We start from the raw sequence: 117,447 nt of genomic DNA, 5'->3' as shown, positions 1-117,447 counted from the left end.
AGCTATTTTGAAGTAGGCATCCGCTAAGAAAGGGTTTTTGAAAATTCAACCCCTAAGGGGGTGAAATAGGGGGTTGAAACTTGTGAAGTCCACGCGGACAAAGTCGCGAGCATAAGCTAGTTTTATCAAACGAAGTCTGTAATTCAACTACTGATTTCATTAGATTGCATAAAATAGATTATTTACCTTTATGTGTTTGATAATATCTCAACGCCTGAATTTTTATGCTATCATTTTCAGTATCTGAATTTTTACCTTTTAAAATTTTATTTACATTATTGCACCAGCTGTGAATAATCAATTTGATCACAAAATTTATTATATAATTTTTCAAATTGACTTTGTGTGTATCACATGTTAAAAAATCAAAACTTGTACTCTGATCAACTAATAATTTTATCATTTGACTTTTGCCACTTTTCCCAGGATCATTTTTAACATGCTTTTACTATTTTTATTATATTTCTCACACAATTTGAAAAGTTACGCGAGGGTCGGTAAAGAGATCTCCTTGTGATATCGATAGAATGTATGTATTCATCTGCTTGAGGTGGGGTGGTGTCACACAATTCATTATTGCATTTTATACAAGATTTACACACATTCCTTTTTAGCTTTTTTATGACAAACCCTGTCACATACTTTTTAGTTTCAGAGATTATTAATTTGTCTCCAATTTCTGAACTACTATCTGCCAAATTTTCTATACTTAGATCTGTATCCATTGGCTCATTGCTCATCGGGGGCTCTTTGATGTCATTTTCTATCAAAAGACAATCTAAATTTTGTAACATTTTGTTAGGATCTTCCTCACAGTTAGCCCCTAATGAGTGACTTGAATTTAAATTATTTACAAGTAATGTTTTGTAAATACTTTCAAACTGCTGGCAGGTAGGGTTTGTGTTTCTAGCCCCGTGGCTCCTCACAGAGGAGAAAAAGTTTTCCACAGGATCTTGGTTAAAACAGCGCGTTAACAAACTAGTTACATTATGTTTTTCATTTAGATATAGCCACAATTCTTTCATAACTTTAATATTGTGGATCCAATTTTTAATTGATGGAACCTGTTCATAACGAATACTTACTGTTCCATCTTTTTTTTTTGTTTCCATCTTAAATCGCATTGATTTTAATATTGGCACACTTTCATCCCATAATTTAAAATGGTCAGAGTTCATTTTCAAACAATTTTTATATATTTTATGGGTCTTTTTATAAGACCCTCCATTAAAGGAGTCAAAAAGACGATCAAATAATAGCAGCAAGTCGGCTGTGTCAGCACACTCTTGTGGTAGTAAATTATTTTCTGAAAAAGAAAAAAGATTAAAAATTAAATACTTAAATAAATACTTAAATATATTTTTTTATACATAAATGTCAGGCCACATTTACATGGATTTGTAGCTGATGCTCGCGACTTCACCCGCGTGGATTTAGGTTTCTTAAAATCTATGAACTCTATGATTTTCAGAGAAAAAAGTAGTGTCCTTCCCTAAGAAGTTATTTGTATACCAAACGTCAAAATTGGGTGGGCTGTGGGTCGATTTCATAAAACCGGCATCAATCATTATTACAATCTCAGTTGTTGTGATTGGCTGAATTTGTGCGATTCTTGTTGCAACAATGCATTGTAGCCAATAGTGAGCTGGCGTCAACCATTTATAATATTAGTATGGAGTTGTGGATGTTTTAAAGTTGCACTATCATCACATTACAGATGTAAAATAGCGCCATATATGTTGCTAATAAATAATTATTGAGAATAAGATTAGTCCTTGCTAGTCAAGTAGTACCAAAGTCTGATGAATTAATTCTAAAGTGAAGAAGGTCTTCAAATATCAGGTCTTTAAAAGTTTCAGAACATTAACAGTACTTACTTGCACAAAATCGTAGCGCTCCTGATACACGCTGACTAAAAACTTGTGCAGCATGTTTTACTTTCATCTTCGGAATTTTCTCTATGAGTACATGAGCTTCTGTTAACTTGTTGCACATTCGTAAGTCATCTTCTCCTGCATCAATATCTAACAGAAGCTTTAAATGTATCCATTTAGCAGTCTTTACTTCGTCCTCCTGTGTGAATCTTAATTCTTTTGTCAGTAAATTGTTTCGTATTCCTTTTAACAAATGTGGGGGATCAAATAAGGGGAATATATTATTATTTTCTACAGCAAAACTACTATCCCTAGGCTCGTTGCCTAATCTAAGACAATCTACTTTAGTCTCTTTTATCAGCTCATTTATAACTTTGTTGTTAATTGTAGATTGATCACAGACAGTTGAGACGACAGCCAATCCTGTTTGATTAATTTGTGTAATTATGTTTTTAATACACCTTTTTAATATTACTGCCTTTGTGGCACTTTTGCAAAACAAATAGCAAATTGGCTGTTTGAACTTAGCTTTTAGCCCCTTTATCATGAATACCAAAACATGGTCAGCAATATTCTCTGTAATTTCATTTCCCCCAAAATCTTCAAATCCGATTACTTGATCGAATGCTGTGTTGAAATGTAGGGATAGAGACAAAGACATTTCATCAAAGATTAATACACATAATCGTTGCTCCATCCCCAATTTTTCTGCCGCATTTTTCAAAAGTTTAATTATCGCAGGGTTTAAGCCTGGTTTAATTGTTATTTGTTTAAGGACATCCAGTAATGTTCGTTTTGATGGCAAAGTTAACATTTTTCTCAAAAAGTTATAGCCTTTTGGACTTTTCTTATATATCGAGAGTGACATTAATTTTTCTGCATGATTAAATCTTCTTCCACGGCTTTTTTTGTTATGCTGTGTTAATTGCATTTTTACAAGTGTTTGAGCAGGCATAGGTAAGTATTTTAGAACCTTGTTAAATAATTTTGTTTTTGACATTTTTTTTGCTATCTTTACTTGGTTTCTTTGTTCGAATAATTTATTTTTCAAATTAACTATTTTCCTTAACAATTTCTGAACTTTGAGATTCACATGTCTTTGACCAGCTTTTCCTGAAAAAAAAAAGGTGTTTTTATTAAGTATACATTAACTATTAGACAATTTTCAATACTCTATTCTTGTTAAAATCTTGTTAAACAGTAAAGATTTTTTATCTCTTATTTAATTAAATTAAATTAAATTTATTGGATATTATTACATATTAAATTACATATAAGGAACACAAAAAATACTTATAATACAGATAAAAACAAGTAATAACAATTAAGTAGACCTAGGTCTAGTGGGGTGCCAGCCAGGTAACCTCCCAGTGTGTATGTGTGTATGTGTATTATTTGTTGTTTATGGCCACAACTTACTAGTAATTATTTTTTTCTGAATCTGAGTTTGAGAATATCCTGCTTGGATGTTGTGAACCACAGATGGGGTACTTTGAGCGACCGATTGATTATGTGTAGAACTTTCTGGTTGATTTATTGTATTAGCATCTAGACTTGAATCAATGGCACCTGAAATATGCAAAATAGAGTTTTAGAAGAAGTGTTTATGTTATAATTATTAGTTATAGAGGAGGAGATGTCTCTCAACAAGTTCAAAGTTTTCATAAAACGTAAACTAATTGAAAAATCCTATTACAATGTAAAGGATTATTTAAATGATAAGCAAGCTTGGGAATGAGTTGCTTAACGACTTTGTGATAGTTCTAATAAGTTACAATAAATTTGTAAAGTGGTGATAATAAAAAGAATACCCGGCTGAGTTTGTTGTGGGCTCTTCTCAGACCTGGGCGCGTTTGGAACCCTCGTAGCTTTAGTTTTAAGTTTGCGTTATAATTATCACCACTATATTATCTTACAAATCTAACACTATACCAGACAATCAATAAGAGTAATTTATTACCTATTTTGAATAAATCATTTGACTTTGACTTTGACTTTGACTTTGACTTATACATAGTTAGTTTCTGTCTGCAACTTCATTAGGAGATTTCAGTTTTGAAGATTCCATAGAAACATTTGTACTTATTACATTTGATACCAAGTGGGGTATCCCGTAGCGCTGCCAAGTCGATTTTTTTGATATTAACAATAAACCTCTACAGTTTTGCGGCTTGTTAAGAAAAGTGATCTGTTTTACTCTTGTGTATTACAGAACCCTATGTGCTGTGTCCAACTCGCACTTGGCCAGTTATTTTCTACATAACAGTTCTTGATTTATCGTGCAAAACGTCGAAAAATACGACTGAAGTATGGGACCCTCTGTGCACAAGTCTGACCCACACTTGGCCAGTGTTTTCAAGCTTCTACAATCTGTGCTTTGACCTATTATTGACATGTCAATCAATGTAATTTCTCAAAATCCTCTCTACTGTAATAACTAATAAATAAAACTCACCAAGGTTAAGAGAAGGAAATGCTGTCTTTGCTAGTCTTTTACTGTGATGGTATAAAAAACGATCTTCAAAGTGGTGATTGCAAATTCGATAATTCGTATATATTTCATCATCAGTCTTGCTTTCTAAATCTTGTCCTACTATCTCTTTCCATTGTTGAAATCGTTTCAAAGAGGAGTGGCCAGGTTTTGGAAAGTGATGCAAAACATCTGAAAAAGTAGTAACATAAAATATGCAATATATTATTGTATTATCTATACTTATTGTACTTATTTACTTAATCTCTATAATATATATATAAAAATGAATCACTGAATGTGTTGCTAAGCGCAAATTTCGAGAACAGCTGAACCGATTTCGCTAATTCTTTTTTTATAATATTCCTTGAAGTACGAGGATGGTTTTTATGGAATTGCCCGAAATCGACTAGGCGGTAAGACGTTCGCTGGGGCAGCTAGTAAAATATAAAAAAACCATAGTCATTAAAGTTCAAAATAATATCTAATGTTGTACCTACGTACCTACACTTAATTACAAAACAAAAAATGTACAGAATTAGTAGTCAATAATCCTTACCAATATTATAAATGCAAAAGTATGTCAGGCTGTCTGTCTGCTAGCTTTTCACAGTCAATTTGTGTAACCGTTTATGATAAAAGTTAGAAGGTACAGAGAAGCTTGCATCCAGGTAAGGACATAGGCTACTTTTGCCTCGGAAAATCAAACAGTTCCCATGGGATTCTTTAAAACCCTAAACCAACGTAGACAAAGTGGCGGGCATCATCTATTTGGTGAAGAGATAGCTTGCATCGGAGACGGTTGTAGGCTACTTTTATCACGGAAAATTGGACTTCTCACGGGATTTCTAAAATGGTTTTTTGGATGATATCCACGTGGACGAAATCGCAGGAATTATTTAGTATCATGATAAAATACCTAATGTACTAATGGAGCATAGAGTTTGACTCGTTTAAGAGATTTGTGTTAGATTACAAGTGAGCTGATTTTAAACTTACCGAATTGCTCACATCCGAACACACATCGAGATCTCCGTGGCATTTTCCCTGCACAAATCTATCGACAGAAAATCTTTTCACAAAGCAAAAACAAGTCCGTAATCCGTAGCCGTGGTCAATCGTTCAGGCATGAATCGAGTCCGTAAATCAATCCTTAGGTAGTTATCGAGGTGGTTAAAGGAAACACAGAGTCCAGTAAACAAAGCAGGGTCAGATAAATTTATCAGAAATAGAAATATTTAGAACCGCACAAACAACAATACACGAAAACATGAAAAGTTTTGAACTTCAACGGTGACCAGGGTTGCCAGATATTTACCAATTGAATTCGCCCGTTTTTTTTTTTTTTTAATAGATATAGCGAGCAAGCGAGCAGGCGGGTCACCTGATGTTAAGTGATTACCGCCGCCCATGAACATTTGCAGCACCAGAGGAGCCGCCGATGCGTTGCCGGCCTTTAGGAATTTGTTTTAGGATTTTGCCTGCTGAGTAGCCTAAAATCGCCCGTTTCTATCTTCCAGGGGCCCTACCGCGGTTGTTTGACAGCTACAATGTTACGATCACAATCATCTCTGATTGGTTAATGCTCGCTCACTATTGGCTACAATGCATTGTTGCAACAAGGATTGCACAAATTCAGCCAATCAGAACAATTGAGATTGTAATAATGATTGATACCGGTTTTAGACAATCGCCCTACTGGTTGCCTAAATGGTTACTGGTAGCCAATCGGGATTTTTGGGCGCCGATTGGCCCCCCGAGGTAGCCTAAATGGCGGTAATTCGCCTTATCTGGCACCACTGACGGTGACTGTGGCTGTCCAAATGTTTGTAATTTAAAATTACAACAATGTGCCCGCCATCTATTTACGTCTTTTATTAACTGTTATCTATTTGTTTAGCCGTACTCGCGCTTAGATGGCACCACAAGCGAATTTCAATTTGCGATTTTTTAATGTTCTGGAGTTGCACCCCTATGATTCTAACCCTTTTGAGCCGGATTATTTTATTTTATTTATATTTTTGTTTTATATTTTTATTTATATTTTATTTATATTTATATTTTATTTTATTTTATTTATAATTTTATTGACTTTTGTAATAATATGGGTACATTTTGCCTGAAATAAAGAACATTATTATTATTATTATATATTATTTGCTCTCGCCCGTGTACAAAATAGATATATATAAAAGCCAAAAGAGTTATAATATACTCACATACATAAAAATAAATAAACCTACACCCCGGCAGGGGAGACCAAACGGCCGGGGGTCAGGGCGACAGGTGAAGAAATCGGCGGACTATCCTAGCCGAATCCAGCAAGACCGCTTTTTGCATCCTGGCTGCGAGCGAACTGCCACGGAACCCCAGTCGCCTCAGATGGTGAGCGAGGCTGACTGGGATCAACCCATTCGCAGATATGACGATTGGGATGATTTCAGTGGACTCCACATGCCACATGTCGGAAACCTCGTGAGCCAAATCGAGATACTTGCGCTTTCTCTCCGTCTCAGCTCTCACGAGGTTCTCGTCATACGGAATGGTGATGTCCACCAAAAACACCCGCGACTGTGCCCGGTCCACCACCACGATGTCAGGCTTATTCGCTAGAATAGTCCTGTCCGTGATGATGGACTGGTCCCAATAGAGCCGGACTCCGTCGCGCTCGAGTACCGGCACCGGTGTGTACGTGTAATACGGCAACCTCTCATCCAGGAGACCGTACTTCAGAGCAAGCTCTTGGTGAAGGATTTTGGCTGCTTGGTTGTGTCTGTGCAGATACTCAGTGTTGGCAAGCGCTGAGCATCCCGAAAGCACATGTCTGAGTGACTCGCCGGGATGGCGACAAGCTCTACAGATGTCGTGAGTGCCATCCTTCAGAATGTACTTTCGATAGTTCCGCGTCTTGACCACCTGATCTTGTATCGCACAGACAAAACCCTCGGTTTCCCCGAAGAGGTCACCAAAGCGCAGCCACTGCACGGACGCTTTTTTATCTACGTGTGGCTCATTAAGAGCTTTAAAAAAGCGTCCGTGCAGCTCCTTCTCCCTCCATACGGCCTCCCGGTCAGAGGTGCTAAGTACCACCGGTTTCTGCCACTCGATTTGGGCTAAGGATAGTGGGGTGAGTCCTTTATCACATTCTACCCCCCCTCATCGTCTCAAAGTAGGTTCTGAGGTTATTATTATTATTATTATTATTACTCTGTGGCACTCGGAGCTGGGTTGTGTCACAGACACCGACCAGAAAAAAAGTCACAGATTAGATACCTAGGTACTAAGTGCTTGAGCTTGCAGTTGTTACGGATAACTTTAGAAACGTGTGAAATAATTTCAATATAAAACAACGGCTCAAAATTTATGATAATAAAAATCAATCACCTGCAAAAACTAATTTCGAACTCAGTTTTTTAGTGTTTTTTGTTCTGCATTCCATAAAAGAAATATATAAAAACAAAATAGATAATGGTCGGCATGAGTCGGCTATATAACTTATTCTTTCTACCGTTAGTTATCCGTTAGTGGTAGGTAAGGTAGTTAGTTTATGATTCGCGTCAACAAACCCTTTTGCTTTTGGCAAAAAACTTGTAATCGGTGATCTGTCGGCGATTTGCTCTTCTACCAATATGATTCGCATAGAGAAAGTTTATAACATCATCCAAGGTGATTCGCGTTTGGAGCGTTCGACATCATCATTGGAGTGTAGAGTATGGAGATGTAAGGACATGGTATGGAGCTCGATCAGAGGTATTGGTATGAATGTAGCAGTTGTTAGCGGAGTGAAGTAATATGTCGAGTTAGAAAATTTTATATTTTTAGTGAGCAAGTAGTTAGTGACAGGTTCAGTATACCATACCAAGACCATACCTCAACCCAACATAAATTTTTGCCTCAACAATTTACGTAGTTTATTTCTCTATTTTAAATTTACCGGTCTTTTTAAATTTACCCTTCTTCTACTTAAGCGCAACCCTTATCCATACTAATATTATAAATGCGAAAGAGTGTCTGTCTGTCTGTCTGTCTGCTAGCTTTTCACGGCCCAACAGTACAGAGTTAAGAAGCTTACACCCTCTTTACCCTACTTACACTCCATCATAATCATTATGAATCGCTGTTGGCAAAATAATGTGTTACCGCGATTCTACAGCTAGTATTGTTAGTGGTAGACCTACGAGACCTAAAGGTTGCCAGAAGACTTGCTTCATAGACCCTTGATTCAGTTTCACCTCCTCGACCTTCGTTGCTATTGCTACCACCGTATCCTAAGAGGCCGGGCGAGATTCCATCGCTGTGTTATCGACATTTCATCAACACGCATGGAACAACGCTTTGCGTTACCAGTCCCCTCTCCGTACGCATAGCCAAGCCAATTCTTCCAAGATTTGTGTTTCCTATCTATTACAAATTACAATACGGATATCTATAAAACAAGAGTGAATAGGTAATATTATTAAAAAGCGCGCGCCCTTAGCGTGGTGACCGTTACAAGGTGAGATGTGGATTGTGGTTAATTCTGTTGGTATACAATCCCTAAACTTACACTAAAATGACAGGTATTGCTGTCCCTTTATAATACTTCCTGCAAAAGAGGAAAGCTCTAGATCAATAGAGATAGCTTAAGCCTTATATCATTACTGCATACCAACTAGATTTTTGCATTGGGAGGTAGGCACCTCCTACTTGTCTTATTACTTAATTCATTATTATTATTTTAATAATTAATATCTACGTTACTGTGAAATACTTCCTGTGATTATAATATTTTTAATTTTTTATTAAATTGTTACGTAAGTATCGGTTTTGAAATGGAAAATGAAAATTCTGAATTCAATAAATTAAATGTTGAAGACATCTCTGATACGGAAGAGAATAAATTCAATTATAATTTCATCAATACGCCATGGGACGATCGTTCAGATAGAAGTAAAATGGGCGTTATCGCATTGCTCGTGGCCATAATCGCTACGACAACTGCTTTAGTTATTAATAATGTAGTTATGCACTACAAAGGATTTCATTCCCAGTCGGTCTATAGTAACACTGAAATAGAGTGCAATGTGGTTAAATTAGACGATTATCGTTATGTAGCGCGAATACATTTGACATCATCCAATGAACTTGTTTGTGTGGGCGCTGTGCTATCTCGATATTCTATATTGGCAAATGAATTATGTTTAAAATCAGGTCCAATTCGACTACGTATAGGAAGTCCTACTGAGTGAGTAATCATCATTATCATCATCATCATCAAACCATCGCCGGCTCACTACTGAGCGCTCACACGAGCATGTCTCCTCTTAGAATGAGAAGAGTTTGGCCTGGATAGTCTACCCTACTCATCTAATGCAGATTGGCTGACTTCATACACATATGAGAACAATAGGGAGAACTGATAGGTATGCAGGTTTCCTCACGATATTTTCCTTCACCGATAAGCCAATTGATTCATTGCTTAGAATGCACTTAACTTCGAAAAGACCCCCGATCGGAAGGTTGACCACTCCCTATCACCGCGTTGGAGTAAGTATCATAAACAATTGTATCCAATATGCCTATTGCCTAGTAACAATTTCCAAGTGATATTATTACTTGTTAGGTATAGTCACATAAATAAATTATCAAACGACAATTACTTAATGTAAATTCTAATTCTTAAATGAAATTCATTGGTGGATAAATAACAACAATTTAGACTACTTACTTGGAATTTTTGAACTGATAAAATATTATATTATTCATGACTGTTTTTATTTTTTCAGTCCCCGATGTAAGAAAGGTTTTACGGTTGATCTTGCGGAAACTATACCTCATGATGGCGTCGTTACAAAGAATTTGGTCGTCTTGTCTGTTCTTGAAAACATGGGCGACTGCATGAGTACAGTCAAAATCGGTCTAAATTTGGATCCAAAAAAACAATTATACGTTATTGGCAGATCAATCCGTGGAGGACGAGTTTTATCGTTCCAACTGGCGAAATACTTGGTAGAGAACATTATATTTGTACATCTAATACGCAATTTGAATGAAAACGCTACAATCGCTGTGAAAACTTTTGGAAAATGTCCCGTACGTGCTGGAGACCTGCTGCTTCAAAGGGGTCGGCTGTTTGGCTTAGCGTCAACAAGTGTGCATAGGATCGGAAAAACTAAAACTGTCTATTTCGCAAACTTGACTGCTGTTCAGAAAGAATTAAAGGCATTAGTTATTGGAGTGGAGTTTAGTGTTTAGGTACGAGTTGTAACTAAGTAGGTAACCATTTTCGTCATCGTCGTCCCAATTGATCTTCTGAATACATACTGGACATAGGTCTTTTGTAGCCTGTAGGGACTTCCACACTATAAGACATGGACAAACCAAAGGGCTTCAAGACGTCAAGCACGTAATAGTTTTGTTCTGCATGATGAAGCTGCTTGAAGGTCGCATCAAGCAAACGGTACTTTTCTCATATTATGTCGAACCTATGTACTCTGCGATGTCGAACACTGTCCGAACGTCGCGTCAAGCAAAAATATAAAATCGCATCAATCACCGTCAACTACGTTGACGCATGATTAGCATCAAGCACACTTTGTAAACGGTCAAAATGCTTGGCTCAAGTAAAAATCTACGCTTGACCGTTTCGGAAGCCCATAAGATTAAGACTAGTTTTTTGCAGCTTGTGCACAATATATACTCCATACTCCAGCTTTCTGCGACTCGTCTGATGACATTGTCCGTCAGCCTCTTGTAGAATTCGTCTTTGATAATGACCATCTGGTGGGGATCTACCGAGGTGCGTGTCTCTCTAGTCTCTACACGGCTATCCAGCACCCACCATTTATCAATGTTTAAAAATCATGGAAACCGAGGGAAAGATATGCTAGTTTTAATTTTTTAATATTATATAATGTACCTTGGTCACGTTACTTATTTGACCTCTTGCTTGGGTTGTTTATCTTACCTTTTATATAACTTATCTCCGCGACTGCCTTGCCTATTTTTTCTTTTATTAGAGTGTAGAATCTGTGTTTGAACCTACCGGCCTAAATACTTAAAAGATAAAGTGGAAATAAAAACTTTATAATTAAAATTTCATGTATGTATTAGTTATTCCAGTTCAATGTAAAAAAGATGTATCTTTGTACAATGTATCTTCTTGATAATATTAGGTACAATAGGCATAATATAATGTAGTACCTATTTAACATTAAATGACTTTGAGTATACGTACGTCTTTTTTCCACCTTGCTCCATCTGGTCATGTGCGGTCAGGTTTGCGACGATACCGACCTCGACGGACAACTCTCACGGAACCAAGATCAACTTCCTCAGGATTAGTATAGCCTTTCCAGTCCAAGGTTAAAAAGTATAATCCAAGTACCACTACAAAAGTCAATAATGTGTAAGCGAGCAAGTTGTACTGATCAGCAGAGGATTTTCTCAAACTATGTGTGTCCAAAATAAATGTTTTGATGTTTCGCTTCGTACTTCGTTTCGTCGACATTCTGAAAAGTAAGATAGATGTTTAATTTAGGTTACTTAATTAATCTCTGGCATTTTATTCAAATTGTTGACTGCATCACTAGACCCATTTTATAGGCTCGTTAGTCGTTAGTGTCGAAATTATAATAACCTATTAAGCGCTTGTCACACGCGCGATTGGACGTCACAGTGCTGTCCTCAACTCCTCACTCCACGGTGATTTTCCAAGCCGAGTATATTATGTAGTCGTTAGTCGTCTGAAAGTGCTCAACCGATGTGGCATATACAATTAAAATGTTAATGCGCCGCGACCTCCTGTCATTGCATTTTTGCTGTCGCGTTTGATGGAGAGGATGGACAGGAATAATCGAACCTTACATACCCTACGCCAGTTACTATACGAAACTCTATTAAAACTGAAAAGTTCATCACAGTGACCGGCATTGTTTGGTGTTTAATTTTCAGTTATTTTTTATTCCATTTTTATTTAGTTAAAAAAATCTCAATATTGTCTGAATATTGTGTAGCCTTCCATCATCATCAACCCATCGCCGGCTCACTACTTAGCACGTGCCACAATCCACCACGCTGGGCAAGTGTGTCCGGGCCATTCGTCCGTCCGTCCTCGGTTAATCTCAGAGACTATTAGTGCTAGAAATTAATTATTTTGTCATCTATAGTTAATATGTAGGTTTAATTACAAGTTATCGATATAGGTCGAATAATAGGTCTGTACCACTTGCATAATTGTAATAATATATGCAAGTTGATATTATAATTATCATGGACACCATCGTCCGAGACCAATAAATAATTAATCTAAGTATGCTATCGTCATTAGAAAATACAGTATCGACAGTATCATTGTACTTGCATCATACATTATTTTTTATGCGCCCAATGCGCTGTTATTCCCAAGATAAGTAGGTATTTCTTTTAAATTGTCATGACATCTTTCTTTTAAATAATTTGATCATTATAGGTACTATTTAATGAATTTAAGCCCATAGTTTAAGCCGTAGAGCGGAGCGAGACCAATAATTAATCTATGTTTAAGCCATTATAAATTTGGCTTTCTTAGATGGTTTCTTCCTTCTTCTACTGTTGTGATTATGTTGTGACATTAAAATTGACAAATACGAATAAACCTTTATTTTAGTCAACAGATATATAAAAGTTTTTATAGGTACCTATCTTATATTAGGATCTTAGCGGGATTCCAAGGGGATTCCTGGGATTCCTCTTTACTTGCACAGATCGAAGAAAAGATTCCACGAAGTAAGTAAATGACGAGAATGATAGCAATAATTATTATGCCATAAAGTAAATAAATTCTACGAGTTTCATATTGATAGCCAAACGACTGTCCATAAAAATATTAATTACTGTTTTTCTTTCAATCGTAAACCGTAAAATTGATGTTTCTGTGTCTTTTTTCCTACAAGATTAAAATATTATTTCAGTGATTTTCATTAGGTATGTAAAGTAAGGAATATGCTACACTCTGAGGTACAGTCTTGGTAAAGTCTAATTAGATGTTGGTATATAATTATTGTAAGTTTCAATATCTATCGAATTCTCAATAAAGATTACGATGAATCTCATTTTAAGGGAGTATAAATATGTATTTCAAATTATTCATAATGTTTGTCCGGAAAATAATCATTCGGAGATCTTGAAACCATTTTTCATATCTTTATAGGGTAGATACGGTATAGATGATTGAACGTCTGATTAAGACGTTTAGGTATATTAAAAAAAAACCATTTCGCTTTAGGCCTTACAATAATTTATTGAACCAGTGAAAACTGAAATTAATGTTGCGAGTATGCAAATTAAAAAAATATTTAGCGCAAAGACCATACCTATTACAATTTTTTTACGATTTTGTTTAGGTTCCATACCAAAATCCAAAATCTTAAAAATGAATTGTTATGGTGCGACTAAGTTCGTCTGTCCATCCGTCACAGCTGCTTATTTCAATAACTACTTAATCAATACCATATTATGCGAAAGTTTGTTGATTTATTGGTTTTTCCTGCAATCACGTCGCAACGGAGCAACGGATCGACGTGATTTTTTGCATGGGTATAGTTAAAGACCTGGACAGTGACATAGACTACTTTTTATCCTACGGTACCTACGGGATTTTAAAAACATAGGTAAGTCCACGCGGACGAAGTCGTGGGCATGTAGGTACCTATTTAGATAGTTTTAAGGAAGACCACTTTTTTATTTATTCATGCAAAAGAGAGAGATTTTTTATCATTACAATACATTGTTCAACGTTCATTAGCTGGCACGATGCAAACATTCAAGACCTTGAAGGTTCAATGTCGATATCGGTAATCGATATTTTGACTACTTGTTAGTTTAAACTAAAAATAGATTAACGCAATCATTTGCGTACACGTAACGTACCTACACGTACGTTTAGGTTTACTCGCTTCAGCCACATGGAGCTATCAAAAACCACACTTTTCCTTAATACCAAACGTGAACGAAACGGTGGATTCCTAGATCCTTCCGCATACAACTAACTAAGAACTAAGAACGAGATTTCGATGAGAGAAATAAAGATAAATAAATGTAAATAAATTTTATTTCTATATAAATATCGAGAAAGCAGCTCAGCGTAGACGATAGGTACCGTTTTAAGTTTATAGGTTTATACCTACGTAAAGTAACAACAAACGCTATAAAGCTTAATTACTTAGTTAAATAAATCTCATGTCATTCGTGTTGTTTGTTAAGTTTATGAACATGTTCATCTCAGGTACGAGTCGTGTTTGAACTGACAGTAAAGTGTAAACACTTTATTGTTTTCGAGATGATTATAACGGTCTGATGGCTACGGGACATTCGCCATGGCGAATATTAACGCGGTGCGTAAGGCGAAGCGTCTAGCGACTAAACAAGTGTACATAAAGAAATGTACTGAACAGCAGTGAATGCGGCCCGGCGGGCGACTGAAATAAAGGCATGCCATGAATCAGTACGGTGCAAGCCATAGAGTAGGATGTATAAAGCCATGGAGTCGAGTGGCAGACGCGGCGAATAGGGTAGATACCCAACGAGTTTAGTTTTTTTAAAAAAGAATATTAGCCATGTTAAATAATTAATATTCCCCTTACCTTTCCAACTAAGCGTCAAGCTTGTGCTAAGAGTAGGTACGACAATAGTGCAACGGCCTATTGAGCCCGAGAGCTATTAAACTGAAAAAAAATTAACACTGAAACTTTTATTGCCAAAATAGGGTTGGTTAAATATAAGCAAGAATACTCGAAGTTTTCGACACTCATCCTGGTATACTCAACAAAAATTTCTGGATAAATTCTGCATTTCTCGTACTTCTAGTGGAATTGTCCATCTATACCCCGATTCCTATTCAAATCATGTACTCCACAATCTCATCCAAATATTATGTCTTTATTACTTACTAAGCAATATCGAGATAACTTTGATAAAGACATTTCGCTCTCGGCCTATCTGGTCGCGGCGGCCTTAACGTGACCCTCAAACATTGCCGCGCGGATTGTCGCCCCGCCCGCCGCTTCACTATTCGCGCCGCCGCGCGCCGCCGCGCCGTTCAATGTGGCCAGCTACAGCCACGGCTTCCACTCAACTCCCGCCAGCGCTCCCGCCACCACTCCCGACACCGCTTCCGCCACCACTCCCACTTCCGCTCCTGCCGCCGCTCTCGCCACCGCTCCAGCCACCTCTCTCGCTGCTGCTTCCGCTGATTGGTGCTCGATGATGAGAAAGACAGAAGATGCAAAACGCACGAGACAAGTATTGCGATAAGTATCGTATACTAAAGTAAGTTTTAAGTCTTTACTTTAAATAATATATTTATATTTCTACATATAAGTATTTAATATACATAAGAAAAATAATTAACTGAAGGCAAATTATCTTCGTTTTCAGTACATAATATCTGCCTAAACTGTCCATAAGGTTAATTACTGTATGTAGGTACCTATATGACCTAAACTGCACTTTTATTCTTCCCAGTTTTAAGTTTTACACTTATCACGATAACAGCGGATTCCGATGATCAAGTATGTAGATTCGTAGAAGCGTAGAGTTTAGCACATGCAAGTTCACGAAGAAGACATTTGTTTTATTAGATCGGATGATTAAACTTAGGTAAGTCCGTCGCTCGCTGAATTTTTAGCACTTCAACGGGCAATTTCGACACCTTCGTAGTTCGTACCTAGGTGTTTGTGCTTAGGTTCTTAAAAATACCAAAATTTGATAATACCTATAACAGTTGAAAAAAAAAATTATTGCAACGAACTATAACTGTACTCTTTATATAATACTAAAAAGTTACTTTAAAATAGGTAAATGAAAAATAAACAGAGAATATACCGACTATTACATAATTATATTTAACAAACAAACTAAAAGGTTGTTCAAATTAAAATTTGGTAGGTAGGTAGTATATCCTACCGACCATACTATAATATAAAAATGAATCACTAAATGTGTTGGTCATCGCAAATCTCGAGAACAGCTGAATCGATTTCGCTAATTCTTTTTTATAATATTCCTTGAAGTACGAGGATGTTTCTTACGGAGAGAAAAATTTAAAAAATTTAAATCGACTGCTAGGCGGAACGAAGTTCGCCAGGGCAGCTAGTACGAAATAAAACTTTGCTTCCAAATAACAATATAAATATTAAACATATAAAAAATATTAATCTTCCGATAAAAATGCAAGTCTGCACTGCTGTGGTCCAGGTTTCGACTCCTGGAAGGACCAATTTTTATTTTTTAAATTGACTTGTTTGGTCTGCTGGAAGACTTTAGGTTTAACCGCAAACAAGTACCAGCCTCTCCGCTTTAAAAAAGCGACATACCATCAGGTGATTGAGCATTCCGGTTGTTGGTACGTTAGCGCGTTTAGGTCCATCCATCCATCCACCCATCAGCCTGTTTGCATCCACTGCTGGACATAGGCCTTTGCAAGAGCGCGCCACCAAACACAGTCCTCAGCCTTCCTCATCCACCCGCTCCCCACTACCTTCTTTAGGTCATCGGTCCAGCGGGCTGGAGGTTGTCCCACACTGCGCTTACCGGTACGCGGTCTCCACTCCAGAACACGTCTGCCCCATCGGCCGTCGGTTCTGCGACAGACATGACCTGCCCATTGCCACTTCAGCTTGCTAATCCTTTGAACTATGTCGGTAACTTTTCTTCCTCGTTCCGGATTTTATCCCTGAGAGTGATACCCAACATAGCTCGCTCCATAGCGCGCTGAGCGACTTTTAGTTTGTGGACGAGGCCAACTGTCAGTGTCCACGTTTCCGTTCCATACGTCATCACAGGTAGGACACACCTTGGACACACTCATTGAAGGTACCAATATTAAATGATAGGGTGTAGGCACATGGGTTTTATAAACTGGCATACTTTTTCGGGTTAGCGCGCTTTTATCTTAGAATGCATCGTCACTCACAATCGGGTGAGTCTAGCTAACATGTAAAGAATAAAATATTTTCAGTGCGTTCATCTGCGTTCATTGTGCATTGCATAAGCTTTTTTATCTAAGACGAGTTTGTTTTTGACTGCAATGCTGCAATCATATAGAAAAGTGTTTAATGCAAAGCTAGAACTTGTTTACGCTTTGCTTTGTGGTGCTTTCGAATTTCCGGTCGAGTCGATAAAGCAAAAATATTTTCTGAATTGGTTTAGATCTGGTGATCTTTCACCATGGTTAGGTACGGTATAATTGTATACCTACGTCTTAATAACTCAAGAGCCCATAGGACATTTCGAAGAGTTGATAAATTAAGCAGAGGTGAGTCGCCTCACGAGTACTTCTATCGTCTATAGTCGCTACTTCTATCTGCTGCTATACCATTAAGTACATAGGCTTTTTATCCCAGAAAAAGGGGATAACTCAAATTCAACGCAAAGTCGCCATAGCTGACGGGATTGTATTTACAAAATTACGAGGCCCTACAAGTTTTAATGTAAATCTATCATTTACTTAGTATGGACCATGTATGGACGGGCGACGGACAAACGTCGTGTTTGACAAGGATGCCATCATCATCATCATCATCATCATCATCATCATCAACCGATAGACATCCACTGCTGGACATAGGACAAGGATGTATCTAAACGTAGCTTGGTTGTCACGTTTTTTTAACATGAAAACATGATGAAAACCTGCACTCAGGTTACTGAGCGGAGTGTATCTTTTCAAACTATCGTTAGCTGTACCCAAATTGTATGGACATGTCTAACTCGTCGTTTTCCCGTAAGTTTCCCATTACTAAGTAACATATTTAAAAACCTTAACTTAAGGTTTTTTTAATTTATGGACCAGCGCTTGCCGCTTGGCTGCAATCAGACTTGCTGGAAAGTGATGATGCAGCCTAAGTCCATCTTAGGCTGCAATTGCCTAGAAGATACCTATTCACTCTTGACTTGAAGGTACCCATATTAAAATTGGAAAGGAAACTGACACGGGAAGGGCGTTCCATATCCTAGCCACTAGGATATGGAACGCCGCTAGGCTTCGAACCGTTAGGACCTAGCAGTTCGAATTAGAAATGAGAAGGCAAATCGCTTCGTACGTATCTGTGGAATTCTGACTAAGAAAATTCTTGAAAAAATTTGAAATCGAGAGGAATTGAAGTTCTCTAGAAATTCTAATTGAACACCAAAATGACACGATGACGACTGATAGTGATGACAGTTGCGAAGGCGGTCATTGAGATGGTGTGATGAATGGTTGTCGCGCATGCGCCCGGATCCCGCCTCTGGCGATATAAGCACGCCGCCCGGCGCCATGCCTTCAGAACTTTGTCGCGCCCAAACGTTCTGCGAACTTGGGAAACGCTGGAAGTCGCGGTTACTTTCCAATTTTTAAAGTGTGTGACTAAGTTGCGTAGTGTTCAGACGAAACTTTCGTTTTGCGCTCTCGCTTCTACACTTCGGCTAGGGTGAGTTAAAAAGTTAATTTTAATTAAGACCGATTTTTCAAGTGGCAAATACTTTATTTAAAACGTCAATAGAAGACTAATTTCAATAAATTGGCTATAAAAAGTCGACTCTTTATCTATTAACAAGATCCTATTGCATTATAACTTTAAAGGTATCTATGAGAGAATATTTTAGTCATTACTAAAAGTAAGTATATTTATGAAGTAGGTAAGTAGGTATATGAAAAAAACGCAGAGATTACCTATTTTTAGCTAGGTAAGTACTTTTTAAAACCTCATAAATCGTATTGAATTATTTGGGACACAATTTGTATAATATTAAAAGTTAAAACACGCATTTATTATATATTATGACCATCTGACCATCATTTTTGTTTAGAGGTTGGATATAACTAAAGTTGATGGCCAGAATGATTTCAAAATAAGAAATTGTAAGTATTTTTTTTTTGATATCTTTTAAAATGAATGAGATAATGAAGATCCATCGATATAGAAAGTAATAATTCTTATTAAATCAATTAGCACTTAAAATTTCTTTGTGAAGATCAAAGAGCATTTTATTTTTCCGCTCGAAGATTTTGTCATAATCGAAATTAATGTGATCGTAACGTGACAATTAGACGTTAAAATTTAATAATAAATAGGTACGACGATACTCGGTCGGTGTATCGTCGTATTTATTATTAAATTTTTATAAGCCCCATAATTCACAAAAAAGCCGCTGTTAATATGTCACAGTTTTTTAATACATTAAACTGTACATTAAGTACGCGTAGGTACTTATTTAGATTATTGTGTACATATTGAAAAAAAAATTTAAATATTTTGAAGCTGAAAAAGTACCTATGTACATACTCCTTTGGGTAAAATGAGTCTACCTACAAAACATAAAAAAGCCATTACTTATTTAGGCAGTACGACAAAATTTAGAAATTTGATATGGGAGTTATTTGGCTTATAATTCATGACTCCGTCTAATCTGATTAATTATCTACTGTATTCCTAACAGAGTTACAGTTAAAACATGTTCTGTTTAAACGCGTTTTACGCAGTAAGACGTACCTAAGTAGTTCTAAGTAAAAGCCTTTGAAACAACTATTAGTTTTACTTTTAGCAACTAAAACCTCAACCTCGTAAGCTTGCTTCGACCTTCAGGACCTTCTTCATAAACTTCTGAATGCTGGCTTGGCGCTTTACAAAAACACTAGGGTATATTTATATAGGACAGACAAGAACGTGGAGTCGGGGTGATCAGATTTCTTCCTGGATTTGGTTTTTACCACTTAGGTACTAGTAATTGTTATAAAGGCTTTCTGTTAGTACTATTATATTTATTAGGTAAAACATGTTCAAACTACCAACGGGTTTTAACTATGACAGATAATTATGTACTTACCCAATTAATGCCTACAATAATATGCTACTTATCTTATTAAAGCGTAAAATTAATATCAATTAGAGTGTTAGTAATAATAATAATAATAATAAATACACTTTATTTGCACAACCACAAGAAGGATTACATTAAAGAATAAAAAACACAGACAGAAGGAAGATACAAAAGGCGGCCTTATCGCTAATTAGCGATCTCTACCAGGCAACCTTGAAGATTGGAAAGAATAAGGAAAATTAGATTGCAGGTGGTGTGTAATATACTAATAAACATACATTCAAATAACTGATACATACTAATACATAAACCACTAATACATGTATTAAATAATATGTATAATACCAATATACTAATAAAATAGACTAATATATACTCCATAATCGTACTTAAAGAGAAACAAATATGATTGTCGTCTTCAGTTTGTAAGATAATGATTCTTCACTGCAGTTTTAAAGGAGTCTAGTGACTTTGATTTCCGTATGGTCAATGGTAGTGCATTCCAAAGTTCAACAGCTCGCACAGTGAATGAGTTGCCATAGAATTTCGTTTTATGACTCGGCGTTTCTAACATTAAGGTTCGGCAGGATCTTATGTCGGTTTGCACTCCAAGAAAACTAAACTTCTCCTTGAGGTAAGGGGGAGTTTTTAAGTGATATAGCACACAGTACAGAAGAGAAAGTACATGCAAATCCCGGCGACGGCGAATAGGGAGCCATTTGAGCTTTTGACGAAATTCAGATATATGGTCATATTTGCGCAAACCAAATATGAACCGAATGGCAAGATTTTGGAGTCGCTCAAGCTTGTTAAGTTGGTCCTCAGTCAAGTTGAGATAGCTTGCGTCCGCATAATCGAGAATAGAGAGAAGGAGAGAATGTGCCAACATAACTTTGGTTGGAATTGGCAAGAGATAACGCAACCGTCGCAAAGAACTCGCTATTACTTGTGCATATAATTATTATTAATTTATATAGGGTACCTAACTAATTTTAAATAAGTTTAAATCAAACTTGTACCTTATCTTTATTTACCGTGGGCGTGATATTATGTAAAACTAATCCTGAAAGGTATGAGCGATACTGATTTAAACCTAAGACCATATACAGTTTAGATACTTATGTAAATAAAATCTTCTATCATCATGATCAACCCATCGCCGGCTCACTACAGAGCACGGGTCTCCTCTCAGAGTGAGAAGGGTTTTGGACATAGTCTACCACGCTGGCCAAGTGCGGATTTGGCAGAGTTCACACACCTTTGAGAACATTATGGAGAACTCTCAGGCATGCAGGTTTCCTCACGATGTTTTCCTTCACCGTTAAAACAAGTGATATTTTAATTACTTAAAAACCCACATAACTCCGAAAACTTAGATGTGCGTGCCTGGGATCGAACCCCCGACCTCCGATTGGAAGGCGGACGTCCTAACCACTAGACTACCACAGCTTCAAAATCTTCTATAGGTAAGTATAAATAAAAATGAATCTTCAAAATGTATGTACACGCATGGCGTCCGAACGACTGCACCAAATTAGATAATTCTTTTTTTTGTGTTAGTTATTCTCAGGACAAGGTTTGTGTGAAATATTTTTTTTGGAAATCCACGGGAATAGACAGTTCCTGAAGGCGGAAGTCGCGGGCAACAGCTAGTTTTAAAACTGTTTATTATAAACTTTTGAGATCTAAAAATAGCGATACTGCTGTACAATCTCTAATTCCGACATACGGCGTCCACGTGAGCAATCATAAAAGAGTTGAATTTTCCTTTGTAGCACCGTGAGCGGCGTGAGCACTAAGCACGGAACACTTAAAAGGTCATCGGTAGAGGGGTAGTGAGATCTTAAACAGCAAAACAGTTTCCTACCCGCCGTGGTAGCTTCAATTTTCCCAAGGATCTCTAATTACTAACTAGGCTTGGGACGACTATTCCATTAACTTTTCTCGTTACATTCGTTAAAGGATTTCACGGGAACACCGGATTTTAGAGTTATTCTTATAATTGCTGTATCGTTTTTTGTAAAAATATTTTGAAATAGGTACCTATTTAACTGGTGGGAGGCTTCGGCCGTGGCTAGTTACCACACCACCCTACCGGCAAAGCCGTGCCGCCACCGCGTTCGGAAAAAGATTAAAATAAGTACGTGAGACTTTAAAAATCTTTAAAAAACTTACAGCGTCAGGGCTGAGGAGTTGGGTCCCCTAGTTCAAAAAGTCTTTACTTTGTAGGTACCTCCAATATTAATTTATAACCGACAGTTTCTAAGTTCCATCATTTTTTGTGGTAAATTTTTTTTATGGGACAATGTCGCAAAGTTTCTCTATCAATTAAAAAAAATTACGCAAATTGGTTCAGAAATCTCGGAGATTTCGATATATATATGTAGTAAAACACTACTCCTTTTTTGAAAGTCGGTTAAAAAAGTAGCCAATGTTACTCATTGGCTAATCATCCTCTTGTCTATGAAAGTCCCGTCAAAATAGGTTCAGCAGTTCTGAATATTAGCCCGTTTAAACAGACAAACGGACAGACAAAAATTTAAAAACGTGTGATTCAGTTATGGAACAGTTTAAATAAATAATAATAACAGTTAAAAAATAGTATAGAGAGTGTAGACATATGTAGATGTATCTGCTGTAGATAGGTAGATTTAGAGTCTCTAACTACTAGACACCGATATAAAGTATACGATAGTAAATAAAATTTATTAATTACTAGATGATGTCCGCGACTTCGTCCGCGTGGATTTAGGTTTTTAAAAATCCCGTGGGAACTCTTTGATTTTTCGGGATAAAATGTAACCTATGTCCTTCCCCGGTATGCAAGCTATATCTGTACCCATCGGAGCGAGACCAATAATTAATCTATGTCTGTACCAAATTTCGTCAAAATCGGTTGAACGGAGTCGTGCTAGTAAGGCTAGCAGACAGACAGAAAGACAGACAGATAGACAGACAGACACACTTTCGCATTAATAATATTAGTATGGATTCGTACCGGACCTCAACTTGTGGTAGAGCCGAATAAACTGGGAGCAAGCTGATAGAGTCGCAACTGAAATCATTTAAATTCAACCTTCCAGGCTGGCATCAAACCTGTAACTAAGTAACCTGTATAATAGTAGGTACTATATAGTTTGATTCTTTCTCAGTCTTCAGCATTTATACGGGGTTCAGAAGACTTTAATTTAGAACATGTTATGAGTTTCCGAATTGCTTCTGAATTCGTTTATACTAATTTACAGTGAAATACTGTAAGACTGTAAGCATTTACGAAAAACGTATTATTGGTAATTTACAACTTTGCATAATTTTGTCAGCGTCGATTTTGTTATCCATTTTTCGCGAAAATAAAATCAAACCAGATTGTTGGTTCGTCGCACGCTGCAGTGTGACGTGCTTCATACAATTCCTTATATTCTAAATTGAACACAAGTACGCGCGCGGTCAGGCACCTCCTGCCGTGCATTTGTCGCAACTTCTTTCCACGTTTATGCGTTGCAAGGTCAGCCTATAAGTACCTACGCGACAGGTCGAGATGGCAATCAGGGCGGCAAAGCCCCGCACACCCGCATAACCATCTCGACCTGTCGCGTACTATCGGTAGTTCTATGGTTTTATGTATACAAATAGAGATTACATGCTAAAACAAACACATTTCAAAATTACTTATGAGTTAAAAAGTTTCTATCCTTTCCTTTAATAAATCAACCATCACAAGATAGGCGGTCTAACAATTGCTTCATTAAAACGAATTTCCTTTTCATGTCACATTTTTTTAAATTTACCCCACAGAAGAGAAAATATGAAAATTATATACCTACTCGTGATCTTTGTGATCAACGACATTTCAAGGAAATATTTATATGGATTACCTATGTCGTAAGCTTGACGTAATACATTTTGTTATTTGTTTCGTTTCTATAAAAACATCTTCCGATGTTGCATGACTCTATGTTAGGTAAGCGTCAAGTAGGCAAAACTTTAATCAAACAATTGTTGTGCTAGGACCTACTTACTTTACCTAAAACGTAGGTACTTACTTAGTTTTAGTTTTATCCTGGTGGTATCAATGGTCCTTCTCACTGCGTCAATTCCTTTGAACCTTTTTCTTAATAGGAGTTTAATGGGAAAATTATTTGAACTCCCAGATTGGAGTTGTATTCTTTTGGAAAACCAAATACCACGGTTCCATCGCACGATTGTGCGATAGGCATTTTCTAGGCCAATGTGCTGTTTAAATTAGGCATCACTTTCCATTGTGTTTCCTAATAATTGCCTAAAGTGAATCCATGTAAACTACGGTATTTTACACCAAGCAAGAAAAATCTAAAAATGTATAAACAAGATGAGTATTACCAATAAGTAATCGAAAAATGTTCATTTCGGTTCATAAAATTATATACTTAATTCATTTTGTAATTCAATTTAAAAATTTCATTTTTTAGGGTTCCGTACCTCAAAAGGAAAAACGGAACCCTTATAGGATCACTTTGTTGTCTGTCTGTCTGTCCGTCCGTCCGTCCGTCCGTCTGTCTGTCTGTCTGTCTGTCTGTCTATCTGTCTGTCTGTCTGTCTATCTGTCTGTCTGTCTGTCTGTCTGTCAAGAAACCTACAGGGTAGGTACTTCCCGTTGACCTAGAATCATGAAATTTAGCAGATAGGTAGATCTTATAGCTGATATTTGGGGAAAAATCTGAAAACCATGAATTTGTGGTTACATCACGCAAAAATGTAGTCATGAACTAATACTAAGTATTTTCAATTTGCTAAGTATGATAACTATATCAAGTGGGGTATCATATGAAAGATCTTCACCTGTGCATTCTAAAACAGATTTTTATTTATTTTTATGTATCAAAGTTTTTGAATTATCCTGCAAAATGTCGAAAAAATACAACTGTAGTACGGAACGCTCATTGCGCGAGCCTGACTCGTACTTGGCCGGTTTTTTATCTGTTCTACAAATATCCAAAACGCATTATACCGTAGTCGCCATGTTGATTCCGACTGTGACGTCACATGGATTGAAGTTGTACTTAATGTGACGCAGTACGCTCGACCGAACCTGTTTGCTTTTCACTTGACATTGTATGAGAAAGGTGAGAGGCACGATGATTTTCACTGAAATCAAGGGTTTAGGAAAAGTATTTTTGAGAAAAAACTACTGAGTTTATGTTTGCAAAGTATAATTATTTCAACTAATGAATAAATAAACTATGTCTTATGTTAAATTTCTTTAAAATTTTCATACCCCTAAACTTATTTATTTACATCCAAAGTTGTCATAAATTTAGTGTTAAAATAGGAATCTTTTGAGGCTCGTAACTTTAAAATCAATATTTTTTTCACTGTTTCATATATCAATAAACCTGGATAATGACGAGATTAATCGATATAATACTTAGTTTTGAGCGTGCAGTATTAAATAATGTAGTAATTACCCTACTACGTTTGTATGAAGAAAGCACCGTCCTGAGCCCTCTTAATGTATTTCACTAGAAAATGTCGTTGTTTGTCAACCCGTGTGACGTCATCACAGCTCATGAACCTATAAAGATGGCGGTTAGCGTTTTCGCGGTGAAATTTCAATGCATTTTATTGCACTCATCGATCGAATAAATTTTTTGTCAATTTTTTTGTAGTATTTAGTTACAAAGTAAATTTTTTTGTATCACTTTAGGATCACATTAAGACACTTTTCAAAAAAGGGTAAAATGCCCTATTAGGTATGCAGGAAACAATAAGAGTCGATCGTATAACATAAATGTTTAAGACAGCTTTACCTAACTTCAGACTATCCCAGGAGGCTGCATCCCGAACCTAAAGGGATCACTGTCGAAGAAGATAGATTCTGAATTACTTTATTAAATCATATCTAGGTACCTACCCTAGAATTTTATTGAAAATAAATTGAAAAAAAAAACATTTATTACTTCCCAGCGAGTACTTACTGCTTGGCTCAATAACGACAGCGGCGGGTGCGCTAAACAATTGAGTTTGTGAAACAAGTCAATAAGTTAGGGTCTAATTACTAAGCTCTTTGCTTCAGAAATCACGTCCCTAAAACCGATAGTTGGTGGCCATAGGTGATTTCTCTCTGTAAAAATTCTCTCTGTATGTTATTATTATAAATGGCTAATAGATAACATACAGAGATTACCTAGTTATTTCGAAATTGCAGACATACATTTAAATTGTATTTAGTTATTAGTATAGAATATTTTAAGTATAGGTAGGTTATCTTGTTTATTAATGGAGTTCAAATTATGTAATAGCTATAATTGCCAATTATTACTATCTATGCTTACCTTATTCATGTGTATGAATGAGGTGAATATGATTTAATACATAATATCTAGTACGGCACTATATACAAAATACATTATAGGTATGTAGGTAAATTTAATTAAATATAGGTACTAAATTCATTCTAAAATAACAGTTTCAATGGTTTTTTATTGTCAAAAATCTAAATTTATAAAAGTTCCCATAGTTGAAATACTCGTAAATCTAATCCAGCGTTTCAATCCAATTTTAAACCGTTAGAAAACCTAATTGCTGTGTAAAACCGAAAGCTTAGTTAACTGAGATAAAACCACCAAGTCAATAGGTTATGCAGTACCTACCCACCTACTAGATATAGGAAGTCTTTTCAAGCGTAGGTATTAAATATTTATTCCTATCTATGAAATCAAAACCTAAATTGTGGTTAGGCGATTAACTTAAAATGAGTGTTGCACTGCGAAAATGCAAGGTCAACGTTGCAATGAAAAAGAAGTTGAACGAAGTTTTAAGTATCTCGGAACGAGAAAATTACTTTAGTTTTTAATCGGTGTGCTTAGTCGCCTCCTAGTGTAATTAACTCTACTCCTACTCTACCTACAAATGTTACTAATAATTATCGTCGGCTAACTTTTCACGATGATTTGGTACTTGAATAGCATTCAGTTACCTAAATTCTTGATATTATTAACGATAAAAAAAACTAAGTAGGTAAGTATTAGAACACTTAGCGACTTTTTAAGCATTTTCTTTTGTGAATCAAATAAGTCTTGTCCTTATAGGTAGGTAGGTGTTTTTATTAAAAGTAAGCAAGAATAAATAAAATATGAACAAATTGCGATATTTGTAATTTTTAGGAAAATTTTCATTAAATGAATGAATTTTCTTTTTTACGAATACCGTGTAAACACAATAATACCTAGTCCGCAGAAGTAACTTCGTACCAACAACACTGGCGTCGTTGGTTCGTTATTGGTTTCGCCTAGTTTTCAGATGGTTATTAAAAATGAAAGTTTTATGTTTATGGTTTTGTATGTTGCAATCACAGACCAGCCAACTATTAACCTTACTTGAGATTAGTAATGTGAAAGTAGATCTGTCCGTCTGTCCATCTGTTAACTTTTAACGGCCCATCCGTTTAACTAATTTTGTTGATTTTTGGTACAGAGATAGTAGGTAGGTACCTATATATCCTGGAGACGGATATTTTTTTTTTGTTGAACCACCAACAGAATTTGCTACTTTTATCCCGGAAAATCAGTGATATTATTATACCACCGACATAAGTTCATATTACATCTACACTATATCTACACTAATATTATAAAGAGGAAAACTTTGTTTGTTTGTTTGTTTGTTTGTTTGTTTGTTTGTACTGAATAGGCTCAAAAACTACTGGACCGATTTTAAAAATTCTTTCACCATTCGAAAGCTACATTATCCACGAGTAACATAGGCTATATTTTATTTTGGAAAAAAATAGGGTTCCGTAAGATATTTGGGTTTTTCGGACACAAGGTGTAAAAAATCAACCAGAAAAGTTACTTATTTTGCGTACGCTGCCTAAACTATAAAAGATAGAACCATAAAATGTTCTAATTAATTGTAGATCTTATAAATATCTACAAAAAAGTCCGCGACACACTATACCCATCTATGTCGAGTGAGGCACAGCAACCATTTTTTTATTTAAAAATCTTGAATTTTTTTTGGACTACATTTAAACGCGTTTATTTTACTCATGCTATTAATCCTTATCAAAATAAATGATTTCATCACTAAGAACAGTTTATGGAGATAATATTTGGTCTTTGAATGATTAAAATTGGACGTTTGGTTTTGAAGTTATGGCGAAATTAAAATATTACGATTTCTGCTGCACGGCCCGTTATGTCGTTGTTTGTTTGTAGGGGGTAATCTTTAGAACTACTGAACCGATTTTAAAAATTCTTTCACCAGTAGAAAGCTACATTATTCCTGAGTGACATAGGCTATACGGGATCTTTAAAAACCTAAATCTACGCGGGCGAAGCCGCGGGGATCAGCTATGGCGTATAAATTCGTGCTTGTTGATGAGTTGACAGAAGATAATATACCTAACTAAACGCACGAGAGTCGAGAGTAGAAGAGGATATAGAACACTACAAATGTCGCCTAGTTTTATGTCTTTACTTTAGATACGTACCTACTACCTATAATACGTAATATATCTTATTTTTTAAATATGTAGTAATTAGATAAGGCTAGCCTTAAGTTTTATTGTATTAAAAAAAAAATAGTAAAAAAAAAAAAAAAAAAAAAAAAAAAAAAAAAAAAAAAAAAAAAAAAAAAAAAAAAAAAAAAAAAAAAAAAAAAAAAAAAAAAAAAAAATGTAGATTGTAGGTATATAATATCATTGCGCAAAATCAAAAAGTTCCCATGACTATTTTAAAAAGTGTAAATCTACGCGGATGAAGTCGCAGACTCAGAGATCAGCTGGTTATCCATAAATATGTTAAAACAATTAAGTGATTTTATATTAATAAAAAATAAATCATAGTAGCTATTATTATTTGAGATGGGTATATCTTACAAGCACCGAAAAGTATTGGGATCCTCTCTAGGGGTTTTAGCCTAAATCCAAATAAAGGAAAGGAGATTAGGGAGCGGTTCTGAATAATTAAACGATACTCAAGAATATTATTGGAGTAGTATCAAATATCAATTGGATGTAGGTAAGTATGACCCAAAATATACCCGTGATTTAACGGGATATGTAGTTGACAGGGTAAGATTTAGCTAGTAGGTGCCTGTTACCTTATTATTACACATGAAAAAGTTTTGTTTCGCGTGAAAGCAATTCCAAAAGAACACTAGATAAGATAGGTACCTAGTACTTATAGTTTCCGAAATAATTTAATGGTTAGGTACATTTTGTTTATGTGTTTTTGCCGTGTAGGTTGTACGGGAGCAGTGTGTGTTCTCGATCGTAACAATAAGAAGATCTTCCTTCCGAGCGGTGTTGTGCTTGACAAAGACACATAGACACGGACTTAAATCTTGTTTTACTACAGGACTCCAAAAAATTGACCATTTAGCGGTCAGGAACAGGAGGATCCTAAAGAAAACTGCAATATTGAAATATGATACCTAGGTGCTTTTAATCAATTTAGAGCTTCTAGCTAATTTAGAGACCTTCGCTCGGTGCTTTTGGATTTGATTGTTGTTACTCCTGAATTCCCGCAGGAGGTGACTTAGGGATGCTGCCACTTATCTAGATGAATTTAGGGAAATACAAAATAATCCCATTTACATTTACAATTACCTGCACTAAATACAAAATTTCATTCAAATTTTTAAAGCCATTTCCGGGAATCCTGAATGCCCGCAGGAACTCAAGCGTGAGTCTGTATTTAGATAAACGTGGAAAGTAAAACATTATCTAAATACAAAATTTCATCCAAATTGTTAAAGCCATTTCCGGAAAACCATTCAGGTTATTCGGCTCGCGGGAACTCAAGAGTGAGTCTATAGTCTATGTACATAGATAAACGTGGAAAGTACACCATTATCTAAATACCTACGAAATTTCACCCAAATCGTTAGTGCGCTTTCCGAGAAACCTGAAAGAATTTATCTCTTAAAGTATATGATACAGTGGATGGACCTTTGCCTCGTTATCGTTATGGATCGTTTCTGGAGACATAATGATATCTTCTGTCTTGTAATAGGTTTGTATTGTTTTTTTATTACGAGCAGATGTATTTTATCTACCAAACTCCGGGAAAAACCAGTAAGTAATATAATATTAGGGATATTATACCTATTACTGATTTTTTCAGCAGTTTGGTTATTATGGAAAACATAATCAGATGAACTAGGATCTCACGATGTGCGAGGTAGGCTAAATTCAAGGAATAAGTTTATTTTGCAGTTGAATTTGTGGCTTCAATATACTTAGAGGAGTTAATATTTTTCACGAATCGGATCAGTTCATTCGGATCAGTTCAGATTCAGTTGTCGAATTCTATCTACCAATCTGCGCATAATCAGGCTCTGCCGCAAAAGCAACGGCACCAAAAGAAGAATCCATACCTACTACTTTTTAATTTCATAAATTCGAAAGTGTGTATCTTTATCTACTTTCATAGCCCATCAATTTGACCGATTTTGATATGGTAAGTAGAGAGATAGCTTGCATCCCAGGTATGAATAATGCTACCCCCCTGAATTTTTGGTCCGAGTCCCCACGGGATTCAAAAAATCTAAATCCACGCAGACGAAGTTGCGGGCGTCATCTAGTAGGTTTGTTCTATAAATTAATGATAAAAGTATGTATAACGCGTAAAATTTAACTCCTCACGCGCCATTTTAACTTCTTCCGTCTATTTTTAACTCTCTAGTGAAGCGATTTCCCATTTAATTTAAAATAACTAAATTGATAATTTAGTAATTGCGCAGCATTTAAGTGAAACAGAATGAAGATAATCTACGGGACAGCTTTGTAATTAAGGTAAGTCCCCAAACGTAAACCTCGTGTCAAAAACATGTTTTGAGACTATTATCTAGTGAATTGGACCGCTTTGATAAGTAGGTATTTTGATAACAAATAAATAATTATTGTACTTAGAAAGAGTTTATCTTTTGACCAGCAACTTTTGAAGAGCAACTATTTCATGAGTGACCTCGAAATATATTTTTGAAAAGAATGATATATACTTACTTAATCAATTAGGTAGAAGCAATTTCGACGAGGAAGTCAACAAAAGAATTTAGCTAGGTTGGGCAGCTTTCGTAAATTCCTCAGTGCCTGAAGACGAAAGTCTTTAACCAGTTTGTACTTCCCGTCCTCACCTATGGTGCTGAAACGTGGACACTGACAAACGGCCTTGTTTACAAATTCAAGTTCGCTCAGCGAGCTACTGAGAGGGCTATGTGAGGAGTTTCGTCGAGGGATGAGATCCGAAATGAGGAGATCCGCAGGAGAACCAAGGTCACTGACATAGCCCAAACTATTAGCAAGCTGAAGTGGCAGTGGGCAGGTCATGCCTGTCGTAAAGGAGATGGCCGTTGGAGCTGGAAAGTCCTTGAGTGGAGACCGCAAGCGTAGTATAGAACGCCCTCCAGCAAGATGGACCGACGATATAAAGAGGCTGGCGGGAAGTGGCTGGATGAGGAAGGCCGAGGACCGGGTGTGGTGGCGCTCTTTAGGGGACGTCCACAAGCTGATGATGAACTCATGAACAATATTGCAATATATTTAAATCGAATAGAACTTATGTTCATGTGACCTCTGCGTTGCCTTTTAGCATTAACATAGCTCTGAACAGATGGTGATCATCCGATTTAGTATAGTAACCATGGTATAATACAAAACGTGGTGAACAATAAAATATTTACTTACTCAAACGATTCTTTAAACAACGGCCAGGTATTGACCGGTCATTACTTAAACATCAGTTAACATGTTGAACTTCAACCTAAGTCGAATAGAATATGGCCTACACCCTTCTCATTCTGAGAGGAGACATGTCCTCAATAGTGGGCCGGTGATGGGTTGATCATGATGATGATGATGACATACTTATGTTTTGTACTACCTACTCTTTATCGCGTTTAATTTAGAATGAAATTAATTTGAAAATGCTTTTACCTTGTTAGATAAGCTTTTACGTCTTTTCAATGTTTTCAGTGAATTTCTGATGGTATAATTAACTTTACATTGTCGTATTCGCAAGCATGATTTTACTCGCATTTAATACTTACGTACTTAGTACTTACCTACTTTATTGTAAATGTAGTCCAAATAAGAAATAAACCGGCAAGTGTGAAGTAGACGCACGCACTCAGGGATACGTAGGTATTCGTATAATAATTTATTTGGTTAAATTATTATTTGACTTTGCTTGTTCTAGGGTAACAACGTAGCCTACACCAAATTGGTAATAATTTACTAAAATGAACGTTCAAAGTTTGCGTGCTTAACGATACATTTTTTTAAAAAGAATATTAGCCATATTAAATGACTAATATTGCCCTTTCCTCTCCAACTAAGCGTCAGACTTGTGCTAGGAGTAGGTACGACAATAGTGCAACGGGCAGGGTTTGAACCGTCGACCTTTCGGTTTTCAGTCCACTCCTTTACCGGTTGAGCTATTGAGGATACATGATCGGGATCAGCGAAAAAAATCAGGCTGTGAGTGTGGGCTCACCCTAGGATTTTTCAGTTCAATTGTTCCGTGAGGAAATCGCTCATAAAATTCACGATGCAAAACGCAGCTGCCGCTAGTCGATACCGACGCGTAAATCTGTCATCACAACTTATTAAGTACCTATAGCGTTCGGGCATGGATGGGCTTTATTTAAAACCATAATATTATTATTATTATTTTACTGCTTCTTGAGTTTTACAGTTCAGGTTTTGCAAACTTCGGCGCTCGGCGGCGCAAGTCGGGTATCGAATGGTGACTAAATGGGCTAGCTTAGATATGGGTGGGATCTGGGTTCCAATTAAGATAAACTCTGAGACAATTTAGAAATTATAAATTCCATGACCCAGATATGACCCAGTAATCTAATGCAGAGCCATCCTCTAAGGCAATAGGACACTCCACTGCATCAAAGAGGTGATTAAAACGTTCCTGCCTTTTTCACTCGTTTTATCTATGACAGAACCGCCCAAAGTATGACAGCACTTAAAATGCTCGATCAGGGTCGAGATTAAAAACGATTTACCTTTCATTTTGGTAAGTTTTGGCTGAAACGAACGCTAAAAACAAAGCATTTATATATTCTGATCATTATTATGGTAATATTTCGCTTGTAGATATCTACCATAATCAATGATGGAATGCAATTTCTATCTCTTGAACTAAGTTTTAGGCAGAAGATTATAAAATCCTATTTTTTACTATTCATTGCGTTAGTAAAAAGTTAACGAATACTTACCTACTTAAGTATATTTTATTTGGATAGAAGCAGTCGTTCCTTTGCGAAAGTCCATGATATGCAAGGAACCACAAACTTAATCCGCTATAATCTGCCTACACAACAGATCTACATAAAAATATAATATATTGTGGTACAAGGTGCAGAATGCGAAATGCACCGCCCACCCTTTCACTACTAAAGAAGCAGGAAAATTAAGCAATATACCTACTCCGTCAAATACCAACACACAACACCATCAAATCTTCTAAAGCACCCAAGTGTGTTTTCAATTTGTTTTCCTTGAATACTTATTTTACTTTTTTAATCAGTTTTGTATGCCTAAAATAGGCAACTCTGTTTTTGTTCCGTGGGTTTTATTGAGCTTTTATTTAAAACGAATAACAAAATGTTTATCGAAGTATGTAGATGGCAACATGTTACAAATTGTAATGTAAACCTACCTTTAGGCAATAAGAAGGGTCGAAATTAATCGCTGCCATTCATCTCTGTTTTTCATTGTTATTTTCTGAAATTTAGACCACGTATGAAAGCAAGAACATAATATTTTTATTTTTTATCCTCTTGGAATTCTGTAGCTAATACGCGCCTTACGTCATAGCTTGCTTAAGTTTATGTACTTATACTTACACTAGCTAATGCTCGCGACTTCGTCCGCGTGGACTACAAAATTTCAAAACCCTTTTTCACCCCCTTAGGAGTTGAATTTTCTTAATCCTTTCTTAGCGGATGCCTACGTCATAATAGCTATCTGCATGCCAAATTTCAGCCCGATCCGTCCAGTAGTTTGAGCTGTGCGTTGATAGATCAGTCAGTCAGTCAGTCATTCAGTCAGTCAGTCAGTCAGTCAGTCAGTCACCTTTTCCTTTTATATATTTAGATAACTGTAAGGTCTTCGATTAATAAAATGTAAGGTAAGTCGATTTAAATAAGCCTCAATAGCTCAATGGTCAAGGAGCGGACTGAAATCGAAAGGTTGACGATTTAAACCTTACCCGTTGTACTTTTCTTGTACCTATTCCGCCAACAATTTAACTAAAGTTTGTGCTCATAAACTTTAAGCTTAGTTTAATCAAATAAAAATTATACCACGTAAAATAAAATAAAATGATTTCATAATTTAGGAGATGGGCCAGGTGGGGTTTTAGCGGTGAATTCAACTTACAAGCGCTGTGTTCTTTAGTCTACCAAGGTCGTGATAAATTAACACAAGAGTTTATACCAAAATTACTGATTTAATTCTTTTGATTTTAAGTTACAAATACAAGTAAGACAAAGTTCAAACCATAAGACACGTCTATATTTTGGACGAATACGACTGCGAGATCTGCAAGAGCCGCATTTTTTTCAAGACACATTTTTAGTGGGTTCTGAAAATGTGAGTAATATTACTTCGCAGGTGCACCGTAAAATAGAGTGAATTAGCTATGATAATAATATGTTAGCAAAGGTCACAACAGCGAGCAAACTTCTAATGATCACAAACGAACAACTTCTAGTCATCATACTTCTTCGATATGCCTAATGCAACTAACTATTGCTGATAATGTTACACATGACTCCTACTCGATTTTGATGACTAATAATTATTATATTATTATACCAGTTTTTAACCAGTGGACTTGCGTACCGTGCGTTCTAGAGTGGTTCTGAAGAAATATTGTGTCGACTCTTAGATAAGTTGTAGTTTACTTGTGTTGTGTGCAATAAAGTATAAATAAAAATAGTACTAGGTAATAACAAACAAATGAAATAATATTAAAAACTTTTTATACGTAATTAGTGAATTATTGACGTAGATTGCAAGTTTATTTGCAATATCATAAGCTAGTGCAGGGCTACGCTGCCACGCCCGAGTTTGATTTATAGCTGTTTGCCTGGCCTTAATAAATCAGTGTTATTGACTGAATCTATCTCTTGTTCGAGTTTTCCAGAAACCTTTTAGTGTACGAGTAGCTTTAAACTAAGTATACATATTTACACTGTCGCTTAGCGAGGCTTACGGCGTAAAGGCATATTTCGAATATTTAACTAGAGTTACGAAACTATAGGCGAATATTAACATAATATATTCGAATTAAACGAAGTTGAGGAAAATTCTACGTTAAACTAAAATCATTTTGCATTTTCATTTTAAATAAAATACCTAACTACGATGTATTATAGTCACAATTTGGAGCTCATGTAGATTTAAAACCAATGTTTTCTAATGCGCGGTAATGTTTTAAAACTTTAAACAATCTGATCTTGGAAACTGAGGTGATTTATTAAAATACAATATCAAGTTTAATTAACTAACTATTTCTAGATTTTATTGAGTAATGTGCTTTGATGTACCTACCTACCTTATTTGGTCTGGAAATCTGCATTGAATTCATTAACTTCATTTCTTGACTTACAATGAAACTATCTAACTAAGGCCCCTATCCCACTGGCGTTATGCGAGCGTTGGCGTTTGTCCAACGTCTGCGCAGCGTTGCGAACGGCTGCCAGTTGCCATTAGAGATTCTCAACGTTGACGGCGCGTTAACGCGACGTTGTCGCTGCGCAGACATTGAAGAAACGCTAACGCTTGCATAACGCCAGTGGGATAGGGGCCTTAGTACATCTTATTTTAATATTATGACAGAGTTTATTTGCCTGACTTTATTACTACTCCACAGCCTGCTTAAAAAATATAAGAGGATTGAAAAGAATAAACAATACCTACTTGTATAACTAATTTCATTTGTATGTAGTAGGTAAGTACTTAGGTTGGTTAGTGTTTAGGTAGTAGGTAATTCGTTGGCGTTGCAGACTTCCGTCCTATTTATCTCCTAAGATCTTTGCCAAACCTTTAGTCCTTTGCCTACCAGAAATACCAGCTAAGTACAATTCAGTCTGGTCCAGCGAGAGTTCCGTAGTTTGGCAAGAAACACACAAATAGTTCGGTGTTTGGTGTTATCATCTCAAAAAACAAATCCCTTTTATTTGATGTTTGTAAAAGTTTATTGCTGAATTCTAAAAAAAAAAAAATAGCGCCCATTTAGTGACTTTGTTTTATATTTCCTGTAAAGTTAATATACTTAAAACTCTATCATCAATACTTATAATACCTCTAATAATTTCAGATTTTTCTTTTTGTAGACTTCGGAGATAACGAGAAAAGCCAAGGGAGTGGGCAACGGCAGCGGTTTAGGAAATATTATTTCAAGGAGTTATCTACCAATAAATAATACTTAACTATGTATAAATAGGTAATTAAACATTCTAATAATGGAAAAGCTGTTGACTTAATTTATTTACCCTTTGTATATACCAGATGAGTAAATATTTATTTGCCGAACAAAGCCGAGATGGAATTTCTAAACTAATCCGAAAGTTTGATTTGGAATGCGTGATTTGTATTGCGTCCGTGACACAGAATTGTCGAATTCCCAAATTATATGCTTTTGATTCGCGCCCACAAGTTAGGTTTATGTTTATGTCTATCTGGTATTAATATAATGAAAGTTTTGACTGTATCCAGTTAATTACCTTTGAAGTTTTTTAATAAATCTTCTCTAAAATTATATGCAAAAAATGTACGAGCACGAGCCTTTCTCTTTTTCATATTGGCTTAAATACAGGATGGCCGGAGATGTGACTTCTAAAAGAAAAAAATTGAATACCTTATATTAAGGAATATCCAAATCACCCCCATGTATGTTCAGCGATTTTCAATAGTTTAGGAGATATGAATTTTTTAATGATTTTTTCATAATTTTCATCCGTCAGTGGTTTTTCTTTTTTTTCTTTTTCTGTAGGACGTTTTTGGACATTTTTTTCGTGGTAATTAGTAACCATAAGTTCAACTATTGCCTAAAAATAACGGTTTACCTAGGCATTAGGGAACATGACTAAAATTTTATCGAAAGTTTAAAATTATTGTTCGAGCGCAGTAGTAATAAAACTTCAAGACTTGAAAAAAAAATTTAAAAATGGCGCCTATGGCATCTACGTATTTCTAAAAACTTTTATGGACTTACCACTTCAGAAATATTTAAAAAAAACCTAACCTCAATAGGGGTTTATTTGCTGTATATTAGTTAATATTTATTGAGGCTTCATTTTTGTGCCTTTTGGGGTGAAGACCCCGGATCAGTGTGACCCGGATGCTCAAACGCCTTTTGAAGACCTCTCAAAAAGTATTAACAAGTCCAAGATCTGGCAGCTACTAGTATTTTGAACTTAGAATTTTAGTTTGGCACAGTTGCCTTTCTAGGGTTGGTAGCATTTATAAGGTTATAGATTTAATTTACTTTATTTAATTATATTTATAGATGTGTAAGCTAATTGTTTACTCAATTTTATATTTTATCATCATTAATTCGTTTTCGTAGTACAATACCTGTGTACTATGGAGCTACGAAATGAATCAATATGGTGCATTACGTATCCATCATTAACGACACTTACATTTATTAATACTTATATCATTGTAAATGTCTTATCAGTAACCGCCCATGTCAATATTAAACCTTGTAAACTGAAATTAATGAAAGTCTTTTTTAAATTACAGGTCTAATTACACTGTTGCGCTTTGACTTGCGTAGAAACTTGCATAGAGGTAGGTGTCCTGTATGATGCCGAAGCATGCAGAGTAGCTTAGGCGTCTACGGTCTACGCGTATTTAACGCGTGTTGCGTATGCGCCACTGACGAGGATGAGGATGCAAGAGATTGCCTCCGTTATACTGCGTATCACAGGGTTTGATGCATGGGCTATTGCCAGCGAACATGAGGCAGCGCGTAGGCATACGTCTGGGAAGTTAACGCATTCATGTAACGCAAGATGAAAGCGCATGTGTAGTTAGACCAAATGATAAACAGGGAGGATTGAAAGTCTCTTCTTCAGGGAGGATTCTTACCGAACTAAGCTCTCCATTTAATTAATTCTTAGTCGTGACTTAGCCAATCCTTGCTTAAATAAAATGGACTAAATAATTTTAAATACATATCAAAAATTGCGTAACCAGCAGGAATCGAACCTGCATCTTCTGGGTTCGCGCCCGATGCCTTGACCATCTCGGCCACGGTTCACAAATTTCGTCATTGGCGGTAAGCGAAACCGTGGCCGAGTTGGTCAAGGCATCGGGCGCGAACCCAGAAGATGCAGGTTCGATTCCTGCCGGATACGCAATTTTTGATATGTATTTAAATTATTTAGTAATTTCCTTGAAGTGTAGGTAAAACACTAAAAAATTATAAAAAATATAAATAAAATGGATCCTGTGTATAGGAAGTAGGTACCTACTACCTAGATATTATTATGTATGAGTAGGTTTATCCAAAATTTGCAACGATTTAACACAGATTGAGTCCACCCAAACAATAACTGCGTTATAAAACATTTCAGGGGTATTCAACTGAGGCAGAAAAAACTGTTTCCTGCAGACCACCCACCTCCCTGACAGCTGTGGGCTCGTTATTGTTACAGGGAGGGAAATGCTCCGAGATATCTTTTTAAAGAATGTTTTATCGAGTTTTTAATTTAAATCTTGAATATTCGTGTCGTGGCATGTAATATCTGTGGATAAGTTACCTGTTAATGCAAGATACTGAATATACTGAACCAAGGCAATCAAAAGAAGATAAAATAGTCCGTAAATTTTATTATTGGAACTAGCTTATGCTCGCTATTTCACCCACACGGACTACACAAAATTCAAACCCCTATTTTACACCATTAGGGGTTGAATTATCAAAAATCCTATCTTAGTGGATAGCTACGTCATAATAGCTAATTGCATGCCTCAGCCCGATCCGTCCAGTAGTTTGAGCTGTACATATTATATATTAAGATAATATGTAGGTATGGGGTTTGTTGATACTGCTAAAATTGATAAGCTGATAATAAACTGTATTTTCTTCATAATTCATAATTTTTTATTGCAAAAAATTCATATGATATGATATGATAGGAAGTGTAGTTCGCGCCGCGGCTCGTGGTGCACTGCCTTAATTAACTGCGAAAAGTGCTAACGCCGCACAGGTGAGTGTTCGGTACACTTGTGTCCCGAACAATGACTATGATTATGAGTAGGATACCTTACCTATCAGCGGCGAAGAGTCAATATAACACGATTCCTATCGGCTTCCCTTTAAGAATTGGCATAATATAGCGTAAGTAGGTACTATTCACATAAATTCCGTAATACATTCGTAAATACAAAGGTTCGATCGTCACAAATGCTATTTTTTTTTTGTTGTTATAAAGTACTAATTTAAGTTAAAAACATAACAGCTAATGTAAGTAACATACACCTACAGCCTACACCATACAAGCCGTAAAATATCGGATTCCCTAGTTAGATTTTTGCTTAGTATTTATCTCTTTCATTTCCCTAGCGAAAGCGAAAGGAACGAACTAGGTCTGTCTCGCTCTACGGTCGACTAATAAAGAGCACACCAATTTAGTCTGGCCCAGTAGCGAATACGAATTTGGAACTCTGACAGGTCAGACAAATTTGACGTAAATAACTCGGTTGGATCCGAGTTACCCTATAATACCTCCAAATTAAAAATTATATTAATACTATTGTTTTAACAGGTACATGCTACTATTTTGAGTATTTTGTATTTTAAAGGGTGATTTGATATTGATACATTTGTTTTTGTGAAGCGGCCATGCTTGTTTGTTTAAGTTGTTAGTGGTGTTTTATTTTGATATAATAAATTGGGGATGTGATTAATAACTTATAAGTGGTAAGTTCACGGTAATTTTGATTCAGTTTGGTAAGCCAAAATCAGAAATGGCCTTAATTCACATAGATTGTTGTTTAACAGATTTCTTGTTACGTAACGATAGTAATTTTTCTAAATTAAGTTTTGAAAACAAAAATCGAACAGCTGATATTCTTTTAGGTAAGTACGTTTCCGGCTTCCCTTTATCAGATTTTCACCCTTCGCCACTGTTACCTATAACTAAATATGTTATATTTGGGGCTGGGGCTAACACTCTATAGTATCCCTGTTTTGTATGTAAATATAATTTATCATATTTTTAGTACAAATATAATCAATTTTTAGACATTTCGTGGATTTAGATGAAATCTCCATCACAAAGTTTTTGGTGAGGTATCATTCTGTTTGTAAAGATAAAATTTTTAAACAAAATGATAAGACAAACAATTATTTTTTTTCAATTTATTAGGTACCTACCTAGTAATGTTTTAAAACTAGAACTACAAAATAACATTCATAATTTCGGTCAGAAGATTACTTAAATGTCAAATCCATATTTCAGAGTTTTACTGGAGTTTTATAACCTCTGTGTGGGTGTAGTCGAATTCAAAACCACTGTTATTTTATTTGGCTCACCCTTATCTCTTGGATCGTTTGCCATCCTTATGTAACTTGGCGACCAACACAGTACTGTATCAATTCATCCCCTTATTTGTTTGTCATTTTAGACTCTGACAAAAAGAAACTTTATTAATTCAATAAAACATGAGGTCAGAAGTAAGAGTTCGCTACTTGTTATGTTGTTCTTACTTTTGAGGGAGCTTCAAACTTTTGTATTTGCTGATGAATTTGTCAAATATATATCTACACAAATGAGAGCCAAGAGACTGCTTGTTTCTAGATATTTAATTTTGAGTAATAACCGGTGACTGAGCGACTGACTGACTGACTGATTTATTAACGCACATCTCAAACTACTGGACGGATCGGGCTGAAATTTTGCATGCAGATACCTATTATGACGTAAACATCCGCTAAGAAAGGGATTTTGAAAATTCAATCCGTAAGAGGGTAAAAAAGGAGTTTGAAATTTGTATAGTCCACGCGGAAGAAATTGCAGTAATAAGCTACAAAAGTAAAACATAACCTGGTAAAACTAAAAGAAAAAATATTAAAATCCCCATTATGATAAACCCATCGCCGGCTTGCTACAGAGCAAGGGTCTCCTCTCAGAGTGAGATGGGTTTTTGGCCATAGTCTACCACGCTGGCCAAGTGCGGATTCGTAAACTTCACACACCTTTGAGAACATTATAAAGAACTCTCAGTCATGCAAGTTTCTTCACGATGTTTTCCTTCACCGTTAAAGCAAGTGATATTTAATTACTTGAACCGCACATAACTCCGAAAAGTTAGTGGCGCATGCCCGGGATCGAACCCCCGACCTCCGATTAGGAGGCGGACGTCCTAACCACTAGGCTATCACGGCAAAAAGCTGTAAAAATCCACGATGTTTATATGTACTTATTTATAGGTATCCAGTTACGGATAATGTGGATAAATTGCAAAATTTAATTAAGAAACCCCTATTCTTTAGATCCATTTAAAAAACCTAATTTAAACGACTGAGATTTTTCAATTTTTACCTAAAAATCATCTGGTAGAAACCTTCTCTTATATTCAGACAATGGATATATTTAGTCCTGGCTTCGCTCGGGTAGAATTTAACTGAAAATCCCTGCATAACATCTGCATGCAATATCGCAAGTTTTTACAACCAGCGCGTGGTTTGAGCTGTACGTTGGTATTGTAATAGCTTAAATATCTCTGTATATACTTTTAAATATTAATAATAATTATGTATAGAAAATTGGATTAGAAATATTAAAATATCGGTGCTAGAAATCTTGTAAGCAGCATAAAATGCAACTGCAACGCTATCTCAATAATAAATAGATAATTAATATAGGCTCCTACTTATCTACCAAGCTATATTTATGTAACTGTGATCGTGAATTGATTGCGATTTCACCTGTAGTAAGTGGTGAACTGATGATGCAGTCTAAGATGGAAGCGAGCTAATTTGGAAAGACTATGGCAATAGCCCATATTGGTTTCTACATGGTATTTTACTGGAACGCCAAAGGGCTTGGTGGCGCTGCATTACCAACTGCTAGAGTATTAAACCCACGGCCGAATCCTTCCACCAGACCAGCGAGGTGATTCGTTAACTCAGTTTCTAACACTGAATGATAGCCACCGAGCTCATTTTTTTAATCCATTGAAGGTTTTCTACGAAAAAACGTTTTATATCACCCAGTGAAGCAGCAATGTAGAACCAACCAACCTCGGTGGCTATCATTTAGTGTTAGACACCAGATGAGAGAAAATTTAGAAATTATAAATTCCGAAATAGTTAGGAACAGGTTAAAAGAATTGAGGCGGGAGTGTCTATCACTATTCAGTTTATAAATGCGAGTGTGTTTGTTGGTTGGTTTACTGGTTTTTCTTCAATTACGCTGCTACGGGGCAATAGATTGGCGTGATTTTCAATTTTCATTTTTGGAGAGTGACATAAGCTACTTTTTATCCTGGAAAATCAGAGTTGCCTGCACTCGTGATTTTAAAAACCTAAATCCACGCGGATAGACATCGCGGGCATCAGCTAGTTGAGGAATGAACTGAGTTGTCGGAAAACTAATTTTTCAAATATTTTTGATAGGAATGGTAAAATTATGTTTGAGTTTGTTTTTGCCTCACACTTTTTTAAAATAAGATTGTTAGGCAGATTAGATTGTTCCATTCGTTAAATCGTAAGCGGAGTTTTTTGAGCCTCTTCATTTTATTATCGTATTTACAGTAGTCTTATTTCTTTCAAAGTAAATTCGTCTCAAAGAAAAACAGATTAAACAGTCCTTTGTCATATTTCTCAGTTTTCCAGATGTTGAAGCGCCTACAACATCTTTGCAGCAAATGCGTACCAACTCATCGACTCATAATTTTATCGTTCATTTAATTATCTAATTGTTTCTTTATAGTATTTTGTTATTGTATATATATATAAATTAGTCACTTTTATAACTCATGTTTAATATTTTGGAATCAAACATTAATAATCTAAAATCACACATTTATTATCTTTTCCAAATGTCAGTTCATGCAACATAATATTTTTATAACCACCCGCAATTTTCTATATATTTTTTGTATCAATTGACGTTTTCATAAATTCCTTTGTTCTCTTCTTGTTAAAAACTAACCAACGGTCTGCGCTCAATAAATCATTTTACAACTGCAAGAAAAATCTTTAAATTGTCATCCACGCATCTACAAGTTTTGGCGACCGTGACAGGACCGTGGCGTGGCGCCAAGTTTTGGCGACCGTTTTTTATCAACACGAACCTGTAAACAAAAGGATTCGACGAACAACAACGAAGAAATTACGCAATTACAACTTGGCGGCTACTCGACGATCCAGCTACTTATTGCAACATCATCTGGTCAGAGCAGCTCAAGCCGGGAAGGTGATCGTATTTCTGGAATTGGAGGACACCAGCGCTGAAGTCAGCACCGATCAGCATTCGCATCTGTGCCGGCCTATTCAGATAAGTGCCTTACTTTCCTACACATAACCCTTTTGTTCCATCAATATCCCATACCTAAATACACATTCCTATAAAATCTCATTTAAATCCTTTCTTGCATAAGGGCTACTATTAAAATACAGTGCAATAATAGTGAAATAATACATTTATTAGTGAAATAAAACAGTTATAAATCAGATTACGTCATTATCATAACGATTGCATCATACTTTATTTTGTTATTTTTTTTCGCGCCGGAGGCTTTTTCGTGTTCTAAACAACTAGATATTGTAAAATTAAACTCGATATACCTATTTATCGCTGCCTAACGAGTGAAAGTATAAAACTATTTGTTAGTTTTGTTGTTTTATCTTGTTAGTTTTATCATTGTAGTTTTAGTATATCTAACGCAACTAGCCAATTATTATTAATATAATATAGTTAACTCTTTTGCTATTGTACTGAAATACGTACTTAAGGTCAGTGTGCCGACTATTTCAGCTTGGCTGGTATACCTACTCACGACGCGACGTGGCGTGGCGGGCGCGGGCTACACAGCGCGTTCGACAGAGCCGAGCTGCGCTTGCCGGGTCACAGGTGACACCAAAGACACTATACGAGGAGCGTGAGAATTTTTTATTATTCTATTTATTAGTATTTATTAGTTTTGCTTTATTTAAATAATTCGAGTAACAAATATACAAAATGTCTAACGACAAAGGCGATTTAAAGAGCCTACTCACAAAAAGAACGTCCATTAAGGGTCGTATCACAAAGTTTAAAAACTATATAGATAATTTTTCAAAAAAAGAAGTTTTAACGGCAATTCAAATATCTGAATTAACAATTAAATTAGAGAAATTTCGGTTACTTTCGGTTCAATACGAGCAGTTGCAAGATTCAATTGATGTTTTAAATTCAGAAAACATAGCTTTTGAGATTAATGAACGAGATGCCATTGAGCAGGACTGTGCGACATGTATTGCTATTGCTCAAACAATTATCAACGACTCAAATAGTCCTAAAGACAGTCACGATCGTAGTCACTCGTCCTTGTCTCAGTGCCATCACGAACACTATGAAGCTGAGTTTAAGTTACCGCAATTGCAAATTAATAAATTCGATGGTGCCTATTTTCGGTGGCTTGAATTCCGCGACACATTTTTATCGCTTATACACAACAACGAGCGCATCAAGCCTATTCATAAATTTCATTATTTGGTATCGTACTTAGAAGGTGACGCCGCTCGTGTTATCGCGAATCTTGAGGTTTCTGCCTCTAACTATAATGACGCGTGGCGCTTATTGTGCGATAGGTACGACAACAAGCGACAACTTATTAATCATCATTTAAATGCTCTTTTCAAAATCGAAACTATGACACGTGAGACTGATCGTTCATTGCGCTTTGTGGTGGACACAGTTACTAAGAATTTACGTGCATTGTCCAGTTTGGGTCAAGCTACTGAACATTGGGACTTAATAATAATTCATATGATTTGCTCAAAATTAGACCCACGTACATTAAGTAAATGGGAAGAGATGCGTAATTCTTTGGATGACATACCCACACTTAATCAATTTAACAAATTTTTAACAGATCGCGCAGACATTTTAGAAACACTAAATCGCAATAGGTTGGAGAGATCTAAGACGTCACACACCCCTTCACGTCCTGCTACAGGTCAGCATACTAGCACTAGCATTCAAACAAAATCTTTTAGCTCATTAACTCCAAATAACAATACTAAACGTTGTGTCATATGCAATGGTGAGCATAGAATATATGACTGCGCTAATTTCAAGGCCAAGTGTATAGAGGAAAGAAAAGCTGACGTACAGCGGCTGAAGCTATGCGCGAATTGCCTCAGGTTAGGCCACAATCAACGCAACTGCAGGCTTGGTCCTTGTCGCAAGTGCAAGAAATTTCACAATAGTTTTTTGTGTGAACAAACAGCGCATTCTAACTCCAACAACAACGATTCTACAAACACTACCGAAACAATAGTCAATTTTTCTAGACAACCAGCGAATCAAGTCATATTATCTACAGCCATAGTCGAAGTTAGCAATCCTAAAATAAACAAATCATTAAAGGTCCGAGCTTTACTGGATTGCGGAAGTCAATCATCTTTTCTAACCAATCGTTTGAAAGACATTCTAGGTCTCGAGTCACAGCCTATTAATAAAATTAACGTTATCGGTATCGGCAACAACTCTTCAAATTTCATCACTGAGAGTTGCATTGCACACATCAGTTCAATACACAAAGAATATAACGTTGCTTTGACTTGCTATATACTCAAAGAGTTGACAGGTTCGATTCCTGCTGCTCCTATAAATTTACAAGGTTTTAATATACCAAATAATTTGAAACTTGCAGATCCTAATTCCGACATTCCTTCGTCCATCGATGTCCTCATTGGTGCAGACCTCTTCTGGGATGTTCTAGGCAATGATACACTCACATTAGGTCCAAGTTTTCCAAAATTACGAAACACAAAGTTTGGCTGGATAATTGCCGGTCCTATTTATACAAATGTCAATATATCTAATGAGATTCAATGTAATAAGTCAATACTTAAACAAAATGAAGAAACTGAAAGCATACATGACTTATTACCAAAATTCTGGAACATCGAAGAGATTCCAAACAAAACATGCCTTACTAAAACAGAAAAGGCGTGTGAACAACATTTTGTATCCAATACCACTCGATTGTCTAGTGGAAGGTTTTGTGTTCAACTTCCACTCATTGACACACCAGATTGTTTAGGTGATTCCTATACGATGGCTAAGCAGCGATTTTTAAATTTGGAAAAGCGTTTTAGGAGAAATCCGCAGATTAAAGAACAATACGTCGAATTTATACGCGAATATGCTGAACTTGGTCACTTAGAAGTTCTTCCTATAACTAAACCACCTGAACTATCCTATTTTTTGTGTCATCATGCTGTATTCAAAGAGACAAGCGAGTCTACGAAAATTAGGGTCGTCTATGACGGATCTGCCCCCACCCCTTCAGGCTACGCGCTCAATGATATCCTAATGGTGGGGCCAAATATCCAGGATTCACTCTTTGCAATTCTAATTCGAGCCAGACAATATAAATTTTTACTAACAGCTGACATCGAAAAAATGTATCGGCAAATTGCGTTACATGATGACAATCAAAATCTCCAGTTGATTTTATGGCGAGAGCAAGAATCCGAACCAATTAAAATACTGCGTCTAAAAACCGTGACGTACGGTCTAGCAAGTTCAAGCTTCTTAAGTACACGTTGTCTTTGGCAATTAGGGCACGAGTGTACAGACAAATCAATCGAAACAATAATTAAAAATGATTTCTATGTCGATGATCTTATTACCGGAGCTAACACCGAAGACGAACTAATACATATTCAAAATTCGGTATCCAATACTCTTAAATCTGGATGCTTCAACCTTCGGAAATATCGATCCAATTCGAAATCAATTTTGAATGCCATAAATCCAGAAGAAAAATTAAGTATTAGTTCTTCCACTTCCACTTTAGGACTTGGGTGGACTCCGGGGAATGACAAACTCCAGATATCATTTCAGATCCCTGACAAATCATCAAAGGTGACCAAACGTTTAATCTTGTCATTCACATTCAAAATTTTTGATCCATTGGGTCTGATAAGTCCATGTGTCATTTTACCTAAAATGCTATTGCAGTCTCTGTGGCTACAAAAAATTGATTGGGATGATCCCGTTCCCAGAGACATACAAAACACTTGGGATGAATTTTCTAACACATTACCAAGTCTTGCAAATTTTGAAGTTCCTCGAAACGTACTTTGTGACAATCCTACAATAATAGAGCTTCATTCATTTAGCGATGCTTCACAAGGTGCGTACGGAGCTTGCATCTATATACGATCCATCAACGATGAAGGTATCAGCGTAAAATTATTATGTTCTAAATCTAAAGTGTCTCCAATGAAACCTACGACTATACCTCGTTTGGAACTCAGTGGAGCTCTCCTGGCGGCTAAATTATCCAAGACCGTCGTCAAATCTCTTAGATGTTCGGTTTCGCGTCAGGTGCATTGGTGTGACTCCACAGTTGTTCTTGGATGGCTTCATACAAACTGTCGAAAATTAAAAACCTTTGTAGCGAATAGGGTCGTGGAGATATCCGAAACAACAGATATATCTTCATGGCGCTACGTGCCCTCTGCACTTAATCCTGCAGACTATATTTCTAGGGGCGTTACTCCTAAAGATATAGTATCTAAGCAGATGTGGTGGCATGGTCCCGAGTTCTTACAAAAACCGGAATCAGAATGGCCTATTCTTTCATCACACCGCGTTGAAGAAAACCTACCAGAAACTAAAGGCCTTTCAGCTGCGGTAGTAGACATTCTTGATTCTGTTATAGAATTTGAACGCTACTCTAAACTATCAAAATTACAAAGAACTTTTGCATATATAAAACGATTTATTCATAATCTACGACACAAAACAAATAAACTTACAGGCAGTTTATCTTTAGAGGAATTAAACGACGCATTTTCAAATCTTTGTGCTATTTCTCAAAGGCAATCCTTTCCAAAGGAATTTAAACTATTAGAAAGTGGAAAGCCAATTAGCAATAAATCTCACATCATATCATTAACTCCTTTCTTTGATAGTGATGCTAAATTAATACGAGTTGGTGGCAGAATTGACAATTCTAATTACGATTTCGACAAAAAACATCCGATTTTGCTACACTCAAGTCATCATTTCACTAAATTAATTTTTGAACAATATCACCTTCGTCATATGCATGCTGGACCACAGCTACTGCTCGCGTCAATCCGCGAATCATTATGGCCAATTAATGGTAGACGCCTTGCTAGGAATACATTTCACAATTGCGTAACATGCAAGCGCCATCAAGGGAAGGCAATCTATCCCATAATGGGTAACTTACCCATCCAAAGAATTACACCAGATTTTCCATTTAAGACTGTGGGAATAGACTTTGCTGGACCATTCTATATCTCTAATAAGAAGGGTCGTGGGTCCAGAGTCATTAAAGCATATTTGTGTTTATTTGTATGTCTAAGATTCAAATGTTTACATTTAGAAGCTGTCAGTGACCTAACCAAAGAAGGGTTTTTACAAGCGCTACGCAGATTTACGTCAAGACGCGGAAAACCTGCGGAAATCTTTTGCGACAACGGGAAAAACTTTGTCTCGGCAGCCAAGGAAATAGGCATCTTTTTAAAGGCTAATGAACAAACTATCATTGACTCTGCAACTGGCGAAAACATTAAATTCATATTCTCACCCACGTATAGTCCTCACTTTGGTGGCATTTTTGAGGCTGGTGTCAAATCCGCTAAATACCACATCCGTCGCGTCATGGGTAATACCCATCTAAATTTTGAGGAATTAGGAACATTATTCACTCAAGTTGAAGCTATTTTGAATAGTCGACCTTTATGTCCCCTGACATCCAATCCTACCGACTATCGCTCCCTAACTCCGGGGCACTTTTTGATAGGACGGCCACTTACTTCGGTACCGTCACCTCCGCTACAACATTACAATCCAAATCGCCTTCGACGTTATGAAAGACTCGAACAAATTCGCCAGCACTTTTGGCAGCGATGGCAAAAGGAATACATCGCAGAACTTCAGCAGCGATCTAAATGGCAAACGAATTCAGCAAAATTAAAAGAAGGAGATCTAGTACTTCTAATAGAGGACAACTTACCACCACTATGCTGGAAGCTTGGAAGAGTTTCACGATTATTTCCTGGCTCCGATGGAGTATCACGCGTCGCTGAAGTAACTACATCCAAGGGCACCTTCAGAAGACCATTTGTAAAACTTTGTCCACTACTTACCTGGGATGATCCAGAAAGTTGAAAGCTGCGCTTTCCACGGAGGGGAGGATGTTGAAGCGCCTACAACATCTTTGCAGCAAATGCGTACCAACTCATCGACTCATAATTTTATCGTTCATTTAATTATCTAATTGTTTCTTTATAGTATTTTGTTATTGTATATATATATAAATTAGTCACTTTTATAACTCATGTTTAATATTTTGGAATCAAACATTAATAATCTAAAATCACACATTTATTATCTTTTCCAAATGTCAGTTCATGCAACATAATATTTTTATAACCACCCGCAATTTTCTATATATTTTTTGTATCAATTGACGTTTTCATAAATTCCTTTGTTCTCTTCTTGTTAAAAACTAACCAACGGTCTGCGCTCAATAAATCATTTTACAACTGCAAGAAAAATCTTTAAATTGTCATCCACGCATCTACACCAGTTAATCGGCTAGTTATATTAAACGCGATGAAATTTCGTACTATTATTGTAAGTGGGACCTACTTCTAAGTATTAGAATGGCCAATGTTTTGTGGGATACAGATATAAAGCTCCAGATGGGCAAAGCTCATACATTCGTATTAAAAAAAACCGGTCAAGTGAGTCGAACTCGTACACGAAGGGTTCCGTGCCATAGTACAATTACACTGGTCGCGATTGATTTACTGTTATCTTTTGAGGAGTTCCGTCCTCTATCTCCGAAATTATTTATCAAATCTTCACCAAACTTAGAAACGTGATAGTATAAACGAAAAAATAATAACTGTGCAAATCGGTTCAAATTTTATGGAGTGATATAGATAAAAATTTGATTTCGGTGTCCCGAAGCAACTCTAATGTTTTTCGGGATAAAAGTATCCTCCCGCTTATTTTAATTAACGTAAAGATCATCATACAATTGACTCTCAACTTTTACTCTGATTGAAGCAACTTTTACTTTCGCAATTCGATAGCGATAGGTATTAATAAAGGTTGCAGTGAGCGGAACTCTAAAGCCCGGATGCACAGTTTCTCAACTTAAGAGATTTCTGAACTGTAACTTAGCAAACAGTTTGTGACTTGTTTGATTTTTGACTCTATACCAGTGATGTGGTTATCTCTATAAAAAGTAGCCTAGTGGTTAAGACGGAAATAATTGCCAAAAAGAAGTATTATTACTTATAAGTTTACATAAATACTTAATAGTTTTCTCCCTAGCGTTAAGGTTGTCTGAAAGAGATCGCTATTAAGCGATAAGACCGCCTTTTTGTACCTAATTTTTAAGATTTCTTTTTTGTAACCTGTCATTTGTGTTTCGTCGTGCAATAAAGAATATACATTCATACATAAATAACAGCTTAGACATATAAAATAATAGAAACAGAAACATTTTTACAGAAACTGTGATAATGAAATAGAAAAATGTTTTTTAATCGTCAAATAACCAGCCAAAAAACGACGGGTGTACTTAAAAAAAAAATTAACAGTAACTTTATCATTATTAAAAATCTGAGTTAAATTAATATGAACATAAAATAGGATAAATAGGTAGGTACCCCTGTTTAGGATTCTTCAATCGGTAAATGTTTCGACGTCAGCATAGGGACTCGCTTCAGACACAGGGCAGAGTGTAGGTACCTACAGGATCTTGCTATTGACGTAATGATGTCGATTAAAGAAGATGACCTTTGTTTAATAATAAACATTTTTTTATATCAAAATAACCATAAAATAGGATTGTGTTTTCGGTTTTCGGATAGACGCTTCCGGGAATTATGATGCCTTTTCCACAAGATCTCTACGTTTTTGGATTAGATCCATCCATGTGTAAGCAAATAATATAGGAAGACCTTGTCTTGTATTATATTTTCCATTGTTTCGCAGAACTCTAGAAGAACATGGTACATTAAAAATATTATAGTAGCCGGCAGAAAATATTGTACATCGACCTCGAAAGAGACAGCGGTTTCGTAGAGTGTTGTCTCTGTCTTTGAAACCGACAAAACGTCATATAGGTATGGTATGAGTGACAAAGACAATGCTCTATGGAGCCTAAACCTCTTTCTAATAGTCGATGTACAATATTTCCTGCTGGTTACTTACTGTATTTAGAATTTTGTGGTCATTTTTGTACAGACAGATACTAAGGCCCGCTTGCACAGGGACAGTTAAACCGATTTATTTCAATGATAATGCACCTGCCAAAAAGTGACAGCATTACAAAATTTAGTTCTAGTTGCAAGTTGGCTTAATCCGCAAAATACTTATAAAATAATATGACACTATGTTTGAATTATCCCTCTGTCCAGACATTCGTAAACGCGGTTATTGGATTAAAGCAAAGCCACATTGGTGTAATGGCTCGTAATAATTACTTATATCGAACACGTTAAACATGTTACATGCGACCGAAGTAGCACTGCTAAGCGAAAATTGACTACGAGACCCCAATTTCAGGAACAGCGGGAAAACTTTCGGTCCTTCCAGTGTATGAAAAGAAAGCTTGTCTTGCAATATATGTTTTTGGATTGGACTTCCCTTTGCATATTTTATGGAATTATCTGTTAATCTAACCATTTCGATCCCAGTTGGTACAATAAAAAGAATTTTTATACAATCATATTTTCTACTTCGTGATTGTACATATAAACAATAGAATAAGAATACCTTTTATATTATATTCCTTTAATATATACCTACAGTTTAGTTAACTCAGTAACGACTGAATTAATTAATTCGATTTTCTTTCTTCTTAAATAAATTTAATTTAGATCTAATTCAAATAATAAAAATCTTGTTATAAAGTACGGATAAAAACTCACAAAAAAAGAGTAATAAAAATTTAAAATCGCTTTGAACGTATTCTTTGTACAAGACTTGAAAGATGAACAACTTTGGATTGTTTAGCAAATATTTTTATGCGGAACTGAGAGAACTTAAATTAGAGGAACTGAGAAGTTACTTTTTATCCATCTAGGACGTAGCCAGAATTTTATATCTATTTAATGGTGACCTATATTAAATTTTCTCTTTTCTGAGAAGATAACCATCCCTTAGATATCTATAAGTATTAACTCCACTCAGAACTATGTAAAAAGCTGCTAAGTAAATCTAAATTATTTAAATAAATTAATATCATAGTAAATACTTAAAGTAGATATATTAATATGTACTTATATGTAAGTACATATATAATTTATGTATTTATAACTTTAATTTAATTCCACATCCCTTCCATACTAACTCGACCTTTCTGAATTATTGTTTTTATAACTCTGTTTTCTGTAAATAAAATCTGGAAACACTAATACGTTTAATATAAATGCATATGGAGTACCCAAAACAAGTTATTCGCGTATTAGTTTCCGCACGATGATTATGATAACGAGCCTGTTTGATCTTTACAAATTGAAAAATTATACAAATGAATTGGGTTACGGTGTTATAACACATATTGTTAGAGTGTTTGCGTCCTTAGTGCCGATAATTTGAACTTATGCCCTCTTTTCATAGAAATCACAATAAAATTATCATACGAACGATGTTGGTCATGACAAAAGGTTCCGGCGTTATTACAATAGGCACATGTTATTATTGATACGTTTATAGAAGTGAAAATGTAGTGAGCGTAGGTAATAAATAAATTGGGTATTTGACTACATCAAAAATAAATTATTTCTCAGTGATTATTAAATAGAGGTCTTCCAAAATATGTAAAATCCAAGTCCTTTGTTGGTTTTAAGTGTAATAACCATTTTAAATTATCGATTAAACTAAAAAAAGCACGTCAAATGATTGTGACGTCACACACCGGTATTTCATAGAATCTCGCATATTAAGCGCGCGTTTTGACGTTTGATAAAAAGTTACTGATTTGACTAGTTGTCAAATACCGTATTGTTTTAATTTTATTTCTAGTATCATAAGGGATCTGCTAGTCGGTCTTGTTCTTCTTCATTCATAGAACGCATAGAACGTGAAAAAATTCTGCTCTATTATGGGATTTAGGTACTCGCAGACTCGTAGTAATCATACCTCTTGGTTTTACCGTTTAGTTTACCTATCCTTTGTTGCGTAAAACGAAAAACTAATTACACAATACCTCATTTGTGCTTATCCTTGCGTAGAATAGGTAGTTGAGTTGTAGTTTTACTATTTAGGGGTATTCACATGAGAATGCGGCACTTGCTCAGGTAGCAAAATAAATGGCAAAAGACAAAATGTCAGCAGCTATAGGTTTAAAACCAATTTCGTAGACATTTTGTACTAGGAGATATATTTATTGTTATTGTGCTTCTCTTTTCGTCTGATTAATTCTTTTCTTTACCTCACCTCTTTAAGGGTAGATATACCTATTTCTTATGTATCTAAGTACCTACCAAATTATTTACTGTATGTATAAATTGGTGACACACAAATTTAAAGTAACTAAGCAAATAAAAACATAGGTACCTAAACTTGAAACGTTATTAAAATTTAAAATTTTTTTGTGAATATATCGTCTCCTTTTCCCTTTAACTCAGCGTATAGCTTTCCGGGAGTTAGACGTTAAGTAGTCCATTTGTAATCTATAACCTTTCAAATTTTAGTTTACCTATCCACTGAACCAATTAGCTAGATATAACTGAGGTTTGTGAAACCGATAAAATCATATAAAAGAAGTTAAGTACTATACAAAATCAATGAGGAGAGAAATGTAAGTAAGTGAGTATACTAAACTATGAACATCGACATCAATCTCTAGGGCATGCAGAGTCATTTCTTTTCGATCAATCCCAGTCGGCTGCTGATTTATTGCAATGAGCCGAATAGTACTTACTTAAACAACGAATATTTAGGTAGGCCTCTGCTTAAAGTCTGATGAACAGCACTGCTTAATAGTTGGTTAGGAGACGTTTAAAGTAACAACGTAGTTTATAGCTTCCATTTGGAATTTAAATATAGTAAGTACTACGTAGATACCTATTATTATTATTATTATTATTATTATTACTATTATTATTATTATTATTATATATTATTTGCTCTCACGCCCGTGTACAAAATAGATACATATAAAAGCCAAACGAGTTATAATATACTTACATACATAAAAATAAATAAACCTACATAAACATTACATACATACATATTTGTACCGGGCGGAGGATTACACCCCGGCAGGGGAGACCAAACGGCCGGGGGGTCAGGGCGACAGGTGAAGAAATCGGCGGACTATCCTAGCCGAGTCCAGCAAGACCGCTTTTTGCATCCTGGCTGCGAGCGAACTGCCACGGAACCCCAGTCGCCTCAGATGGTGAGCGAGGCTGACTGGGATCAACCCATTCGCAGATATGACGATTGGGATGATTTCAGTGGATTCCACATGCCACATGTCGGAAACCTCGTGAGCCAGATCGAGATACTTGCGCTTTTTCTCCGTCTCAGCTCTCACGAGGTTCTCGTCATACGGAATGGTGATGTCCACCAAAAACACAGCTTCACGTCGCAACCGTTCGAGCTCGGTAGTGTTAAAGATGTTAGAACGCTGAATATACCGAGCCCGGTCTGCCAGGTTTTGTTCCGTGACAGTTAAATTCGGCTCGAGCAGCAGGAACTCGCGGTACATTGCCGCTCGGTAGCCAGTCCGTCCGGTTTCCCCCCCTGTCGCCCTGTAGTACGCACGCATGACATTCTCGTTCATGAGAGACGTCCATCTCATGCGTCGCACTCCACCAGCGGCGGGCGCCGAAGATTGGGCCCTGGTGGACCCTGTCGGAGCCAAGCCATCTGGTGGGGTTATTATTATTATTATTATAGACTTCCTTTTGAAAGTTTAGACATCAACGCAAAGTTTTCCGTCTATCTGTATTTTACAGGATATATTATTTTGGAGAGTGTGCCCAAACGTTTTTATCTGGTTCCTCGTTCACCTTTCTACTATCGTACCGCAAGGCGACGACCTCCCTGGCGCAGTGGTGAGCGCTGTGGTCTTATTAGTGGGAGGTCCCGGGTTCGATTCCTGGCAGGGGTTTGGAATTTTATAATTTCTAAATTTCTGGTCTGGTCTGGTGGGAGGCTTCAGCCGTGGCTAGTTACCACCCTACCGGCAAAGCCGCGCCGCCAAGCGATTTAGCGTTCCGGTACGATGCCGTCTAGAAACCAAAGGGGAATGGGTTTAATAAAAACTGCCATACCTCTTCCAGGTTAGCCCGTTATCATCTTAGACTGCATGATCACTTACCATCAGGTGAGATTGCAGTCAAGGGCTAACTTGTATCTGAATAAAAAAAAAAAACAAAAAAAGGCACCGTCAATGGCTGCACCTGTACGTATACCTAGTCGAAATTTCACGGACATGTACGAAGCGATTCGTCTCCTCGTCCATACTAATATTATAAATGCTAAAGTGTGTCTGTCTGTCTGTCTGTCTGTCTGTCCGTCGGTCTGTCTGTCTATCTGCTAGCTTTTCCGCTAGCTAGTTTAACCAATTTTGACGAAATTTGGTACAGAGATAGCTTGCATCCCGGGGAAGGACATAGGCTAATTTTTATCCCGGAAAATCAAAGAGTTCCCACGGGAATTTGAAAAATGGAAACTCACGCGGACGAAGTCGTGGGCTTCACCTAGTTTCTAATAATTCAAACCATTAGGATAATATGAAACGCTCTTCCAGCATCAGTTCTCCCCTCCACTTTTAACATAGTTTAGTAATATATAATACTTTCAAGTCAGGAGTGAATAGGCATCTTCTAGGCAAGAGTGCTCCCTCGTAGGCTGCTTTCTATAAATTAAACGAAAATCTGTTAAGAAAATTTATAGAAACAGTTTCACTATTATCTACCTACACGTCGAAATTCTGATAGTCAAAAGCGAAGTAATCTAAAACCTTTCTCGTAGCTAAAATAAGGCTTCCTTAGTATAATGATTATAAGTTAAATTATTTTTTAAAGTATAATTTAGGTAAAAAGAAAAGTCCTTTGAAAAACATAAATATTTAAACATCTACATAAATATTTAAATATCTACGGTAGGTATGTAAAACCTTATATAGGTAGGTATAGTTTTTAGCATTGAACGATAAATCATAGAAATATCCAGTAGGCTCCATTGTAAGGTTCGTATAAATCACATCATCTATTATAACTTAAATAATGTTACTTAGATATTATTTTAACCTAAGAGTTATTTTAAAGCAAATTCAAAGTGTCGGTTGAACATAACTCGTTAGGAGTTATGGAATAAATTAAAACGGAGTGATTAATTGAGTATTAATTACTTGATCGTTTAGCACCTGCGTATTATTCATTAAACCCAAATTAAATAGGTAAAGGTACCTAAATTATTGAATTGTCCATTAAATAATATTTTACATGGAATTTAGGGTTTGTAAAATGTTATAAAAATCCCATTTAAGAAAATATAGCCGATCATGTATTATAATTTATAAATAATGAATAATGTAATATTATTTATATAAAATAACTAGTAGTTGCCCGCGACTTCGTCCGCGTTAAATTTCTGGTTACTCTTGAGATCAGAAGTTTTCCCGCTGCAAAAGGCCTCGCACTTACCTACTCAATCAGTCTTACTTTTTTTATTTTATAATCCTTTTTTACTTACGCTCCGAATTTCAAGTTAAAATAACAATAATTAAAACTTTCCTTTACAAACTTTTCCCCCCCTATTTTACCGCGCGCACCACGGTTTTCCGTACGTTTTTTCCCCCGCAAAATCTGTGAACTATACATAGAAGCGCCCGCACTGTGGAATTAATTCCGCAACGGATTTTCATACATTGAGTTGTGTTTTTACTCGAACTAAAGCTTTTTCTAGATTAAGTAAAATGGAGCAGTTTTTACACGACTGCCAGAAAAAAGGACTATAATGTTTTCAAGGTTCATGTTTGTGAGTTTCTCCATTCCACCATAACTTCATGCTTGAACAGCTTTGGATGTTTGAGGTGTCGTTAGAATCCTTATTATCATACCATGTGACACTGGTTATAACTTTTTGTCAAAAATTCAATATGGCAGCTCCGTTATCAAAATAATGTGAATTTTTAAGTTTGTTGTTTGGAAGGGCTGTCGTGTTTTCCTGTGTTTTTCTCAATGGTTTTTCTCGTAAGTACTTTTGCTTTTGAAGTGCACGTGTTCGAAATCAAGATATGGGTACCTCTCTTTTACCGATCTCGGCGACGACGACCGTTAGTGAAATTAAGATTATTTTCCAATAAACGCGCGTCGATTACCAAAAAGAAAATTATGATAATTTGACTTAATTTACATCCAAATTACATGTTTTACAGAAATTTACATTAACATGGCCTCTGAATATATAACTAGCTTGTTTTTTGGATAGAATTACTATTCTAGAGAGCTATAATAGATTCAAAACTACAGGGTTCAACATCAATGTTAAAATAAAATCAATAACATAATAAAAAGGCCCTGCCCTGGTACGTACTACTTTTGTACCTAGTACCAATAAGTAGGTACCTTCTTGTGAAGGTACTTTGGTACTAGGTACAAAAGTAGTAACGTATTTTTGTAACGGTCAAAATTAGTAAAAAAAACGGCCAGTCAGACTTACTACAGTCGTATTTTTTCGACATTTTTCACGATAAATCAAAAAATATTATGCATAAAAATAAATAAAATCTGTTTTAGAATGTGCAAGTAAAACCTTTTACTACGATACCACTCCTGGTATATTAATCTTACTTTGAAAGTTGAAAATACTAATTATTTTTTCATGAACACATTTTAATTTTATTTGACAGACAGACAGAAAGACAACGTAGTGATTCTATAAGGGTTCCTTTTTTCCTTTTGAGGTACGGAACTCTAAAAAAGCAAATAAACAAAAATAAGCAATAACGTGAAATATACGCAGCAATTTATCATTTAAAAGCTTTGTGGGTAAACAATTGGGTAAACGTGAAATAAGAAATATTTTGCTCGGATTAAAGTGTGGTTCATAAAAAGAATAACTAGCCAAAGTGCTTGTTGAAACTGGCTTAATAGGGTTCCGTAGTCATGCTAGTTGCTAATGCCATTCTGATTGGCGATATAAGTACCTACTGATGATAATGTCATTAATTCGTAACCAGCAGTTTAAAAAAACTGTTTAAAAATGGTATATAATATAATAATATTAAAAAATACGACTCGAGGAGGTAAACCTAAAAAATTTTTTCGGCTCTCGCTTTTCATATTCATGGTGTATTCAGGACACTGGACACAATCTGATTCTATTTTTCAAAATTTTAATATACCTCTGTGTACCTAACTACCTATCCAATAAGTTTCTATAGGTAACTGTATTAAATTTCAACTTTACAGTTTTTATAGATCATTTTTAAAATGGTTGGGACATACATACAGACATACAGATGGACAGTCGGTCTGGACGAGACTGTACCTAAGGGTTCCTTGTTTTATAGGGAATCCTAAAAAGGCTTGTTTCTGACGTAATTCCCAGGGCCACTAAACTGTCGTATTCAACAGGCAAATAGAACGCCGTCGTTCTGCAAAAACAAGACAATTGTGCCACTACATAAAAGAACAATCCAATGAAAACTCTTTTTTTTGTCTCTGACTCTAGTCTCTGATAAGGTTATTTAATTACGGGTTTACATCTTAAGTACATGCTGAAAAGTGAAAAAAGAGACCTTTGATGAACAATAATTTTGGAAAACTTTTTAAAGTCTCTTACATGAACTAAACGAGAGAGTTTCCAATTAAATAAAAATGACAATAAACTTTTTAGAGTAAGTTGTAATATTTAGAATGTACTTAATTACTTAAGAAGTCTTTGAACGTATGGTTATTAATAATGTTGTTGGTGCTTATTTACCTACCTATGAATGGATAAAAACCCGCTTGACTTCACACACATTCAAAGCACCCGTGTAGAGGCTAACTATAGTTGCATCATCTCTGTTTATCCGTCGTCTTTTAGGTTAATTTTTGTACTTAGCTCTATTTTTTTAAATCAACATTTTTATTGTGTTGTTCCGTTGTATCTACGTTAAAATACATTTCATTTTATTTACTTTAGTGAAATGATTATAAAGTATTTACTACGAGTAGGTAGGTATGTCTTTGTAAACTATACACTTAACACACATCTTCAGGTTACGTTGCTCTTGATAAACTTTGCTCTTGGTGCAGAATCTTATGCAAATTTTGTTTGTATTTACTTATATCTTGTAAGAGTGGTCATTGTCATCCCTTGTGTTTACGTGTTGCTAATTAGCACATAGTGTACATTACGCAAATTTGTACTGCCAATTTATGTTAACACAGCTTAGCACATAATATATATCGAATTATGTGTATCTACTGAACATTAGTTATACTTATGCGATGAAATATGAATATATTTTTTTATACGAGCAGTAAAGTATAGCAATAAATCAATTTGATGTACCTATGTAGCTTTCAGGTTTTACTAAAGTAAATAGTAGGTAAGTCTAGAGGTTTCAATACCTATAAAATCAAATGTTGCTTATTCCAACTCGGTAAGGTGGCAACTGACATAAGAAGGTTGAAAACACGTTAAGCCCTGGGATTAGCCGACAAACAGTAGGTACTAACACGTAGACACATTGCTGGTATTTTCTTTTTAAAGCTTCTATAAAGTATTGCTTTTGAATTTAACTCTTACAGGTTAACTCGCTCCAGTTTCTAGTCTTTTTAATGAAAGAAAAGAAGACTAACTCTTATCAATTAAGTAACACCTGCTTTAACAGTGAAAGACAACATCGTGAGGAAACCTGCATGCCTGTGAGTTCTCCATAATGATCTCAAAAGTGTGTGAAGTCTGCTAATCCGCACTTGACCAGCGTGGTGGACTATGAAAGGCTATCCCTATGAAAGGAGATCCCCCCTGTAGGAATTGAATTTTTAAAAATCCTTTCTTAGCGGATGTCTACGTCGTAATAGGTCATAATGCATGCCAAATTTCTGCCCGATTCATCCATTCGTTTGAGCTGTGCGTTGATAGATCAGTCAGTCAGTCAGCTTTTCCTTTTAGATATTATAAAGATTACTATTTATTTACTATATGATGCCCGCAACTTCGTCCGCATGGATTTAGATTTATTAAATCCTGTGAAAACTATTCTATTTTCCGGGATAAAAAGTAGCTTACGTTTGTCTCCGGGATGAGATCTATTTTCATACCAAATTTATTCAAAATTGAGTCAACGGATGGGCCCTAAAAGCTAGCAGACAGACAGACATACAGGCACACTCGTAGGTAATTTACACACTGGGTAATTTTCATTCAGTCTTGAGGTATGCGACCGCGAGTCGCGACCCATGACATACAACACCGAGACACTTGCATACTGCATTAATCAATCAAATCAAATCAAATGGTTTATTTAAAATAGGTACACTTAAAATTACACATTTCGAAAGTCAGTGGTTGCATTTGTAAAATGATATAGTGGTGATAATTTTTACGCGAACTTAAAAACTAAAGCTACGAGGGTTCCAAACGCACCCAGGTCTGAAAAGAGCCCACAACAAGCCAAAACTCAGCCGGGTAATATTTTTACTATCACCACTTTACAAGATCACTTAAACTTATTAGAGCTATCACAAAGCCGTTAATCAACTCATTCGCCAAGCTTTCTTATCATTTAAATAATCCTTTACATTGTAATAGGATTTTTCAATAAGTTTACGTTTTATGAAAACTTTGAACTTGTTGAGAGACATCTCCATTGTATATAGAGCATAGTATAGAGAGTATTATTCTTTTATGAAGATCTTTAATAGAAGCACATACGTTGTTCAGTACCTAATAATTATAATGTGCCATGTCATAATACCATTACTCCATAGATAATGTAATATTACCCACAGTGTGCGAACAATCGCTTACAAATCGTGTATTGATAGGGTGATTGCGTGATAAGAAAGTTTGATAGGCATCCTGAAGCAATAGGTAGTACCCGATATCACGAAAACATTGTTGCTATTGTATCAACTATCAGTTCTATAGATAATAATAATTTATGTGCTTAGTCTCTTACTCTACTACTCATGGTATCCGTTTTTAGGCTCAGAGAAAGGGCATATTATGATCCTTTCTCCGTATTGTCAAAGATAATATATACAAGTAAGATCGCTAACGTCATACATTCATTTAAAGCTTGCGTAAAACTCCTTTAAGTCGCCGGTACCTTGTAGGTCAACTCCTTATAGTGTGATGGCATTATTGTGCAAGCTAAAATGTGAGTTATCGAATTTATTTAGTGCCATCTATCGAACAGCTGATGAAACTCAATTTTATTTAGAGCCAACTCAAATTTTACTCAAATAATAAACAAAATCCAAAATCACAGGCAATCATCAAAGGGTCCGCTATCAAGCGTAGGTCAGCAGTTTGGCATCATCAAAAATCCAGGAGCAAGCACAAGTAATCGGGTTAGCAGAATCTCGGAGTCCATATAGCAGAAACAATTCACAAAAGAAATAGGGAAAAGAAATAAAAGCACTCAGAAAATTGTAACACACCGTCAAATTCAACCGTCACCAATCCAAAGGCAAAATAATAATTTTATTTTCAAGTAACAAGTCATTTTGTTACGCCATCTACTGGAATTTTGTAATACTACTTCAGCTATCCAAAGCAAAATGCTATAGATATCGTAAAGTTCAATGAGTCAATAATTAAAATTAAGAATTAACTTTTTCCGATGGTGATGTTGTGAAAATTTTGTATTTTGTTACTAAATATAAATAAATTTGATGAACCAGACAAGTAAAATATGATATTTCGTCAAATCCATAAAAAATATATTTCATATGAACCAAGTGACGCCATCTAGTAATAGTCTTGAACTAGTTACAATTTTAAATAGAGAGTTAGCGATCTGTACTTGTTTAATATATTATCTTTGGTATTGTTAACGCGTTACTAACAGTGATACCATGGATACCATAATACATATTTAGGCTATAAGCTTTACATTACGAAGTTGAATTGGATGTAAATTGTTTATCTTATCGGCTCTGTAATGGATAAAACTTGCTTGTACACACTAAATTGCGTGGGTGCCGGGCGGGTACCAAAACCCAAGTCTGGGTGGTCTGATAGGTATAGGGCCTTCATAGTGTCTGTATGTATGCATGTATGAACGCGTAGATCTTTTAAACTACGCAACGGATTTTAATGCGGTTTTCACCAATAGATAGAGTGATTCAAGAGGAAGGTTTATAGGTATAGTTTAATTCTCAAAAAATTAGAGATCCCTAGAGAAATTGAAATAATGTGAATTAGGTCGGAAAAAAAACCTCTCATTTGAGAGTTTCCGAGGCAATGACACCTCAATGAAACCATATTAGTATCTACATTGCACCCATGCGAAGCTGGAGCGGGTCCACGGAACAGAAGTGAGCGGGTCGCTAGTAGATTATATTATAATATGTATAATACGCGACAGGTCGAGATGGCTATCGTGGTATGTATGAGGCGGGGGGAGGCGCCCCGCAAACCCACACAGCACCCGTTAGCGCGGGGGATGTACGGGTGTGCGTTCCCGCCCCGATGGACATCTCTACCTGTATTATTTAGGTAATAGTTATAAGCAAAGTTTGAAAGAAAAATAATCCTGAAACAAGTTCGCGACAGGTCAAGATGGCAATCGGGGTATGAGGCGGGGGGATGCCCCGCATACCCGCACGTCACCCGCGCTATCCCGCACCGGGTTAGCGCGGGTGCTATGCGGGTGGGTCCACACCCCGATTGCCATCTCGACCTGTCGCGTACTAACCTATTTCATACTTTATTTCGCGGTTATATCGGTAAAATTTGGGAACAATTGTGTGGAAAGTTCACCTATCATAATCAAACTTTCCTTAATAAGTATTAAGTAATAACTCTTTAATCTTAGTGCTTGAATTATTGCGTTACTTTGCCTTAAATGTGTTTCAATAATTTGATTTAGATAACTCTTAGTGAGGGACTACCTCTTTGTAAAGCCTTCATTTTGTTTGTAAATAATTATATTATGATTTTATTTATATTTTACAATCCAATGGACAATTTTAATGGTACGGTCTCTGTCTTATTTAAGATAGCCAGAAAATCGACGACCAAAATAATAAAAGGACAAAGAAAACTACCCACGGCCCACTAGGTCAGGCACAGAGGTCTCCTCTCAGAATGGGAAGGATTTAGGCCATAGTCCACCAAGTGTTGATTGGCAGACTTCAACACCTTTAGGAAAACTCTTAGGCGTGCAGGCTTTGTTCTCACGATGTTTTCCTTAACCGTTAAACAAGTTCAACTTAATTGCTTCAAACGCACATAACTCCAAAAAGTTAGAGGTGCATGCCGAGATTGAACCCCCAAACCTCCCACTAGAAGAAGGCCGACGTCTACCATTAGGTAATCGCCACTTTCTTGATCCTTACATTATAAAATATGTTGTTATAGATTAATGTTGGTGATTAAATTGTAAAATTAAATATATAATTTACTAGCTTACGCTCGCGACTTCGTCCGCGTGGACTACACAAACTTCTAACCCCTATTTCACCCCCTTAGGGGTTGAATTTTCAAAAAAAAATCTTAGCGGATGCCTACGTCATAATAGCTATCTGTATGCCAAATTTCAGCCCGATCCGTCCAGTAGTTTGAGCTGTGCGTTGATAGATCAGTCAGTCAGTCACTTTTTCCTTTTATATATTTAGACAAGTAAAGTAAGGAATAATTATGCCATGCTTCAGCGATCTAGGTCCTAAAAGCCTGAATTGGGTCATGCCTAACATTTCCCTTTGATCGGGAGATTGGTACCTCTTTGAAATTGCGTTAATTATGCGACTGATGCATTATTAATCAAGCATCATTATACTGTGAATATTCCTATGTATATAATATAGTTTTGATTTATATATTTAAATAAAATAATGGCACATTAAAAACCTACTAACACCTTGTGTTCCGAGAGTGTCGTTATGTCGAGGAGGAGTTTGATAAAATCTGAAAGTTGGGATTCTGGTTATGATTGCATTGCCTGATTATGGCATACTACAGTCTACACATATAGACCTGCCAGTTGATCTGCGTTGAATTCACATTTTGTCAAATTTTAATTTATCGCATTATTATCGTAGTATTATTTAATTTGTCGTATTCTTACACCCATATTCTAAGTCGTAAAGTCGCCATTGAATCAAAACTCCTGTGAAGTTTTTTTATAAATAAAATAAGATTTTTAGTTTAGTAAGTAATTTTAGTTTTTGATTACTGAACATAGATAAATAGTAATAGCTAGATAAATAATAATATAATACTCATAGAAATTAAATAGTATATAATCTCAACATTTGCATGCAGAATATAACAAAACGCGACGTTTCGCCGACGCGACGTGAACACTGAATACAAAGTGATTTATGAGAAAAAATAACTCGTTGGATGCAACTTGACAAAAGCTTCGTATAAAATTTACAAGTGTACATCGTTTGTATAAAACTGTGTGGGTGGTAAGGAAAGATATGTATAAAATATTTAGTAAAATATCCGTTTTATTGTGGAACGCATCCTCATCATACCTCGATAGTACATTACAGGTGTCTTTACCAAAGAATTGTGAATTGGAATCACTAAGTTGTAGGTAAGCATAATATGCTACAACGTTATTGTAATACTAATATTTTGTCAATTATAATTAATATTTGTTTTTATTATATGAGTCAACATACGACATAGCTCAACGGCTTGCGAAGCTGAAGTGGCAATGGGCAGGGCACATAGTTCGTACAACCGATAGACGTTGGGGTCCCAAGGTGCTGGAATGGCGACCTCGCACCGGAAGACGCAGCGTTGGAAGAACCTACACTAGGTGGACGGACGATATCAGACGAGTCGCAGGGAGCCGAGCTGGATCCAGGCGGCGCAAGACCGTGGCGTGTGGAAGTCCCTACAAGAGACCTATGTCCAGCAGTGGACGTCTATTGGTTGATGATGATGATTATGATGATGATGATGATGATGATGATGATGATTATATGAGTCACGCAATAAGTACCTACCTACTAGCCCGATCATAGAGTCAAATGTTAGACACTGCTCTAATTTTGATCAAAATATAATATACAATAAGAATGTTAAGTATGCATGTGGAAGGAAAAAAGAGGAGAGGACGACCAAAGAAAATGTGGATGGATTGCGTGAAAGAGGATATGCGTGAAAAAGAGGTGGATAATACGTTGACGAATGACAGGAATGAGTGGAAGAAGAAGACATGTTGTGCCGACCCCACGTAGCGTGGGATAAGGTTAGGAACAAGAAGAAGAAGTCTAATCAGAAGCTGACTATCTCGATAAAACTTGACCCAAGTATCACGATAGCAAAAAAAGGTAAATATAACTACGGTTTGGGTATTCTTGAATCTTGTGGGAGATTTATAATGATATTTATGTTAATTTAGACTCGTTTGGATCATCAAAATCGGGCACACATACTTTGGATTTCTAACAAATATTTTGTTACCACGTTGAAACGTTAAATATTGCCAAAACGCGATGCAGTGAAAAAATCGCTAAAACAAGCGCCGATAGTAAATGTATCTTATGTGTTTTGGCCCATGACAGATATTAGTTATGCCACTATTCCTGACACGTACCTACGGCATTCAGTTGCTGTAATATTGTTAACCATCCCAGGAAACCATTATTCTCATAGATAATCATGTTTCACCTATAATAACCTGCAAACAATCGCCTACAATAACATGTAGTTGACCATGTACCATGGACAATGTTGCGTGGTTAGAAAATTAATTAGTGGAAGCCTAAAGGTAAGCCCGCACTGAAAATATTCACACCGCGGATTTTTCTCGCAGAATTCTGTGAAAAAAATCGCGCGGTGAAATTTTGCAATGCAGTAAATTTAATATAATTAACCTAGGTCCTGATTTACATTATGCTTTGGAGATAAGATATTTGTATTAAATATTATACAAATTTCTTATCCTTACAACACAATACCTGTGTATGCTTAGTACCATGTAGGTCATGTCAAAACCTATTTGACCGTTTTAATGCAGGGGTTTTTACAGTACCTATCACTTTTAGCAGGATTTTAGATATAAATGGATTATTGGTATGTAAATCCCTACCTCCATTCATCCATACCTACTAATAATATTAGTGCTTTCACTTTTATAATCCATCCATACTAATACTTGTTATAAATGTGAAAGTGTGTCAGTCTGTCTGTTGATGTAGGGTCTGTCTGCTAGCTTTTCACGGCCCAACAGTTAAACTGATTTTGATGAAATTTGGTACAGAGTTAGCTTATATCCCGGAGAATGTCATTCTCCAGGATATAAGCTAACTGTGTTGGTAAGGCTAATTTTGATACCGGAAAATCAAAGAGTTTCCACGAGATTTTTAAAAAATCTAAATCCACGCGGACGAAGTCGCGGGCATAAAAGCGAAAGCAGTGATACGACTATGTGCGAAATGTGTCTGTCTGTCTGGGTGGTTTAATCGATACTGATGGGCACAAGGTACGCGTAGCTTACATCCCGGGGATGGCTTATTCGTAATTTTTACACAAATAACTTTCAAGAACTTCAATATTAAGTTCAATAACAAATCAATTTCATACCCTAACTTTGTCTAAAGTAAGCAAGCAGTGAGCAAGTTTGATCCGCTTCATAACCTTTAAAAAATCCAATTTACATACAATAAAACTTTGTAAACGTTTTGGAAACGAGGTGACTCATATATTATGCTCGTAACAGCATTAGTGTGATAGTGTGAACAACAGTGCAAAGAGCCCGCGGGAAATTGCTAGGAGGTTTGATAAAAGCTAGAAACATAGGTTGACATAGGTCTCTTGTAGGGACTTCTGCACGCCACGGTCTTGCGCCGCCTGAATCCAGCGGTTCCATGCGATTTGTCTGATGTCATCCGTCTATCTAATTGGGGGTCTTTCAACGTTGCGCTTTCCGATGAGAGGTCGCAATTCCAGCACCCTGGGACCCCTTTACATTTACTAAGATGTAAATTAAATAAATAGAAATTTCAGCTAAATTATTATCATTTAAAGTACCTACCTAGTAAATCTACATGTATAAAAGGAAATACTGACTGACTGGCTGATCTATCAACGCACACTGCACAGCTTAAACTAATGGACGGATCGGGCTGAAATTTGGCATGCAGATAGCTATTAATACGTAGACATCTGCTAAGAAAGGATTTTTGAAAATTCAAACCATAATGAGATAAAATAGAGGTTTGAAATTTGTGTCGTCCATGCGTACAAAGTCGCGGGAATAAGCTAGTATTACATAAGTTGAAATTTTAAAAAAGATAACTTGTAATCTACTGTAGCCATATACAAGCGAAGACTTTTATCAAGCACTTCTTCGCCTACAGACCCTCACGATTCAGACCGATATAGTTACCGAAAAGTTATTTAGCCGCGGAAAAGTTCAATTTAGTTGCTAAAGTAACTTGACTGAATAAAGAGGCGAGATGGCAGTGGCAGCTGATTCGATTCAATTACCTGCAAAGTCTACTACTACTACTACTACTACTACTACTACTACTACTACTACTACTACTACTACTACTACTACTATATTCGGCCAAATTGAACTGTAATCATGAACGAGAATGCATCCCGTTTGATTGAATTCACTGCTAACTACCTACTTGATTGTTAAGCACTTGCATCCAAATTTAGAAAGGTGCTTATAGTCAATCAACATGATTGTTTAATTAATAGTTTTGTAAATATGATCTTGTCTCTTTAGCTCTACCCTACAAACTTTTTATAGAGCCAATTAAAAACACTTCTTTTTTTATTTTATTAGATTGATATGCCTTTACAAATGTTATTATTATTCTTGCTTCTGTCTAGCCTCTACAATTACATGTATTGGTATCGAGTGAACTGTAATATAGTGGCATATAAATAATGCTAAGAAGGAAGTATAAATTTACAGGTCAATACAACAAAAAAAAAACTATACATAGTATATACATACAGAAAAACTTATCACTAAAAAAATTATATTTACAAAAAATATACGCCGTCCAAATGAAGAAGAATGTTCCGTCAGAAGGAAGTTACAAATGTACGAGTTATTTAGATGAAATACTTATTAAATCTACCTATACTTAGTGTGTATAGGTAGATTTATAGGTAGGTAGATAGGTAGATGATAGGTTCATTTATTGTCAGCGTAAGCAATTATTTTGGAATAAAATTTAATTGTTCAACTTAAAACAATAAGGAAAATCGCGGATGAAACGTGACATTCATTAAAAATTTAAATCATTTATTTTGTGCTCACACAATCTAAATATATAAAAGGAAAAGGTGACTGACTGACTGACTGACTGACTGATCTATCGACGTACTGCTCAAACTACTGGACGGATCGGGCTGAAATTTGGCATTCAGATAGCTAATATGACGCAGGCATCCTAAGAAAGGATTTTCGAAAATTCAACCCCTAAGGGGGTGAAATAGGGGTTTTAAATTTGTGTAGTCCACGCGGACGAAGTCGCGAGCATAAGCTAGTCTGTATATAAGTATGTAAAATTCAAAGTCCTGACTGACTGACTGACTTAGTATAAATCTACGCACAGCTTTAACCTTAGGACCTAGAGACATGACATTTGAAGGGTGTGTTCTTTGAAAAGAGTAAATATCCACTAAGAAATTCCACCCCTGTGACACAACGACCAAATTAACCTTGCGGAGAATTGAAACGGGTCAATTTAAACCACGGCAGCACTCACCACTTCTCCTGGGAGGACATCTAAAAGCTTAGATTTGTAATAACTGAAAACAGCATAAACAGAAAAAATTATTCAGGCCAAAAAAGGAAAATGAAAAAATATTGTACCTACAGAACGTATTCGGTGTTCTAGTATTCCAGATACCGAAATTAGGTCATCTATCACTTCCTTTAAATTCTGTACTGCATAGTTGACAACAAACAAGAGCTGTATAAAAGTGACAGTCAAACTGAACTGATATGATATACAGTTATACACCCTAGCACAGGTATAAGTCCCACAAATTGCTATAGCGCCGGAACCATGTCTCATTGACATCGAAATGACGTCATTTTGACGCCATTTGACGTATATTTAAGTAAAAATCGATGGTAAAGATATACCATCAGCTCGAAACTTCTGTCTAGTGGCGCCAACGCGCATTAGCAATTTGCGGGACTTATAGAACGAGGTTTATTTATAGACTACTGATTTCAAAAACTACGCTAGCCATTATAGCAGCTAGGTAGGTATGAATGTAATACAAACAAAACATCTAATAAACTTTTTGTATTGTTTCAGAACCATTTCGTTGCAACTCAAGTTGTTGTTTTGATATTATTTAAAATGGTAAGTAAACTATTATATTAAGTATAACTAGATATGTGCGACGTGCACGACGTTTTTATGAAATTATATACTTACGAGTACTTACTAATAGTATAGTAAAACAAAATATGTACTAACGAAATTGTCATGTCTACCTAAATTCTGATTTTTTAACTCTATAGGTACATTTCTAGTTTGACCCCCAGCTATCTAATTTCCAATGCGACAAAGTTGCGAAAGCCAGCATACGTGTAATGACTTTGTTTCTGATACTATTTTGTTAAAATTATTTATTAAAATCCTATACTTTAATTAATTATTCATTAAAGTAGATTACAAGATTACAAGAATTACTCTACCTAATTCTTGTACCTATATAAAATAGTAAATCTCATGACGCAAAACGTATGAAATTTTGGCGAATGTGTATCTGTATCTCGGTTTGTCTATCCATTAAGTATATTTGCACGGGTCAACCAAGAATCAATCTAACCAAAAGGCACAGATGTAGCTTGAAAGCTGGAGATGCAGATAGGATACCTTTATCCCGGGAAAACAAAGAATTTCCCCAATTTAGCGTTTAAACTACCGTGAGTGATTTCCACACTCACAGCCGCGGCGCGTGCGCGAACTGACTCCCTTGAAAAAGGACCCCGGATGGGTTCGAAACTAGTCGGGCTAACGTCGACTAGACACGTGAGTACAGCCGGGATAGATATTATTTATAATTTCCCCAATCTTCGGGTTAAAAAAAAATCTAAATTCATGCGGACCTTCATTCGCCCGCACGTTTTAAGCTCAGAGTTTCAGACGGATGTTTTTTTTTTTAGTATGGGACTAGTTTTTGGGTGAATGTGCTGCTTTAAAAGCCATAATAAATTGAACGTAGGTACTTAATATAGAATGTTTCACAGACTGAAGATTTTACACGCAGATTAATTCTCTGATAAGTTAAGAATGAACAAGACTACTATAATATCAGGTTCGAGGAGTGTACTACTATTCGAAAGGTTGAACTTAATAGGTTATTATTATTAGACAGGAATAAGAAATAAGGCATCTAGCCTGGATTGGAAAAGACTAGATTATAATTCTAGCCAAAATAATAGGCATAGGTACCTATAGGTATTATCCCATCAATAATTTGACTTCGGATATAATATAATAAGGTATGATTATGACTAGCGCCGCGCTTATGGAAATCTGCAGCATGCCTACACACTAAATGGCACATAACTAAAGTTTAAAACTGAGTATTTTTCCTTTGTCCGCTTGGATATGGGTTTTTTTAGTTATGCGGGAACAGTGGCTTTTTCGGGATCAAAATTTTCCAGGATGCAAGCTATCTCTGTACCAGATAGATGATATGCACGACTGCATCCTCGTGCATTTAGGTTTTTTTAAAAATCCCATGGGATCTCTTTGATTTTCCGGGACAAAAAGTAGCCTATCTGTTACACCGATGTGGCGTGATAACGTAGCAGACAGAGAGTTAGAGACACTCTATGACATTAATATTAGTCAATTAAGGAAAATCTGGGAAGTAAGGTGGTAACTGTCGCCCTGTATAACGATAAAAAGCGACCTATACAGTGAGGGGACATCATATTTATCTATTATCATCCATCATAGAAATTTACGACTCTAGAAGACTCATTTAATGCAATTTTGTAAAAAATCTCTAAAACATATTAAATCCATCCTAATATTATAAATGCGAAAGTGTGCGTCTGTCTATCTGCTAGCTTTTCAGGGCCCATCCGTTCAACCGATTTTAACGAAATTTTGTACAAAGATACCATACATCGTAGGAACGGACATAGGTCACTTTGAGTCTCGGAAATTAAAGAATTCCCAGCCTCGGGCATCATCTAGTACTCTATATTTAAAATGGCCATTTTAAATACCGAATATATTATACTAGCTGATGCCCGCGACTTCGTACGCGTGGATTTAGGTTTTTAAAAATCCTGTGGGAACTCTTCAATTTTCCGGGATAAAAAGTACTCTTTGTCCTTCCCCGGGATGCAAGCTATCTCTGTTCCAAATTTCGCCAAAATCGGTTTAACGGCTGAGCCGTGAAAAGCTAGCAGACAGACAGACACACTTTCACATTTATAATATTAGTATCGATTTTAAACGGCGGTCACTGTTGACTGTATGTAACCAATAGGCACTTATCTAATCTATCAAACCAAGTAATAGGAAATTATAATTCCATAATAATAAATCTTCAAGGATTCATCTCATCAATTTTCATGGTTGTTCGTTTCGATGCCTCAACTGACCCGAGGAGGCAAACTTTATTCGCTTTAGCAGGCTTATCTAGTACAATTTATTGCAGCTATTTAACCTGCGAACTGGCGGACCCAAGAGCTACTCGTAGGGTAACTTAGGTATAGATTTATTGCAAAAGTTTTAGATAAATTCTGCTAAGTGTTCTTTTTATTGTAAAATAGTGATACACATGTGATCTAATTTAATCATCCAGTTGAACTAAATCCAAAAATACAAAATTCAGCATCAGGTATAGGTATTCACGAGACGAACTGGTAACCTTAAATTTCAAATCCTATCCTTGCTCTATTTTCACTCCTACTGTTAGGAGTCCTGTAGTTAAAAGCGCAAGCAAGAGAAATATTAGTCAGGATAAGGGATGATTTATATCAACACGTGGCGGACGTGGATTGTGCCGCGCAGGAGGCGCGGACGAGGCACAGATTCAAAACATCACGAACATTTTATATGAAGTAGTCATGCTTTGTGACGTCCGTGCACGGACACGGCACGGTGCCGGTGAAGCATAAAATGCTTCATATAAAATGTTCGTGATGTTTTTAATCCATGCCTCGTACGTGGCACGGCTTGTGCCCGCCACGTGTTGGCATAAATCATTCCTTAGATGACTATAATTTTAAAAGTATGTATATTATATATATTATATACCTACTCAAATATTTCATATTTTCGTTTTTCACCGACAACATGCTCCAAAAATACTATGCTAAGGACTCTTAAATAAAGAGGCAGCTTTGCAATGAATAGGTTTGTACCTTTAATTGTATAAAATAGAAACTTCTAAACAATAAACCATCATTAATCAATGAAAAAAAGAGTAGTTAGGAATAAGTAAAGATTAAAAGTATTCATAACACATAAAAGAATGATCGATATGAACCTTCTGTATAATTTTGAAAGGAACACAAGACTGGTCAACAAAGGTTTGAGGAACGGATTCTTATTAACGTCCACACAATAAAAAATGTTGTAAGTAGGTGGGTACGGTACAATAAATAATGTGCTTAGGAAAACATTTATTATATTCGGATAAAACCGCACATTCTCACTCTTATCGGATAATTAATAATATGTAAGGGTATAATTCAGATAGACTTCGATTTTTTGTACATTTGTACCTACCTATATATTTTATCTGTAGTTTCAAAACCAAAAAATAACTAGGAAAATTACCAAATACCAATAATTTCAAATGCAATTGAAATTTAATATTAGGTATTGTCGGTTCATTTTAATTTGGGCTTCATTTAGTGATAATTTATACATTACCAAAATATAATATAACAAAATATGTAATGACTTCTTTATCTAATATTTGAAATCCCCCAAAAATTTTGAAGCTGTGATAGCTTAGTGGTCATGACTTCAGATATCTATTTCGGGGTCCGGGGTTTGATCCAAGGTACATTACTCCGAAAAATCATAGATGCGTGATCTATGATTTTTCGGAGTAATGTACCGTTTTAGGCAGTTAAATATCACTTGCTTTAACGGTGAAGGAAAACATCACGAGGAAACCTGCATGCCTGAGAGTTCTCCATAATTTTTTCAGTGGTGTGTGAAGTAGGTATGTTAATCTACACTTAGTTAGTGTGATGGACTATGGCCTAAGCCTTTCTCATACTGATAGAAGATCCGTAGGTACTCAGTAGGTATTGAGCCGCCCTCGGCGATGGATGAGAGTGATGATTATGACGATGAAATTTTTTTTGGGTGAATGAGCCAGCCTTTCCAAAAGAGACATTACAATCATCATATTTCATCTTAACATAATAAATTATCGACACCAAATAATATCGATAAAGCCAAATCATATCTCCCGACTCGATCCACCAAAGAGCTCGGTTTTTATACAGTAGACTGAGTTCGTTAGACGTCCGAAATGACGTAAGATTTCTCATCGTTCTCACAAATTATCCCGCGCTTACGCTAAGCCGTTTGCCCTCAAACGATCTCATTTAGGAAAAACGACGTTTTTTTGAAAAGAACGTTCCCTGAATTCAGTATGCTTCAATGAGATAAAATCTTGTGTCTTTTTTCTCCCACGCATATTCAGTACTTACATATATTATTTGCTTTGTGATTGCAAATTACAGCAGCTTATTTTACAAGGTAATTTTACATAGGTTACCTCCAAATTTTCTTTGATATGAGGTAGTTAAATAAATGCCACGGCATCTTAATGTAACAAGTCATTTTACTTGGAAGAATCTACTTAAAATGGAAATAATTTCATATTATGCAGATGAAATTTAATATTATTGTCTGTTCATTTTTATTTGGGCTTCATTCAGTGATGCCGCCTCCCCTAGCCTCCTCCGACGCGACGGTATTAGGTAGTCCGCCGCTGCATTAGTAATAGAACAAATAATGGCGTGGTTAAAATAATAAAAATCACACCTAAAACAACGGATGCTAAATAAGTAAGTTAACAAAAATCAACAAAAAGAAACAACTTCTTTAAGCTTTACGTTGCGTACCTGCACAGACAAACAATTAAATCAAAAAGCCACATGTCTTATTCTCACGACTCTCCCATTAGGGCCAAGTGTGAAAGCAGCTGTACTTCACTCTGTTGTTCTACCATCCTATTTACTCCAAACACTCAACACAGTAGAGATGGACTTTTTCACAGATAGCATGTAAAAATCACGCGAAAAGCTTTTTCACATATTGTAACACTTGCTACCTAACTTACGCAAAATCTCACAAAGTATGAAATCACATTTAAACTGCTTATTTTACGCGTGCGCGTTTATCGACCTGAGCTAAAGAGCGTGAGAGCGAAAACACTCGTCGCTTCGTTGCTTGTTAGAAAGAGGAAAACACCTAGATCAATTAATGTAGCAAACAATTATTTGCTACGTTTCATGAAAAGTAAATTTTTGCACTTACAATTAATCAACTAGAAAATTCTCTTTGTATCAAACCAACTTGCAAAATAAAAGTGACAATAATTGATCTTGATCTAATTTTCTAGTTAATTTAATGTGGCAAACGCGGAGGTAAGTGCGGAAATTGAAAAATCTTTTACCATGACAAATCGCATGTGAAATCACTTTAAAGAAAAATATTTTCACCTAATGAAAATGGTTTAAAATTAGCAACTATGCCCATCACTATAACACAGTTCCACAGTTTATGAGCAGCTTCATTGTCCTTATGTTAATACTCGTATAAAGATTTAAACATAAATTAACTAAGCGGAAGGTTCTTACCTTTATAACCCGTAAGCTTTTATTCGGGCTATAATTTTTCATTAAAATCTGAATGACAACGAAAATTTGCCGGTTTACTCTGAAATAACAATAATAACAACAAAGAATAAGTAATTAATTCATGTTAGTGCATGTCCACATCCAAACCACGTTTAATCGGCCGATCAACTCCCAGGAAGGTCTGTACCGACCGTACATTTTCAGGTTGAATCGCAAATCGCAGATCACGATAACCTAGACCCTTCCGAATAGGAGGCCAACATCTTGACATCTTTTATATAATGAGTTGTAACATATTGTAACATTTTGCGTTTTGAAATGAGTTTCCGAACTAGTATTTGAGCCTTGACGTATGTCCGCGAGAGTTCGAGTTGCCCCACACCCCTACACGTCACCGGCGCTCACCCGCACCGGGTTAGCGCGTGGGCTGTGCGCGTGTGCAGGGCGTTCCCTCCTCGATTGCCATCTCGACCTGTCGCTCGATATAGCATAGGCGCCACAGGTTGGCCTAAGTATAATATATTTTAATAAGAGTTTTGAGGATATTTGAATTTGTCGCAGATGTGGTGGGCGATATGGTGTGCAGCGGTGGTAGCGGGCAGCGCGTGCGCCGAGGCCGCGCCGTCTTCCAACGCGCTAGCGTCAGCCATCGACTGGGAGCAACTCGACTCCTCTTCACCCGACGATGTAAGATTAATAAATAACCCATACTGATACTAAGGTACCTGGTTCGAATATGACCAGGCGATAAATATGGCCACATACTATTATTTCTAAAACGCAACATTTTTTAAAACTAAACGTGGCCTTACATGGTTGAGATTCGCGACTTGATCCGAACACCGCACCCGCCACCCCTCCCGTACAGACACCAGCTCCTCAGGAGTCGTCCAAGTAGGAAACCATGTCACTGTTATTAAGATCTCACGTTAGTTTTGTCCTACATTTTAGGTTAGTTTTCGATTTCATTAGTTTCTATTTGTTTTCATGCTGTTTGGCAATTGTATTTTGTAATTTCTGTGTGTATTTCTCAAAATACTTTTGTGTTTATGATTCGTTTGAATAAAATGAAAAAAGGCGTGACTGAAAATATGGCCATTGGCTATTGGCCATATTTACCGTATAAAATTATGGACACCTGAACTTTTTACTTTTTATTTTAGGTCATGCCACAATACTGGCCCTGTAATAAGACATATACTATCGAAACTGATATCTTCTTTTATTTCTGCAGTTACTTCATAAACAGTAATTATTCATACAATAAATATGGCCATATCTATGGGCATATTAACCTACGTCATCGGAAATACGGCCATTTTCCCATTTTTTACAAAAAAAAAGAAAATCTGTAACTATTAAATGTTTTTCATACTTTTTAGTATTAATATAGTTTAATAGGTACTTTTTGAGATAAATACTCTGACATGCCCTCTAGTCTTCAAAAACATGAAAAAAATAGACACAAAACCTTAAGGTGACCATATTCGACCCAGGTACCTTATTCTAATCTTTATGTTTCTACCTTTATCCGTTATAGACTTTAAAGCCATCCAACCGATGAGTCCCAAGCCGGTTTCATTAGAAAGGCAATCATGCGAAGATTATTTAGGAGTTTTTTTGTTATTGTAGCGTAGTAGCACATGCCGGGTATCCGGTAGTCCTAGTAAATAAAATGAAAAGCTGACTGACTGACCAACTGACTGATCTATCAACGTACAGCTCAAACTACTGGACGGATCAGGCTGAAATTTGGTACGCAAAAAGCTATTAATATGACGTAGACATCCGCTAAGAAGGGATTTTTGAAAATACATAGTGGGTAAAATAGGGATTTTGAAATCTGTGTAGTTACACACGAAGTCGCGGGAACAAGCTAGTATATTATAATTAGGAAAGTCTGTTTGTCTATTTGTCTGTTTGTCTGCATGCTTTTCATTGCTCATCTACTAAACCGATTTTGACGGCTTCCTACTCTTATAGCTTGCATCCTGGGGAAGGACTTTTGTTTTGGAAAATCGAAGAGTTCTCACGAGATTCTAAACTCTAAATCCACGCGGGCAATGTTGAGGGCATCAACTAGTACATACATACAATGTTCTATGATATTATTATGTTAATGATATTTCGCGAGTGCGTCCGCCACCGCGCCCTCTATTTGCCGTGAACATGTTCTAATGGCTACGCTACGGTGGCTACGTGCCTTATAGACCACCAGCGTAGCACTACAATGTGCTACGCTGGTGGTCTATCGAGTTACATATTACATAATATGATTAATTATTATTTTTACCCACAATTGATCGAAAACGGTAAATGATTATGCTTAGCCTAAGGTTGTATGTGAGTCTACCATCTAGTTACTAACGAAAGTTTTCCTCGAAAACTTCTGGATCGATTTTGATGCGATTTTTTGCATTACACAAATATTTAATCAGAGCTGATGTTACGACATTTATAATGTCTATAGGCAATCACAGGCGCTATAGTTGTGTTTTTTTAAATTTTGAACTTTTTAATAGTGACTTCTAACTTCCGAGTCACGAATAGCCAGACATCCGAATGTTGACTTGTTTTATTTTTGCACCATGCATAAGCTAGTCGAATGAAATACTTTATTGCTACGACAAACTTATTTATAGGAATATCTTAATAAACCATTATATTATTTGCACCATTATATTGTGTTATCAATATCTACTAATATTATAAATGTGAAAGTTTGTCTTTCTGTCTGTCTGCTAGCTTATTCGCAGCTATCCGTTTAACTGATTTTGACGATATTTGGTAGAGAGATATCCTGCGTCCTACGGTAAGTTATCTTTGTCTCGAAAAATCAGAGTTCTCACAGTATTTTTAACGCCCATCCGTTTAACCGACTTTCAACGTTTGGTACAGAGATAACCTTGTATCCCAGACAGTCAAATACTTTGCACGGGATTTCAAAAAACGTAGTGAACCTACATGCTGATGAAGTCGCAGGCATCATATTATAGTAGGTAGGTATGTATATAAAATTCGGACGAAAAAAAAAGGTTTTGAGTAAAAAACTTAACCTTAATTAAATTCGCCCAAACGGGAATAAGTGGTGAATTAAGTATAGTATGTCTTTTTAAATTCTGTAGCATAAAACTCAAAGGAACTTAGCATAGAAATCGTTTTAAGAATCGAGAGCCTAATTTGTGAGGTCACGTGCCATGATTATCGCTGCCACTTTCCAACTCGGATTTCTTTGCGGACTAAGGTGAAATTGCCACTTTAAGACACAAATAGGTACACAAGATGTTTTTCTAATCTTTATTGTTAATGAAACTAAGGCAAACAGCAATTTTAAAACGAAATATTTGCACAGTTTAATTAGTTTAATCTATAAACTACATTTAAAGTTTAAGTGTTTTGCCAACCCTTCTTATTCTGAAAGAAGACCGGTAGTGACCGGTAGATTCGGTAGTGGCAATGCAAAGGGTTGAAAAATGGTGATGATGTCTTATGATGATGAATAATGATGAAAAAATTTAAACGTAAACTTGATTTCAGGCTTATTTCGTGGTTTACCGACATATAATGTAACTTTTGACGTAGACCTAAAACATCTTAACTACATTTATCATCATACTTACATTGCATGTGCTAAACGTCTGTTTACCTGTTTAACCGGGCCTAAAAATTTATAGTAAGACGGTTTGTTATACTTGGAAATGATACATACTAAATAGGTACCTAGGCGTTCTAATCCAACCAATATTTTAGATTAGGAATATTTCAAAACCAGTAAAAATTCAAAATCCTTATTCAATATCCAATATTGTATTATAATATTGTTAAATCGTAGCCAGGTTGCTCGATGAAATGATAGACATACATAGCCCGTTTAGTAAAACTTTTATTTCTCTCGAGCACTATTAGTTATTTACCGTGACTTTATTTCGTTTACTTGTTTAGCAATTATTGATTATTCACTTTTTATTAGGTAATTCGTAAATTTACGGTCGTGGACCGATATTAAAAATGCGTCAATACTGACAGCGCAAGACTGGGCGTTAATCCCGCCAAAAGATCTTATTTATAGACGTTATGATTTTAGTATCATGACTTGTAAAAATGTTTATACTGAATTTATTCAAATCAAGACTTATATATTTTTTTATATTTAAATTTAAGTCAAATGAAGACTTTGTATTTTCTTTATTTTAGTCAAATAGCCTCAAATATTAATTTATGAAATAAAAGGCTAACAGATCGGCCTTCCTGTTTACACGAGTCCACGCGTGAAACTACCACCGGTTCGGAACCTACATTCTACAGAGAAGAACCGGCAAGAAACTCTGCATATGAAAAAAAAATCACTTATTGTTTTTATTGTATTTTTTTTATGCGAGATTCGTTTCGGCCATCTGAATATATTAATTGGTCCTCCAATTGCTAATTTAAAATTTAAGTTTGGTTAGAGTCTGTTTTAATTAAGATTTTAATTTATTTTATAAGTTTAGTTTAGTTTGTTGTTTTTAAAAAATTTAAAAGTGATAAGTATTTAATTTTGAGGTGATTTTAAGTTACGACGTTGTAATTTTTTTTCAACAAATATTATAATTATTTAGTTGATTTTCTGTGACTAAATTTTCAATAACTAACTGGTCATATTTTAAAGTCATAATTCATAAATTTAAAATAAACTTAAAATAATTCAGAGGTTACAATAAATATCTATTACAATTTTCATGTTTGTAGCCTAACTCCTTCTAAATTATTTTAAACTCACAATCAATAAATTAAATTGTATCTACATCTAGTATATAAACCAGAAGTCAATTTACATTTTAACAAATTATATTACAGCTGCACTATCAATGCAATCACATTAAAACATTGACATTTATATTTTCACAAACATAATATGAGTAAGAAAAATTAATGTGTTCGTTTATTGTTCATTTTCTTTGATTTTTAGTCTTAGACCTTATTTCACAAATATCATATACATAATATCTCGATTTTTGTTTGTAAGCAAAAGATTACAAAACTTAAAACTCTTAAGATCAGTTGTTCAATATTAAATTTTAGCACCATATCGCCTTTTTAGGTGAGCAAAATACAACAAAACTTAAACTAATAATTACTACTAAGATCAGTTATTCAATTTTGGCACAATATCGCCTTGTTCGGTGAGCAAAAGACCACAAAACTTACTCCTAAGATCGGATGTTCAATTTCGCACAATATCGCCTTTTGGCGTGAGCAAAGGACCACAAAACTTACTCCTAAGATCAGATGTTCAATTTGGCACAATATCGCCTTTTGGCGTGAGCAAAGGACCACAAAACTTAAAACTAATCTTACTCCTAAGATCAGTTGTTCTAGGCACAATATCGCCGTTTTCGGAGAGCAAGAAGACCACAAAACTTAAAACTAATCTTACTCCTAAGATCAAAAGACCACAAAACTTAAAACTAATCATTACGCCTAAGATCAGGTTGCTCAATCCTCAATTGGCATAATATGGCCTGTTCAATGAACAAAAGACCACAAAACTTAAAACTAATAATTACTCCTAAGATCAGTTGCTCAACACTCAATCAGCATTGATATGGCCTGAACAAAAGACCACAAAACTTAAATCTAATCTTACTCCTAAGATCAGTTGCTCAACACTCAATCAGCATTGATATGGCCTGAACAAAAGACCACAAAACTTAAATCTAATCTTACTCCTAAGATCAGTTGCTCAACACTCGATCGGCATTATATGGCCTGAATAAAAGACCACAAAACTTTAAGGTCATTACTCCTAAGATCAATCGCTCAAGACTCAATTAGCATGATATAGCCTTCTTAAATGAACAACAGATCACAAAACTTAAAACTAGGATTTTATTTTTTTATTTAGCGTAATTCCTTGCAAACCCCTGGTCATAAAAATTGTCATAAATCTTTATTTCCAATTCATAATAACTAATCTCTTTTTTTTAACATTATTTTCCTTTGTTAAATAACCGAAAAAATATTTTGTTTGTCTTTTAAAGCAGTGGCAAAGTGAAACATAACCATTGCCAATGCTACAGTATAGGGAAAAAAAAGAACCATAAAAAGACGAAGACAGCTTATTACCCATGAGAAACGAAATATATAACCTTTCACAGATTTAGGTTGGTACCTACTCAAAAATGAGAAAATTTACCATTAATTTCCACCCATAGAGCAATTTTAACACCTGAATAATTATCATTTTGTCTCTAATTAGGATATGTTTTCAAATCAATACATTTATTTTGTTGATGTTAATTAAACTACTTAACAATATATTGCAACACATAGAGTCCAATTCAGAAAGGTTTTATCTCACATACCCTGTGAAAAACAAGAAAATATTGTCGGCATAGAAAACCTAAGCTATGTACTGTGTATGTACTTGTATAAGTTAAAGCCAACCCCAGGCATTTTAATTTTTTTTTTTAAACAAAAATTTAAATGAACTGCTGTTCGTTGGCAAGTGGTTTTTTTTAAGACCAACTAGACCTAGTTTTAAAATGTTCATTATAGATCGAATTTTGAAATTATTTCATAAGTTATTGACCTTGAAAAGTTTGTATTTTTAGGGCAAATTTTGAGGTGACTTCGTACGTAAAAAAATTATTTAAAAAAACAAAAAAAATGTAAAATTACTAACTTCATGTCTCATTTTACTTTATAATCATTTCAAATGTTCTTAGTTTGTGAAAAAAAAGTGTTTTCTATTGCTAAAAATAGGCATAATTTCAAACGTCGATTTGCAATTCTCACGTTCCGTTTTAGGCTTTAAAAAAAATTCTTATTTGGGAAAACCTGAATGTTAGTAAAATTTGTATGAACTCAAGACTATAAGCTCACGACTCAAGCGATGGATATGTATAGTACCCCTTCTATGTCCATAGGCAAAGTTATCAGAACAGTTGAGAGAATAAGAAATATTACAAAAATAAATTCTAAAAAGCGTACTCTAAATAAGTACAAGATGACGAAGTTGATCATTCGAGGCATCATTTCGATGCTATTCCGCGGTGTACTATCAATATATTTAATTCATCTTGCACGTCTTGTTCTTCTGAATGGACCAACTCCTTCCTCTTTAAGGCCAACATTAACTATTGGTTTTCTTTTCATTTTTCTCAGAAACGAATTATGTAGTTTATTTCAACCATATTTCTGAAGCTGACCGAATATACAATTTAAGATCTCTCAAATCTTGTTTGCAAGGACAAAAATTAAGCTTTATTATCTTATTGTACTGAACTAAAAAGCATGAGTTTGAAGTATTTTGCTCTTATGATACATAGAATGAATACATGCATAGAATCAGGAAACCGGTCCTATCGTTTTTTTTTTGAACAGATTATGTCCAAAATCTTGCCTAAAATTAAATTAATCAAATTGTTTACCTATGAAAATAGAAGTATAAATATAATACCTATAATATTAACTCATATTATCATTACTTTTACTTACGTTAGGTAAGTACGTAAGGTTTCTTTCCTAGGACGAGTCTACATTAGGTATGGAGATGTATACTATGTCAGTCAGTTTGTTCTTTATATTTAAAAGAGAATAGATTATGGTGTCTTAACACGTACGAGTATTGAATTATATTGGCAAAAGAGAGTCTGACAACAAAAAATGATTGGAGCCACTGATTAAGTAATGTTAAAAAAAATCGCTTCTGCCTTTTTATGTACAAAAAACTAAAAATAATAGTGAACAAAACTAATCACGTAGGTACTTGTAAGCGTGTGACATTGTGAGTTCACACCGCAATGGAAATACTAAGAAGCCTTTAAAAACTAAATATTTAAGAATGAAATAAAAGCGTTGTTCATTTATATATTTAAAAAAATTCAAATCATTAGATTTTTTATTATTATTATTATTATTTTATTTTGCAAATGGTTTAGTAACTTCTAGGAGCACCCAATTTCACAAAATATACCATTTGTATACGACATCCTACCATTCCCGCTACTATATCAATGTTACCTATCTTATCGAACTTATCGAACAGACTTAGTTCTGCCGCATATGCGGTAAAAAGATTCGCCAGTTGACAGACATAGAAACGGCGAGACTAGTACATTTTAGTTACTTTCACAGCATTATGTCATATGGTATATTATTATGGGGTAGTGCTGCTGATATAAATTCTATTTTTGTGCTGCAGAAAAGGGCTGTTCGAGCCATATATAGTATGGGACCACGAGAGTCACTGAGAACTAAATTTAGAGAAGTTAAATTTATGACTGTGCATAATCAATATATTTTTGAGAATTTATTGTACGTCCATAATAACATAAATAAGTTCAAGAAAAAAAAGTGACTGTCATAATGTAAATACTAGAAATAATAATAAACTTGTAATGCCCACCTCCAGGCTAAGTAAAGTTTGCAATTCATTTATTGGAAAATCTATAAGTTTTTATAATCAGCTTCCAGAAGACATATTGGAGATGTCTCTCAACAAGTTCAAAGTTTTCATAAAACGTAAACTAATTGAAAAATCCTATTACAATGTACGGGGTTATTTAAATAAGCAAGCTTGGTAATGAGTTGCTTAACGGATTTGTATAGTGGTGATAATAAAAAGAATACCCGGCTGAGTTTGTTGTGGGCTCTTCTCAGACCTGGGCGCGTTTGGAACCCTCGTAGCTTTAGTTTTAAGTCTGCGCAATAACTATCACCACTATATCTTAGAAATCCAACATCTGACCATCAAAAAGAGTTATTAATTAACCTATTTTGGATAAATCGTTTAACTTTGACTTTGACTTTATCTTTACTACAGTACTAACTAGTGATAAAACCGAAAAATAACTAAATCATGCTGGCCAAGGGAAAAAACAGATTTCAGTATCCTATATTCAAAAAAAATCAATATTAGTTTTTGGATATTGTTACTTTCTATATAAATATGCGAGTACCATTTTCGGTCAAAACAATTTAACCCATTTACACCCGCTGTTCCCATTTGGGGCCGTTTCCTTAGGTGCCCCCAATTTTTTTTTTTTTTTAAACTATCTTTTCTTGTGTATGTATATTTGCAGTGCCAAAGAGTAAGATTTCGTAATAAAAATTAGAGTTTAGTGATTTACTGGATGAAGTGGATAAACTTGATGGTTTTATTTACTTCTTTGAGCTATAGACCCAAAAGGAAGGCGTTATTTTTTTTTTTAATTTACGTCTGAATTTTTTTTTCCACTCACTTATAGTGTCTAGTAGTAAATAATGTTTTTATGTTAGATATTTTTAAAGATCACAATGAAGTGAGATATTTTAGTATGATGTGGGTACCCAAATGGGTTAAAATTAATAGGAAATATTTGGTTTTTTTTTTTAACGAATAAATCGAATTCTGTAGTGTATCTATCTCTTGACGAATTCAAATACCCAAGTTCGCATGAATTACACAAATTATTACATTAATAACACAAACATTAGTGTCACCAGAATGTAGGTACAAAATAATTGTTACAACAAAGTGATTTTTGCAGCTCGATTACGGTAGAATGACAACTATAACGTCACAACCGCAATCACCCCTGATCAGCTGAGATTCGCTCACTATTGGCTACAATGCCTTATCGCGATAAGATTAAACAAGAATACCCTTAACTCAGCCAATCGCAACAATTACGATCGTAACAATGATTGATTGTTTTCCGGATTGACCTTCTAATTATATTGGTCGACTACTAGCGAATATCAGTATTAAAATTATTTTGTAACTACCTTCAGATAATGAATAAATCACTAAACATTTTCATTGTTCAACAATTAAGCCTTAACACTAAAGCACTAAAATATTCTAAAACTTGGTCAAGTTAATTTTTCACAAATAAATTACAACTGAATTTACCATCATTCGAAGTCTCTTATTCCGAGAGTTGTTTATGAATCTAAGTATGAATACTTATCCATTGTGGCGTTTGCGCTCTTACGTTCACATCAGCGTCATGAATATCCAGCCATCATCACTCGTCGTACGGACCGTATAGCTCAGCATTTTATGAAAATGAGACATAAAAACAAATTAACATATTTTAAAAAAAACAATATTTTTTTTTTATATCCTGGCAAACAATGCTAATAATTTAACATTTCTTATCAACAATTTAATACTTATGGAATTTGTAATTGATATAAAAGGGATCTTGCAAAGCTATTCAATTTTGCTCGCCATGTTATAAGGTTAGCACCATGGATCTATTAGCACACGATTATTTACTAGACTATTACAACATAATTATCTAATAAATCTATGAGGTATCAGTAAAGAATGTACTTAAGTGGAGTTTAAGCCTTATTTAAAAAAAAGTCCATGATCATGGAGTTGTATCAATCAATCCAAGTTTAAATTACTTCTATTTCTAAAGTACACGCAGGTACTCTGCGTTAATACATCCAAAATATTTAACAACAGAACATCAATTCAAGGTTGGCACTTGTCTAAAAATTGTTGCATATACTTAGAGGGTACCGGCAATTAATAAAAAGTTATTGTTTGCCTTTGCAAACCTTTCTATTCTCTAATATCTTTATATTGTGCACCCACATTGACATGTGTTCCGGCATGGACCCACATTCGAACCATAAATATTTCAATTTAATCCACGATTTAATCAAATAAGGCCTCTATACTTTGCAATAATCATTATATCATAATATTTCGACTTCTTATTTTTTTTCTTAACTACCTACACGTAACAGTTTTCATACTAATTAAAGGAGAATGACAGAATATCCTGACTCACTAATTTACACACAATTTAAATTAACGATTATTATCCTAGTATTAATCAACCACTTTAAAAATTAAAAATTGTGATTTTAAACTTGCGGATTTTTTTTTTTTTATTAGTTTCACAAATTATAGGTAAATTGCATCTAACCTAGAATCATAATGTGACTTAGTCTTGGATTTAATGAAAAACCGCAAGTTCTAGAGGTGCTAAGTCCTATGTTTAGTTATCAGTGGTGAAACAGCAACAAAATGCTGCATAAAACAAACGTGCAAACGACTCTCACATAAAAAAAAATGGGTTATAGTTCTATAAAAATTCTGTCATTGTCCCTTACATCGTCCGTAGGTACACTTAAATACTTGCATTTAATCATAAATAGTTTTCTACGAAAATGGATGCTATTTTGTGGGCAAGTTGCATCCAATAATATTTACCATGATGTCAAAAGGTTAACTAATATTTTAATATGGTGATAAAAACCTGATATTTAATATTTATAAAAAATTGTAACTAATTAAAACTAAATTTCACACGTACCTTAATTTTGGCCAAAGACGTGGTTTATCCAACACTTCTGAACTGTTAAATCGTAGCCAGGTTGCTCGATGAAATGATAGACATACATAGCCCGTTTAGTAAAACTTTTATTTCTCTCGAGCACTATTAGTTATTTACCGTGACTTTATTTCGTTTACTTGTTTAGCAATTATTGATTATTCACTTTTTATTAGGTAATTCGTAAATTTACGGTCGTGGACCGATATTAAAAATGCGTCAATACTGACAGCGCAAGACTGGGCGTTAATCCCGCCAAAAGATCTTATTTATAGACGTTATGATTTTAGTATCATGACTTGTAAAAATGTTTATACTGAATTTATTCAAATCAAGACTTATATATTTTTTTATATTTAAATTTAAGTCAAATGAAGACTTTATATTTTCTTTATTTTAGTCAAATAGCCTCAAATATTAATTTATGAAATAAAAGGCTAACAATATAGTACACATAATTGTACTAGGTTCTCTCAATAATTAAGTTGACCTCACTTGGGCAACATTTCAGTATCCGGCATTATTGGGTCACCTCACAGCTTGATCACCTCTACAACTCGTATGTTGAAAAACATATGAAAAAAAAAATTCATATTGTATTATAATATAACATTGCAAAATCAACAAAATGCGTGATTTTAAAATAAACGTTGCTTAATTATGACCTACGATATTCGTACGTCTTCGATGTATCATAATATCTTAAGTACGTACCTAAGTATCGAAGTCAAGCATAACTTGTATTACTTGATATACCTACTTATCAGACACACCTACTCACGTAAAAAACCGTGAATTTGTCGCTACATCACAAAAAAAAATTTAAATGTGTTCATGAACAAATAATAAGTATTTTCAATTTTCAACGATAGATAACTACTTATACCAAGTGTGGTATCATAATATGAAAGGGCTAAGGAAAAACAAACAACACATGCTTATACTGTAGCAACCTATTTACCTACTCGATCACAGGAATTCCATACTTGGTATTCTAATGTACCGTAATCAAATGTCAAAGTGTTCGCTAAAACGGAAAGTTCGCGATCATAATAGCATAAGAGGAATGCTGTAATATAAATTCATCAAATTTCTGATGGATTTAGAGGATCTATAAAATGTAATTTTACCATTTGGAAAGCTACATTTATTATATCTATAATAATCAGTAAAAACCCATTTTTTTTTATTTTTTTTTTTCTACCATAAAGCACCATTATAAAATGGTAGCTTTATTGGTAGCGGTAGCGGTATTAAAACCCATAGCGTGCTTTTAATTGAATATTAACCAATCCAACTCCATAAAATTTTGTAGACACGTTCTAAAAACAAATATTTTTGTCTGTAGTTTGCCGTGGATTTCCGTAAAAATATCCGTAATCGTTTTAAAGTTATATAGGTTTAGAGATTTTATATTATGTAAATCCTATAGCCCGTGTATCTGACTTTGAAGTTAAATATTTTAACTAAAATCTGGCACACCACAGATAGAAATTAGTATCTAGAAAGTATCTAAAAAAAATACTGAGTTTAATCGATTAATGTTCAAATGAGAAAGAAATTAAGTAGACGTACGTATTGTTTAGTAGACGTATTGTCTTCGAAAAACTCATCTATTTTACAATTTACAAGACATGAATTCTATTAAGAAGGCTCAACGTATTACCTTACGATTTAAGTCCAGATTTTTTCAAATCCAAATAATAATCATAGGTACTAACTTAGTTTCACCGGCTCAAGGTAAAGTATTCTTCAAAATCAGAAAGTATAAAATCTGTAACAACTGTAAGGGCCGGTTGTTTCAAACCATTGGTCTTCGTAAGATCCGTTCGTTAAAATTTAACGGACGTAGACGAACTTTAACATCTGTTAATTTAAGTGCGTTGCTTCATTGTACAAAAAACTGTTCGTCATTGTTATTTTGGTTGCGAAACTAACCCTAAAAATTAACTTACTTCTCCGTATCCTTTTCTTATTTCATTTTAAGTATATTAAATTATATACATAGTTATTAATATTGCTACTTCGCATTTTAAACACTTTTTCTTTCTTACAAAATCTTCAAAAAAACTAGCATTAAAAGCTTTGAATTAAATTGATTCCATTATAATTTGTAAATAAAATATTCCGTTTGTAAGAAGTATGAAGTTACGAACTGATTTGACGATCACCAATGGCGCCAGCACTGGTTAACGTAAACGTAACTTTTTAACGAACGTTAGCGCTAATAGATGCTGAATCAACGCTTTTTCTTTACTTACGTTCGTTAGCGCCATATTTAAAGGTTACGTGTCCGTCAAAGTTTGTTGAAACAACCGGCCCTTAGAGTTCAACGTAGGTAGAAGTTTAAACTCCAGGTTGGCCTATCGCCAAACAAGTTTTATGGCAACAAGAGTTTTGGAGGCTTCTAGGCTACTCATATAATAGCAGTGGTAGTTGAAAAGAGTTTGATTCTTTTAACACAATTTTATTTGAAGTTCAGAGTTCGTGAAAATGCTATGAAGGTGAAAGTAGTTTGTTATCTTCCAGAGTATAAAAGTAGTTTTTTTTAAATCTCATAATATTATGAAGATATCTGATTGCCCATCTATACCTACTATTATCTAAATATATAAAATGAAAAGGTGACTGACTGACTGACTGACTGATGATTGGACGGTAAATTAGGTATGCAGATAGCTATTATGACATAGGCATCCGCTAAGACAGAGTTTTTGAAAATACAACCCCTAAGGGGGTGAAAAAGGGGTTTGAAGTTTGTGTAGTCCACGCGGACGAAGTCGCGAGCATTAGCTAGTATACACTATAATATCCATACTAATATTATAAATGTGAGAGTGTGTCTGTCTGTCTGCTAGCTTTTCACGGCCCATCCGTTCAACCGATTTTAACAAAATTTGGTACACAGATAGCTTGCGTTCTGGGGAAGGACGCAAGCTATCTCTACTACTATTTATCACAAAAAATCAAAGAGTTCCCACGGAATTTTTAAAAACCTAAATCCACGCGGACGAAGTCACGGGCATCATCTAGTGTTAAACATGATTCGTCTCCCGACAAAAAAATCCTTTACTACCATTACCATATTTTTAAATATAACAGCAGCCTATAAGCACAGCTACAGGAGGGCGACATATCTTTTTCGCGACTTTTGTCTGTGAAAATTTTACGACAAAGCGTTGTCAGACTGATTGTGCTTGGGCTGCAGTAGCAATATCTTTATACATAGTATAACAACAAAACAAACTAATACGTTATATTTTCCAGGAAAGTCTGGAATACGCTCCACCGTCGATGGGAGAAAGAAACTACGCGGGCAGCGTGCCCTGGACGTACCTCCTCACTGGAGTTCCTCGTGATTCACAGGTAATAATCAATTTATTTTTACATCAAAAAAAATCTAGCACTTAGTGCGTTATAGATTTTAACAAAGATAAAGCAAAGGCAACGACGTACTCCGAAAACGCGCGTATGGGACACAATACATGGCACTGTATTTTGTATGTACATATAATATGTATACGTATGTATACGTGTGCGCGTGCATGAGTGTGCCTGTATTAAGGATGTTTGTGTGGGTGACATAAGCGGTATCTTCTATTATACACCTAATAAAATATTTATACACAGTGTATAGCAATAAAATACTTGAATTATTCCTAAAGGAATACAATTACCTACATGGTTTATAATTGCCATGAATAAGGTTTAATTTATTGCTTTCATAATATACAATTAATCGGTGTCAAAGTAAAAAGGATGCTGCAATTAACTTCATTACTTCGTAAATTGGACATCTTCCGCTTCGTTGATTTATTGATGAACACTCAGTAGCTGTTTGCAAGTTGCAACATAATACACATTTACCTATAATTTTTCGAAAAGATTTAAAAAATAAAGTCGGTCAAATGCGAGACGGACTCGCACAATGAGAGTTCCGTACCTTACAGGGAAATGTATACTAATGTAAATAGTTAATTGGTCAATTAATTCGACAGTCTCAAAGACCTTTCTTTAAACCTCATATTATATTTCTGTTTCTGAATTATTGATCTAAAATATAGTGTGCGGGTCCGACTCGTACTTGACCGATTTTTAGACATATTTTAATTGTGTGACGTTTTCTCTTCTATGATAGATAAATTATCCTCTACTTAAAGATCCTCTATAGTATATACCTATACTGGTTGTATATTAGCGCGTGAACCAAATGTGTGGGTTTCCCATTATAATAATTAATAATGAATAATACCAAAAGTTTATCATACAGAACTGGAAATTATTGTGGATGCGTTGAAAATCTCGTGTACACAAAATGAGCTGACATTTTAAATCCTTTTGAGGCTTTCATTTTCTATGACGCTTTATGTACCCTCGCCTCCAAGGTAGTAAGTAAGGTCAATGTTTGTTTTTTAGGTTTAATTAGACTTCTATTATCAAAATATGAATAACTAGCTTAATCTAACCACGCTTTATTGAGGCTCAGTCTGGAATTTTTCGTTCCCGTGAAAATTTCGAGCAAAAAGTACTTACATTAAAAATACTCATAATATGGATAAATAAAGGCACGTAAAAAGTCCACGTCAATTCATCGACTACTTTCGAGTTTGGCGGACACAAACATACGCAAGCTGAATTTTATGTTTATAAATCATATTGATTTAATTGTTGTTGTTATTGTTGATGATATTGATTGACCCAGATTTTCAAGTTAGTACAAGTGGTTATATAATTTATTTTTCTTATAATTTTCATATAGATCGCACATTACGAGAAGAAGACAGACCGCCGTACTCAGAGTCGTTTAATCGTTACTTAAGATTGAGTTAAACGAGACAGAGCTATATCTCTCACATAAATCTGTCTCGTTTTAATTCAATCTGAGTACGGCGGTAAGCAACACTGGTCAAAAACCTAATGTAGTTTTGAAGTTAACTGTCGTGCATTGAGTAAATGTTATATATGAACGACCAAACGACTTAATTTTATTGATACCTTCATTTTCCATGTGTCACGTTCATTAACTTGACTAATTACACCATACGTTTACGACAGTTAGGGAACTTATATATAATTAAACGTCGAGGCTTCGACGTCACTAGCCGACGTCAAATGTTAGTACATTTGACGCAAGTAGCCCTAACCCTTTTTTTTCTATAATTTTATATCACCATACCCCAATATTTAACATTGTCGTCGATTCAGGATCAAACCGAGAGTTACTACGGACTATATGACTTACACTGCACTGGTTCAGTCGTCACCCGCATTTCTTTGGCGAATTCGAATTTTGAATTCAGTTTAATAAATAAAAAAATCTACGTGGCTAATCTGTGTAAAGCCAGAAGAAGAACAAAAAAAAAAAACTAGGTAACTACGCTTCGCGCGGATTGATTCAGCTGTAATGTGCGATCAGTAGGGGACTTCAGTTCGAGATTTGAAATATCTCAGTTTTGGTAGACCACGTTCCAACCAACCAACCAAATTTAACCATTCCATCTAATAAAATGTGTATAAAGGTTTCGGATAGCAAGAAATTGGTTCGATCACGACGCACCTTTTCCGTGAACCCTGCGGCTGAAGTTCTTCAGCGTGAGGCGTTCAACCAATTCCTAGAAAGGCAAGCCCACGCCAACAGGAACTTTCTCAACTGCATCGGGAAACGAGGTTAGAATAGAATATTCCTAGGATATGTTTAAATGGCATTTTGCGAGTGTTGAGCGCAAACAACTTATGGGTATAGTCCTCCACAAGTCGAGATGGCAATAGGGGTATAAGCCTGGGGGACGGATGCTCCACACACCCTCACGTACTCTCGCTCGCCCGCACCGGGTTAGCGTGGGGGCCATGCGGGTGTGCGGAGCGTTCTATTCTTCATTGCCATTTCGACCTGTCGCGCACTATACGTCAAATGCAACATAATTTTGTCAATAATATTCATACAAAAAAGGTGGATAACTTCATCAGCACCCTCTTAAATTTATTCAGCGTGTGCTGCTGACGCACCTAATTCGCATTTTGAGCACTGAAAAATGTGTTGGGTTTGTAGCCAATGGTTAGGCCTGAATTCTTCTGCACTCTGCAGATGTCGATCACGCCGATGGTGTACAACGAAGTAGTACTTAGAAATTCTTTGGGTGTACATCAATCATGTGAAGTGTCTACATAAATTTTGTACGCAATCAGTAAACTAAACTAAATTGACAAGTCTAAATCTAGTACTGTCTCTTACCTCAGAGAGCGCAATGAAAGGGTACAATACAACAAACCGTAGCAATACATTTCGAGTCACTTTAGTTTAGTTTAGAGATTGTGTAGAGTCTGGCTAACGAAAAATGAGACTGGAAAAGCGCGGCAAGTTTAAATATTCAGAATGGTAGCTCTGAAATTAGTATGACAGACTTGGAATAACCTAATTTGATACTTTAGAATTATTTATTACTTATTTTTATTTCTGTTCAGTCAAATTAGGTTATTCCACGTCTGTCATACTAATTTCAGAGCTACCACACTGATATTTTTTTACTTTGCCGCGCTTTTCCAGCATCATCTTTCGTTAGCCAGACTCTACAACAGAAATTAGGCACTTTTCAACAAAAGGTAGGTAGATAAGGTTCTTCGCAATGTGTTTACGCGCGAGCAAGGTACTCGTACCTACACAGATATCAGCAGAGGAATTAAAGACTTACGCCCTTGATCAATAACGGCCTTTAGCGTCCCTATTAACTTTGTGATCAACATAATATTTGAGACTGTTCAATGTTCTTGCTAATTGAGTCACTCTGATTTTGTACTCAAAAGCCTAGTAAAATAATAATTTTTTGAAAAAAAAAGTTTAAATTGCTTATTAAGTCACTCTGATTTTGTACTCATAATCAGAAGTCTAAAAATAAACTATTTTCATAAATAGAGTTTCGCTTTTTATTTTTAAATACATTCATACTTCCGAGCACATTATATGCACATTCGCACGGGACTAAGTTGATGCTAAAACTCCATCTCAATATTTCACGTACTAGATGCAACTTATCTGAATACATTTGTAGCGAAATACAACATGCATAAAACGTAGCGAACAGAATCTAACTTTTTCTATTAACAAAAATGTGTTTCTAGTGCATTATTTTGTGTACCTATGTATCTCTTACATTTCAGCGCTGTTTGCTATGTAGTATGTATAGATATTTTGAATAAGTTATTCGTCAGTATATAACTGCAAACCTTGATGACCAAACACTTCGTAATCCGGTCAATTTTGGCTCACTAATACAAATCTGAACTCATTTCCAAGCAAAACGTCCTAAAAATGTACTAAAATTGAGTCCAAAGTTCATGATTTCATTCATGGAATACAAACTTGAAATCATTTTCAAGCAAACCAGCCTAAAACTGTGAGAAAATGGAATCAAATTTCGTGATTTCAATCAAATTACAGTAAAGTTTTAACAGCTTTGGTTTAGTTTATTGCTCTGCTTGTAATTTTTTTTTGTCTTTAAGATTACAAGACAATGTAAGGGTTGCCAGGGGTACATACCTAGGTATTTACTATGCATTTTAATTAAGAAGACAATCAACAAGGTAGGTATACTCGCCTCTCGTACTCGTACTTTATAATTGTGGCTACCTATACAACTTGTACCTACAGCAACAATGCTAGAATTACTGTTTTCATTTATATAGAAAAAATATATAAAAAAATTAATATAATATATAAAAATAAAATAAATTATAAAAATAACAGAACGAAAAAAAAAAATTACAAGTTTTTGTTTTCATTACAAATATGCATTTCTTAGTTCAAATGTATAGTACCCATAATATAATATTTCTTGTGTTTGAATATTATTATTTACTGTATTTTAAAACCCAGAAACGTAGGTAATAATTGTTTGTGCATATTTTTTTATAAGCTCACCTCTAAAACTTTTAATTATGACCCTATTATTTTTATTGACTTTTTTTTTTCTTCGTAGATCCTTGGAGCAGTCAAGAATGCACCTTCAAGAAATAATTCGTGACTTTTGAAAATGAGCCAATTTTTGCCGTCCTGCAACTGATTTAATTATTATCAAGCAATGTTGTTGTTATTGTTAATTAATTATGACTATTTATATGTTATTCTTATGAGTGTTGTACGAAACGTAATTTTTAAATAAAAAAAAACAATTGTAAATAAGGTACTTTTTCATTTAATTAATCACCATAATAACCAAGTAGGTGTAACTGTATAAGTTCATCCAATGAACTTCTTTTCATTCAATATTATATTGGAATCTTGAACAATCAAACTACCCTAATGAAATTTAGATGACTTCTATCTCTATTTGTAGGGCTGTTTTATACCTACCTTTTTTTTATGTAGGTTTTCTGTTATACCTAGATTTAAATTTAAATAATAATTATGTATTTACGCTGTTGATTACTTTCAAATAAACAAAAATAAAAAAAATAAAATAACATTATACTGCAATATAATTTTAATAACTCACGATTGCAATACCATAAGCAGTGTCCACACCAATAAATATTTTTTGATCACAAAATTTCATAAGCATGGATATTATGTTTACATGGAAAGAGATGAGAATTATCGGCGAAATTATTTACGCCGAAAGTAGCGCTCAATACATCAACGTTAATTGTTTATTGATGTGGACGCGGTTTTACAAGAAGAACTCCCTGAATAAAAACTTACGATACGAAGAAAACTAATCGGTGAATGTATGGGATGAAGGCTGATGACCGCTTCAAACGACGCATGCCATCCCTGTCCATCGACATGCCGATGTCCGTGCTGCGCCAGAAGTTGAATCTAGAGCAAGAAAGAAAGCAGCAGGCTTTTCGTGCGGCAGCCAACAGGAACTACTTCAATGACATCGGCAAGCGAGGTGCGTATCCCATTGCTTGTGTACTCCTTCTTAATATGAATTTTCACATTTCGGAAACTTTGTCTGTTCGAAGAGTGAAATAAATAGATTCAACAGATTCTATTCGATTTTGGTAACTACTTTCTATTGAGTTATTTACGCCCGAAATTTTAAAAACATTGTCCAAAAGGACGACACAATTTTTAAGACAAACCGATGTTTCTAAGTAACTTATCGATATGTTAACGGCAGATTAGGGTTACTGCTAAGTCCTGGATTTTTGCGATCACGGATATAGACGTTTTCGCAACTCGCATAATATTTGCACCTGTGGGGTGTTCCTCTTATTATTATTTAGGCCTATGATATTTCTAGCATATAATTACTGTACTGAAAATCGCAGCATGTATCCCACTGGGCATGTACGGCGTACCTAACTTGTAATTACCCTATATAGTCTATAGACATATTGGTTATTGATTTCGGCCATAAACACTATTAAATATTTTAAAAATACTATTTACAATATTGTTGTCTCTTTAGGTACATACGAGTATTTAAGACCATTGTTCTTGAAAATTGTGTCAGTATTATTTTGATAAAACTACTTACATTATCAAAATACGCTAATCGAGTTGGACCATGTTGGACAGTGGCTTAGATAATCAAAGTAGATGCGGGTGGTCTGTTAGGTAGCGTTATCATGTCTATTCTAATTATATTATTGTTAACTGTAAAAAATTACATTCTTCTCACGTTCTTATCTTACTATTAAAATAGGCTTGCACTTATTTTTGACTATAATATAGTGAGAAGCACTATTTTTCTTGAGTTTGTGCAAGTGGTTTACTTATTGGTAAAAGGTATTTTTTACCCGAGTTCTTATTTGTAAGTTGAAAATAAGAAACCCGTAAAATGCTAGCCCCAAAATGGGCATTCGCATGACATCTTGAAGGTGGTCGAAGGAAATATATTATAGATGCTTACCATCTGAAACCGTATCATGGTTTTATTTATTGAGCCTAGCAAATATTTGTTCATAGTTTTTAACTCATTACCACAAACTTTTACTGTTATATTTGTAGTCTACAACCACTTCTTCTTTTGAATTTGGGCGGAGTCTGTCTAGACATTTATATCGTCTCCAACCATTTACGTCTTTGGCGACGGAGATCTAAGATCTTCTCTTCCAAAGCTACAATACGAGCATAATATAATCTACATAGTAAAAATGTACCCATGTAAACCAAACATGAAAGAATAATTAACATTTCTTTTATAAATTGCAGGTTCTGTCTGGACTTCAAGCATCGATACGGGTAGATACTGAAGGAAGTCAAATTCCGCTATCGTCTTATGCTGAATAACCGATAATGTTTCAACCGAATGTAACTCGTGAATGTTGTAATAATTTGAATTTGTTGTAAGCATTGTTTTGTAATTTATTATTGCCTCTAGTTGTCAAGTAGTCGTTTCTTAAAATTATATCTAGGTACTTAGCCTAGTAGCTATTTTAGTAGTGTCTATAAGTTTACTGTAGACTGTAGAGTTTAGGCTTTGTCGCATAGGATATTGAATAGAGAACAAAAGTAATTAGGTATCTTAAGTGTGGTAAAATTATCGGAATTTGCATATTTTATAGTTGTTATTAAACATATAAATATATTTATTATTTTATTTACTGTTAGGTGATGACATTTATTGTAAGTGTTCATATACCTCAATAAAGGTTGTTTAAGAACTCGTAGTTTCATTTTTCTATTTATTTATACGCACTTACTTAACAATAACGATATATGTTAAAAATTCGCAAACTTAGAAATATCATTTTTCACTGAATAAATTACCTAATAATTTAACCTTCCCCATTAGATACATAATAATCTAGTAGTATATAATCTCTTAGTTTGGGTAAATTTTCAATAGTAGATGATGTGCTTCTTTGCCTCTTTTCAAATTGATTAATTGAGTAATTAAATTGATGATTGGTAAAATCATCATTAAAAATTATCAAGGTAGAATAATTAGGTATATTTTTAATAAGTATTTAATACTGATTACCTCCAGCCACATAAATGTAGATTTATAAAACCAAATCGTAATTTATGAATGAATGTCGTTTATCTAGATCTTAAATTAAGTAACAATGCTAGCATCATTCAAACATATTATATATTCAACATAATTCAAAGCACCAAGTATTTACCTACGCAAAAAAGTCAATAACATAAAAGTTCAAAGTCAAATTATATTGGAGTATGTATCCACCATTTGTTTCATGAATAAACAAATGGCTGCCTATTAATTAGCTGGAGGTCTTTAGCAAGAAAGTTCCTCACGTAATTTTATAAACTTGAACATCACACAATTTGTCTCCCATTTCAAAATGTATTTCAGTTAGAATTGTAGAACTGTAGAATTTAGATAGGATACACCAATAAAGTTCAGTAATTAATTAAGGAAGAAGACCCTAAATTATACTAGGTATACAAAATAAAAGTGAACAAACAAGCTAACTGATTCAAATTAAGTACTTACATAGACCACGTACCTACGTACGCGTCGAAACTAAGAAAGGGAAATCGTGTCCGCCATATTGTGACGTCCTAGTCAGAATATTTTGATCCAATATATTTTTAATATTATCTATCATTTTAAACTTTAGAATTAGATTAATTAGTATAAGTTAAGAATTTGACCCATAAAATCCATGTAAAATATATATTAAATCAAAATAGCTAAGACGTTAGAGCGGAAACGATTTTCGTTGTTAGTTGGACGCATTATACTAAGATTAAATTGCATGTAGGTTTTATCCATAGATACGTTATAATGTAGACTCTACGACGTAGAATCTACGTCGTGCCGTAGACCGCAACTAATAAATGATTAGAAATTCCACAGTCTGAGCGAGTCGCTAGTTTAGATTTTTTTAATATTGGAGATATTCAGTTATTGATATTTCGTTATCGGCCCGATCTGGGTAAGGAATGGTAATTATGTATTTTTTATACCTTAGGTACATACAAGCCTACTCCGCAAACTTCACTTAATTAGCTATATCTATTACAAAAGCCAATTAATCGGTCGATTTGATCTTTCATCTTGTGGTACAATTGGTAATATTTAACAGATAAAATTTACATTTTACCGTGGTGATAAAGGAAATATTATTAAAGAACATTGTAATTGAGTAAATACCATAAAACGGAAAGGGCAAGTTGCTTTTAGCAACCAGTTAATACACTTGGTTTCGTGCCGAAAGCTCTAGGATAGTTAAAATTTTAATGACCTATCCAATTACAAGGTTCCTAATTTACAACTACTTACTACTTATTTAATTCCTTTTTATCATTGTTGACTATGATCCTACCATAGAGTAAGACATGAAGAAGACCTAGTGCGTGCTTGCAATAAATATGGCATTAATACCTAATGCAGTGACTATACCTAGAATATCCCAAGACTGCCAAATGAAGGCTCAAGGGTGTAGGTGCTACCCTTGACCCAACATTATGTAATTTTTTAGGGTTCCGTACCTCAAAAGGAAAAACGGAACCCTTATAGGATCACTTTGTTGTCTGTCTCTCTGTCTGTCTTTCGGTCTGTCAAGAAATCTAAAGGGTACTTTCCGTTGACTTAGAATCATGAAATTTGGCAGGTAGGTAGGTCTTATAGCAGACATAAGGGGAAAAATTGTGGTCAGGAACTAATAATTAGTATTTTCAATAAGTAAGTATAGTATTTTCATAAAGTAAGATAACTAGGTATATCAAGTGTGGTATGATATGAAAGGGCTTTACCTGAGCATTCTAAAACAGATTTTGATTTATTTTTATGCATCATAGTTTTTGAATTGTCATGCAAAAGGTCGAAAAAATACAACTGTAGTACGGAACCCTCGGTGCGCGAGCCTGACTCGCACTTGACCGGTTCTTATCTATTAATTTACTTATAGAATGAATCACGATTTTAGTTACTTGCTTCTTTGTCCTATAACCGATGGCTCTTACTGTTGGATATATTATAGATTTCCACGATCCTGTGCAGCTGTATCTAGTGGCACCCTGTGACTTGTTAGATGTTGTCGGTTCATCTAGCTAGTATTTTTTTTAATAGAGATAGCGAGTAGATAGATAGCTAGTAGGTGGTCTACCAACATTGCGTTTTCCGGTGTAAGGTCGCATTCAGCTCCTTCGTATCGAAAAGTCCAATTATTGATCTACAAGCTATGTGCCTTGCTCATTGCTACTAGTTTTTCATTCTCTAATAATGGGATATTAATTGTAAATATTCTTTTGCAGAGATACGCAGAAATACACGAAGGGCGCGCGAGACCGAAGCGCAAGATGCCTTCGCTGTCTATCAACAATCCAATGGAGGTGCTTCGTCAACGACTGCTGCTCGAGGTTGCCCGCAAACAGATGCGTGAGGCGAACCAGCGGCAGGCGGTCGCTAACCGAGTCTTCCTGCAGAATGTTGGCAAACGAGGTAATAAATCCTTCATAACTGTCGACAAATCAAATCAGATATTAACTACTGTAATTATCAATTTTTCAAATTAAGTAGTACACTGTAAGTACACTTTTTGAATACCTACATATAGCTGAATTTCACAATTATCTTAATAGAAGCTAGTGATATGTAAATAATAAGTCAACTGAAAATTAAAGTAACAAGGGTTCTATATGCGTCCTGTCCTGTGAAGACGCCTGGTAACAGAATCTGCTTTCTAAACTGGTGGTAGGCTAGGTGGAGGTATTACATACAGACAGTGACGTGCAGGGTTTATATGCAGTGTAAGCAGTTGTTAGACAGGAACCTATTTACTAGCAGAGCCTAAAGGAAAATGAGCATTGATGATTGATCCATTGTAAGCAGTGCTTTAATGCCTCTATGAAATGCACGCCCCTGCATACAGACTGACTTGAATATTAATTATAAACGCTTATAAAGTGGGCCTAGGTACTTATATAAGAATGTTAGTTTCTTTATGCATATTTAAACATTTTTTTAGTTTTGATTAGGTACTGAAAAACATCTTATAAGATAAGAGTCTTACGTTTTCATTTGATGATCACGTGATGATTATAAAATGTACCTGTACCTGTTCTAGATTTTGTCGAAGTACTTACTATACAAATACCGAAATATAAATATAAGTACATTTTTTATTACAATTAGGTATGTACTTTTATATTTAGCGTTTTGATACGATATGATACGAATGATGATTTTTTATTTTACAGGCAGGCCAGGTAATACAAGTTTAATATATGCTAGTTATTTCGCTGTCCTCTATTTTGTTTAAGTTATCTTTGTTTTCATTTAATTAGAAACGTGATGTTGGAACCTTGAGAAAAGCCGTATCTAGGTAACGAAGTTTTAATGTCAGGCCGTAATTGCCAACATTTTTTTAAATATTATCTGATTACATAAAAATATCATATTTTCTGAAATCTAGGATCTAAAGTGTGATTTGCAAGTGTATTTTACCACCGGGTTAAGCTAGAATAATCGCAGAATTGAAAGGACGTTACTAAGTATTATCGAAATCTAAATATATAAAAAGAAAAGGTGACTGACTAACTGACTGACTGATCTATCAATGCACAGCTCAAGCTACTGGACGGATCAGGCTGAAATTTAACATGCAGATAGCGATTATGACGTAGACATCTGCTAACAATGGATTTTTGAAAATTCAACCCCTAAGGGGGTGAAATAGGGTTTTGAAATTTATGTAGTCCACACGGACGAAGTCGCGAGCATAAGCTAGTAAATCACATTCAGGAAGTAGCTGTACGTCAAGTCACATATTTTAAAATTAAACGTTTACTAAAGACATGTCTTCACTTTATATCACAATAATTAAATAAATATTTTGTTCGTACAGGTTTTTGGGAAAATACGGTTCCATCCCGCTACGACAACTAAGGAGTGAAGAGAAAGTTTTGTTTTGTATCACCGCAAATCGACTCCACTACAACCACAACAATCTGCTATACCCAAAAAAACGTCAAAAATTTAAGTAAGGCATGGTACAGCATTCCACTATTATTAACCCCAGTAATTTTGAGTCATGAATACACGAGTACTAAAAACTACTCGCTAGGCTAAATATTAATGAAATTCTTTGTAGTCTTTAGAACGCAGGAAGCAAAGACATTTTTACTACAACACACCTTTTGAAATGGTACCTACCTACTTATTCAATTTTACAGAATTCGCCGTCCTCATTTCTATTCGTTATAAATCTAGTAATTATCTAATGACTTTTTTTATTTTATATTCTTTTAATAAAGCCAGGGATGTGAATGCTACCAGCTCAGTATTCACTGGTTTGGTCTATTTGTTATTATTTCGAAATTCGAAGGTACCTACTTGAAAGAATTGACAGAATTCAACGTCCTTATTTCTACTCATTGTAAATCTAGTCTACTTATTAAAATTTTCATTGTATATTATTTTAAGATAGCGATGGATGTGAATGCTACCAGCTCAGTATTCACTGATATAGCCTATTCTCATTTACCTACTTGTTAATATTCCCAATTTTATCGCTGTAGTAAAAGTTAATGTGTAAATTATTTGTGCCAAATGACTTAAATAATGTAACTAATATCGATAAGAGGTATTTTACTTACCTAACCTATATTTTAGTATAGTCCGTAAAAAATGACTCCTCACGCGCCATTTTATCTATATGGGTCAACTGTCATGTCAAAAATACGGTTTTTAACGGAAACTTGACACAAAAAGTTAAAATGGCACGTGAGGACTTAAATTTTACGCATTGTAACAATGTCTAAATAAACTCACTATCCTCTTCCTACAATGTTCAGTTTTATGTTAATTATAGATATGTACAGAGTAGCTGATACATGTAAACTTTTGGTTTAGAATACCTGTTGATCTCTATTAGCTTTTAACGTAGGCAACTGTAATAGTCTATATTATTGAAATATGAATTACGTTCAATAAAAACGTTAAATTATTACTTGGCATTTTTTTTGCAATTCTATCTATCAAAGAAGCACAATTTTTACGTTTAGACGTTACACTACGCTACGACCACGCTACGACGCGACGCTACGCATCTAAGCAGCTGTTGCTACCTACTTCTCCTAATTGTATTTATATATTTTATTCCACGGTTTACGCTTGAAAGTCATTTTAGTATGGTACAATACGTACTAAAATAAAAAAATCTACAGTAAATCGCAAGATCTAGTTAACAAAAAATATATATAATTGTTGAAAAATTAATAAGTTACCTAGTTAGTCATCAACCATTAAATAATTTAAATATCCTGACCTATACACAGTTAGGTACCTAAATAAATTATACAGTTTTACCTAATCTTTATATAGCATCATCTTCTATACGTAACTAATCCTATCGTGATAATTCATATATGATTGACGAAAGGAGTTTTTCAAATCTTGTTAACATAATATATGCTAACCTAGGTAGGCGGGAAACTATGTACCACATTGTGGCTAATTCCGTTGTATACAATCTCTAAACTAAACTATAATGGCACGTCTAAATCTATTCCTATCCTTTTCATAATTTTGCTTGCGGAAAAGGATAGCACTAGATTTAGACCTGTTAATTTAGTTTAGTTTAGAAATTGTGTACAAGAGAATCGGCCCCATTGTCTTTGATATTATCATATAAGTTCGCTTCCATAAATAACGCCTCTTCGTTTGCTCTATTTTTGTAAGCGGCAAAGAGCAAGTGTCTCGAAATGTTTTTTTATTAATGAAAATATTACAATGAAACTTAAAGCTAGGCTTATCTAATTAGGTACTATACAAATCATGCCCGCGTGGAATGGTGCCAAGAATATTGGCTGCATTTTCGCGCTGGGTAATTCATCATTAATTTTTGATGTTAAAATTATATTTAACCTATTAAAACCACTCTTATGTATTCTAAGAACAGATAACTAAAATTACACCCTGAATTTTGGTTATTATACCCTTACACGTATACACACAGCACACAGCATACGGATATTATAAATGCTAAAGTGTCTCCCTGTTTTTCTGCTACCAGTCTGCTAGTTTTTCACGTCACGTTGACGTTTCGTACAGAATACTGGCAGCTCGCATCTGGGGGATGGACGTAGGCTACTTTTATCCTAGAAATCGAAGAGTTCCCTTGGGATTTATAAAACCTAAATCCACGGAGATGAATTTGCGGGTATCATCTACTTAGTCATCTACAAACGACGTTCTGCAAAATTTCACTTTTGTCTTCCAATATCAAATACTACATAATCGTACTACCCCCCCAAAAGGTAATATTGATTTAAATGAAAACGTATAAGTAATTACCATCGTCAAGCAGTATTAAAAAATCGTACTAATTACTACTTGCTACGCGGCGTACGTAGCACTCCACGAACCCTATTCTACGCCACAGCTGCTCGTACTCTTACTCCTACTATACTCGTATCTTCCAATTTCGAATACCACCTTGCCTTATCGATCGATCTTATTTATAAAAAGTGTGAGTTCCATTTGACGGTAATTTAGGCAAACTAATTTAGCAATAAAAATCTACACTAATATTATAAAGAGGTTAAGTTTGGATGTAGAGAGTAATCTCCGGAACAAATGATCTGATTCTGAAAATTCTTTTACTGATAGATAGCTATATTATCCCTGAGTAAGTGTTGAAGGCTACGAATTATATCATGCGGATCAAGTGACGGGAAAAAGCTAGTGTTAGTATAATCTACAATTGCTGTCATTTCCATCGCTATTACTCGACAAACCCAAGTCGTCGATTAAACAGAGGCAATGTTCTCCATCATCACCAAATTGGGATGCTGTAATAAAGAAATCAATCAACTTTCGAATCGAGTATTCTCTTTGTCGGTGTATAATTAGCTTTTTCGGAGCTTCTGCACACTACGGTTCACAAATATAGAGAACTCTGAAAGAGATCTGAATGACGGACTATTTAACAGACAGTGTATGAAGGTAAAATGAATTAGTACTGGGATGGGTTTTCCACAATTCCGTTAAATTCGAACATAACATCTATTTATATTTTCTTGCAGTTCCAATTTTCCGTAAAGCGATGCTAAAATCTTAAGTATCGACAGTAAACTTCATTACTCGATTTAATGTTTAAATTTTGTGTTTACTTATAGGGTTACTGAGTTTGTTGCTTTCATTAAAAGGAAGCGCAATTTGAAGTGCTTTAAGTGTTGTTCGCATAGAACATGAAAGCGTCATTTTGTGTGATAAGATAAAAATGCTGTAAGTGGGAAAGCAATTTTCATAAGCGGAATTTTTCCTTATGTATTCGCATTTAATCTTGAGAACGTCAATTATTGAACAAATAGCAAATCCTACTACTTACTACTTTTGGCAAGAGAGGTAAGGTAATTATAGGTATTACTTATGTAGATCATTGAAATTTTGGTAATTATAATATCTGTATTGTATTTGTGTAAACTGCGAAATAGTTCAATCATTTAGTCGAACTGCTTACATTATATGAATTCACCACCAACAGTAATTGAATCAATTAAACCAGTATAGTTTATGGGACCTTTTAGCAAATTCCTTAGCAAACTTAACAAACTTATTAGGTTACAAAAACAAATCGGTTTAACATTAATTTATTTAATTAATTTATTTATATTATATTTATCTATTTATTTTGTACAACATCTATTTATTTAAATTTATGTCCCCAACATTTCTGATATACATATCAAAAATATTGGTGACATAAATATACATAAATGCGTATTACTACGTGTACATAAGAATGATACGCAGGTGTATTATAGGTAGGTATACTAAAACCTTCCTGAAGGTGCGTAAAGTAATTATAGTGAAAAAATTATCAAAATCAGTCCATTGGTCTGTGTGTTAATTGCGACCTTACATACATAAGTTGAAGTGGCAGTGGGCAGGCCACGTCTGCCGCAGAACCGATGGCCGCTGGGGCAGACGTGTTCTGGAGTGGAGACCGCGTATCGGCAAACGCAGTGTGGGACGACCTCCAACCCGCTGGACTGACGACCTTAAGAAGGTAGCGGGAAGTGGATGGATCTGGATGAAGAAGGCAGAGGATCGTGTGTGGTGGCGCGCTCTAGGGAAGGCATATGTCCAGCTGTGGACGCAAACAGGCTGATTGATTGATTGATTGATACATAAGGTTTGAATATATAACATTCTTTTTTTGAAGTCGGCTGAAATTACCTGAATAGGTACATCATATTTTTTTGATTCCTCGTCAAAACTCAAGAATAGTTAAAGTTGTCAAATGATATCTAACATTAAACTTAAGTACAATAAAACGAGGTATGAGCTAGCTCGGCTCCGTTAAGGCTCGTTCTGCCTGTAGGCGCGATAATTAAAGTGATTTAATTTGAAGCGGCGCGCGCGCGAGAGCCACATGATTCCATTACCCACTCCTCGACACATTTTCGTCACAGACTCCTTTATGGACTAAGAACCAGTGCGGGCCAGACCTTCGTTATTTTATAAAAGCTGAAAATTTCTCTGCGTATTGTCCCAAACACTGGGAGGAACGTTTGTTTGGACGTTTGTGTGGATCATGGTGGCTTTGGGAGATAACAGGTAACAAAGGTGTAAAAAATCTTACGTCAAAGTATAGAGTCTAATTGTTTTATATTTTCTTCAGAATAGTATTAGAAATCACGTCATGGATTGCCAGACACTTAGTGTCATGGCCAACCCCTGCCGGACGCCCTTAAAGTTTAAATATTTACCGACGTGTAATTTGTCGACAACCTAGTCTGCTGATACTAGGTAGGTACCTACTTAGGCAAGCATCTTCTTATAATACAAAAATGAATCACTAAATGTGTTGCTCATCGCAAATCTCGAGAACAGCCTAACCGATTTCGCTAATTCTTTTTTATAATAAAAATTATCATTAAATGTGTTGCTCATCGCAAATCTCGCGAACAGCTGAACCGATTTCGCTAATTCTTTTTTTTTATAATATTCCTTGAAGTACGAGAATGGTTCTTACGGAGAGAAAAATTTAATTTAACCTACCCCTCAATTTTCTAAACGCCACCCGAGCGAAGCCGGGGCAGGTCAGCTAGTTTAATATAAAAACCCTATAGTACACTGTGCACAATATAAACACTAGGAACCACAATAAATATTAGGAAAAAGCTAATTATGAGTAAAAAAGCAAGTAAGTACGTAACTACTTTATGTAAGCTGGTTTCCAAATCTTTCATTTTAATTCATACTAGCGATCCGCCCCGGCGTCTCACGCGTAGCTTATTGCAATTTTCGTAGATCGTTCGTTAGATCGCAAATTTTTTGAAAATCAGTAGGTACCCTTATTATAAATGCGAAAGTGTGTTTGTTTGTTGATTTGTTGGTTTATTGGTTTGTTGGTTTGTCCTTCAATCACGTTACAACGGTGCAACGGATTGGCGTGATTTTTGCATGGGTATAGATAAAGACCTGGGGAGTGACATAGGCTACTTTTTATCCCGTAATATCAAAGAGTTCCCACGGGATTTTTAAAAAACCTAATTCCACGCGAACAAAGTCGTGGGCATCAGCTAGTTAAATATATACTATGTCACTCATGAATAACGTAGCAGGTGAAAGAATTTTCAAAATCGGTTCAGTAGTTCCATAGATACCTCTCCCTACAAACTTACTAACTTTAACTCTTTATAATATTAGTATAGACGAAAAAACTTCATTGATAAAAAATACTAATTTTAAGTAACTAAAATAAAAATAACAATATGTACAATATGTACAAAACAATATCTAACGTTATATTTTATGTAATTACTCATTAGGTAATACTATGTGGTTTATTAATTGGAACAGTGTGGGAATTGATATTGATATTGTAAAATGAACTAGGTATATGTTTTTATTCCATCAAATTTCTCAGAATGTGCATCAGTATCTAACATATTGTTTACCAGTAGGCAGTAGGTAGTAGTACTACATAACGCTATTAAATAACAAAAACAATTAGGTACTTAGTAGGAATTCAAAACAACAAATAACGGACCTAATTAATTTAATAGATGCTAGCCCAGTGTTGACCGTAGACATAATATGAAAATTGAGAGATGTCCACTACATCACATCTCTTGTGACAGATTTGACCCGATCCATAGGTATGTACTATGTACTCGACCTCATTTAATTCCAACGTATGTATGTAGGTTTGTCTGTTCGTTGAGGATCATCGAGTTATTATATAGGGCATTAAAATGGAAGAATCATCAAAAACTCGTACTGCATCAAACAGGGTCTATATGTGGTTTTTATGACGTAACTGCCTCGTTGGGGTAGTGATTAGCATGTTCAACCTTATACCTAATATCTCCTGCGCAGATGGCTAATCTCTAAAGTAAATTATTTTTCATTCATAGACGCATCGTAAGGGTTTATTTCTAATAAGAGGTAAATTATTTAGAGATTTTTTTCATTACTAAGAACTCCAGCTTGCTTTGTGAAACTTTTCTCATTGATGTGAAAGGGCGACTTTCTGAAACTGTATTTCTTGTTACAGGAAGTTCCATTATTATCTTTGCGTAGATGCCGGTGTACCTACTTATTATTATTTTATATTTGTTTTCATCCATTGTAATTAAACTATATTGAAGCAAAGAATATGTAAGAAATATTGCTGCTTTCATAAGCTTTAAATATCTACTCACATTTGTTCAGCCTCAGGCCTCTGGGCCAGCAGCCTCAAGTTGAGCTAAACTGTTTCTGCTCAAAGCATCGATGTACCAAATGAATCCGTATACCTTAGCCTACTCGTTTTTCTCCATAAAACGTACGGTTAGGAACTGTGGTCAGGGCAGTTGTATGTTTCGCGGAATTTACTTATATCACAGCGAGCTTTTGATTGAGACCGAGGTCTACACTTGAGCTGCCATGTGTCGAGATTCTGTCTTTAATGGATACGAAGCTATAATAAGTGCAGTTAAGATAACGAATGCTGCTGCCATGAAAATAAATCTATATACTTAAATACCTACTTCTTTTTAATTATCAATTGCTGTATACGTAAGATCATCAATAATTGAGAAAGACTCGACCGATTTGGCTGTTTTTTTGTTGTGTTCGTAATTGCAAGGACAAAGATTGTATGAAATTTTTTTTTTGGAAAATCCACCGGAAAAGTATTTTTGTATAAAAATCTCACTAAGCACACTTTTTTTAGTAGTACTTAATTTGCACACGGGCGGATCCGGGGCGGGTCGATAGTAACATAATGTTTTGTTTTTAAATATTAAATACAATGAGAGTTAGGAAGATTTTTCAAATAAGTATAATAAATTTAATTATGTATCTATCATAATCGATCCTCAGGGGGTAGATTACCCAATTAATAACGTTTAAAGATAAGGAACTGTTAGATTGTTACACGTTACGCATCGTTACATGAAACTCAGTAGGTAGAATACATGTTGGGTTTTCAATTCAGATGATTGATCAAATATTTAGTTACGTTGCTTAGCGATGGCTTCAGAATATCCTGTAATGTAGTTGAACCGTAATAGAGAAACGTAATAAACCAAAATTACTTAATGTTATATACATCTACGGCTTTGTTGAAATTGAACTAATATAACTAATATGGAAGCAATTAAAAGGTAAGAACAATCTTCTTGTAGGTACAATGTTAAGTCGTCGAATTAATGTTACTTGTATTAGAACATACCTAGACACTTTTTAAACTAAGTAAGTATACTAATTAATATATAAACTGTACTTTTATGACTATAGGTACTAAAGTTGATAATAATAATTATGTCAAAAGCACTTGTAAGCTTATTTGAATAAAAAAATCTTTCTATTTCTATATCTAAATAAACAATAATTAGTACGTATATTTTCCCAGAATTACACGGTTTTTTTTTTAAAGAATATTAGCCATATTAAATGACTAATATTCCCCTTTCCTCTCCAATTAGGCGTCAGGCTTGTGCTAGGAGTAGGTACGACAATAGTGCAACGGGCGGGGTTTGAACCGTCGACCTTACGGTTTTCAGTCCACTCCTATACCGGTTGAGCTATTGAGGCTCAAATTGAATCCGGGAGGGATACGTTTAAAAGGAATTACACATAAAAGTAGAAACTGATCATCTGACACACAACGTACAGCTGAAACCGCTGCAACGCTGGATATAAAACATACCACTTAATATATTAATAGCAGAAACTCGAAATTTTTAATTTATTAATATGTTGGCTCTGCAGATCGCTGCCTATTAAGAAAGAATTTGAAATTCCGGCCGTGCAAAAATGGGACGGGTTATCTAGTTAAATAATAAAATCGATTACTTATTAAGTAAGGTATTACTTTATGTTTAGGCACGTTAATTAAAAAAAATATTTTTTAAATCTTGCGATCAAATAGTTTTTGCTTTTAATTAAGTATACAAATACAGACTTTCTGCAAGTCTGACAAGTCTGAACTATTTTCAAATGTTCTTTTGTTGAGATTCGGACAAAACAAATTTTGTAAAAATACTTTTCCCTTTTCTCAATTGACTATATGCTAATCCAAACAAATTCGTTTACATTTGTAGTTTACTTTGACACTTTGTAGCAACCGGTTTATTGTGAGTGGGATAGGAGAGACGCCCGTTGAAATAAAAATCTTTCTTAGCTAGTTAGGTATAGAAGGCGAAGAGTATGTACTTAATACTAGGGGCTTTAAGCTTGAAACAAATTATCGAATGCGGCTGACATAGGTATCTAGACAATACCTACCTACACTGAACTGTGCAAACTATAAGTATAGACGTAAGTTGCGGGTGTAAACTTGAGCACTCGGACGTCCACGGACTTCCGATAGATATCTCGTAAGCCTCGTTCCATATTACTGTGCATACACTTATCAGCCGCGGCTTACGGCATCCCAAAGTTTGATTCACGCTTTATTTGCTTAAGAGCATGCTATGACTCGCAAAATAGCCTCAACATGATAAAAGGGTAATAACCTATAATAATAATAACAAATAACCCATGATTTTTCATTAAATAAGTAAATAAATTGGTGCTGGAACTGTATTGAAATTATCTACTATTTTTGTGCTAGTCATACTTATTCAAAAGTAAAAGAGACATATACCTACCTAACGTGTGTTTACGTTACTATATAAATGTTGACTTATGATTATATGTTGACCCCGAACTAGACTTCGCGTCCTATATCCATTGACACAAAATACCTTCCAGCTATTGGCGAAGGAGAAATTTTTGCAGGGAAAAAGTGTAAGAATTTGATGGGTATCTATGTAGGTATATAAATATCTTAGACGCGATCTCATTAACTCAAAATCGCATTACATACAATAAATACATCATTAAGAAGTAGGGTGATTTTTATTCAGTATTGGAGCCCTGGACGCACTGCTACTGGCCATCAATTTGGAAGTGATGCTGCTCCAAATGAGGATTATAGGCAAGAACAGTTTTATTTATACTGAGTAGATAAATAAATTCAACTAACGTTTCAATAAGTATAAAGCATTTAGAGCATTTACGTATGTATTTACATATTTACGGTTTTGATGGTTTTTCCGTTTTTAGGGTTCCGTACCCTTATAGAAGAATCACTTCGTTGTCTGGCTGTCTGTCAAGAAACCTAGAGGGTATTTCCCGTTGACCTATAATCATGAAATTTGGCAAGCAGCTGGCAGGTTAGTCTTATCACACACGTAAGGGGGAAAATTCGTGATGAAATACGAAAAAAAAATTAAAATTTGTTCATGAAAAAATAATTAGTATTTTCAACTTTCAAAGTAAGATTACTATACCAAGTGGGGTATCACATATGAAAGAACTTACCTGTACATTCCAAAAAATATTTTTATTTATTTTAATGCATGTGTTTTTGATTTATCGTACAAAATGTCGAAAAAATACGACTGTAGTACGGAACCCACGGTGCGCTAGTCTGACTCGCACTTGGCCAGTTTTTAGGGTTCCATACCTCAAAAGGAAAAACGGAACCCTTATAGGATCACTTTGTTGTCTGTCTAGAAACCTACAGGGTTCTTCCCGTTTACCTAGAATCATGAAATTTGGCAGGTAGGTAGGTCTTATAGCAGACATTCGAGGAAAAATCTGAAAACCGTGAATTTGTGGTTACATCACACAAAAAAAATTAAATCGTGGTCTTGAATTAATAATTAGTATTTTCAATTAATCAGGAGTTAACTATATCAAGTGGGATATCATAAGAAAGGTCTTTACCTGTGCATTCTAAATCAGATTTTAATTTCTTTTTATGCATTACAGTTTTTGAATTATCGTGCAAAATGTCAAAAAATACGACTGTAGTACGGAACCCTTGTTGCGCGAGCCTGACTCGCACTTGGCCGGTTTTTTTCAGTTTCTGTTACTGTAAACTCGCAACGTAAATTCCGCTTAGGAAGGTAAAGGTAGGTAGGTACTATAACGCCATCCTGTGTCTATTTATAACATCTGCAGAGACAAGCGCCGAGCGGTTTCCCGAAGTCAGGCAGGGAAGTAAAAAGGAAAAACAGATGCGCGAAAAGCTTTCAAAGGACCGGTGAGTTGTGCAGTACTTTTCAGAGATGGAGCTAAGTTTATGCTACAATAAAGCTTGTTTCAATAGATTTAGGGATTTTTTAGATAACTTATTATATAGCCTTAAATTTTATAATTTTGCTTTTTAAAATTTATAATTTTAACAATTTTTGTAAGTATGTTATGTTAGTTTGTACTCGTAGTTTAATTAGTGTAATTGGCTTTATGGCCGTTCTAATTAAATAATAAATAAATAAATAATAATAAATAATAATAATAATAGCCTATAAGTACTTATTGTTAGCCAGGCTATTTATGAGTAGAGAACGGGGCATAAGTACGTAAAAAGTAATCGTACATATACTTATACTCTAAAAGCAAATTCGCACAACGCACCAATCTCGCACTGCACCGCGTGCTTTTTCCGCAGAATTCTATGACCTAAAAGTTCCTTATATGAAGCCGTTGCATGTATTTTTTCCGCGAGTGCATGCGGCTTCATACAAAGACACAGATTTTAATGGAAAAATCGTGCGGTGAAAATTTTTGGTGTGCTGTGCGAGCTTACACTAAAATATAATATATAAAAATATATAAGCTTAAGTAAGTAAGTAATGACGTTTCAAAGTGTTGTGCTTAGATCCCCTGAGGATTTACTAAAGTTCTTTTTACTTCAGTCGAAAATCGAAATATTTATTATGTGAGTTACATTTTTTTTCAGGTGCATTTTAAAAGAAGTCATCTTGAGAACCCTCTTAGAGTTAGCGGAAGGCGGGGAATGGTATACTTTGAAACAAGCAGTCGACATGTTGGAAAAAAATGCCGCCTCCGTGATATCGCTCAAAACACACAATCAAAAACTAAAAATGTTAGTACCTATGTTACACAAAACCACAGTATGTGTACAATGGTAAGTATTATGGTCTTCACACATTAGGAACACAGGATAGATAACGACTCGACTCATAGTAAACCATGGAAATGTTGAACATCGTGTTACTTACGATGGTTTTTTTTAAAATAAGTATTTAATTGAAAGAAGTGTACGACGCGTGGACCACGCGTCGTACACTTCTTTCTGCTTCTTTCTTGAAAGACTTTTGGACTTTCTTGAGGCGGAGCGTAGCTTATTACGATTTCTAGTTTAAGTACCTACCTATTATTACACCTTGTACACCTTCATCTTGTAACTTAGAATATTTTTTGTCATACGAAAACGATATACTTAATATTTCAGAATTCTGGAAATTCCAGAAATTACTGTAAATATTCGATTCTGAATTCTGATTCCCATTTGGATTGGATTGGTATGTAAGTTTAAAATCCAGTAGGTAGGTAGGTACCTATTATTTGAAAATAATTTGTTTCAGATCATTGGAAGCGCTTTCCACGGAGTTACAAAAGAATCGCCAACAGCGAGCACTTGAAGTACGCAACAGTGACTTAAATGCAGCTTCTCTTCGCGATAGAATAAAGGTAATGTGATGGTACGGTCGTGATCGTCGCTGCTTGAGATTTGTGATTACTATAATGAGGAAATTCTTAAAAATAAATCGGCTGAACCTAGACTCTAGAGACACTTTGATAATTGGAGTCATATGTTATTACATGTATGGCCAAGTAAATGGCTGGTACAATTCGTTGGGTGAACACGTAGACCGAGAGGTCTACGTGTTCACCCAACGAATCTCGACCATCTACCAGATTTTCGCGAGTTGAATCATGAAACTTATGTTTTCTTCTTATCACGTCTTACTACGCTGCGAGCCAACCAAGAAGTGAGTCTTGAGTCTGTCTGATCAAATAAACAGACCACGTCTTGATTTCTGTAAAAGCGCGCCGGAAAATACAATTTTGTGTTCTTGCCACTAGGTGGCGCATTTCCGTTTTGTTTAATGTGCATCCTGTTATAATTTTAAAAAAGGCTCTGCCGTTACATATATACAGGGTTACAGGAAAAGAGGACACGATCCCGTTAGGGGGTTATAGTACAGGACATTAGCTATCAAACGACCCCTAAAATGCTTATGCGAAAGTGTATCGTTTTCGAGTTATTCATTTTTTTATTTTTTTTTAGGTAAAGGGGTGTTTGCCACTTTAAAAATTAGTAAAAAAAAGAAACAATTTATTTCATCAGATATTTTTTTATTTCTTGCTAGTGCATATCCTTGTTAATTATAAACAGTTATAAAACAAGAAAAATCTTCAAGCATTTTAAAATTATAGCCCAAAAACTGTAAAAGTTTTCGATTTTTAAATTTAATACTTTGAATAACTTGCAAATTTTCTGTAAAAATTACTATTCCACTTATTCTGCGGAATATTTTAAAAACATCTACGTTTCGTTGGCTATCCATTGGTACAAAAAGATTACAAAAAAACCATAAAATCAAGAAAAAATTACACAACAAAGAGACCAGATAGAAAATTTTAACAAATGCTATTGCCAAAGAATTAAATTAGAATCAATGTAAAAACGAGTTTAATGCAAAATCGTTAAAGATTATTTTTCAAAGGGGTCAAAAGGTAAAATAAAATCAGTCAAGTGCGAGTTGGGCTCGCACACGAAGGGTTCCGTACCATCGTACAAGAAATAACACTTTTTAATTTTTTTTAATTTTCATGGCGGCTATTTTGTAATTTTTAGTATTTGTTATTATAGCGGAAAAAGAAACACACATTCCGTGAAAATGTCATGTTCGTCCGACCGTCCGTCCGTCTGTCCGGCCGTCCGTTTGTCTGTCAGTGGACTGTATCTCGTGAACCCTAATAGGTAGAGACTTGAAATTTGTACAGAATGTGTATTTTTATTGCCGCTATAACAACTAATACTATAAATTACAAAATGGCCGCCATAAAAATTAAAAAAAAATTAAAAGTGTTATTTCTTGTACGATGGTACGGAACCCTTCGTGTGCGAGCCCGACTCGCACTTGACTGATTTTATATTACCTTTTGACCTCATTGAAAAATAATCTTTAACCATTTTGCATTAAACTCGTTTTTACATTGATTCTGATTTAATTCTTTGGCAATAGCATTTGTTAGAATTTTCTACCTGGTCTCTTTGTTGTGTAATTTTTTCTTGATTTTATGATTTTTTTTGTAATCTTTTTATACCAATGGATAGCCAACAAAACGTAGATGTTTTTAAAATAATCCGCAGGATAAGTGCCATAGTAATTTTCACAGAAAATTTGCAAGTTATTCAAAGTATTAAATTTAAAAATCGAAAACTTTTACAGTTTTTGGGCTGTACTTTTAAAATGCTTGAAGATTTTTCTTGTTTTATAACCGTTTATTATTAACAAGGATATGCACTAGCAAGAAATAAAAAAAAATCTGATGAAATACATTGTTTCTTTTTTGTACTAATTTTTAAAGTGGCAAACACCCCTTTACCTATAAAAAAATAAAAAAATGAATAACTCGAAAACGATACACTTTTGCATGAGCACTTTAGGGGTCGTTTGATAGCTAATGTCCTGTACTATAACCCCTTAACGGGATCGTGTCCTATTTTCCTGTAACCCTGTATATGTAGGTTATAGGTACTTACTTGTTTTGCGCGCACTATGCCTTCCCATGCCTTCCTCCTTTCTTTCTTATTTCTTCTCTCTGGGCAGGTTTCGTCTATTGTGCGTGTACCTACTTATACCTATGCCATTTTAATACCTTTTTAAATGTACAGGATACACTGCTCAACGCGCGTATCCAGTTCGACTATGCCGACAGATGGCTCTGCGCCCGTGCCGAGTCTCTAGATATGCAATTTCAAGTAGCGCATGCACTGGCGCCAAAACCAGAGCACGAAGACTGCGTGCATAAGGAGTTACTCCAAGCTTACGAGTTGCAAATCAAGGTTATTAATAACATGACAGGCTTTTCAGGATCACTAAAATCGATCAGTGCTTATTTAAGGTAGTTTAGCAACCGCCTGAGGCCTCGCTCGGCTCCCTAACCTGTGGAAATTTCGAAAAATGCGGCCCTATTCTTTGTCTACATTATAAAGGGAATGTTTGTGCAAAAATGATTTACTTTAAAAAGAATGCATATAGGCTTATATATAACTAGACCGCGCCCGCCCGCGACTTACGTACGCGTGGATTTAGGTTTTATAAATCCCATGGGAACTCTTTGATTTTCCGGGATAAAAAGTACCCTATGTCACTCTCCAGGTCTTAAACTATACTCAGGCAAAAAATCACGCCGATCCGTTGCTCCGATGCGACATGATTGAAGGACAAACCAACAAACAAACACACTTTCGCATTTATAATAAGTGTACCTACTGATGTCTATGTTTACTTTACACAACTTTATGGTACTTTAGGAAAGAGAAGAGTTGCTGCAGTATTGGAAAACACGATACGCAGCCGACACAGCAAACATAGACAGGCGACGAAAAGACCAATGTGAAAAACTGCGTGTCACTGTCGGTCGCCGTGTGGAAATGGAACAATTGGTGCAATTTTTGTATTTCTTTACACGATTAATATAGAACAACTGGCTAATCACCACGACTTCATCCGCGTAGACTACACAAACAAACCCGTATTTTACCCGCTTAGGGGTTGTATTTTCAAAAATCCTTTCTTAGCTGATGTCTACGTCATAACAGCTAACTTTATGCCAAATTTCAGCCCGATCCGTAGTTTGAGCTGTGCGTTGATAGATCAGTCATTCAGTCTGTATTATCTGTAAATAACTATACCAAGTGGGGTATCATAATATGAAACCTGTACATTCTAAAACAGTTTTTTATTTATTTTTATGCATAATAGTTTCTGATTTGTCGTGTAAAATGTTGGAAAAAATAACCGAGTACGGAACCCTCAGTGCGCGAGTCTGACTCGCACTTGATCGGTTTTTATTCATAGATTTAATTACAGTACAATCTGCATGAAGGTGAAATACGCGCATGGTTGACGTTCAAGAGAGAGCGCGCGGCCAGGCTTGCCCGCGAGGAGCGGCTGCGTAAAGCTGCCACGCGCATACAGGCATGGTGGCGCGGCGTTATGGTGCGACGAGCCTTAGGAAGCTTCCGTTATTTGCGGAACGTTAAGAAGACAGGGGCTAAGACAAAGAAAAAGTAGATAGTAACTAATACTAAATACAGCTGTGCGACAAGGCTCTCTTGGCACTTGATTGACATTGACAGGGGGGCGCTGTTGGCGAACAAAGGCTTAGAATATTCAACCGAGTTAGCGCGGGAGATGTGCGGGTGTGCGGGGCGTTCCCTCCCCGATACTTAGCCATTTCAACATGTCGCGTACTATATAGAATGATAATATACCCAAGTAGGTACCTACTTATTAAGTTC

General features: G+C 35.3%; 4 protein-coding genes across 6 annotated transcripts; all 4 read left to right on the top strand.

The window, feature by feature from the left end:
• Positions 1-9,147: 9,147 nt before the first annotated feature.
• Positions 9,148-11,302, top strand: LOC117996982 (uncharacterized). The gene is made up of 2 exons (XM_034985136.2): positions 9,148-9,568; positions 10,110-11,302. The coding sequence occupies exons 1-2, from the start codon at positions 9,156-9,158 to the stop codon at positions 10,576-10,578; spliced, it is 882 nt and encodes a 293-aa protein (XP_034841027.1). The 5' UTR covers positions 9,148-9,155; the 3' UTR covers positions 10,579-11,302.
• A 7,314-nt stretch (positions 11,303-18,616) lies between these two features.
• Positions 18,617-102,564, top strand: Dh44 (diuretic hormone 44). Of its 3 annotated transcripts, none has more exons than XM_034985639.2 (6): positions 18,617-18,773; positions 69,837-69,884; positions 75,941-76,066; positions 89,965-90,063; positions 99,869-100,055; positions 101,461-102,564. In XM_034985639.2, the coding sequence occupies exons 2-6, from the start codon at positions 69,882-69,884 to the stop codon at positions 101,499-101,501; spliced, it is 456 nt and encodes a 151-aa protein (XP_034841530.1). In that variant the 5' UTR covers positions 18,617-18,773; positions 69,837-69,881; the 3' UTR covers positions 101,502-102,564. The 3 variants fall into 3 exon arrangements, with proteins under 3 accessions (XP_034841530.1, XP_069354438.1, XP_034841531.1); XM_069498337.1 differs by lacking the exons at positions 99,869-100,055; positions 101,461-102,564 and adding exons at positions 95,432-95,585; positions 96,854-97,288; XM_034985640.2 differs by lacking the exons at positions 99,869-100,055; positions 101,461-102,564 and adding exons at positions 92,217-92,364; positions 94,671-94,856.
• Positions 43,223-49,946, top strand: LOC117982002 (uncharacterized). Its single transcript, XM_069498255.1, has 2 exons — positions 43,223-43,227; positions 48,244-49,946. The coding sequence occupies exon 2, from the start codon at positions 48,454-48,456 to the stop codon at positions 49,546-49,548; it is 1,095 nt and encodes a 364-aa protein (XP_069354356.1). The 5' UTR covers positions 43,223-43,227; positions 48,244-48,453; the 3' UTR covers positions 49,549-49,946.
• A 9,553-nt stretch (positions 102,565-112,117) lies between the features above and the next one.
• Positions 112,118-117,220, top strand: LOC117982001 (dynein regulatory complex protein 9-like). The gene is made up of 6 exons (XM_034968277.2): positions 112,118-112,146; positions 112,846-112,992; positions 113,495-113,600; positions 115,816-115,986; positions 116,458-116,589; positions 117,017-117,220. The coding sequence occupies exons 1-6, from the start codon at positions 112,121-112,123 to the stop codon at positions 117,218-117,220; spliced, it is 786 nt and encodes a 261-aa protein (XP_034824168.2). The 5' UTR covers positions 112,118-112,120.
• Positions 117,221-117,447: the final 227 nt, after the last annotated feature.

This window comes from Maniola hyperantus, chromosome 4 (genome assembly GCF_902806685.2).
Source record: "Maniola hyperantus chromosome 4, iAphHyp1.2, whole genome shotgun sequence".
NCBI classification, from domain to species: domain Eukaryota; kingdom Metazoa; phylum Arthropoda; class Insecta; order Lepidoptera; family Nymphalidae; genus Maniola; species Maniola hyperantus.
This window is presented reverse-complemented; position numbering and strand designations above follow the sequence as displayed.

Bases quoted from the DNA above. Each gene is read 5' to 3' on its own strand.
- LOC117996982 (XM_034985136.2), top strand. From the start codon at position 9,156: ATGGAAAATGAAAATTCTGAATTCAATAAATTAAATGTTGAAGACATC. The intron at 9,569-10,109 runs GTGAGTAATCAT...TTATTTTTTCAG, and splicing joins CGTATAGGAAGTCCTACTGA to TCCCCGATGTAAGAAAGGTT.
- LOC117982002 (XM_069498255.1), top strand. From the start codon at position 48,454: ATGCATGCTGGACCACAGCTACTGCTCGCGTCAATCCGCGAATCATTA.
- Dh44 (XM_034985639.2), top strand. The intron at 90,064-99,868 runs GTAATAATCAAT...ATTCTTTTGCAG, and splicing joins GAGTTCCTCGTGATTCACAG to AGATACGCAGAAATACACGA. The intron at 100,056-101,460 runs GTAATAAATCCT...TTGTTCGTACAG, and splicing joins GCAGAATGTTGGCAAACGAG to GTTTTTGGGAAAATACGGTT.
- LOC117982001 (XM_034968277.2), top strand. From the start codon at position 112,121: ATGCGCGAAAAGCTTTCAAAGGACCG. The intron at 112,993-113,494 runs GTTAGTACCTAT...AATTTGTTTCAG, and splicing joins CACAATCAAAAACTAAAAAT to ATCATTGGAAGCGCTTTCCA. The intron at 113,601-115,815 runs GTAATGTGATGG...TTAAATGTACAG, and splicing joins CTCTTCGCGATAGAATAAAG to GATACACTGCTCAACGCGCG.